Raw genomic sequence first — 129,265 nt, forward strand, 5'->3', positions numbered from 1 at the left:
TATATATATATATATATGTGTGTGTGTGTGTGTGTGCATGATATTTATGTATATGTGTATATATAACATGTGTATATATATATATGTATGTTTATATATGTGTGTATACATACACATATGTTTATATGTATATATGTGTGTGTATATGTATGTGTATGTGTGTATATAGTGTGTGTGTGTGTGTTGGGGATATATATATTTATATAGGAGAAGGTCTAAATCAACAAAGCTGGTCTTGAACTCTAGTCCAGGCAGGTCTTGAACTTTTAATCCTCCCACCTCAGCCTCCCCAACATCTGGAATTACAAGTTTGGGGCCACAACATGCTTGACCATATTGTTTCTTGAGAACTAAGGGAAGAAAAAAGTTAAAGTTAAGACAACACTGGTCATCAGCATAACGTATCACAGAGAGGTCACATGAGATGCTGATTACAGCCTTAGTGACTGAGGCTGTCAGAAGAATGGCAGAGTAGAGCCTAACATTCTCAGCATGACTGTAGAAGGTAACAGCCAAACACAATATTCTTTGTGTTTAAGTTTTGGGATTATGGCTATCAGTAACTGCCAGGGAGTAGAGTATTTAAGACTATTCCCTTCCTGTAGGGAAAGCAGAGAGAAGAGAGGAGAAAGAGAGAGGGGGAGAGACAGACAGACAGAGACTCAGAGACAGAGACAGAGACAGAGACAGAGAGAGTGCCAGAGGACAACCCAACCTCTAACATCATTCCCCTTATATTGTTTGTTTGGTTTGGTTTGGAGCCACGTCCAAGTCACTGTGGGAACTAGACTGTGAGGGCAGGCCCTGCCAGCACTGCATCTAAGGGGACCAAGCCCACTCCAGTTCCCCATCGTGCCCGAAGTGCTGCTGCAGCACCTGGTACTGGTGAGGGCACCCTGGCCCTGCCCACTGCTGAAGTACATTAGTGACTGGCCAGTGCACCCTAGGGATCAGCCTGTCTCCTATCCCCAGCACTGGGATCACAAGTGCATGTCACCACAGGGCTATAACTCAAGTCCTCATGCTTGCACAGAGTTTGCTTTGTATTGCTGTGATAAAGCACCATGAGCAAAAGCCATTTGGGAGGGAAAGGGTTTATTTCAGTTCGTAGTTTATAGTTGATCATAGAGAGAAGTCAGGGCAGGAACACAGGTAAGACTCTGGGGGCAGGAAGTGAAGCAGAGGCCATGGAGTGAAGCTGGCTGCTTACTGGCTTGCTTAGTCTGCCCTACCATAGAACCCAGGGCCACCTGCTCAGAAGCAGTACTTTCCCCAAGGGCCATGGCCCTCCCACATCAATCACCAATCAATCCCCACCGACTTGCCCATGGGCTAAGGAGACACCCTCCCAATTGCAGTTCCTCTTCCCATATGACTCTGACTAGCTTGTATCAAGTTGAGGATACAGAGCAAGTGCTGTACTGACGGGGCCATCTCCCAAGCCCCTAGTAAGCAGGAGTTTACATGCAATTTCTACTCCTTATTTCAATAATGCACCTTAAGAGATAAGCTCAGGAAATGCCTTGCTGAGTCACTGAATTTGTCATTTCTTTTCACTTAAGCCAAACTCCTATAGGGAGTGAAAGGAATCCAAGTATATTCTGCTTCTTGGAATATGTGGTTAGTGTTATAAACAGCCCCCTTAGGCTCCCACATTTGAACACTTGATCCCCAGTTGGTGGTGCTGTTTGGGGAGGTGATGGAACCTTGCTGAAGGAAGCATATTCACTATGGGTGGGTTTGAGGGTTTATGCCCCACCCCTACTTCCTGTTCCTTCCTTCTGCTTCCTGTGTGTGGATGAAATGCAACTGTGACATCTTTGCTTCCTGATTACCAGACCAATCCCATGGTTCCTGCTGCCATGCCTTCCTGATGGGAATATCTTCTACATATGTTTGTCTTATTGGTTGATGACTAAAGCACTGTTGGCCAATAAGGAAACAAGATAAGTGGGACTAGAAGATGAGGGGGATCCTGGGAAACATAGACAGAGTCAGTCATGATGTAGGATTCGAGAGGAATAACAGGTCCGGACTCATTTTCTGGTAAGAGAAGACCTTTTAGATATACATAGATGGGTAGTTATGGGTTAATAATTAAGACAGAGCTAGTCAATAAGAAGCCCAATCACTAGCCACCAGTTTCATAACTAATATAGTGTCTGTGTTCTTTGGAGCAGAGAAGGGCAGCTGGACCTAGCCAGACCAAGAAAACTCATGTTAGAAAATGGCGCCCAAAGTGGGGCATAAATTTCCACCTAGAATGACAAAAGCTTAAAAGGGATTTTAGAAACAAACAAAACAAACAAACAAACAAAAACAGAGACAAGCATGGCTTATTGGTAGCAGCATTTTCTCAGATGGTCTCTGTTTTGCTAGAGACAGAGACTCGAGCAGCTCTTTTTAAGGGATATTTCATGACTCAGCATAAATGGAAAACAACATGGCTCTTTTAAGAGGCCCTGCTAACAATTGAATGGTGTGTTTGAGCAGCTGGCAGTGGCAGTAACCACATCTCCAAACCGGCAGCATGCTGCTTGATGGCAGCATAGACCAAGGCTCTCAGTGCTAGTGGTAAACGTACCCCCACCCCTCACCCCCCCACCCCTGTCATCTTGGAAAGACAGTGGCTAAAACAGCCTTGTCTTTAATTTTAGCAATGCTGTTTAGCAGATAAAAGACTCATGGCTAGAACAAAGGTAGAAAGACAGTAAAGACAGATGCAGATGAAGAGAAACCTCTAAAGGTTTACAGTGTGTTTAAAAATATACATAAGTTTGTGAGAGAAAAAGAAACAAGATAAAATGTTAAGAGAAAGAGAGAGAGAGAGAGAGAGAGAGAGAGAGAGAGAGAGAGAGAGAAATAGAATAGCTGAGTGTGGTGGTACACACCTTTAATCCCAGCTCTCAGGAGGCAGAGACAAGCAGATCTCTGTGATTTCAAGGCCAGACTGATGTACAGAGTGAGATCAAGGGACTGCTGAGGAAATAGCAAAACTGCTAAAATAAATGCTGCTGGATTAATCCAAATTATATATTTTTTAAAAAATGCCTTCACTTCAAAATTTAAATTTAATTTAAGGAAATGCTACTTTGGAAAAGAGGCTTTATTTTTGTTTCCACAGAAGGTGAAAAGCTGTGTATTCCTTCCAGACCAATATGGTTTGATCAAGCAAGACCCCCTGAAGCAGTGGCCCAGGACAACCAAGACACCTGGGACAGGGTGATGCAGCCTTGCAGAATGCTACAGCTAGGATTTGGCCAGGTTTCTGTTTTCTGATGATCCCCGTGTACAGCACCCCAAACAGCAGGAAGCAGTTTGGAGAGAATGATGCCCACATCCCCGAATATTGTTTATAAATGTTTGCTTTCATTTAAATGGGGTTGGTTACAAATGGTTAATGATCACAACCAATCTCTTTCTAAAGGGAAAAAAAAAAGAGTAATATGATATAGAAATGAATACATTGTATAAATTTTGGCTTATTGATACAAATTTAAGGTTGATTTTGTTATATGTATATTTTTTCTCCTGTGTAGGTATTGTGTTTGTATAGCTCATTTAAAAATGTAATGTATAATTAAGTACAAATTATAAATATTCACCTATAATAGTTAAAACTTATAGTTAGGTTAGTTAGATTTTCTGCATATACAGAGATATATTTGAGATGGATAGTCTTCAAACCTCTCAAGTACCTTCAGAATATGGCATTTAAAATGGTTTATGGCTTTCATGACAGTGAGACACAACTGCTCTTGGCAGCACCAATTACTTCAGAGAGGAAGATGGGCAATGAAGAAACTCATTACGGAGTTTGCCTCCAACATGACAAGACTAGCAATTTGGGAAAACTGCTCTTGTCTGGTCTGTTTGGCTGAATGCTATATAAACTGGACATGCAGGACCCACAGGAAAGTGACTGCTGAACTTGAAAAACAAGATGTTACAGTTCTGCATGGTTCCTGCTTCATGGGAGAATCTGCCAGACATTCGGCAGGACACAGAAAAAATGACAGAAAAACTGCCAAAACTGGTGGACAATTTAAAATTTCCTGCTTTGCAGAGAAGTCTGTCAGATACTTTATGGCCTATGGGCTGAAGGTGGATGCCCCAACATTACAGAAAAACTTTGGTCCAGGTAGCGAATGTCTCTGTCAATTCTAGAGTTTATTTATTATCCTTCTGTGGGCTTTGATGGAATTGAAGACAGATAGTTATGGTTATAGTTTTCCTTAGTTAGGATTAAAGATAAGACTTTAGAATCACAAAGATAGGATAGATGAGAGAATATTTTCTTTAATTCTTGATTATGTTAATGGACTAAATGTTGTAATTATAATTCTTACTTAATAACTGTTTTGTTATATATGATTTTACTATGTTAAAGTTAAACCCTTTTTATTTTAGACAGAAAAGAGGAGATAATGGGGATATCTTCTATATATGTTTGTCTTATTGGTTGGTGAATAAAGCACTGTTGGCCAATAGGGAAACAAGATAGGTGGGACTAGGAGATAAGGAGGATTCTGGGAAACATAGGCAGAGTCAGTTACGATGTAGGACTAGAGAGGAGTAACAGGTGTGAACTCATTTCTGGTAAGAGAAAACCATGTAGATATACATAGATGGGTAGTTATGGGTTAATAATTAAGACAGAGCTAGACAATAAGAAATCCTAGTCACTGGCCAACAGTTTCATAACTAATATAGCGTCTGTGTGTTCTTTGGAGCAGAGAAGGGTGACAGGACCTAGCCGGGCCAAGAAAACTCACGCTACACCTTCCCACCATGATAGCCTGTGCCCCACTGGACCTGGGAACCACGATGAACCCTTCTCCCTTATGCTGTTTTGTGTACTTATCTGAAGATCTAGCTGGTAAGGAAAAAAGTTTGGGTTCTTATCTCATAAGGAGCCACATTTCTTAGTCTCTGTTTTTGTCTTTTCTTCTAGAAGAACTTGTTTTTCTTGCTGAATTTCACAAAGAAGAATGCAGGCACAGTGAAGCGCTTCCTATTGAAAAGCTTTGGCTATGGGGGTAACAGTGATAAGGCATGGTGTTGGGTCTGAGGGGGCTTGTGGTCTGTTTTTGTTAACCTGTCTGTCTGTCACAACACTTCATTTCTTCCATGGACTCTTTTTTAAAAGTTTAATGAGGAAAAAGAAAGAAGAGTTACTGATGTCAGAAGATTCCACAGAAGAAAATAATACTGGCTGTGTAGGAGAGACACCTCCTGTGACCTAAAGGAAAAGAGTGAGCATTGCTAGGCTACACCCTAAGACAGAATCAGTCAGAAGGCAGAGCTACCACCTGAGAAAGCAGGGAGAGGAGGCCTGCTTCTGGAGACAATGGTGGGAAAAATAATAGGAAGGGTAAATAAAAAGACCAGCCCATGTGTGTATAGCCTTGGCTAATGTAGACTTTGGCACTTTCTTCTTGCCCTACTGAGAGAGATGTGCTTGTCTTAGGGTTTTATTCCCGTGAAGAGACACTATGATTATGACAACTCTTATAAAGGAAAACATTTACTTGGGACTGACTTACAGTTTCAGAGGTTGTCTGTTATCATGGTGGAAAGCATGGCAGTGTGCAGGCAGACATGGTACTGGAAAAGGAGCTGAGAGTTCTACATCTTGATCCACAGACAGCATGGGGAGACTCTGGGTCACACTGGGCATGGCTTGAGCATATGAGACCTCAAAGCCCACCTCCACAGTGACACACTTCCTCCAGCAAGGCCACACTTCCTAATAGTGCCACTCCCTATGGGCCAAGCAATCAAACACATGAGTCTATGAGTCTATTCACACCACCACAACTATGCATCTAAGTGCTTGCTAGCTTGTTTGTTTGGCAGTGAAAAAAATCAAATCCAGGGCTTCATTCGTGCTAGGCAGGTGGTCTGTCTAAATTAAATAAAAAGAAAGAAAAGGAAAAATGGAAAAGCATGAACAAAACGCTATTTACTGTGCAGTACATCTGTGCTTAGACATTTACTGGTTTGTATAGTCAAAAACAAATAAATAAACACCTTGCCTTGGAGAGTAGGCACATGGTCTTCATGTATACCAAGGCAGTCCTTGAAAATGTTCCTTAAAGTTATTTTTTTTTAACCAGCACCCTCATGGTGAGTGACAGACTCTCCTCCTGACTAAGTAAAGACTGGTGACAAACAAGTGTGAAACACTGGGACAGGCTCGTTCAGATGAACCTTTCAAAAACATGTCACTATTCAGTTTAAGATTCCAACAGGGATGTAGACTCAATGGTCTCTGAAGAATTGGTATTTTATACTAATCCATCCAACGGGTCATGTTTGAAGTGATTTTCTGATTATGGACTACACATGAAATGACTTCCCAAAAAAAGTAGCAGACAGAGCTTGTGAAATCAATGCACAGTTCACCAGATGTTTGCTGCAGAAGCCGAGCAGGGCAAAGGGACGTGGGTGCATCCCCTCTGGTCCAGTTTCAGAGCAAACAGATGTAAATAAACTGTAGGCAGGATCTGGCCACCTTGGGAAGGAGTGTGGTGGGGGGCCCACGTCTTCCCCAGATTGAAAGCTGCAGACGTGGAGCAGAAGGCCATTGCATCATTTGGCAGGCCGGGTTACACTAGCAGCCAAGTGCATGGTTGCCAGGAACCGACCAGACCCACAGAGACACCAGTCACTTCTGAATGCTGAAAAAAAATGTCAGTAATATAGCATAATAAATGTAAACCTGACTCACTTCATCAGATTTGAGTCCCAGGCTGGGGATTTCTATACGGAAGGGAGATGTTTGCTGAAATCTTAAATTTCTTCACTGTCTTCCATCCAAGGAAGAGTGGGGCTATTATCTCTGTGGCCTTGCCAGTGTGCTTTATATTTCAAGTCATTAATATGGATGCTTATAGCACACGTGTTCGCAGTTCCTTCTGAGCCCAGCTCCTTATGAAGTGCTGAAATAACGTTCATCCGGTTGTCTTGAACCTAAAGTGGGGAAAGGATGACTGAGGGAGAGAATCTTCCCCTGCTCCTGGCACCATCCCTGAATCCCTTTTACAAGCTGATGAGAAGGAGAACAATGTTGGTTGCACTCCTCCATGAGAACAGTCTAAGCTTGGACTGTCTGAAAATGGTGGCCAGAAGGCACTAGCCAATCTTCCCCTAAAATGAAGGTGGGCAATCAACTGTTGGTCCTGGCTGATTCACTCAATTTCTTTTACATATAGCCCATGTTCTAATTTCACGTTTGGTGATGAGATAAAATATATGTACCAAGAGAAAGAAAGAAAGAAAGGAAGGAAGGAAGGAAGAAAGGAAGGAAAGAAGGAGGAAGGTAGGAAGGAAGGAGGGAAGGAAGGAAGAAGGAGAAAAAGAGAAAGAAAAGAAACCAGGAGGTTTGGGAGAAAGACTTTGTTTGGCTCAGAATTCCAGGTAACAGTCTTCCTCCGGGGAACTTGGGCAGCTGGGTCATATCACATATACCACATCCACAGACAAGAGCAGAGAGAATAAACTTATCCTGGCTTGTTTGGTCTCAGCTAGCTTTCTCCTCGTCTATTCTGTCCAGTGTCTAGGGGATGGTGCTTCCCATAGTTGTCTGGGTTTTCTTATCAATTAACATTTAAGAAAGCTCCCCCCTCCCCAGGATGCTCCTACAGGCCCAACTGCTCTAGATAAATTGTCAGTAAGACTCTCTTTGCAGGGAATTCTTCGCTGTGTCAAGTTGACAGTTAAAGTTATCTAGTTCAGAAATCTGATTTTCCTGAGGACTAACCCAGCCTCAGTTAACTGATTCAACCTGAGAAGACTAGGAAATCCCCCAGTGCACTGGTCAACCCATCCTTTCCATGTTGGGTGTTGAGGTGATGTATCCAATAATCCCACAGCTAACTCCCAAGGTGGAGTCTGAATTTGGGTCTTTTGACTTCAAAGTCCTGACCTTTCTGGTACAGCACCCCCTCTTTCCTGGTGGAACCCGGACAGACAACACAGCAGAGGTTGGGTAAGGAAAACTAGGCAGAAGTACATGCTGGGTAATCCCACAATTACCTTCCCAGCTCTTTCCAGCTAGGCTATGGAAAAGATGGCTATGGAGAGAACAGCATCCACATTTCACTATCCCAACAAGAATTCTTCTGAGAGTGAACAGAAGAATGGTTAATGATTACCACAGTGCAGCAACAGTAAGCTAGGACTAACCTGGACCCACACAGGTGTATTGAACACCTGTGCTTGAGACCAAGGCTGAGAACTCTGGTCCCAGCTGTGGTGTAATCTTTAGGATGGTGACAGGACAGGACAGTGACTCCTGAGACATACCTCACCCTGAGGGAAAGGAATGCCTAAGCACACAAACAGTTCAGTGACTGTGAGGCAGGCTATAGGGAAGGGATCGGTACTCTCAGGGTTGGCCACACCCTGTATCCTTTGTCCCAAGCTCTACAGGTTTTTGAAGTCAGTGAAGTTTAAAAGAGCTGTCATAGTTTTCAAAGATGTTGGGTGAATGGTGTGTTAGCAGTTTCCCCAGAGACAGAGTGGAATAGTTGGCTCTATATACTGAGTAGGCTATGAAGAAGTGGTCTGGAACATAGGCATCAGTGAGCTGCAAGACTTCGTAGCCATCCTAAACAGTACCCCAGCAAGGGAGAGCAGGAGAAGAAGGGTAGGGCTTGCTTTTGTGCCTCATGGTATACAGGAGCCTAACCATGAGTATTTGTTGTTGACTAGTTTGAGGAATAGAGGGGCTGCAGTTTCACATAGATTAGGCACATTCATGGTTCACTCACAGGCATCCTAGGATAGATATGAGTGTGGCCCAACAAATGTGACTACACATCACGATGTCAAATGATTGAACCACTCTGTTATAGGGGATAGAAAGAGAGAGAAATAATTCACCAAAAATGATCATTCTGCTTGATTTTATGCCAATCAGTTGCAGTGGAAGGTCATCACTGATGCTGAGTCTAAAGAAAGAGCCTTCTTGAGAGGAGGGGTTCTTCCTGGGCACTCACTTCATATCAGCAGTTTTACAGTCTATAAAGTGGGCAGGGATATACATTGCAATGATATTTGCATTTATAAGATAATGCAAGAAAGCATCTACACATGTTTTCTTAGTTAGGGTTCCTATTGCTGTGAAGAGACACCATAACCATGGCAACTTTTATAAAGGAAAACATTTATTTGAGGTGGCCCACTTACAGTTCAGAGATTCAGTCTGTTATCATCATGGTGGGACATAGCAGAGTTCAGGCAGACCTGGTGCTGGAGCTGTAGATGAGAGGCCTACATCTTGCAGGCAACAGGAAGTAGTATGTGACACTGAGAGAAGCTTAAGCAAAAGAGACCTCAAAGTCCTGCCCCCACAGATACACTTCTCTCAACAAGGCCATACCTCCCAATAGTGCCACTCCTTATGAGCTGATGGTGGCCAAATAATACAGATTGTCACATTCCACTTCTTGACCCCCATAAGCTTGTTTTTTGCTTGTTTGTTTGGTTGGTTGGTTGGTTGGATTGTTGGTTTTGGTTTCATTTCTGGGTTTTTTGTTTGTTTGTTTGTTTGTTTCCCCCCCCCCAGGGGGGGGGAAGGGTTTCCTTGTAGCTTTGGAGCCTGTCCTGGAACTCCCTCTGTAAACCAGGCTGGCCTCTGCCTCCCAAGTGCTGGGATTAAAGGCTTGTGCCACCACCACCCAGCTTTCCCATAAGCTTGTAACAATATCATAATGCAAAATTCATTCAGTCCAGCTTCAAAAGTCCCCACAGTCTATCACAGTAACAATAATGCTTAAAAGTTCTAAGTTCAAAGTCTCTTGTGAGAAACATGCAATCTCTTAACTATAATCCCCTATAAAATAAAAATAAAAAAAGCAGATCACCTACTTCTAACATATAATGTCACAGAATATACATTATCATTCCAAACTGTAGGGACGGGGGCATAATGGGGAAACACTGAACCAAAGCAAGATGGAAACCAGCGGGGCAAACTCCAAACTCTGCATCTCCATGTCTGATGTGGAAAGCTCTTCAGATCTCCAACTCTTTTCAGCTTTGTTGATTATAGCACACTTCTCTCTCTTAGGCTGCTAGCAGCGTTCTTAGGCAGATATCCCACAACTCTGGCATCTCCAACATCTTGGGGTCTGTAATGTAATCCAGGCTTCAACTTTATAGCTATCGGTGTTCAGTTCAGAAAATCATCTCCTGTGCCCATGCACTCAAGGCTGTTCCCCGCTTTCTCTTCTGCAGGTCTCACTCAGTGTGTCTGGTTTTATGTTGAGGTCTGATCCACTTGGACTTGAGTTTTGAGCAGAGTGATAAGTATTGATCTATTTGCATTCTTCTACATGCAAAAATCCAGTTTAATTGGCACCATTTGTTGAAGATGATGTCTTTTTTCCCCAATGTGTATTTCTGGCCTCTTTATCGAAAATCAGGTTCATAGGTGTGTGAATTTATGTCTGGATCTTCAATTAGATTCTATTTGATTATCATGTCAGTTTTTATCCCAATGTCATGAAGTTTTTATTACTATAAGTCTGGAACTGACCATTTTTGTAGCCAGGCAAGGCTTCCAGTGGAGGAACTGGGTTATATTCAGTTGGGTTGTTGGCCAGTAGGTCACCATGGAAATCCCTAAACAACCAAGGCTAATTAATGCTAGAACAGAAGATCACTCTCTGAAAACTGACAGAGGTCCCTGTTGCCAAGGACAACACCCACACAGCTCATTGAAGGTAGAGAGGGGGAGCTGGTATGGATTTGGAGCCTTCACTCCTACATTCCAGTGCCTTTGCTGTGAGAAGGTAACCTGCAGACTACAGAAAGAGAAGACACCAACCCAGACAAAAGCCCTCCACCTGCCATCTGTTTTGCCTGTAGTATGTGTAGGGCATGGTAGTGTAGAACTTGTGAGGGTGGCTAAGAAATGTTTGGTTTAACTTAAGGCCCACACCACGATGGGAAGCCCATGCCCTATACTGCCTGGATACCAGGAACCAGAGAGACAGGATAGCCCAGGGACAAAGTGTAGAACCAAACACAACTGGCCAAAAGTCAAAAGATTCCTAATGATATTCTGCTATACTCAATAGATCAGTACCTTGTGCAGTATCCCCAGAGAGGCTTCCTCCTGCAGCCGATGGAAGTGGATGCAGAGACCCAGGGCCAGATATTATGCAAAGGGTCTAAATTGGAGGACTCCATCAGGTCCCTCCCCTCAGAGATCGGGGAACTAAGTAGAAGAGGGGAGGAAAGACTGTAGGAGTTAGAGGGGATGGAGGACACTGGAGAACATGGCCCACAAAATCAACTAAGCAGGACTCACATGGGCTTGTAGAGAATGAAATGGCAAGCATGGGGACTGCATCTCTGACTCTTTTGCCTACTCTCAAGACTCTTTTGCTCTACCAGGATGCCCTGTCCAGCTTCTCTATGAAGGCTTCTGCCTTCTCTTATTCTATCTTGTTTTGTCCTGTTTGGCTGTTGTCTCTTGGGGGGTCCCTGCTCTTTTCTAAAGAGGAAATATGAGTGGATCTGGGGAAGGATTGTGGGAGGAGCTAAGAGCAGTGGGGGGGAGGGAAACTGGTTGAGATGTATTATATGAGAGAAGAATCTATTTTCAATTTAAAAAGCCTCACACTCCTTTCCTTGCAAAATCATGTATTTCATCTTTCTGTTTTAGGCATGAATAAGAGTCTGGGGGATGTGGGATGAAATGTCCAGGTTCTTGTGCTCCAGGACAAAGAACTACACCAGGGACACGTAAGGTAATCAAAACAGAGTTTGTTAAGAAAGACAAAAGCACTCCTCTTGGGAGTGGGCTGGTTAGCTGGGAAAAGACATACATTCAGAAGTGTTTGGTCATGAGTCTCATGACCCTTTATCAGTATTTACATAGCGCCTGGCCCTCTCACATTGTATGTTAGGCTTTTCCCGTGAGTTCAGTTCATTGCCTGCAGTCAAGTGGGAAAAGATGTTCAGTCCTCTGCCAGCTAACATCCTTTACACATTAGTCCTGAGGCCATTCACTCCTGTCTCTATTCTCCTGACACATTTCTACTTTTGAATTGTCACTATAATTCTCACCCAGTGCAGTTAGCAACAGGCATTGCACAGCCTGGGTGTGATGCTGTCTTGAATTTCCTCCATTAAGTAACTTGATCCATTATAATTCAGCCTCAAACAAGTTCTCAAGACGTGGGAAAACAAACCCAGATTTTTTTGCCAGAATATAATACTGAATCGTCTCTACTGCAAATCCCTGTGGAATGTCCTCTGAAATCTCAAGAACCTCCACTGTCCTCTTTTCTCTCAACATTCTGGTTTTCCACAAACCCACCAGCATAAGCCATTATGTAGTGAGAGAGCCACCCAGTCACACCTGTGGCATTAACCATGCCCATTTGGTCATGATCGCAGGTGCATAGGTGAGCATGTGGTATTTGGTCTGGGGCCTGGGACAGGCTTGCTCTTGGGTCAGGTCTGAGAGCAGCCTGGGTGTGGATCCTTGGAGCAGGACCTTTCAGGTCATTGGTTTCTTGTGTAAGTGACTTCTACCAAAATAAAATACATAACGCATATTTTATCCTCGTCCCATATATCTTAATCTATACATCATTACTGTTAAGCTCTGTTTACAGCATTCCAGGGTTTCTCTGACCTGAAGCTCCATATCCAACAGTAGGAAAAGGGGAAAGGGGTTTTTTTTGGGGGGGGGATTACTTCCTGCTGAAATGGGAGGACAATGACTCCATGGAATCCTGTAGGAAAAAAATTAAATTACGGCAACAAAATTTCTATAGAGGACTAGCTGTAACATTGTAGTTAGTCTCAGGGTGGCAGGAAATGCTTGGCTGAAGTTCTTATCTGAGGCTCTAGCCAGAGTGTAATAAGAAGGTGATGTTCAAACTTGGGTATCTCTTTTAGATAAGTATAGGGTATGGTTGGGAAGGGTGTGGTTAGGATGGATATAGGTAGATTACATAATTTCTAGTGTACTAACTTTAGCAACTGTTAACTACAGATAGCTTAAATTGCTAGATCCTTGATAACTTAAATTATTAGATTTGTGTATGTTGACTGTTTAGGGTCTCCTTTCTGTTTACAATGTTTTGCACACAAATATAAAATTATCTTGATGTATATACATTTTGTATATTAATACAACTTAGGATATCTTATCATGTTTTACTTTACAGTTCTTCCTCTAGTAGAGACATTTCAGCTCTATCTCTGCTAGTGAGAAAGATATATATATATATGTATATAGTTAATTTTTTGAAGTCCCTATCCTTGCTAAATTAGTTTGGGAAGCTTCTGCCATTGTACAACTAGGTCCCTGAGAATTAGAGATATTTTCACCCATATTTCTTATACCTATGACAGTAGTCAGACATAGATGTTTGATCTTCAAACACTTCATAGACCTACAGAACCCAGGCATTTAAATGTTTTAATATTAGTACTCCGTTGACATGAGATACAATTGCTCCTGATAGCACCGAGCTATTCCCAAGAGTATGTTGGGCACTGATGTCACTCCTTCTGGAGTCCATCTTCTCCTCAGCTAATGACCTCTTGGGCAAAGAACTGCCCCACCTTGACCGCTGACTTTAGACATGCTGTTCTACTGTGCTTATAGGAAATAAACTTAGAAGACTACTGAACCTTGCCTAGTCAGAGTAAGACAGCCTTTCAACCTCCCTGCTTCTGTGTTGGTCAGTCATATACTCCAAGCCATAGCCATAGCTGGTTGCCCTGACGTTGCCATGAGACTTTAGGTGACTGTCCAGGTAGTCTGCTGTTTCTGTCTTCACTGCATCTTTTGGAAGCTGCTGGCCTGCACTTCCTGTCTACCCTAGTATTGTTATCTTCCTTCTCAGGTCTTTGATGAGGTTGAAGATTAGACTGTCACAATTATTGTTCCCTGTTCCTAGATAGAAATTTGAGGCACAATACTTAAACTTTCCAGCTTAAGACAACTCTATAGTAATCTCTGTTAGGCCTTTATTCTAGGACTAGATAGTATCTCTTCCCATTTTGCTCTTGTCACTCACTGCAATAGGGTTTAGTATATATGTTTTTCCTTTTCCTTTTCCTAGAGCATCCTTGATATTTACTGTCTTTGTATATAGTTTTGTGTCAAGCCTAAATCTTTTTCTTTAGACTAAAAGGGGAATTGTAATGAAAATTGTAATTTGGGCATGGTCACAAGCATGTAGGTGAGCGTGTGGTATTTTGTCTGTGGTCTGGGACAGACTTGCTCTCTCTCTTGGTTCTGGTCAGGTCACAGAGAGCACCCCGGGTGTGGATCCTTGGAGCGGGAACTTTTAGGTCATTGGCTTCGTGTAAGTGACTTCTTCCAGAATAAAATACATAATTCATATTTTATCCTCGTCCCATGTATCTTAATCTGTACATCATTACTGTTAAGCTCTATTTACAGCATTCCAGGGTTTCTCTGACCTGAAGGTCCATATCCTCTACATTCCTCCCTCAGACCCGTTCCAAAGACCTGTTATCATAGGCACAGCCTCATTCTTTGGCAATTTTAGTATTACTTATTTGTCTCATTGCTGTAACAAAACACAGGACAGAAAGAAACAACTTAAGGAAAGAAAAATTTATTTTGACTCAAAGTCTAAGAGGATATCATTAATTATAAAGGGAAAGCATGATGGAGCCTATGGCAATGGGGGAGGGTGCTGGGACCTCTCACATCTTCATAGTTTGGAAGTAAAGGGTGGGAAACAGTGGCATTCAGCCAGCTTTCCTCTTTCCCCCTTTTCATTCAGTCCAAGATAACAGCCTATCAGATGATTTCACACCCATTAAGGTTCAGTCTTCCTTTTAGGGTCAACCTCTAGAAACACTCTCACAGACACATCCAAAGATGCCTTAATCTAGTAAAGATTAACCATCTTATAACCCATAGTAGATGGAAAGAAAATATTACACTCTATGTATACAGCAGAATGCTTCATGAGACTACAAGCAAGTACAGCTACAACCAATGGCACGAATGGATCTCACAAACATAAAGTTGAGAAAAAGAAGCCAGAAGCAAGATTCACCTTACACAAATGTGTACATGATGCAAATGTACCCTAAGGAAAAGTAGAGATGACCTTGGGCACAAGGCCATGAATAGAGGTGCAGAAGAGGTAGGTTTCTGTGACCTGGGAATATTCCATGGTTTCATTGGTGTGTTGGTTACAAGGTTAGTAATGGTTTAAATGTAAAATGCCTCCCTTGGTCCCCAGCTGGTAGTGCTTTTTTGGAGACATTGTAGAATCTTCCATACCATGGCAGAAAATCAGATACACCTTACTTTATTTTTTAGACTCCACTTCTTGATGGACAATGTCAAAATCACAATTCACAAAAGCATGTAGGATCAGCAATATTAGAATAGCAAATAAACCTATTACAATTATAAAACATAATGCCATTCAAATTTTTACTAGTTTGGTAAATAAATTTTATAATCTACTACAACCATCCAATGCAGAATAGAACTAAGCATCATTCTGCAGTAAATCAAAACCTTTAAGATGTCAAGAGGAAAATGAGAGCACTGGCAAACAAAAGCATGGAAGAAGAAAGCATTCTTACTGGAACTGCCTGTCTTCCCTGGATCCAAGACTGAAGCAAGAGGAATAAGGTGCATTTATGGTTTGGTCTATATCAATGGTTCTCAACCTGTGGGTGACAACCCCTTTGGGGGTTGCCTATCCTGCACATCATATATTTATAGTACAATTTATAATAGTAGCAAAATTACAGATATGAAGTAGCCATGAAATAATTGTATTGTTAGGGGTCACCACAACATGAGGAACTGTATTGAAGGGTGGTAGCATTAGGAAAGTTAAGAACCTGTATTATAGGTTCTATAGTGTCTATATTATCACGTGGAAGTGAGACAGTTTACCACGGTTAAAACAAAAGAGAAACAACAGATGTCTAATGCAGACATCACTTATTGCATTGGTGGTCATCACAGGAAAAATTCCTAAACCTGGCTTGTCAATGTTGAGGAATATTTGTGTACAATGTGTCTTTGCCTGAGGCTCCTTCTGGTTTAATAAAGAGCTGAATGGCCAATAGCTACACAGGAGAGGATAGGCTTGATTTCCAGGGAGAGAAAGGAGGAGGAATCCAGGCATGCAGATTTATGCCAGAGGCTCTGAAGAAGTTAGACAGTACAAAACAGAGGTAAGCAAGCCAAGTGGCAGAATGCAGATTAATAGAGACAGGTTAAGTTATAAGAGCTAGCTGGGGGGAAAAAAGCCTAAGCTAAGGCCAAGTTTCATAATTAGTATTAAGTCTCTGTGTCATTACTGGGGAACTGGCAGTTCCACAAAAGAAAGTCCAATACATTTGAGAAAGCTTGTTACGTATCAATCATGAGGAAGTATGTTTTCGCCACTGAACTCAGCTGAAATACCACAGTGTTCTATCCATAGCACACAGGCCAAATCATTAGTAAAAATATTAAAATACTTTAAAAACATGGACCAAGTTATAAAACACATCTCCAAGAACAGGCCTGAGAACAATCAGGTCTAATTTCTCTTTGAGCCTTTCACAAAATACTCATCAAGCTAGGAACATGTGCTAATGCCTTTCTGTCTGGTGATTTTAAAGATCTTCTACACTGTTTGGCCACACATAGTTCTGATAACAGCTGTGAGTCATACATTGGAAACCCTGAGCTGGGCTGGGCAGTGGTGGTGCACACCTTTAATCCCAGCACTCGGGAAGCAGAGGTAGACATATTTCTGTGAGGTTTGAGGCCAGCCTGGTCTACAGAGTGAGTTCCAGGACATGGGGGGCGGGGGCTACACAGAGAAACTCTATCTTGGAAGAAAAAAAAAAAGAAGGAATGAAACAGAGAGAGAGAGAGAGAGAGAACCCTGAGCCTCGCTAAGGACCTTCTCTGGGATCAGAAAGGTACCTAGTAACTGTTGCCATTTAACCTGGTAGCTCATCACCTTATGTGGGATCTTCCATAATGAACAAGCAGCAACTGTTTTTCAGGATGGAGACCCAAAGTAGTATTATATGAAGAGCTACACATTCTTTTCTGGACCAGTGTGGGTATGGGCAAATTATTCTTTAAAATGTTGATTGTAAATCTTGGTCTTTGTAGGCTGTGTTAGTCAGCTTTCTATTACTGCCAAAAACATCTGTGATATTCAACTTGAGAAGAGAGTCATTGTGGACCACTGTTTTAGAGGTCCCACAGTCACGTGGCCCTTGTTTTGTGTGTACATATTGGGGTGGGGTATTGGGACAGTACATCAAGGTGGGAGTATACAGAAAAATGAATAGTTCATCCTGTGGCAGCCAGGAAGCAAAGAGAGGAGGAGGGGCCAAAGTCACAATACCAAGTTCAAGGGCACACTTGTAATGGTCTAATGTCCTCATACCAGGGTTCACAACCTCCCAGTAGGGCTGCTGACTAGGGAACAAGGCCTTCAGCACATGGCTTTTGTGGGACAGTTAAGGTCCAAACTATAAGACAGGCACACGACCTCTGCTGTAACTACTCAACTGTCCCATTAGACTCAAAGGTGGCCATGGACAATACCTAAGTGATTGTGTATACTGTGCTCCAGTAACAGTTTACAAGATGTGTCAATTCCAGAAGGCAAGGCATAAAGAAACTCCTGTCTGTAAAGAGACACAGCCAGCATTTCCCATATCCTAGCCCTCTGTCCCTTCCCACCATAGGACCAGAGCTTGTGCTCCTCTCTCTGCAGAGTTGGCAAGAGCTAGGCCAGATTGGGACTGTGCTCGCAGTCACACCTGCTGAACTTGGATGCAGAATTTGCATACCATCCCAAGTGACTCCCTGTGCAGGAGATGTGGGCAAGCATGCTGGGGAAGATGAATAATGTACTTGATGAAAAATAAGAAATCTGAGACAACACTGAAATAGAGAAAATAGAGAAATAGAGAGGTGGATGTTCTATAACAATGGTTGTCAACCTGTGGGTCAAAACCCCTTTGGAGGTTCAAATGACCTTTTCACGGGGGTTACATATCAGATATCCTGCACATCAGACATTTACATTACAACTCATGACAGTAGCAAATTTACAGTTATGAAGTAGCAATGATATAATTTTTTCTGGTTGGGGATCACCACAACATGAGGAACTATATCAAAGGGTTGCAGCATAAGGAAAGTTGAGAACCACTGCTCTAGAGTGAGGGAATATTAGATAGCCTAAAAACACCCTGAGAGAACTTGTTCCCCATAGTCATACAGAGGTATGAATTAGCTGACCTGAACCCTCCCTAGTATTCTTCAACAAAGGGTAGGTAGAGGTGATGTTTTGGTGGGTTTTTGTTTCTTTGTTGTGGTGGTATTTTTGTTGTTGTTGTTGTTTTGTCTTGTGTTTGTTTGTTTGTTTTGTCTAGGAGTTAGCACACTATAACTCTGAAGCTTCCCACCATGCCCAGCTTCATTGCCTCCTCTCTCTACCTATGTGCACAGCACACACACAAAAAAAAAATACCAGGTCACTGACTAATGAGTGTGTTTTTAGTCAACAACTCTTCACAATAGTGTCAAACTTATCACTGGGGAAATTAGATAACTCCTGTGTGCCTTCCCTGGGTTAACTTTCTTGGAAGCTTGGACCTAGTTCCCCCCAGAGTTTGCCTCATGCATCTTTATGTAAGTTCTCTGCCTTTGCTCAGGTCCTTTGCTCTAACAGAGCACAGCTAAGAGGGCAACTCTATCACTGGACCCTGATGATCCTAGAGAATCAGCAAACCTAGAGGTGAGCATGGGGAATCCCCCTGACCGAGTTGGCATCAGAAGTGGGATGTGCTAGGTCAGTCCTGAAATATAACAGAAAGCATTTGAAAGGAAAAGGAAGTCTGGAGAGGCAGAAGGTGATAAATATTTAATGTCTAGATGATATGGAGTCCCCCGATACTGAGAGGCAGCTGTTCTGTGTATATTGTAAACTGTGTGTTCTCGTGGAATTTTGGGGTGATCTATCATTTCAAAACCCAAGAGACGAAACTCATATGGCTGCTGTGGACCATTTTAGCCAACAATGATGGGGTGAGGCCTACAACTCAGATGACGTCTTCCAGTCTTATTTTCTTCTTCAAATAGAACAATGAAGAGCCGTCAAATAGCCAAAGATGGATTTCAGAATAAATTAATGTGAAAGTTTGAATATTGGTTTTGCCTCCAAGTTACATCTGTTTGCAGTGTAAGACCAAAGTTTTAGATAAATTGGGGGTGGGGGTGGGGAAGGTTCAAACTTTCTGCCATTTTTTCTTCAACTCAACTGTGCCCTGCCACGGTAACTATCATGTCACCCCCAGTCAGCATCTGGCTTGGAAATAGTATCCACCATTAAAGGCTGAATTCACTGATAAACACAGGAAGTCATCTTCTTAAAAAAAAAAAATAAGTAAAATGATAGCTTTGTGTTATCCAGATATGCACTAAAAGTTGATGTGAAATGTTGTATGTTTGTAACTTCACCTGAAGCAAAGAAAGCTGCAAAGGCAGCAGTACCAAATACACACTTGTCTGTTTGCACCAACTGGTGAACGGAAACAGGAACTCTTGAGTGTGGGAAAACAAACCCGCCCCCAGCGTGCATGAGATTTACTATGATTTTTACTCACAGAAGTGGCAGGGGAAGGAGAGAACATGGAAAGATGAACAGTTTCTAGAGACACACTTAGAATTGCAAAATCTTTTTAAAAAGATTTGTGTGTGTGTGTGTGTGTGTGTGTGTGTGTGTGTGTGTGTGTGTGTGTAATGTCTATATGAGTGTATGCCATATGTGGGTGCCCCAAGAGGCCAAAAAGAGGGCACTGGATACTGTAGAACTGGAGTTAGAGGGAGTTGTAAACTGCCTTGATGAGGGTACTAGAAAGTGAATTCAGGTCCTTTGCAAGAGCAGCCAGTACTCTCAACTACAGATCATCTCTTCAGCCCTGAGAGAGACCTTTAACTTTCTAACTGGTGAACATACTTTTAAGAGGGTCAGTCGGGATCAACTTTTTAATCATGAGATCTTAGGAAAGTTATGTTTGTCACTTGGAATTGGAACATGTTGCTTGGTCCTCTGGAACTCACCAAGAAAAGTCTTTGGGTTGTGACTTTTTAATCTTGAATCCACAGATCCTAATTCTTTAGACTTTAAGTTAAAATCTGACAGTGGCTCTACTGCAGAGTTTTGGCTCCAGGACCAGCTGTAATGGACTCTCTAGAATAAGCAGGCTAGGTTCAATGAACAAGACATTAACTTGGGAGAACCAGTTCAGATGGGAACAGCCCTCGGGAGAGACATAAGCCATGAATAATTGGGGATACTGGCTGGATTATATGTAGATGGCCAAGGAAGAGGCTTTACCTTTGGATGGGAACACTGCCTGTCTCTACATCTCTGAGGTGGAGACCAGCTATCTCCTAGCAAGTGAGCTCTAACAGAGGCTCCACCTCCCCTTCACTCCTGGTAGGCAGGGACCTAACTGATTCCAGGAATATGTGACTTCATAGGGTACGTGAACATTAGATGAGGTTTGTTGCATGGTTCGATGGCCTCCCTCTATTATCCTTTCCTTCAGTTCACATAGCTTTGGTGGCAGTTTGATACTCAAACACAGAAGTTACCGGAACGAGGGGGGGATAAGGGGTGGGGGAGAACTGGTCTTTTCTCGGCTGCTCACTAGATACATGATGGGTACGAGGCAGTGGGAACTTATACCAACTGCGTTTCCAAGTTTTCTGAAAATTCAGGACTGGTCTGACTAATGGTTGAACATGATGTGCCTCTCAGCTTAAGTGGTATATTATAGTGTGCATGGGAAATGCTGGTCCCCACTCCACAGCCTTACTGCACTTTTATGTGAATACTTGGCCCTGAGCAGGTTGTACTGTTGTGGAAGGTTATGGAACAATTAGGAGGTAGAGCCTCCCCAGAGGCAGTGGTCACTGGAGGCAGGCTTCAAGGCTTCATTGCCCAGTCCTGCTTCCTGGTCACTCTCTGGTCCTGACTGGAGATGAAATGTGATTGGCTGGACTCCTGCCACGCCCTCCTTACATGCCTCAATGGGACGAGTTCCAGGAAACATAAGCCGGGATAACACCCCCCACCCCCCACCCCCCCCCACCCCCCCCCCACCCCCGCTCTCCCTTCGCTGCTGCTTGTTAGGAATTTGGTCGTAACAATAAGAAAAGTAAACGGAAAACCGGAGCTGAGGGTGGAGCTATGATAAACCTGACCACATAGTTCTTTGGCTTTGGAACCCATTTGTGGGAAGAGTGTGGAAGAGTTTGCGGCTGTGGGCTAGAAAATGGTGTAACCGGAACTTAAACTTCTGCTGGTAGTGTGGAAGGTCAGAATCCCAAGAAAAATGCAGACAGTGGCAGCCTGGCTTATGAGGTTTCGGGGAACACTAACTATATGAGAAACTGAGCTAAAGATCATTTTTACTAATTACTTTTCCTACTGCTGAGATAAAATATTGACAAAATCAACTTAAAGGAGAAATAGTTTACTCATGCGCATGGGAAGGGTGGGGGAACCTGCATTTCCCATTCAAACTATAACATACCACCTAACCTGTAAGGTACATCATCATGTTCAACCATTAGTCAGGACAGCTTGAGGATGACGTCTGTCATGACAGAAAGGTCCTGATGGTGTGGAGCTTAAGGCAGCCAGTGTTCTTTGATCCACAGTCTGGAAATGGTTAGTTAATTTTTTCAGCTCACTAGTGCCATGTAATAGATTACTAAACTAACACCCAGTGTCTTACCTATGCCAAAGGAGATGGTGAGATGATTATAAAGCTTCAGCTCAGGATGAGATCTATGTAGAAACAAGCTGATGGTGCTAGATAGAGATGCTTGATTTCAGCACCCATCTGAGACAACTCACAACTGCCTGTAATTTTAGTTCCAGTGGATCCAAAACCCGCTTCGGGCACAAGGCAAATATCACACACACACACACACACACACACACACACACACACACACACACACACACACAGTGATGACTAATTTCCTAACACCTATCCAGACATGCTGTATTAGCTACTTTAGCTTCACAGTGAACAAAATGCCTGACATAGGCAACTTAAGGGAAGGTTTTTCTGGCTCACTGTTTCAGACATTCATTGTATTATTTTAGTGAGCGTAGCAGAGCAGAACAATTCACAACATGGTGTAGAAGATGCAGGGGGCCACTGGAAGTAGATAGAAAAAATATGCCTATAATGTCCCCTCCTATGGACCTACTACCTCAAATGAGGATTTTGAACTCACCACATTCCATAATGAAAGGACACAATTTCTGACACAACATCCCCCAAGTTTCTAGAACTTCCCAAAATAGTGCTACCAACTAGGACAAAGCGTCCAAGACATGACCCTTTGAGGGATAGTTCAGATTCAAACCATAGCCCATGCTTACGGGTAAGCAAGTGGGGCTGGACACGGGATGTGGTTTTGTGAACTTCCGTTGCCTTAGCAATGTCCCTAGGTCAGCTCCTTGCCCCCTTTCCAGTGCTTCCATCCCTAAACTCCTCCATCATGCTACACCACACACAGGGTAGTGTTTCTCAACACACCTGGTGTGTGTCTCACCGTCCTATATGCTCCATACCCCACCCACGTTCTGGACCTCCTCATCTCTCAGTGTCCTGGGTAACCTCTGAGAGGTTGGGACCAGAGGCAAGCTACAAGGAAACAGGCACTAACAGTCACACTTTACCTATTTCATAATTTCACACAGACCATTCTGGTATACTGTGAAATGTATGACAATCTGTTTAAATTTTTTGCAAAACTACTGTACTTAAAGAGCCTCCTATTCTAGTCTCATATCAGAAGATAGGCGCTTAACTACTGGCTGGTTCTTTGAACTATATACCCTCATGGAGGCTCTTGGATATTGTACTATGACCAATAGTAAATTTGTAGTGAGTGGTAACTAATTCCCTATGTCTACTGCAACACCATCTAAAGAAGTAGACTTACAGTAAAAGAGAGTAGCTGTAAAGTAGCATTTATTACTTCGTTGTTCAAACTTAACCTTTGATTTTGGATATGCAATCAATATAGAAAATCCCAGCAGGTCTCTATGTTAATTAATCAGATATTTGGATAAACACTATTGTGGATGTTTGGGGATGTAAATTACATTTAAGCTGGTAGACTTTGAGCAAATCAGATTGTCTTCACTAGTACTTATTTGAAAACTTGACTACCACAAAAGACAGGCTTACCCTGCCTGCACAAGGAAGATTCTCTGGCTTATTTTCGCAGTTCATTTACAACACAGACTCTTTCTGGTGCCACAAAAGTCTTCCTTGGAACTTGAACTATATAATCTTGTGTCTACAGTCACCAGCCTCTACAGAACCACGCCCCCACCCCACCCCACCACGTGTCCACGCCCCCAACTGGCTGAGGGGCGGAGCCTTCCAACCAATCAACTCTCTCCCGGGCCCTCCTCCCGCGCGTCTTTCAAAGACTTGCTCCGAACCAATGAGCAGTTAAAGGCTGAGCCGTGGCGCGGAGTAAGAAACAGAGAGAGGATATGATTGGCTGTTAGAAGGCACCGCGCCACCTCCCACGTGGATGAACCAATGGGCTGACGGGGTACAGAATCGGCGCGGGCTCCGATGCGGATGCTGCGAGGGCGGCCGCACTGGTTACGGCCTGCCGCGGCCCGCGATGAAGCCGGTGAGTGGGGCCGGCGGGGACCTCATGGAGCTGCGCCGCAGGGACAGGCGCTGCTGACCTCTGCTGCGAGGCTGGGCGGGCAGCGGTGCGACTCGCACAGTAACCGCTCTGCGCATCGGGGAGGTGGAGAGTAGCGGAACAGGGCACTGCGGTTCGCTGACCGCCTGCGGGGGCTCACGACATCCCTGCCAGAAAGGATCAACCCCGTAGGCTTGATACCTCAGATGCAAAGGCTATCAAAATCCGGTTTATGGGTGGCTTGATACCTCTGATGCAAAGGCTGTCACGACCCCGTCTGTAGGTGACATCACGATCGCCACCCTCCCTCAGGGTCCTCTTGGCTTTGCATCCTATTCCCTGCAGGTCAGAATTCCTGGGCATGGGAAAACAGGAACGACTACCCTGTTAGGATTTTATCCACACCTGGCTGGGAGGGGTGGAGTGAATGAGCAACACAATCTTAAAGTCTTGTTTTATTGGGGGAGGGGGATTGTCCTAGCCAGGAGTTGAAGCCCCACCTGACCCATAGTTCCTACCTTACTTAAAGGCTTCATTAAACCCCAATCCATAACCTAAGTCATTTGTCATACGCTCCTCTGACAAAACCTTTATAGAAGAGCCCGAAAGCCAAGCAGCCCGTCAGGTTGTGAGTCCTGTTGTCCTTCACTCCTACCTTCTGACTCCACTGTCCTCAGAGAAGAGGAATCAGCTATCTGATCTCTAAGTATAAAGAAACTGAATACAAGTAGTGATCCCTCCTTTCTCCTCTCTGGAGGTCTGCCTGCTTTCGGATCCACTCTCTAGCATACAGGAGCCCTGGGCTCACCAGGACTGCCCGGGAAAGTGGTGCATCAGTCACATTCTGGAATGATGTGGCAATCACTCAGCCACAGCATTCTCCTTCTGCCACTCAATAAACTGCCGTTTTGTATACACTTGCTGTTCAAATGTCTGATCTCCAATGGTTCCAACTAAAGAGTGGGGAAGAGTATGTTTTTCTTCCATATAGAAGTTCTGCATCCAGAATTTAACTACACCAGCATATAAGGTCCTTCTGGATTCTTCTAGTCCAGTGATTCATTAAGATGAGGGGAAGCTAGTTCACATATGTCCACCCATTTGCTAGGCTGTATGGGATTATTTTGTAAAAAGAAGGAGAGCAAACTTTCCAATGGCTTTAGTCTTTTCTGAGTCATCTCTACTGACACAATCCTCCACCCCTCCACCCACATGCTGTCTTGTGTTTTGAGTCAGCCTGGCCATGTAGAACTTGTGCCTCAGTGTCTCTAATGCTGACATCAAAGGCTTGTACCATCATAACCTGCCTCAGCTCTCAGATTTTCAGATTGCTTTCACTTCACTGTCTACCTAGAAACCCGCAACTTCTTCAAAGCTTACCTTGATGGTGTCTGTGAAACTCTTTGCTGCTCCCTAAATGGCTAGTCATTCCCTCAGCTCTACTGCATATGGTTTCTGCTATTCTATAATCTTGCACACTGCTGTCTCTTTAGCTATGCTATAGGTAGACAGTGTGTCACGGGGTCTTCTGGTCTACAGAGCATGCCAGTAGAAGGTCCAAGAAGTGTTTGCAAAGAAATGGGCAAATTGCCCTTCAGAGTTGAAAGAACTAATCCAGAATGAATTCACAGGCCTTGTTCGAGGTTATTCAAGAACCAATTCCAGGAGCCAGAAATTCTTTTGATCTAAGTCTAATTCTGCCTGCTGTACAGTACCATGATTAATCAAGTGGTCAACAGTAATCATTTATTATTGATATTGCTGGTTCTCTGATAGTCCAGATTAATGACTGGATGTTTAGTCATGGATTGGCTATGTGGAAATCATATGCATATATTCCTTGCAGTAATTTAACATTTCTTTTGAAGCCCATTTCAATACAAGCAAGTGAGTTTGATTCTTCAGACGAAGAGCCTATTGAAGATGAACAGACACCAATTCAAATTTCATGGTATGTTAGCATTTCAGTGGTAAGTTATAGTATTTGATGGTACATCATGTAAGATACTGCATGTAATTAGAAATAACAAGTATTCACTGTGTGGTGGTAGCACAAGCCTTTAATCCCAGCACTTAGGAGGTAGATGAAACAGGAGGATCTCTGTGAGTTCGAGGCCAGCCTGGTCTACAGAGTGAGTTCCAGAACAGGCTCCAAAGCTACAGAGAAACCCTATCTCAAGAAACCAAAAAAAAAAAAAAAGAAGGAAGGAAGGAAAAGGAAATAACAAGTATTCTTTTGTGCCAACTCTAGAATTTTAGTATTAAGATGTTTCCTCACTCCATTATTTATTTAGTATCTGATATGAAATAAAACCACACAATCCTCCTTTAAACATAGGAAAAAAAAAAAAACCTTTGTAGAAACAAATAAGAAGTAGAGGAAAATTTTTGAAATTATCTCCCTCCAAACTGTATGTATTCTTTTAGAATTAGAGAAACCATTAGAATACCAAAAAATAGGCTATTTATTAATTTTTCATTAAGTCCTATTTAATACACAGAACTATTTGTCACGGTGATACATCTCTCAGCAGACCATTGAAGATAAAAGCCGTATCACTATAACTGCATTTCTTGCTGTGACAGACCACACAACATCCACAACTTAAGGGAGAAAAGGTTCATTTTAGCCCATCATTTCAGAGGTTTCCACCCATTATGGCAGGGGAAGGGTGCATGGCAAGACAGAGAACTTCAGGCCACAGCTGCCAGGAAGCAGAGTAGAAGAACAGTAACACGAAGGGGCCAGGGAGGGACATGCCCCCAATGACATGCTTTCCAGCCAGCCGAGCCCCCTCCTCCATCTATCTGCCTTCCAGTAATACATTTAGATTTTGAATCCAGCCAGGGACTGAGCCTTTCTTAGGACCTCCAGGTCTCATCATCTCTGGAAGTATCCAGAGGTGCCCTACCCATCTGTTAGGTAGCTCTTAATCCAGCCAGGCAGATCTGTGTCAACCATCACAATCAAAAAGTTTGTCTGTTAGTCAACTCCCAAGGCATGAGACTCATGGTGTGCCAAGGTCTCTACAACCAAATGGTTTCTCTCATCCCATAAAGCCAGTAGTCTCACTGGGACACAGCTTAGGGATAGAGCATTTGGCTGTCATGGACTAACCCTGCGTTCAAGCCCCAGCACTGAAAGTAAAAGTTCTGACCTCAAGGAACACTTGAGAACTAAGCATTGTCTCGAAGGGACTTTTATTTTGTCATCAAAATAAAATTTTATTCCATTATCAGCTCCTTTTTAAACTCAACACCTCATCTAATTTTCCACTCCAGCTGTTATTTCCATGATGTCTCCAGCTTTTCTCCAAACTCATCTCCTTACAGACAGGGGGCTTCTGTCCCTGGGTATTGTAAACGAGGACTGTAAGTTCCAGAAACATTTTCCATTTTAATAAAAATTAATGATAAAGAATGGTATCCTATTTTCTATGTGTAAAATTCTATCTGTAAGACAGTTTTATCAAAAAAAAGCTTAATATTGCAAAATTAACATTAAAATGGAATCGAGTTCATTCAACTAAGGTTCCTACTGACTAAGCACCTGTGATTTGAAATCTTAAATAGCCCCAATCCACAACTTTTTGAGAATCACACTGGTACTTGAAAAGATTTTTTATTCTGAGCATTTTGAATTTTAGATATTTAGATTGGGATGCTCAGTTGGTCATTCTATAATCACTAAACTCTGAGCTCTGAAAAACACCCAGTGCCAAGCATTTGGGATACATACCACAGGGTCACAGGCACTACCTGTAGGAGATCCAGGAATTATTACCTTGATGGTAAACTTAAATTAACTTGCTCTTTTCACAAATGGCATTAAAGTAGGTAAGTTCCCTTTTCTAAACTTTCAGTCATTGTAGGCCTTTCTTGTTCCCCACCTGATTACCTATGATCTGGTGTTGTGCAGCCTCTGTAAAATGTTAAAACAGCCTCACTCTGTGGCAGACACTCTTGTTGAGTAGGCTAAAATTCCATTTTTTGCTTTTTAAAAGCTAAGCTTGGTAAATTTTTCTTCACAGGCTACCGCTGACAAGAGTGAACTGTCCTCAGTTTCTTGGTTTATGTGCTCTTCCAGGTAGGTAAGAACACTCAGTTCGCTTCCTAATGGCATTAGGGCAGATTCTTAAGAGCTGACTTGTTGCTCTACAATACATCTCATAGAGCGGCGCTGGAAGCCTTCAGGATCACCCTCCACACCCAGGGCCACATTTCTGACTGACCTGGTTCAGTGAGACTTAAAGCCCAGGTACAAATGAGGTTAAGACCATGGCCAGGAGCTCCAGCATTGGGACTTCTGTCAGTGGGATTTACTAATTTCTACAGCTGTGTTTCTGAGATTCTAAGAAATTAATATGCACATTTAAAATGGAATTGAAGCATGAATAGCCATGTGAAATGACCTTCTATAGTGGCTTATATGTGTTAAAATGACTTATTATTCAATCCCCAAAATGATTTTTTTTTACTTGCCTTATCTGTAGGTTGTAAATTTAAAGATGTTAGAAGAAATATTCAAAAAGATACAGGTAGGTCCACTATGAGAAAAGCCTACTACTAGTTTGTTTTAAGCATGAAACGCTCTGTCAAACTATTCTCTTTTCCAAATACATGTTTATGACATTCCTAACTGAACTGTTTGCATGTGAAGAGGTGTTTGTGATAGGTCCAAGGGCTCATCATTTATTTGAACATAACTTTTTTTTATTTTTCTTCACAATTCTGGTTACACGTATAAACTGTGTCTGATGTTAGAATGTGTCCTTCAAGGGAGAAAAGTATGTAAACAGAAAACTGGCATACTGTAGTTCCCATGTCTTGCAGTCTTGACTGTGGTAATAATAAATTAAGCCTGAGCTGGGAGCCCCCTAGTAGCAGTAAAGTTGTCCACCCTTGGTCAGAATACAACCAGCATGCAGGTGGGCCAGGCACTGAGTCATTTTCTTTGCTCAAGGATGCTCATGCCATGGCAGTCTCCACTCTGTAGTCATAATCCCAACATTCTACCTGCATATTATATGATAATAACAAATGTGAAAGTTCACAATATTTTATGCTGGTTGGGCTGGAATACTGTAACCTACTTAAACACCCAGAGCCTTATCACACAGAACATAAGTATCTACACTCTGTTGATTCTGACTGGTATGGAATTTTTAGTCATAACAGTTTGTCCTACTTGTTGTAGTAGGTTAATGTTCTGGTGGTTGGTTAATGTACTTTATTTCTTAACTATCAAAAAGATGAGAAGAAAGTCAGGTGTGATGACACACTCCTTTAATCCCAGCACAGAGGCAGGTAGATCTCTGTGTGTTTGAGGCCACCCTGATCTACATAGTGAGCTCTAGGCCAGCCATGGTGCCAGTGAGACCCCGTCTCAAAAGCAAAAAGGATGAAAAGAGACTGGCACTTGAGTTGACCCTTTATGGTATTGATAAAGTGCTGCTTTAGGTATATATACAACAGTAGGAAATAATGTATATGTTCCATTTAGATGACATAAGCAAATGCTATTTAAATCATTGGTTCAAAACTAATATTAAACATTTTGGGGTTTCCTATTTATTAGTGGCTTTTATAATAATAGGAAGATTCTAGTTTTTTTCATTAGCTTTTTTTTTTAAACACTAAGATCACACATAGAATTCATTATATAGAACGGATGAAAACACTGGCGGAGGACCCAGGCCTTCCCATGGCATGTCCTCTCTGGGAAAATCTGAAAGTCACCATGTTTTAAAATGGGTGCAGTGTTTGCAGAAGACAAACAGAAAATTATCCCCTCTTCTGAAAGCTTTATTAAGTATGTTTAAATTATTTTACACTTGTAAAAAATGTAATAGTTTTACCAAGATCAGACTATCTAAGCAGAACATTATGGTACGTCTATAATTCCAGCACTTAGCAAGTGAGGCAGGAGGATATCAAGGCCTCTTAGGTTATACCAAAAGACCCTGGCTTAAAGAACAAAAACAACTACTGCTGTCCAGGAGAAATGCAGTCATAGCCACAAGCAGAAGCTGTGTATGTAATGATACTTCCTGGCTGCCACATCTAAAATTAAAACATAACCACTGGGCAATGGTGGTGCATGCCTTTATTCCCAGTACTCCGGAGGCAGAGGCAAGAGGATCTCTGAATTTGAGGCTAGCTTGGTCTACAAAGTGAGTTCCAGGATAGCTAGAGCTGTTACACAGAGAAATCCTGTCTCTAAAAACAAAAAAGTTAAAACATGCAAATTAAATTTTAATAATTTAATATATCCTAAGCATCATCATATCATCACTAAGTAGAAAGCAAATTATCTTTTTTATCTTATTTTTTAGAGTACAGACTAATGGGATCTATTACATTATTATATTTGCTCATGTTCACCTCACCATCCTACCTTCCTCCCTCCAGGTAGCTCCCCTCTGATTTCATATCTGATTAAATATGTGTAGATTTAAAATATAAGTTGTACACATGAGACAAAATATGTCATCTTTTTTCCCCTCCACATTCCCTTCTTCCTTCTCCCTTTAGATCATTTTCTTCCCCTCATAATCTCTGTTCTATTTTCATATATATGTGTGTGTTATGTATTATATATACATATATGTGTATTATATGTATATGTATTATATATATGTATGTATGTACGTATGTCCAGTCTAGCAAATTATTAGTAAGGTCATTTCTATCTTCCATCCTCTTTCTCTTTAAAATAGTTGCATGTTTTACATTTCAACTGCAAAGGCTTTCTACTTGGATAGATAAATGTCCACAGGTTGGGGCTCGGAGTTATTTGTTTTGAACTAAATCAGAATGAATATTGCCATAAAAAGTTCAGAAGCTAGAGAGATGGCTCAGTGGTTAAGACTGAGTGCTGCTCTTGCATGGAACCAGAGTTCAGTTCCCCAGAACCCACATGGGGTGGCTTTTTACCACTTGTAACCCCAGCTCCTGGAGATCTATTGCCCTCTTCCGGCCCCCACAGGCACCTTCACACATGTGCACCTACCCCTACATAGGCATACACATAGTTTAAAAAGAAAAAAAAAAAACTTAAGTTCCAGTATAAAATCCTAGAGAAATATTTCTTGGTTCACACTATTAAAATGAAAAGAGCTAAACCATGTAAGGCTAATGCAGTTAATGCCCTATTTTCTCAAGACCTGCTCTATCAAAGTAAACCCACGCTGGTGCAACTGGGTGCAGGGAGAGGAAGGACACAGGAGCTTCAGGTGGAGATAATGTATGCTTGCCCGAAATCAAAGGGCAGAGTGAGAGTGCACATGGCTATTTCATGGAAAAAACAAACTTAAAAATAGTGCTACCATTCCTTCTCAAGAGTTTAAATACTAATTATTAAAGGCAGTATTTACTGTAAGGGGGAAAAAAAAAACCGTTTTTCTGCTGTACCGATACCGTCATCCTATCTTGAAATCCATTCAAAAGCATTTTACTTATAAATCAATATGGTTTAATTCTAATCAGTTTTTGGTTCAGGTATTTTCATCAGATATTTCAGATTTACAAATTCTCCCGTTATTACTTTGGGTGAAGAACATAATAACTCCATATTCTGTCTCTTTAAACATATTGTGTTTTATGTGTGCGTCTGTGTGTGCCTTGATCTGTTGGCAGAGGAACTAAAGAGCTACGGGATCCAAGACGTATTTGTTTTCTGCACCAGAGGGGAGCTGTCAAAATATAGAGTCCCAAACCTTCTGGACCTCTACCAACAGTCTGGAATTGTCACCCATCACCACCCAATCCCAGATGGAGGGACCCCTGACATAGGCAGCTGCTGGGAAATCATGGAAGAGTTGGCTACCTGCCTCAAAAACAACCGAAAAACCCTGATACAGTATGTTCTTCTTTCCCTGAACACACGAGCAATATGCCAGTCAAGATGACTCCTGGCGCTGGTCAGCCATGACCTCCCTCCTCTTGTCAGGATGAGAGCTAATGCATGTAAAGTGCTAGCACAGGGCTCAGTACAGAGGAAGCAGTCAGACACATCAGCTTGAGACAGATAAAGGGTCATTGTGTGCTTGGCACTTGGTCCAGAACCACTCATATTGTACCTAAAAGGCAGATAGCCTTGACCTCCATTTCTCAGATGTAGGCCTTGGGGTCCAGCAGTCATGGAGGCAGCCTTCTTTGGCCCTTGCAGGAATTGAGAATACCTCCCAGCAATAGTGAGCACACACTGCTTTGGGGTGATTCACTCAGCAATGCTACGCTGTTTGCAAGGTGCTGTGCTGGGTGTTGGAGTGTTCACAGTAGGCACAGTGGAGTAAATCCTGAGCTGTAACTTGGGATACAATCAAAATGGACACACTTCAAAACTCTCTTTCCCTTTCAGCTGTTATGGAGGACTTGGAAGATCTTGCCTTGGTAAGAAATGTATTTTCATTAACTGTTTAACTTCCAAGTAGGCAAACTCCTTTTTGGGAACCTTATCTCACTTTATATTTAAAGGAAAGAAACCACAATATAAGTTTACCAAGACTCAGGGACTGAGTAAAGCCTTAAACTTGGTTTTTCCTAGAAATCCTGGGTGGGCTGACAGCTGTTCTCTGCTGGCTTAGGTGGATCACTTGAAAGTCTTAGCACCTGTGTCTTATTAGTTTTTTTCTAATGTTTTCTCCATGAAGTGTTATGATTCTGACAGAAAATGCTAAGAAATATCTGAGTGACCTAAGTATAAAAATCACAGCACTCCAAAGAGGTAGGAGAATCAAGAATTCAAGGTCATACTTGGCCATATGGTAAATTCAAGGTCAAGCTGGTCTACAATGAGACCCTGGACCAAAAAACAAACCCCAAACAATATGAAACAGCAAAAAAAAAAAAAAAGTATAGTTACTTACTGTGTATTTTTTTTATTCATTCATTTATTTTATGTATATGACTGCTCTATCTGCATGTATGACTTTATGCCAGAAGAGGGCATCAGATCCCTTATGAACCACCATGTGGTTGCTGGGAATTGAACTTAGGACCTCTGGAAGAGCAGCTGTGGTAATACAACATTGTTTATGATTTAATAAAGCTTGCTTGAGGGTTCACAATGAAAAGCTAGCCACAAGCCATGGAGCCAGGCAGTGGTGATAAAACACATTTAATCCCAGGACTTGAGAGACAGAGACAGCTGGATCTCTGTTAATTCAAGGCCACACTGAGCTACACCAAATTGATTCTGTCTAAAAGAGAAGCAGCTCACATAAAGGTGATCTCAACATTTGGGATCACACACCTTTAATTCCAGCACTTGGGAGGAAGAGGCAGACAAATCTCTGTGAGTCCAAGACCACCCTAGGAGAGTAAATCAGAGCTCAAGACTTTAATCCCAGGATTTGAGAGGTATAAAAAGAAGCAAGGGGTTTCACGTGAGATTTAGTTTCCAGACAGGGAGGAATAGGATTGCATGCAGTCTGAAGCTTGGTGGAGTACAGTGTAGTCAGCATTGTATTCTGTGGATTCATGAGAACAGGACAGCCCTTTCAGCCTGAGGTAGAGGTAGGAGATCGTAGCCACCTGCTTTGCTTTTCTGATCATAAGCTTGAACCCCAATATCTGTCTCTGGGTGCTTATTAATAGTGTTACAAGTAGCCAATGCTCCTAACTGCTGAACCATCTCTCCAGCCCATATATTAAAGTGTGCTGCCAAAAAAAAAAAAAAAAAAAAAAAAAAAAAAAAAAAATTGAGAAATCCCTTACTATATAGTAAGTTATTTTTATTGTAAAACAGGAAAAACAAGATCCAAATTAACAGCCTTTGTATATGAAAGGGTACTGTCAAAATGAGAAGACTGTGCATGGAATGGGAGAGGAGACTTGTGTGGCATGTTTGTGTAAGAGAATACATCTAGAATATATACTCTGTATAGATAGACCAACATAGCATATAAACAGGGAGCAAAGGATCTGAGTAAAGTTACCCCAAAATACACAGCCAAAAAGGACGTGAAAGATGCCCAGCAATGTCAGCCAGCTATGGTGTGGGTTTAAAAATGGAAAGAGTCAGTGAGCACTCTGAGAATCAGGGACTTGGCACTGGTATTGGGGATGTAAGGTGCTACAACTGCTCTTTAAAATTGTTTCTCAGCCATGGAAACCATGACTCAAAACTCTACTCTCAGCTCCGTACACAAGGGAACCCACATTCACTAGTAATGTGTAAGCCACCGTTTGCAGGAGCAAAGCAGTTAGTACGAACCATGTTAAAACTCTTAAGATCAGGTTGTTAAGGGTGCAGGCTAAAAGGTCTATCTTTTAGTCCACGTGCAGTTGAACAGTTGGCTATCTAATCTAGTCTCTTTATAACAAAACCAAGCCAGTTTTTAACAATCCATTATTTTTCTGTCATGTTCTCAGTAGCTGCTTGTCTCCTCCTATACTTGTCTGACTCGGTATCACCACAGCAAGCCATAGACAGCCTTCGAGATCTCAGGGGATCAGGGGCCATACAGACCATCAAGGTAAGAGTTGGACTGTTCCTGTCTGTAACAGTGCCCTCTTTCAAATACAGTGTGGTAAAAATGAGTCCAAGAGGGCCGTGAACTGAAATGCCAATGCCATGAGGGACATATACAGGTTTGTCTTTTACATTTAAATATAACCCAGGCATTTGCACAAAACACTGAATTTTGAAAAATGATGAAAATGTTAAACTTTGTGCTTCACTCTTTGAGGGATCTGGGGAGCTCTGTCTCGGTCAGTTCTGGGTCTGATGCTCACATTTGGCCAGGAACATTAATTTTCTTGGGTAAACTTGCAGCCCAAGCAATCTAACGATCCTACTGAATCATTGATGAGTGCTATCAAGGCTGCACAGCAAGTGCTTATTTTATTGTCCACTGCCATGGATACCAGATGCTCCCATTCTCCTGAACACTTCGAAAACAAGGCAGCAGCATCACACTGGATGTGACAAATCAGATAGTGCTGTTGTGCACACCTCTAAAGTTCCTTGCTTTCCTGTGCCAGGCACTACCTCAGCTTTAGGCTGCCATCAGCGTGGGTACTTAGGCTGCCTATACTCTCTGCCTTCCCAGAGTTAGGGGTCTACACCAGCATCAAGTACGGTGGCTTATTATACATACTAAAACTCATCAAATCAAGCAACTTGTTTCTCAAGGTTTAAATATAGCCATTCATAAAATAAGCCTTACTGGCTCTGCTTTTCTACACAAGTTCTGAAAATAGAACTCCCTTTATTCTGTTAGCATCAAATACTTCAAATTTAGGAAGTTCAACTCTCCTTTTTCAAACAAAAGCCATGGTCCAATATGTATGCACTATACTTACGTCACCTAGAATGAAGCCCACACTAATGTGTGTGTCAGCTCAACACCTGGACATTCTGTCGCTAATGGGCCCTCACCACCTGTCCCAAGGAAAGCTAGCACTGCAAGATTTCACTATCAGGAAAGGTGGCTGTCAGAGCTGTCTTTTGGAAAGAAAGTTAAACTTCAATAAACTGCCTAAAGCAGTTACTTAGCTTATCTGTATAGTGATGTTTGGTTAAAAAAAAAATTATTTCTGAAAATTATTCCGAATAGACTGTCATCAAAAGCACCAGTGGCTTGGGCTTGTACAAACAGGTAGACCTGTTAGACCTCATCACTGTTATTATAGAGAATCCCTCCTTCACATACAGTAGGGGGAAAAAACACTAGCAAAAAATAGGTCCTTCCACACTGGACAGCAGATTCCCTTTAAATCTTAAGTCCCAGCAGCAAAGGAAGCATTCTAGAGGCTTATAAAAAAAACTCTTGTGAATTCCATGCTGACTTTTGGCAAGGGCAGCTTCTTTACCCAACCTCACCTCTGACCCTCCCTCTTCCTGGCTTGGCCAGTACCTCCTCCCCCATTCTTAGCAAGTCTAATCTGGTCCTAGTTTTCTGCAGTGTATTTCAACCTATCTTTACTCTTTTTTTTTTTTTTTTTCAGCAATATAATTATCTTCATGAGTTCCGGGATAAATTAGCTACGTATCTATCATCGAGAGATTCACTATCAAGATCTGTCTCAAGATAATGAGGATGTCAAATACATGACTACATGTGAAGTTTCCAAGTTCTCTGGCATAATTTGTATTGAACCAAAACCAATAGTGCTACCATCCTGAATATAAATGTTATTGCAGATACGAAAGCTTTGAGTCATGATTCGCTGTTACAGCACAGCAGAGGGTAGCAGAGTTGGCATGCAGTTGTTTTTCTAGAAATGCACTAGCTGTTCTGACTTACCTGGAGAGGACAGCAGGGAATGGAAGATGAAAAATACTGGGGAATCATTGTTTACCACACTTTGGCCTCATCTGACTGTCACCAGTAGACATGGGACACAGTAAAAAGAATGAAGTTTTTGTATGCACACCCACACTATTGCGTGGGCATAATCATGACCGCGTACATGTGGAAGTCAGAGGACAATGTGCAGGGGCCAGTTCTCTTCTTCCTTAACATGCGTTCCGGGGGCAAACTCAGACCATCAGGTTCGGTGGCAAGCACTTTTATTCACAGAGCTGGCTCTCATTTTAAAAAAAGGCTCTAAGTTTAGAGCCAACTCCTCCCCAGAGCACCAGCACACTCCACCACCATGGGGACAGCCTAGTGCTTCTACGCACAACTAAGTTTTGAGACAGGCTCTTACTATGTAGGCCAGGCTGGTCTCAAACTCACAGAGATCCATCTGCTTCTGCCTTTCCAGTGCTGGGATTAAAGGCATGCACCAACACAACCAACCAGCTTCTAGAACTTAAGATTCTTATAAAAATACTGAGAAAAATGGGAGAATCACATACCACTAGTATCAAACATTTTAATCCTAGGACTTAAAAACAAAATCAAAAAAACTTTGACAATTCTCTCTCCTACAGGCTGCCATTGCAACCAATTTCACAGTATCTGAAAGTTTTAGACACTCACTAGAACTGAAATTAACAAATCTCTCTGTGTGTGGAGAACAGGTTCCTCAGGACCTATCCACCACACTTTTTGAGATAGGGTCTCTTATTTGCTAGACCTTGCCAAGTAGGCTACACTGTCAGTGAGCCCCAAAACTTTCCTTCCCCATCTTCCCAGCATTAGGATTACATGTATACACCAGATTCTTGCATGGGTATTGAGGCCCAAGCACAAGTTCTCATGCTCGAAGGGCAAGCACTACCAACAGGGCTGGGGCTGAGGCAACTCCTACAGTCAACCCCCTCTGATATAAAGCTTATTCTGAGTACTCAATGGAGAAAAAACATTTCATATTCAAATAATCTAACAATCAACTGAGCGTTCAAAGTATGTACCTCTCAGTTCCCACTGCAAGTGCTTAACTAAACCATTTTAACACCAAGCACACAGGAAAACTTTTAATTGTTCACAACCAGGAAATGAGTATTAGCCCTGAAATATACTTGTATAGTGACGTTTAAAAACATGGCAATACCAGCTGGGTGGTGGTGGTGCACGTCTTTACTCCCAGCACTCAGGAAGCAAAGACAGGCGAGCTCAGTGAGTTCAAGGCCATGATATTCTATCTATAAAGTGAGTTCAGGATAGCCAAGGCTGCGGGGGGGGGGGGGGGAGTTTTGAAAAGCAAACAAATAAAAAGGTACAATGTCAACATTCTAGGAAAAATTATTTCCTCTGCCCAAAGTATATATCTATCTAAAAGCAATGGGGGCACAAAGGTAGACAATCTAGGGTCATGGCCTGTGCATGCCAAAGCTATCTGCATTTGAAATCAGCACAGGATTACACCAACTCAACCACTACCCATCAACTGCACAAGCAGCACTTGAGGAAGTTTTTATTAAATATACAAAAGCAAAACAAGCAAGCTCCAAGGACTAAGGGAGGTCTACATGACAAGTTTTCTTCAGACAGTGGTACAACACCATCAAGCTTAAGCTTTAACAAACCAGGAAATACATGACTAACTTTTCTTAGTTTGAGGATCTACTCATCAATCCATTGAAGATACTCTCATTCCCGGAATACATAAGCATAATCCAACAAATTTAAGTACTGAGAAAAAGCACTGTATAGTAGTAACACTGACATCTGAGATACCGTTCTGCATGTCAAGACACTCCACATAGAGCAAAACCCTCCTCTAGCTCAGACTCACCGCCTGGTGGTTAGTATTACTTTCCAATGTAAACAGAATAGGCAGCTGTTACACACTCCTTTCAGACACTAGCTAGAGATCTGAGAAACAGTCAACAAATCCATCGACAGAACACTTTTTTCTCTAGGAATCACCTTGGAAGATTCGTTCAGAACCATCTCCTAGGTTATACTGCTAATATCAGACACATTAACTGTTCATCTGGTCACAAATCAACTGGTTCGAGTAAAAGAGCTTAAAGTGACTTGAAACTAACATTACTAGCTTCCAACAAGGATAAGCATTTATGAACAAGGCTAGGTGATGTAGCAATAGTTTTCTTTCCCCTTTAAAATACTTTTTCTTATGCAAATTTCTGACTTGCAACTGACTACTGAGCTGTATATCTATGGATATTAAGTGACAAATAGTTGCATATACATACTTTTTAATATAGATAATTTGAAAGGACTGGATTAAGTTCTACAATCACACTTACAATGAGAGCTTACCCTGCAGGGAGAGATACGCAGAGATCACTGGTTCTTGTCCAGTAATCACATTCTAGGAACACTATATAAAAAAATGCACACACAACTTGATGTCTTTTCTATGCACTGGACATACCTTCACAATGTATGGAGCTGGGACACAGAAGTGATCTCCATGCTAGCTCCTACCCAGAGAGGAGACACATTTTGTTAATGACCTGTCCTTTGTTTCCTACTGAGACTGTTACTCAACATACAAACCTGAATGAAAGGCCGGACAGTTCATCACATATGTGAAACTTCAGTTACTAATACTCAAATACAAGTTAAAAGTGGCTTATGTGGTCATTTCCTTACACTTTCCCTTTAAAAATAACTCAAACTTCAAGGGGCCTGCTGGCACAATACAGCACCACTCAGCAGTGACTGCTAAGTAGGCATTTGTTGTGAAGGGGCTCCTAACTCAGAAGAAGAATCTGCAGTGAGAAACAGTTGCTGTTACAGATGTTATAGGGTTCCATCATGAATAAAACAGGCACAATGGGGAAATGGCTTCTGAATGATGGAGAACTGGTGATGATGAGATGAAGTGCATCGCAACAAAGCACAATGGAAGCATTTGACAGCAACTGCAAAAAATTATAAACCACGCTAACTGCCTCGGCTGAGAAAAGGATGGCAAGGGCAAGGGCAGCACCATTCCCAACAACAGGTTAACCTACAGAACAAGTCAGAACAAAGAAAACAGCTGGTAGGATTCTGTCTCCTGCTTTCTCCTTGTATGAATCTACTTCCAGAAAACACTAAAAAGGCAAGTGAGACTGTGCCCTAGCACTTGACCTATCTAGTCACAAGCACATGTGCATGCTAAAGTCTACAAGTGACATGGTAAACCTCATTGTTCTCTGAGGACTCAGCTGGAACCAATAAAATCTCAACTAATTCTAAAGAGGACCCTAAATAAGAGGAAGTTTCTTAAAAGTTAAAAAGCAATGTCTGTCCCTGTACTAACTATGGCCAGGTCTCTCATGGTCCTTGTGAACAGAAAGGAAAATGAGAATGCGCTGTGACATAATTAAAGGTTTAGAAACAAAATGATTGATGGTGCCATACTCTAAATAAGCATGAGTCTTCAGCGTCCAGCAAGTACTCAATAATTTCCTGCACAAACTGGAGTCAGTCCCCAGGAGGTGCTCTGCAGACTACAAGGCTTTCTTTGCAAAACGGCCTGGCCCTCCTCAAACTGATTCTCCATCCCCTTCTTCCACATCTCTTAATCCCAATGGCAGCGTCTCTCCCCAAGCTTGGGAAGATTATCTTCCACTAAAGAATAGAACAGTACAAGAACTCCTTGGAGTAAGCAGCAGCATACATCTACATACTGCCATGATCATTATGAACCTCTACAATATAGTTGTCTTTTATCATTTGCTGAAGAAACTTTTAAACTACTTATAGTACTTCTAATTGCCTATATCGTCATTCTAAGAATGCTTATGAAAAACCAGACATTCACACACCAACGGAACTTGAGAATCAAGTGTGTGTCTGCAGTAGGAAGACCAATCCCAAATGCTAACAGTGACACTAACAGTTCATTCCAAAATTATTTTAAGGAAATATACAACATTAACTTTTCAAAATGGCAACACTATGTCTTTTACTACGATGGGTTGAGTATGAGAAACAGCTATTTATAGTCTTTAAACAACGCACTGGAAAGCATCTTCATTTCAGAGTTTTATTGTGTTGCACTGAAGGAACAGCAGGGTGGTTACACAGTTCTCAAATTCATTTTTGAAAATCTAAAGTACTTGCAAATTCTTAAGAATACCTAGACCACTGGATTAGGACAGTAAGCATAATATAACCAATTTCTTAGTAAATAATGTCTTACAAATAAAAACACATTTAAAATAGCTTTAAATGCATTCTTTACAGGTAATTCAGCATATGCTTGTATCACTTATGCTTAAGAATTAAAGCAAGTGTATTGATTACTCTGATGGAAAGGAGGGAAAGCCCTCTCTCATGCAATACATAGGGATAATATTCAAGTCGACAGGGAAAGGAATCCCACTCTTCTTATTGTTGTATCCATACACAATCATCTACAGTGATAAGTGAGGAAACCTGCGATGTTTCCCACAAGTCAGATACACATTTTCAGTTCACCAGAAGCACCTCATATCTACAGCTAATTTATATGGAGCCCTCTAACAAAGCTCCCAAAGGACTCAGGGCAGTCAGCAATTAATGCAATCACTCGGAGGGTTATGGCTGTTCCTTAAGATGCAAGTTCAACCTGTCAACACCAGAGGTAATCATTTTTTATATTAATTTATACGTAATTCCATTTAGAGTCTTTATCCAAGTATAACATATGAAAACAGTCTTTCCACAAGCAAAAAATGTGGAAACATTTAAAAAATAAGGAGTCATTTTTTTTCTTAAAGTAACTGATCAGATTCCATAGGCTACTCTTGGAAACAGGACCTTGCTGGATAGAATCCCTTCATTAGTGGCGGTTTGCATGCACTTAACTGGACCAATTCTTCTGTGTTGTTCTATGAGCTCACCAAAACATAGATCATGCTGAAATGAAAAGAGAAGTTGTTAATTCAAACACTCCCAAATACAAGAACTAAGAGCTCAAAAGAGCTGAGCCTGCTCTATATAGCCTGCTCATGTGTGATATCATCGCACCACAGAAAAGACCACTGACAAGTCCAGGGTGTGATTTTAAGTTGCATTTATGGACTTTTGCCTATTGTCCCCTAGTTCTTTTCCCATTGTAGCAAGCAAAACAATGTGACTGAACCCTCAGTGAGGACCAGAGCCTACAGAAGCAATCCACACAGCATCTCTCTCAGGAGCATCTCTCTGGAGGGCTGGCTCAGAGCTGCAGCTCTCTGAGTCCTTCACAGGCATGACCTAACGCAGCCCTCCAAGCACTCTCAGGAGGCTGGAACTGTTACTGGTCCCATTTTATGCAAGGCAATGGTCAAGTGAGGAATGTTCCAATTACAGCCCAGAACAACCCTAAGCAACAGGGGCAGGGAGAAGTAACTATGTGATTTAGGCTCACAAAGTTACAAGGGCATGTCTATATCAACAGTGACAATAGAGAGGCACTGGGAGGAGCAGCCAGGGGAGGGGAAAACATAATCATGGTGTATCAAAGTCTCAAGAAACAAATAAAAGCATTTAAAAAGAAAAAAGAGACACTGGGGATGGTGCAGATTGTACATTCTTATCTCCAAACAAAGCTAGGAGCTGAGCAGACACAGACAATTTTGAAACAAAATATGTCCTGGTGAACATTTCCCATACCTGTACATCTCCAATGCAACTATGCAATCATGTTTTCTCTTTCTGCAAGTGTATTCATATGCCTACTACATTCTAGCAGTACCCAAAAGTTAGCTAAAAAAATTTAAGAACATTAGGCTGTGGTGGTGCATGCCTTTAAACTCAGCACTGGGGAGGCAGAGGCAGGTGGGTCTCTGAGTTTGAGGCCAGCCTGGTCTACAGATCAAGTTCCAGGACAGCCAGGAATACATAGAGAAACCCTGTTTCAAAAAAAAACAGAAAAAATTAAGAACTTGAAAATCAGCAAGAAATTAGAAAACAGATGGAATTCCCCCATTCGGGGCCTAATCATAGCTGGGGATGATACAGCAGTAAAGGCTAGGGTCACAACCAAAAAGACAGAGCTTATTCACTGTACTTATCTATGGACAACCTCAAAACACAACCAACCTATACTTCACTTGCCCTTTTCTATAATGGAAACATAGATACAAAAACAAATGTGAATAGAATAAATATAAGCTAACAGAAGCTTAATTATTTCAATTTAAAATAGCTCATATTTAATATTCTTATTATTGTATGTATTTGGGTGTTTTGCCTGCATGTCTGTCTGTCAGTTGCGCACAGTACCCTCAGAGTCCAGAAGAGGGTGTTGAATCCGGTAGAACTAAGTTACAGATGTTTTTTTTTTTTTTTTTTTTTTTTTTAACTTTATGTAGTTTCAAACTTACCCGTATAGGTAGTAAAAAAAGGCTAGAAGGTAAAAAGCTAGTTTACACCATCCCTCCTTCTGACAGTAGGCTAGAATGTCTGCATTCATGATGGTCGTTGGGTCATAGAGTCCAGGGCCACTCATCACCGGTCTACTCATATACCTGAAATAAACACAGTCATTACAGGTGGGCAGGGGCTTTCTTTTCCAGCACCTGCTACAGGGAGCCGTGCTCTAGACACAGGGCACACCTGTGCTTGCAGGTCCAATTCCTTGTTTTTACCATCTAAATCTAACTATAGACCCTAAATACAAAATGGGCAGCTACATCTGGTCTCTTGGATTTCAGAAATCCAAGAAAAACAGGAGTGACTGTACAAGAAAAAGTAAGGGCTTGCTTTCTCTTCTTTTCCAGGCTTATTTTTATTTTATGTGCATGACTAACTTGCCTGCATGTATGTATGTGTGCCATGTGAATGTATGCTGTATCCACAGAGGCCAGAGAAGGTGTCAGATTCTCTGGATCAGAGTTCCAGACAGTTATGAGCCACCATAGTCTTGTGGAAGAGCAGCTGCTGTTCTTAAGCTCTTTAGGCTCTAAGTGTTTCCTTTAACTTTTTATCTCAACACAATTTCACACTCCGAGAAGGAGCAGGGTCTGTAATTTACCCAGTTTCCAAGTGTTACACCATCCACGCTTGCTTTGCATCCCCTTCTCTAACCACAAACACAATTTTTCTGAAAAATTCCATTCAGTTATAGACATAACAGCACTTTACACAAAAATATTCTTAAACACATTTCCTAAAAGTGAGAGATAAGAGATTCTGACATGCCCATGGAGAGGTGGCTCAGTGGTTAAGAGCACTGACTAGTTCACCCAGCACCCACATGGCAGCTCACAACTTTCTAACTCTAGATCTGACACCCTCACACAGACATACATACAGGCAAAAACAACAATGCACAAAAGATAAAAATAAATAAAAAATAAAAAAAAAAGCAAAGCTTTTAACTTATGGGGATGAGAGGGGGGAAACGCTATTGAGGTCAGGCATTAACTATATAAGCTTTTTTTAAAAAAGGGTGGTTGGAATGTAAAATAAAATTAAAAAACTATATAAGCTTATGTAATCTGGTTTTCATCTATTAAATAGCTAAATGCTTTAAAATTATAAAAGAAATGAATAATTATAGTAGGAAAAAGACAAATATTGTTTATTTTATTGGTTTATATGGCATTTAAAATGGGCAAAACTAGTCTTAGCTGATGAAGGTTGAAGGTCTTGGGGAAACAACTTGATAATCTACTCAGAAAATCTCCTGAGGTCCGGAAGTGCTCTGTTCTCACCTGTGAGTTCACATGTCCATGTGTGCATAACCATCCACTTACGTGTACTAGGCAGACTTGTGTGTGCTGCCAGAGCTCCTCTGAAGACTAGGGAGGCAAGTACTGCAAGAACACTGACAGTCACCTGCTTAGCGGCCTGAGCAGAACCAATGCTAAATAACCCTGAATGTTCATGCAGACATACAATATCAACCTCCACAAAATCAAAGTTTAATTAAGAAAAGATTTTAAGGGTTCTTAAGTATTACCTCCAAATATGGTATGCCAAAAGGGGCATATTGAGACCCAGTGTAAGCCACTCTGCTGCACAAAGAAACATGACACAGAAGAAAGCATGGATGAGGTACTCTGGAAGTACAAGCTGAAAGAAAAACATAAGCCATTATCACAGTGCCTGACTTGTCAGCTGCTTATCTGGAAAGTAAGCGGCAACCAAGTTTCCATTTAAAAAATAAACCACTGTTTCCTTAGAATTGGAAATCAAAGATGCTACTGAATACTGTCTCCATATTTGACTTCTTACCAAAAGTATGATTATAAATAAGTAAACTGGCCAAAGGATATGAAGTTTTCACTACACAGTAAGATGAGAAATTTAAAACTCAAATTGTTCAATTGCTTGTGAATCAAGTAGAATGCTTTTATTTCCATCATTCAGCAATAAAAATATAAAGATGAAATAACCTGAGTACATGCAACATGATAAAAAATCCACAAAACAAACTCCCATTTTTAAGTTTATGTTAGTGTTTTTAAGCCTTTAGTAAAACCAAGAATGCTACATGTACAATATTTACAAGTCACATCACTTTCCCACAAGTTGTTCAATGGAAAGCCAACCAGCCACCATCTCAGCACAGTTGGGGAGAACACTGAGGCACACAATGCAAGAGGCACACTTTCTGCAATGTAGGAGGGAAAAGACGCAATTCTTAACCAAGAAAGAAATTGCCAGGTTCCAGAGTTCCCATTCACCTTTGTGTTCCCTTGTGTCTACCTATCAACAAAATGCTACGTGGCAAAAGACCAGTAGAACCTCAGACCTCAAAAAGAAAATAAGCCTTTTCGTAAGTAGTAATGAGGAAAAATTAATTCAAACGACATGCACTTATAAAATGACCAAGATGTAATTTGTCTTACATCATTTTTATCCTAAATGGTTCAATCTAATGAGTTTTAATTAAAATATCAAAACTATCTGAAACCAATTCTAGCCCAAACTCCTAAGTCACAGCTGTAAAGCCCAATCACCAACTAGCTTTACACTAGGTCAAAACAGTATGAGACAGATCCTTCCTGTGTAAACCATGCTGCAGAACTAAAGTCATCCTGCATACTCAAGCCCATCTTTAATACTCTACTTTCTCCAGCTCTAAGCCATACGGTGAACTAACTTTCCCTGTGCTAGAAATCAAACCCTGGGCCACACATTCTGAGCCACACTCTTCCACTGAGCTATATCCTCAATCCCAGCATCAAAATTTTAATGAACATTATTTTAAATAAAATCCTAGTAGAGCCAACTAATCTAAGTCAGTAACCAGATATTTTCTACAAATTTAAGCAATATAAGTAACTAATATAGGCTCCACAAATGTATGCATGCATATTCATATATGTATCGATTAAAGGTCAAATTTTTATAAACAAGAAACCGTCAAACTCGGTAACTACAACTAGAATAGACCAAGAAATGCATGCGTGACAAGCTCCACTGGAACTGCTTTCATAACAGCAGTTTAAAAGACAAGCTTACTGACAAGCCTACTTCAGCCCTAAAGTCACTGAGCCCTAACAAAAATAATGACTTTGCAACTACACTAGACTGAGGGGGGAGACAGTGACTGGAATCACATGGCCCCACCACTCTTAAACCTATCCTTAGCGACAATGCTAGCACTGCACTCCACCTGCAGCTTCTACTCATTCCAGGAACAATTGTGGCTCCTCAGAAATGTACAGAAACTCTTATTATGTACGTCTCACAAAAATCAGAGCTTTTCGATCATTCAATTACCACAAAACTCATCCTATTGATGACCCATGACCCAAAGCTCATATTAAGACTAGTATCAAAAAAAAAAAAAAGCACTTCATGCAAACATGGCTGAAATGATTAGGACTGAAACATGTAGAACTCTATTCTCTTGTTAAGTTTACATTTTTAAAAATACTTGTCTTCCCCCATACTTTGGCAGAACTGTCAAAACAAATTTAAATAGGGAAAACTGTCAGATGCACTGCTGATCAGCCAATTATCGGCACCCTATCCAAAACACAGCTCATGGGGCTAGAAATGGCCTTTCCCCTCCTGGAGCTGCAGGCGTCCAAGCGCACGTCTTTTCTCAGCATGAATTTCTCTCTATTGAGAAGAGTCAGAAATCACATACTAGATTGTATGGTGAAATTTGTCTCTCTTAAGGTTAAAATCAATTAGGATAACACAGTTGGAGCTTCAAACTTCAGGGTGTCTAGCTAACTGTGGCCTCTCCTGTAACCTCTGACCTTAGCCTTGGTCAGAGCACCTGGACCTTGTAAAGCATCTCAATCAACTGTCCTACTCATGAGAGTAACTAAATCACCTACCATCTACCTGAACTTTTGAAAAACTCCAAGCAAATGCTTCTGTGCAGAGCCTAACACCCAGGGAAGTGTCCATTTTACTCTAACTAGTACCTCATCATCTGAATACCTAAAACAATAAACTGCCAAAGAACACAAAATACTATCAGCAAAAGAGATCCCAGCTTCCTGACTTCCTGACAACTGGTTTTAATGACTGAGGCAAAGCTGTTCTACAATACACACCTGTTAGCTTTCCAACCAGAAAGCACCCTATGGAGTTCTACTTCCTACAAGAAAGGGAGCCAGTAAATTAAAACTTGGGGTTGTATTTACACAGAGCCTTATTGTAAACATTCTTTACAGACAAACTAGAGACCTACTGGACCACTCACATTTACCTGGGAAACAAGGATGAAGTAGCAAACTGGCTTTTCTGAGTAAGAGCCTGAGAATGCGACTGTGTTGGTCTCCTCACTGTCCTGAAGCAGCCTTGAAGGGCAGCCCTGCTATTTACTGTTTGCTTGTTGCCTTATTACAAGCCAACTCTTTAGTTTCTCACCAATTGGGCCAAATCAAACCTACAGTCTAGAGAAGAATTTTCCTTCAGATGCCAAATATGTATCTAGGCTCAACCCAAAACACCACAGAGTTACATTATCAATAAATATGTCACAGGAGACTGTCTGAGAAATCTGAGGCAGATACACTAGACTAGGAATAACCATGTAGACGTTTGTATTTAAACTGCTAGCTACAAAATTCTAGCATCCTCAGGCCAAAGGACAGCATCACCATAACTAAGATTCTGTGATCCAAGCACATAGCTGAAACAAACTGGAACAGCAACTGCACTAACCCATTTATTCCAAACATAACCAGAGATGAAACAAGATACGGCAGCTAAATCCATTCTAGGGTCCATGTGTCCAAGTCACAGCCTGAGAATAACAGCCCGACTAATGTCATTTTATATTGGTCACCTTTCAAATACTGCACTAAATAATTTAATAGAGATGTGCCTATGGCTATAACATAAAAAGAAATGCATAAGCATTTAACAGCTTTCCCTACTTGACTGGGCCAGCAAGCAAACATTTGCATAAAAAATGAAGTTTCATGAAATCATAACCCTCAACAGGCGTATGAACAAGCACACTGAGCAGAACAATACGGATACAAATGCCCTAGCCCTCCCCACCAAATGATGTGGCATTAAAACATTCAACTTTTATAAAAAGCAGTACACACCTTTAGTGCAATTTTGACTCTTTTAATCTTTTTGACCTTTTCAACTGTCTTTGGCCGACAATGTAAAAAGCAGATTGGAAGAATGTTAGTATGACAGCTGACAAGATCACCAGCAGATTAACAACAGAACAATTGAGTGTGACAGGAAGAGGGCTTTTTATTCTGCCTACTTCAAAAACATTCAGAGGTAGCATGCTACTGAAAATACTGGCCATTTTCAAGTTATATCAAGTTAAAAGCAGTTAGGTTTTTGAAATCTAAAGATAAATGTTATGTCACAACTTACAGGATTCAGGGTATTACACTGGTCTATAGGATTCTTGTAATCAGTCTTCAGCTCATCAAAAGCTATGATCTAAAAAAAAAAAAATTGCAGCAGTTAGGACCACTCACTTTAATATAAAGCAGCAACAAGCCTGCCCCAGCCATCAGAACATTGCTGAATAAAACAAAAGTGTAGTATTTCAGCACCAATTTACACTCAAACTCAAGTGTGCTACAAAGAACAAGAATCAGACCTGCAAACATGTCATTATGGCTACAAATGGTTTGAGCCCACTGTGAGCTTAAATTTCAGTTTACTCAATGTGTCCAGTCAAGTTGTTTTCCCCATGTGATGAGCTTTCCGTGCCTATACAGTTATTTATGCGACGCTTTCCTCACCCTGAAAAGCCCTCTTCCCGCGCCACTCCTTTTGTAACTGTTCTCATGGGGCAGAAGCTGCTGTACCCGTGTCAGCATCTCTCCTTTTGTAACCCTGCCAGTACAGCATCTCTCACTCTGGAATACTGTATTTGCATGCAGGTGTGTCTGCCCCAGTGGATGTGTGGGCCTTGGGGAGAAAGACCATTTTTAATTATCTGGGCAACACTCTCCCTTGGCACAGTGCTCGGGGACTCTAGAATGGACTCAAAACAATTTATTCCCAATCACATACATTGCTAAGGTGCGTTTGCCTGTGCTTCTAAGAGAACAGGGCTTTAACTTAAGTGTCTTTATACCTTACCCAGAACTGCAAAGTTAAAATGCACAAAGAATCAAAACCAGGGATACACAGCACTTTGTGGCTTTAACTCGGGGTGTCAGGAGGCAAAGCAGAAGGGTTGTGAGGACCTGTTTTGTTGCTGCCACAGGTTACACCTACCTCTCTTGTCTTCAGATGTGTATGGGACTAAGTCCTGTACAATGATTAGTCTAGCTTTCATTGTACTCATGTTTCAGTTAAACTTCTTTGTCTCAAAAGAGCACAGGTTTGTCTTAATCTCTAGATGTGTATAAAATACCCTAAACTTTTGTAATAAAAACTCTAACAGGAATAGGAGGAAAAAATATTAAACTAATATTAACTAAAATATTAAAAATGTAATATCCAAGGAAGCCAGAAGTTTGAGGGAAGGGGGAGGAAGGAAAAGAAATGGAGAAAAATGATATAATTACATTTTAATTTTTAAAAAGTAAAAAAATAATTTCTTAAAAAAACTAAAATTACCTAAAAGAACCCTCTTCCAGAAACAGATGAAGCAGATACAGAAATCCACAACTAGCCACTGGGCCAAGCTCCTGGAGTACAATCGAAATAAGGGAGGAGCAATAATATGAACAAAGGAGTCAAGACCATGATGGGGAAACCCACAGAATTAGCTGACCCAATCTAGTGAGAGATCACTGACTCAGGTCTGACAAATGGGAAACCTGAATAACCAAACTAAACCCCTTAATATAGGTAGGTGACAATGATATATAAGGCCACTGGCAGTGGGTCCAAGATCTAATGCACAAACTGACTTAATAGAGCCCATTCTATAAGGAGAGATGTCTTGTTCAGCTTAGACACAGAGGTGTGGGGGTGGGGAGGTGCCTTTGTCCTGCCTCAGTGAAATGACTTAGTAGACTTCCCAGGAGAGGTCTTACCCTTTCCAAGGAGCAGGGAGGGGGGAGCAAAAGAGGAGGGAGGGGGAACTGGGTTTGGAATGTAAAAAAAAAATTTAAACCTAAAATTAACAATATAGATGACTGTTAGGTATAAAAACCCCTGCTCGACCAGAGGCTACTCCAGCGGCCAAAACTCCAGTTCTGATACCAGCTGGACAACTGAAGCTGTGGGAAAACCCCAGAGAGTCCATCAACAACAGAAATGGATCCTCAAACCAGGTGTGGAGTCAGCAAGATGATTTACATGTTACCTTTTCACTAGCCTGAAAATGAATTTTACAGATGCTCAAAACTCACAAATAGTAGAGGAAGAAAAGCAACTACACTAAGCCACAATGAACCCCCTCCTATGTCCATGTAACTTTTAGCAGACCCTTCTATAGTCCTAGGATTACAAAAATAAAATCAAGTTAAAAAAATTAAGACTGTTAATATTCAGGAAATTGAAGTTTTCACTGTGCACATTACTATGGCCCAGGGTCTAAAATATTAATGTGTAGCACATTATTGAATGAAAGAGAGCTTTAGAAGGTAGGGAAAACCCACTAGGCTAAGAATTTTAAATGTAGAGAACTCAACAAAAGAGATTTCCTCTGTCAATGATTTCTAACACAATAAATGTGTGTTTTGGAGGAAATAAGCTCTGATCAGTTATGACTATTAACAGTCAGCTACATCACATTAGCCTGAGATACATTCCCAGTCTAGTAATAGAAATTCAAGACAAGGACCATAACTGCAATAATGATTATTCAAATTTAGCCAAGACTCATATTAATAACAAATTAACAGAAAACCATTTTTGGAGACAGGACTTCGAGTAACTCAGCATCAAATGTAGCCAAGAAGGAATTGGGGACTTGTGGTCATCCTGCCACCACCTGACTCCCCAGTGCTGGGGCCACAGGGCTACACCATTATGCCCCGTTTATGTGGTAGAATTTATACTGGGATGTATAGGGTTCTGTGCATGTTGGGCAGGTACTTCAACGAGGCCACATCCCTATCAAAACTAACTTTTTTTGATTGAACAGTTTCTTTCAGTTGGTTTCTAGTGATCTTTTGGTAAAGTGTTGAATGAATCTCTAATAGAATAATGTACACTAGACATACATTTGAAATTATTTCCAAAAAAAGTACTGAACTAAGGAATCCCTGAGCTTAAAATTAAAAGCTCTCCACTGATCCATGATACACTTTTTTTTTTTAAAGTCTACAACAGTACTTAAAATTGTCTTTCTTACCTAGACACCCTCCTTTCTAATGAAACTACCCATTTTTTAAAAGAGCAGTTCAGGGGTTTCTTAATCTAAAACACAGAATGTGGAAAATGTGGGGAAATCGCCCAGCACAACTCTCTTCTATGAATCTCCACTCCCAGAGGACATTTGTCAAAAGAGCAATTGACCTAAAGCCATATCTAAACACTTTAACTTCATCAGAAACCACGGTGGGGCCAGCTCACATACCTAAGTTATCTTAGTGCTCTTCCACTAAATGCTGAAGATGCTCTTCCAGTTTTTGGTCCCTACTATCGAGCGTTTTGAAGTGGCAGTTATTTCTGATCCGGTGACCAGCCTAACCCAGCATTCCCCACTCCACTCACACTGCTAAGCAAAAGGAAAGGGGCCTGTGGTGTTGCTCGACTTTTGATCCTTCTGCAACATGTTACTGCAGCCATTGAGTCATACACACGAAGGTGATGAAACTGAACTTAAAACGTAGATGAGGCTGAACCCTCTTCTTCATTCAAATCATACCACTGTTCCAGAAGGAGGTAGAAACAAATGAGATCAACTTTTAAGAATGGTTTTCTCCAGAGAGCTAAGTACTAAGCGGTAGAGAAACTCATAATTTCCTATCTCAGGTAGACCTGTCACCGGGGCCAGGCACAGTAAGGACGTACGTCCACCTACAACGATATGAGGAGCTGAAGGTTTCTGAAGATTTTCAAAATCAAGCAGCCCTGACCACAGTGGTGACTTGGAAGCTGTCTCCTGAAAAAGCTCCCGCGATCCAAGTATGACTTAAGGGGAAAATTCGGAAATGTGGCCAACTTAGTAATCAATCCAAGCTGCTTCAAAGTTCACCAGTTACCAGTATCCGAAACAGCCTTCTACTAGAAAAGCGCCCATTAAGTAGTGCCGCAAAGCAGAGTTGGAAATGCAGCTAAAGTAGCTTCTTATTTTGGCCGTGCTCCGAGGAAGCCGTAAAAGGCAAGCTGTAAATTCAAGGATAAAAATTCGGCAAACTTCACGCCGCTCGGTGCGCACTGGGCATCCTCCTCGATGGAGGACGCGGCAACCCGGGCGCAGACACGGCGCCGCCCGCCCGCCCGCCCCGCCCAGCCCTGCTCGCGAATAGCGGAGCGCGGCCTGGGCCCGCACGCTGTGGCGCCGACACCGGGCTCCCGCACGCCGAGCCCTCCGGACCCCAGCCGGGAGCGCGCAGCCCCGCGTCCACGGCCCCTGCAATCCGGCCACGTCCTGGCGCGCACCCGCCGCCGGGGCCCCGGCTCAGCCTCGGGCCCGGAGCTGCAGAAGGCTGCGCCGTCGCTCGCCCTCCTTCCCCCTGCCCCTGCTACTCACGTGCCAGATGGCGAAGAAGATGAGCGCGGCGGTAAGCAGCAGCGCTAGCATATAGCAGAAGGCCGCGAAAGTGAACGCCATGGCCGGGGAGGAGCTGCCGGGCGCGCCGGGGCCAGCGGAGAAAGGCGGCGCACGGCCCTCTGGGTAAAACCATTCACTTCCCCCGGCCTCAGCCTCCACCGCCACCGCGGCCTCCGCCCGGCGCGCCTGCGCACAGGGTCGCCTGCGTGAGCGCCCCCTGATGGCCGGAGTCTGCGTAGCACGTCTGTTGTCAGCACAGTTGATCGAGTTTTTTCTTTGAATAGCCATCAAATGAATGCCTGCCTAGTTTGTTCCAGAGACTGTTCTTCTGCTTGAGATGCAAAAATAAATTTAAAAGTGCCTGTATGGAAAGGATTTAATCTACTCCCAGAAACGAGCGACTAAATAATCGTGTTATAACCTGTAAGCACCTATCTGTGCATGCTATGAAAGGTCAACGAAGGGCACCCATCCCTCCTCCAAGCGCCTATCCCTCCTCGAAACTAATCTGAGGCTTATATGATAATAAGTCCAGGCAAAGAGAAGGGAGCGATAGTCATACGGGTAAATGGTTCGAATGAGCAAAAGCAGAGACAGAAAAAGGAAAAGTTTGTGTCTTGGGTGAAATTAGCAATAGATCTGTTAGTGGAACTTGGGTGAAAGAGCACTGAGAGGTCAATTCATAGACACCAAAATATGTTACGTGCAGGAGCTCAGATTTACACCCAGACCCCCGGGATTTTCAGACTGTTTTGCTTTTCACAGAATTCAAAGACTTTGTTTTTCTCATTGCTACCCTGTGACATCGTAACGACTACAAATTAGAAATCCAGGAATAGAGAAAAAGAAACAAAACCAAAATAAAATTTCTACAAAACAGCATTTGTTTTGCTTTTAATGGGGGATGCAACCCACAAAAGCGATTTACCACCTACTAGCTGCTGCTGATGGAATTGAAGGCTGTTAAGCATATGACAATGCTGTTCGCATTGAAATTTGCTCACACTAGCAAATTGTATAGAATGGTTTAGAAGGCATATCTATAGGAAAATGATAAATCCCCCACACACACCTCCAGGCTCAGGGAAAGAGCAAAACCTTTCTCTAGTCTGTGTGTGGATGTACTCCTATTGAGATTTACTAAACTTGCCTCCTTGTTCAGCTGTATGCAATAACCCCTTCTCCCTGCTCACTGTACACAATAAATACACTAAGCTTCCAGAATGTTGTACTTCCTTCATCCAAGCGCCCGGTACACCTGACCCCAGCTGTTCCTTGTAGCATGAATTCTAATTGTTCTTAATAATAAAATCTCAGAGTCAGATATTGGCATTAATGATGAAGAGTTCTCACCTCTACTAATGCTCAGACCAAAGGGAGTGATCCTGTTCTCAGACTGCTTAGACTGCACTGCTCCTCAGACTGCATCTCTCTCATCTCCTCCCATCTTATATTCCTCCCTCTGCCTAGCCATATCACTCCTGTCTCCACTTCCCTAGTGCTAGGATTAAAGATGTGTCGCTCCAAGTGTGGGGGTCACCTTTGTGTGAGCTCTGTTTCCCTTTTAGCCTGATCAATTTCTTGTAGACCAGGGTGACCTTGAACTAACAGATCCATCTGCCTCTATCTCCAGAGTGCTGGAATTAAAGGTGTGTGCCACCGCTGTTTGGCCTCTATGGCTAACTAGTGTGGCTAGCTTTGTACTCTGATTTTCAGGCAAGCTTTGTTTGTTAGATCATAAACAAAATATCACACAGTTCCAGTATGTGTTTATTTATCTTTATTCATTCCTAGATACCCCAGTCAGGTCCATTCCTGGAGACCATGCAATGACGAGGTCAGTGAACAACTTTTACAGGAATCAGTTTTACTATGTGGCTCCCAAGGATGGAACTCAGCTACGTTCAAAGAGAAAGCATTGAACTACCCAGCAGGATGTGATTTCCCAATATCAGATAGCTATGTCATCCACTTTGGCCTTTGCTCCAGGAGTACCTATTACACAATTAGGAAAGCAATTATTGTATGAGCATACAAACATGACTCAACCAACAATCTCATATGTGTAAAACTGTACTTACTCTTCCTTGTCTTAGTTAGGGTTTCTATTGCTGCAGTGAAACACCATGGCCAAAAAACAAGTTGGGGAGGAAAGGGTTTATTGCACTTTCAAGTCCTCATCATGGCCCTGTACTGAACCCAGAGGCAGGAGCTGATGCAGAAGCCATGGAAGAGTGCTGCTTACTTGCTTGCTCCCCATGGTTTGTTCAGCCTGCTTTTTTATTTCTTTCTTTTCATGTGCACATTTGTTTCTGTGAGGAAGTTGGACTTCAGCCCACTTTTTTTACAGAACCCCAGACCATTAACCCAAAGAAGGCACCACCCACAATGAGCTGAGTCCTTCCCCAATCAATCAGTAATTAAGAAAATACCCTACAGTCTTGCCTACAGCTGGATTTTGTGGAAGCATTTTCTCAACTAAGGCTCCCTCCTCTGATGAGTCTAGCTTGTGTCAAGTTGACATAAAACCTTCGTCTTACTTTAATATCTTTTTTATAATGTTAATTAATGAGAAGTTTGAGGACAATGAGACACTCAATGCATAGTGTTTCCATCTATATCTGTATGCCTATTCAAGGAGACAAAGGATCTTGCCATCACTCCACAAGGTTCCTTCATGTCCCAATCCTCAGGTAACAGATACTCTGCTTTTCATCACAGAACATGGATGTTTTATGTTTGTGAATTTTACTGAATGAAATCGTTTATGTATTCCTTGTTCTTTCTTGGCTCAACACAATGTTTGAGTTTCTCTTTGGCTTGAGATTCTTCCACATTGCTCTGTTTATCTGTATTCATTCTTAAAGTTGGCTTTATTAAGGTATGACTTGTATAAAATATAATGTATTTCTCATTTAAGAGTACAGTCGATGAGTTTAGATAAAATTATATGCTCAGTACAGATCCTAGGGTAACTGCAAAAGCCAGGAAAGTAAAAAGGGACAGCTGCCAGGGTGGGGTCTGAGGTTGGATGCAACAGAGAAGGGAATAGCAAGGTACATGTGATCTGATGGGGGCAGGGTTACAGGAAGACAGGAGAGGTCTAATTAGGGAGGAGGAAGGAGAGATGGGCAAAATAATGGTAAGGATATCTGGAAAAAGTTATAAAGAATCATACCTTTAAAAAGTCCCTGTATGCCGGGCGTTGGTGGCACACACCTTTAATCCCAGCTCTCAGAAGGCAGAGGCAGGCAGATCTCTGTGAGTTCCAGGCCAGCCTGGTCTACAAGAGCTAGTTCCAGGACAGCTTCCAAAGCCACAAAGAAACCCTGTCTTGAAAAACCAATAAATAAATAAATAAATAAATAAATAAAAAGTCCTTGTAATACTTATGAGTTTGTATCTAAAGATACATATATAGTTTAAATGAGAACAATGATCCTTCCAAGAGTCAAAGACCATCTTTAAAAAAAAAAAAATCAGGCATGAGAAGCCCTTTTTGAGTTGTTGGCCAGGGTTGTCCCAGAGACTCCCAAAACATTACAGCCTATTGTTGTTGCCCCTAGTTACCCCCCAAGAGGTGGAAGGTAAGTTCCTATTGCATGCACTTCAGACACAGGACCCAGGGAGCCCTGAGCTGTAACTTATTTCAAAGCATCCTTCCTAAGGACTAGCTTTCCCTGTACCAAAATAGGTACCATGCAAGATTCCAAACTAGGGAAATATTGTGGGATATTTGTTCACACTGTGAAACCCCAAGACCATGTTAATAAAATGAACATTGGATCAGGGGGCAGAGTCAGTGACTAGTTGACATGAATTAGCCATAGAGAGTATGGTGACCCAGGAAGACAGAAAGAGAGATGCACAGGAAGGAGTAGGAAGGGATTTCGAGATTTGTAGTCTTTTGGGTTTAGGGCAAATAAAGAGATGTTCTCTTGCTGGGTCTTTGGTCAAAAGGCAGGAAAGTCAGCTGGTTGCTTCTTGACCCCTCTGAGCTGTCAGGTTTTCACACCAACATCTGACTCCCAAGTATTTATTGATAGAATGATAGAGACTCAGTTAAAAACCGCATTTGACAGCAGCCACAGAACTGGTGCTGGTAAGACTGGAAATCCTACCAGGAGCGCTGACTGCAGGGCAGCTGGTCAGTGGGTCAGCAGGGCTGCAGATGATGGTTAAAACATCAGTAGATTCAGCTGTAGCCGCTAAGCCAATGGAAAAACAACAGGGAAGCAACCAGTAGCCCTACCCAACAATGATGCATATGAACCACTGAGAAGCCAGACACCAGCAGGCAAGACTAACATCATTTTAGGCTGGACACCATCTTGAGAAGCTATTGACTGGACCCTGAACCCAGTTCCATGAAAAGCCACAAATAGCTAAAAGTTGTTCCAGGGCCCTCACATCCTGATGGATCAGACTGATACTGGGGAAACTGACCTCTTACCATGGCCACCAGATATCCCAGGAGTTCACCAGATGCTTTAATAGAAATTTCCAAATGCATACTTAACCCCAGGGCCAATCAACCCAGGAAGCATCCCCGCTGAACGGCTTGCACTCCCTTAGCTTGTGGTTTTTCCCTTTATAAACTCACTCCCTTGCTGGTTCTGGCCACTCCTCTGACCTGCAGCTTCAGAATCCTGCTGGAAGGCTGGAACTCAAACTTGAGTTTGTTTTAATAAACCCCTGTGTGTTTGCATACTGGTATGACCAGTATGGCACAATAGTGCCATATATACTTTGGTAGTAGCCAATAGGTCTGTAATTGGACTTAAGACCTGCTGAATGAGAGAGAAAGCATGCTTGGTACTGGAAACCTAGCCAACTACCTAGGGCTAGTGAAGGCATGAATCCTAGAGAACCTATAACTATCACTTCACTAAATCAGTATAATCCCTAGCTATACGCTAAATATTTGTCCTTATACTTATAGATAAGTGTGATTCTCACCCCTCATCAAGCAAACTTCTCTTTGGAACAGACCATTACATAATAACAGATAAAGCTATAATACAACTCCCACACTTATGGTCCAGGTATCATTATGACTATAAGACTATAAGAGCCAGAGGATCAGGGAATGTGCTGTGAAACTGTGTGTTCCTATGAATGGAAGCTACACCCTTAAAGTCTCACTGACATGACTTCCTAAACATGAGCAGAACAACATTATGTCACCATAGTCTCAACCCTACAGACCAGAGCACATCTCTACTGCCCAGAAAACCCATGGGTGGTTCTGAGCATGGAAGATGAAGGCAGAGACAGTCTGACCTCTGTGAGTTTGAGGCTAACCTGGTCTACACGTCAAGTTACAGTCTAACCATAGCTACATGATGAGACCCTTTCTCAAAAAAACAAAATTCCACAGACCTTTTTGATTCCTTTCTGGTGTAAGAAACTGGGTTTTCTCTCCTTTTCTCCATCCCTTGAATTTTCACTCCCTACTTCCTACTCCTATTCCTTTCAATGGGATCCCTAGCAGTACCTCTGGTGCAAAGAAGGATTTTGAAAAAGGCAAGAAGACCTGTGGCCTTGGGGTAGCTGCTTCAAGACTGCCTCCAAAACTTGCCAAGACAAGGCAGTCTAAAGGCTGGCCTCCTTCCTGGTATGAGGAGAGGAGAAATTAGAAAGACAGCATAATAACTTCTTTGAGGATTACTCAACCACATTTTAAGTATGGAAGCATGCTTAATTCTCTTCACGATTGTTTTACAGGTTTAATTCTTTCAGTGTCCTCTTTATTGACTGAATATGAGAAGGAGACTGAACAGCTGTTAGAGAACAACATTCTGAGAGCTGGAGAGATGGCTCAGTGGTTAAAAGCACTGGCTGCTCTTCCAGAAGTCCTGAGTTCAATTCCCAGCAGCCACATGGTGGCTCACAACCATCTATTATGGGATCTGGTGTTCTCTTCTGGCCTGACATGCACAGAGAGCAACATAAATAAATAGTCTTTAAAACAAACAAACAAAAAACTCTGCTCTCATTTCTTAGTTAGGGTTTCTGTTGCTGTGATATAACACCATTGACCAAAAGCAACTTGGTCAAGTGTTTGGGAGCCAGACTGACCCAAGACTTCTCAGAGGCTCTGATGAATGAACAAAGGGAATATTAGTTCTGTGTCCTTGTCTAGGTGTGAACAGATCTTGGCTGTCATTGGGCATTGGGCATGGTGGTACACTACTTTAAACTTGGCACTAGGGAGGCAGAGGCAGGCTGATCTCTGTGAGTAGGAGGCCAGTCAGGTCTACAAAGAGAGTTCTGGGACACCCTGGCTGTTACACAGGGAACCACCCCCCTCCAATTCTCAAAAAAACAAACAAAAAACAAAATTGTGGCTTACACAAGCCTGTAGGGCATTTTCTTAATTAGTGATTGATGTGGGAAGGCCTAGCCCATTGTGAGCAGTACCACCCCTGGCAAGTGGTCATGGGTTATAAAAGAAAGCAGGCTGAGAAATCCATACGGAGCAAGCCAGTAAGCAGCACCTGTCCATGGCTTCTGCATCATCTCCTGTCTCCAGGTTCCTGTCTTGACTTTCTTCAGTGATCAACAGTGATGTGGAGGTGTAAGCCAAATAAACTCTTTCCTTCCCAACTTTCTTTTTGGTCACAGTGTTCATCACAGTAATAGAAATATTAAGGCACCGGGGCCTTGAAGGAGTTAAGGTTTCAGTTCCTAGGAACCTGAATTTCTCTCTGAGGGCCTGACGTCCTCAGGCCGCTGTGTCTGAGGTATGCTGCATTCTCTTTGCCAACATTGTCTGATTTAGCTCTCTGCTGATGTTGCCCATTTTCTCTCTACAAATAGTATACAGTGTAAACCTATGGATCATAACCCCTTTGGAAAACCTCTGTCTCCAAAAATATTTACATTATAATTCATAACAATAGCAAAATTATAGTCACAAAGTAGCAATGAAAATGGTTGGGGGTCACCACAACATGAAGAACTGTATTAAAGGGTTTTAATGTAAGTCATTAGCCTACACAAGCTCCTCTGGTCCCAGCTATTGCTTTTGCCTTCTTTATTTCTCATCCTTGGTCTTTCCACTCACCATTTAGGACCCTTAATCTCAGGGAAGAAAGGGTTTATTTCAGCTTTCAATTCTTGGGTTGTCATTTCATGTGTCACTGAGAGAAGTCAAGGGAAGGAACCTAGAGGCAAGAACAGAAGCAGAAACCACAAAAGCTTGGTCTTGCTTGCTCTTCATGGTCTTGCTTGCCTTGCTTTCTTATATAACTCAGGATGACCTGCCCAGGGGTAGCACCACCCACTGTGGACTGTGAACCAGACTCACCCACTGACATCAATCAGTTAAAAAAAAAAAAAAAAAAAAAACCTGGGCAGTGGTGGTTCATGTCTTTAATCCCAGCGTTCAGAAAGCAGAGGCAGGTGGATTTCTGCGAGTTAGAGGCCAGTCTGGTCCACAGAGCTAGTTCCAGGACAGGCTCCAGAGCAATACAGAGAAACCCTGTCTCAAAAACAACCAACCAACCAACCAAACAAACAAACAAACAAACAAAACAAAACAAAACAAAACACCCAGAAGCAATCTCGTAGACACCATTTTCTCAGTTAAGGTTCTTCATACCAAATACATTTAGGTTTGTAGGTTTGTGTCACATTGACAAAAGCCAAGCACCACAGCCAGACTGATTGACAAATGGGTTAGTCAGGCTCACTGGGCTTGTAAGGAACAGAGTCTTGATCAGATGCCACAGTCCCATTGTTTACAAAAGGGTACAGTTGGAAGCAGCTGCCAGAAAGTCTTATGTAGTTGTCCCTTACTGGGGTGCAGTTTCCTTAAGTGTTAGAAGTCTCTGTTACTCATTAGTTGGCATTTTTAAGATTTTACTTAATTAAAAATTCAGAGTCTTTTTGAGTCAGTGCATTAGAAATCTTTACATCCATCCTATGTATAGGACCAGCTGCCAGTAAATTAGTTAAGTATAGGAATTAGTGCACAGTTTATGGCTGTGAGTCTCCCAATATGTGTCTAGATGCCTGTTGGGATTAGGAGTTCTGGCTAGGAGGCCCTTAAGAGATTGGACTGGAGATGCAGCTGTCAAATGAAGCTGTGGCCCCTGGTGAGGACTCGGCCCATGAAGACAATTGTTCAAAGACTGAGAGTCCTTCCTACTAAGCCTACTTCCCACTGATCTGGGCCTGTGGCTGGACCCTTGAACTCTGCTCCCCTGCCTCCCCAAGGAGCCACGGGTTGGGGGGGGGAGGAGGAGAAGAGCAATGGTTCAGTCTAGCTGGATGATGTGTCTGCCTCCTCATGACAGCAATCTCCAATGGATTACATGGATTCTATGTCCCTTAGGTGTTTACATGTGAGATATACACACAAGGACATCTGGCAAGGGAGAGCAAAGCTTAGGACTCAGAGGTAGAGAACAGTCAACAGAACCTAGATGCAAACACGGTGGAGCAAACTGAAACCATAACTAAGTTATAAGTAGGTGAAAGCTATATTTAAGTAGAAGAATAGTGCCCACACCCCTACATGTGCTTTCTTGCCTTCCTAATCACTAATGAGAAGCTATTTATTAATCATGCAAAAGTTCTATATTTCTCTACCAGGCATGGACAACCCACAGCTCATGGGCTGCATGCAGCAAAGTCACCCAAAACAAAATTTAAAAACCTACTTAAAACATTATGAGATTTTTAAAGGTACTTTCTAAAAAATTAAATTGAACAATGTCAAAAGGTTTCATGCCCAGGTGTCTGTTTAGGGTGCTGTAAAAAAATACCAGACACTGAGTGACTTAAAAACAATTCTAGCTCATGGTGCTAGAGGCTGGGAAGCCTAACACTGAGGAGCCAGCCAGCAAACTGAGGGACTGGTGAAAGCTACTTTCTGGTTCATAGACTTCTAGCTGCATCCTCTTTTGCTAGTATGAGTGAATGAGATCCCTTGGTTCATTCATGGGGCTGCATCTTCAGAACCGAGTCTCAAAGACCACAGAAAACATATTCATTGTTAAATTCCTCCATATATCTACTGTTGCTTTGAGAATAACCTCCTTAGACCCTGAAACATCACAGAACTTGACTTTGGAAACGTAATACGTCAACTTCAGAAAACATAGGAATGAGGAAGCCTGCAGACATGGCACAGCCTGTCCTGTACCTGAGACACTCTTCCGCTCAGGCTGAGCGCTGTGCTCTGTGCCTGCGAATTTGGTGAGCAGATTAGAAAATGAATGCAAGGATATGTGTTTGTTACTTGTTAACCTCGAAATTTTATAGTTTCCTGTGGTGAAAGTTTAAGCTGTACACTTTTAAAATTATTTTTTGTACACTTTTATTATTAAAAAGCACTTTGAGGCAGTTGGGGAGCTGACTCAGTGGTACAGTGTATCTACTTTTCCAGAGGACCCTCGTTCAGTTCCCAGCAGCACACAACCACCTGGAACTCCATTCCGAGAGGAACCAGCACCCTCTTTTTGGCCTCCACAGGCAAGTATACACATGTGCACAAACCCAAATGCAGAAACACATACAAATACATACACTTTAAAATCATTACCCATTTCCTTGCCCTTTGTTTCACTGTTTACATTTAAAAACCACTGTGAGTTTAAATTTATAATTTTAAAAGAGGGGATCTGGGCATGGTGCCATATCCTCTAATCCCAGTTTCTCAGAAAGGTGATGAAGAAGAATTTCAAGTTTGAAGCTAGCCTGGACAACTTAGAGAGACTCCGTCTCAAACAAACAAACAAACAAACAAATTGACTTGGGCTGAACCTCAGTAAATGAGCATTTGCTTAGCATGTGCAAATCCCTGAATTAATTCTTAATATCATAAACAAAGCAATATTTTTCCTCTGTTCAATCAACTTCAAGGAAATGGCATTTTCCAGGACAGAAGCACATATGAACACACAGAGATGCAAAGTATGCACAAGATATGTATAAGTTCAAGCCAGACCTGGAGGAGAGGCAGTGGGCATGAAGTCATCCTGCTAGCCAAGAGGCGACTCATAATTGATAGCTGCCAGGGAAGACACATCACATTCTTCAAAAGAGTGACACAGCATACCAACTGTGCTCCAGGGCAGGCGCATGCTCAGAAGACACAAACTGGACTACATGGCTTTTTTTGTCCATTGTTTTAAGAGAACAAATAACCATGAAGTTAGCTAGGTAGGAGTTTTGTTGGATAGGAGCTGAGAGGAGTTGGGGCAGGTGAGTGAATGTGGTCAAATATATTGTATGGGATTAGTACAGAAGATGTAAATTCCATGATTGTGTGTTACTTTTTTTTTAAAGATTTATTTTATTTTATGTGTATAAGTGTTTTGCCTGCCTACTGCTCACAGAGGTTAGACGTGGGTGCTGGATTCCCTGGAACTGGAGTTTGGAATGGTTGTGAACCACAGTATGGATGCCAGACTAAGTGGTCTTTCCCCCAACTTCCTGGCAGGCTTTCTCTGTGTAACAACCTTAGCTATCCTGAAACTTGCTCTGTAGACCAGTCTGACCTCCAAGTCACAGAAATCCACCTGCCTCTGCCTCCTGAGTGCTGTGATTAAAGGAGTGAGTCACCACCACTCAACTACGGGCCAAGTGCTCTTAACCACTGTGCTATCTCTCTAGGCCATGTGTATTATATTTTAATGAAGTTATTTTAAAAATCTTATCAGTGAGCATGGCAATGCCATTTCAATAGGGCAACAAAACCTGTTCACAAACATCTCATTAAATTTAGTGCAAGAAATCCACTTCATCCCTCTCATTGGGAACTCATCTGGAAGCCTTTATAGACTCACATACAGGGTTTACAAATAAGCAAGACTCTGGGGATCTCAGATAGAGGTATACCCCCATCCAGTGCAGGAAGACAAAATGGCTGAGGAGAACACAGACAGATATGTGAGGTCCAATTCCCAGTTCTAGGAGTACAAAAAAACTCTAGGGGTGTGTGTGTGTGTGTGTGTGTGTGTGTGTGTGTGTGTGTGTGTGTGTGTAAAGAAAGAGAGAGAGGGAGAGGGAGCGAGAGAGAGAGGGAGAGAGATACATAGTCTCATCAGAGAAGAGTAGAATGGGAGTGGGAGATATGAATAAGAAAAGACACTAATCCTAATTCCTGAGATTAACTGAGATGCAGGGCGAAGAAAAAGAGAATTCAAAGCTATGGGAAGACCCCACGTCTTCTCAGATCTATATGCAATCAATCCAATTCTTCATAATAAATGAAATAGATTAGTTAGATGGATATCTGGCTCTCTATGCATTCCATAGCTGTGGATTTAGAAAACTACAGATTTAAAAAATAAATTAGAAAAAGTTTAATCTATATTGAGCATTTATAGTTGTGCCAGTTTGAATTTAACTGGCCCCCATAAACTCATAAGGGAGTAGCACTATTAGGTATGGTTTTGGAGTAGGTATGGTCTTGTTGGAGGAACTATGTCACTATTGGAATGGGCTTTGAGGTCTCATATATGCTCAAGCCATGCCCAGTGTCTCATTTCACTTCTTGTTGCCTGAGAAAGATGTAGCACTCTGAGCTACCTCTCTAGTGCCATGTCTGCCTGCATGCCTATGAATCCTGAGATGATACTGTGTATATGTGCATGTGTTCTAAGTCAGAATGTACATGCATGCATATGTGTTTCTTGCTGAATCTTGGAGAATCCTGGTAAGTAGAGCTCAAATTTAGCTTACCACACAGCAAGGATATCATTACATGTTTATCACCACTTCCTATTATATCTGTATAAATAAAATATTGCAGACAGAACATGCACAGTTTAGAAGCGCCTCTCTAGAAACTACACAAAGATCTACCACTGAAATTAAGTCACCAAGATTTTTTTTAAAAAAGATTTATTTATTTATTATGTATATACATGTATCCCTTCAGGCCAGAAGAAGGCACACACAGATGGTTGTGAGCCATTATGTGGTTACTGGGAATTGAACTCAGGACCTCTGGAAGACCAGATAGTGTTCTTAACCACTGAGCCATCTCTTCAGCCCCAAGTCATGAAGATTTTGCTTGGAGATTTCTTTTCCAAAGAAGAAAAGCAGGTTTAATGGGAAATATATGTATATAAATATTCACAGTACTATCAATCATGATTGTGCATTACTATGAAAAAATTAAGCCTGCATCTAGTTTATACCAGAAATGTAAAAAGAGATTTGTATAAGCATAAAACCACAAGCAAGCACACCTTTCATTGAATAAATTAAAACCCTGGTAAAGCCCCTCCACCTGGACAATTGTTAGAATCATAAATCATCCTGCCTCCTTCTATAAGTAAATTATCTCAACCTTTCTAATGCTGCAAACCCTTTAATAATTCCTCATGTAGTGGTGACCTCCAAGACATAAAATTATTATTTTTTTTTCAAAACAGGGTTTCGGTGTGTAGCCCTAGCTGTCCTGGAACCTACCTCTGTCAGGCTGACCTCAAACTCACAGAGATCTGCCTGCCTCTGCCTCCCAATGCTGGGATGAAAGGTGTGAGCCACCACTGCCTGGCCCATAAAAATTTTTTTTTGTTGCTACTTCATAATTGTAATTTTGCTACTTATGAATTGTAATATAAATATGTGACATGCAACCCCTGTGAAAGGGTTGTTTGAACCCTTTAGAAAGGAGTCGCGCCCCACAAGTTGAGAACCAATGTTCTACACCTATTAAATTCCAAGTTTCAGGGCTAGAGCCAGCAATCTGTAGCTTACCAAGTTCTCCAAGTGGGAGCTAAAATTCACAGGCGCATTAAACAAATAATGTTTTTCAAAACATGTAACAAAGTGGGTCTGAGTGGCAAGTTACAAAATTTAGGGGGAAAAAAATCTACCAGAGGGAAGGAAGCAGTGTGTGAAGAGTGGAAAGACATGGTGCAATGATGATATATGGCTGCCTTGGGATGGATGAGCAGGGAAAGACCCGGGAAGCTTTCAAGGACAGTAGAGAACAGAAAAGCTAGCATGGTAGGGCCTGGCTGGAAAAGGACAGTGTGTTAGATTAGGAGAGCAGGCAAAAGGAGAAGAGAAAGATGTAGGAGTCCAGAGCTGAAAGGGGACTCCTGACGGAGGGAATGAGCAGGACCTGATGACACGAGGCTGGGAAAGTGAGGTGCCAAACATCCAGACGACGATGGCCACCCAAAGCTGCCAGAGGCAGCTAGATGCACAACCGCTAGCCAGGGAAGTCATAACCTGAATCAAAAACCTGAAACCCAAGCTGGGGAAGGCTGGGAAACTAACAAAAGCACCTCACAGAGGAAAAAGATGTGTTTGACATTGGCAATCAGAGGGCAACGTGAAATGACTTCTGTATCAAGCTAGCGCGGTTTTATGGTTTTTCTCTTTGTTGCATTGGTCCTTCCCCAATTGCAGAAAGACCAGAGACACCTAGTACTGAAGGAATAGGCAGGATGCTAGTGTGGGACAGACATTTCTGGCATATTAGAAGTTTCTCAACATTATGTATACTTGAAGGTGAGGTGGAGTGGTAGGAAGGGCAAGAGAGGAAGTTTAAAAAAATTAAGTATTGGCATTAGAATCAACTGAAATCCTTATACCCGAAAAAAAGCAAGCATAATTCAGAATGAGTCTCTAGAGAGGCTATGGGGCTCCATGTGAGAAAATATGCATGTTCAGAGAAAGAGAAAAATATAACTAAAATGTCACAATGAGTTTCTTTGGTTGAGAAATGTTTCTTCCTTTGCTTAATGTTTTTTGTAGCTCAACAAACAGCACTTTGAGGTTAAAAGGCCTTTGAGGTGGCATCTGAAGGTTACTGGTTTGGGCAGATGGGCGAAGAATGAGTGTCTGCCAGTTCAAGAAGCGGAGACAGGGAAAATTTGTAGGCTGGGCTGGGTGTTGTGATTTTAAAAAGTGGCGCTCGCTCGAAAGAGAAGATGCCATGCAACAGAGTTCAAACAAAGAGGGTTTTTTTTTTTTTTTTTTTTTTTTTTTTTTAAATTAGGAGAAAAGGATGGTAAAAAGAGGGAAAGGGGAGGGGGGGCGACTAGCCTCTGGGGACAGGAGCAGCAGGAGAGAGGGGAGAGAGAAGAGGGGGGGAGGAAGGGAGAGAGACTAGCAGACAGACAGAAACAGAGAGACGGAGGGAGAGACAGAAAGATGGGAGGTGGGCAGTGTCCTTTTAAAAGGGAACATAGAGAATGTGCACAGGTTGTACTCTTAGTGGCTGCAGCTAAGGACATATACTGTCAGAACCCCAAGGATGCCTGAATACTAACACTGGGATGAGTGTGAATTCAGGCCACAGTGGCAGATGATCTAGAGCTGTGTACTTCTGTATACAAGCAAACATCTGCCCATGTTGACTTCAGACATTGAGGTTTTCTAATAGATCCAGAAAAGGCTGGCCAGCCAGTTCTCAGGAAGAAGTGGCTGAAGAATGGCCCCAGATCAAAAGAGGCTCTTGGGAGTGGAGACCCAACTGTGGCTCTTTAATTTGGAGTTCCTGCTGTGTTTTTCTGTGTTCAAGCTGGCACCTGTCCTGCTCTGGGAGGCTGCATATTGCTTCTTCTCCCCTTAACAGTATTCTGGCAGTCAGCTGCCACTGCTGACTAATCATTATTTGCTGCCCACTGGGCTGGAAGCAGAGTGTGTACTAGAGATGGAAGAGGGCTGAGAACATGAAGGTGCAGAGCTATCTTTTATCAAGGGGACAGCTGTGCTTGGTTGCTGCTGTCATCTGACATGGTCCCTAAAACTCAAGTTTTGAAAACTTACAGGTAGCTGGGCAATGCCTTTAGGTGGTGAATGCCTTTAATCCCAGCACTCGGGAGGCAGATGTTGGGGACCTCTGAGTTTGAGGCCAGCCTGGTCTACGGAGAGAATTCCAGGACAGCCAGGGCTACACAGAGAAACCATCTTGAACCATCCATGCCCCCCAAAACAAAAGGAAAACCCCCAGAAAAGTTACAAGCCAGAGCAGTCTCGTGAATGGACACTGAGAGCGATGTTGACTCTTTCTACCTTCTACCATGTTAGGATGCAGCAACCCTCTGGAGCCAGTGCCTTCCTCCAAAACTGCAAAATAATAAAAACCTCTGTGCTTTATAAATGACTAACCCTTACGGATTCTGACACCCTATCACAGAACAGACCAAGACAGGTGTCCAGCACAGGCAACAACGGACTCCAGGGTGCTCTGCAATAAGCTCTCCCACCTAAGGAGCCCTTGATACAGGTGAAAGTACACTGAATTGAGATGCAGTGCCCACTCAGGGAATGTCCTCGTGCACTCTGGGCCCATGATGGGACCTGAGAGCTAACAATACTTTTTGTTGCTGAAAACCAACAAGGATTTGGGGCTGGGGATGGGGAAGCATACTTCATAGTGAAGGGAACTACTTTTAAAAAAAAATGGTTGAGTAGCTAAATGACCAAATTTGAGAACCAAGAAAAATGTTTCCTTGCTGTGGACAGTTCTCCTTTTGAGATTCTAAAAAGCAGGAAGGCACTAATTACTCCTTCTGTAACCAAAACAGACTGTGACTATTAACAAATTTAATCACAAGTAGTACATGGCAGACCATAGAGCATATTAGTGACTTGCATTTAACCATTCTAACATACCTATGGCATACACTCTATAGTACAGTCCCTTAAAGCAGGATGAGTTTTAAATGCGACTATAAACAATGACATTATTTTCAATAACATAACCTCTGACAGGACTGCTTAGAGGCACACAGACCTCCTAACTGTTCATTCTCCCCCTTTTTACATTTACTTTTATTTATTTTGTATACAGTATGACTGTCTGCATGTATTCCTGCAGGCCAGAAGAGGGAACCAGATCTCAATATGGGTGTGAGCAGCCATGTGCTTGCTGGGATTTGAACTCAGATCCTCTGGAAGAACAGTCAGTGATGTTAACTTCTGAGCCATCTCTCCAGCCCTAATTCTCCCTTTCAAGGTTAGGTTCATCATCTGGAACCAGTGCTTCTGCCTCTACTGCTATTCACTGACATTTCTTACAAATCCATCATTTTTGCATCAGGCTGAGTTTTAGAAAGTCCCATGTAATTATGTTCCCTTTCCATCAAGTTGCCCAAGGATTCTTTTTTTTTTTTTTTAATTGTTATTTGGTTTTCCCCAATAAAGTAAACTGCTAAATAGGCATGTGGCTCACAGAAACTGACAGGCAGACACCAGAAGTCCTTTCATGTTAGCATTTTATTTAGACCAGTACAAGCACCATGCTTACCAAAAGACTCCAAAATAAACATGCGGTATAAGCTAGCAGAGACTGAAACCACAGCTTAGGAGTAATGCCAATTGTTGGTTTTCTTAAAGAATGACAGAGAAATGTTAAAATCCACACGACTAAACCACCAATGTTTCAAGCCTCCTGAATGAGATTATATTGGACCATCAAAGTCAGTGGGACTTGCCCTGGCTTATTAGTGATTTCAAACAATATTCAAGTATTTATATTCTAAAAAGCAAGAAGTTGTTCCTATTACAAGCTTAATGTAATTGTTTTAAACATTACAGGAATATGATCGCTGATCTGAAATGTTAAATGGCCTAACAAGAAGCATTTGCCTTGGAACCATCAGCATAAAGAGGCCTAGGAGATTATTTACATTCTTCCAGAAATACAAAATAAGATTCATCCAGAAATGTTTGCAACATTTCTTCACATAAGTTGTAAAGGCTCAAACTTTATGGATTCCAGTATCATCAGTCTACAGAACAAATAAGGAGTACAGTCATATTAACACTCAATAGCACTGATACAATATACTCTACTCTCTAACTTCCCAAATATCAGCATTTCAACCCTTATGAAAATATCTATTCACTAGTTCATATACAGATTTATGTCGTCACATGAGTTTTACAAGTGTCTGAACATTTTTTTCTGTGCATCTTCCTTAGTTTCTATCTGGGTGGGATAAGAGCCAAATTTAATTTGGCAATAAACTCCTCTAACTGGAAAACATTAGTGAAAGTGGCAGACCAGGATACAGTTTATGGCTAAGTTTGGCTCCTCAAAATAGGAGACAAAAAGGGAGGGAAAATGCTCATACACATTTAGCTACAAATTATTTAGTAATGACAAAAAACTAGCAACACTCCTTACACAAGAGAATGTTTAACTGCACTAGGCATCCAGTAAACTCCTCAAATAGACAATTCAAGCAGAGTTTAGAAGTCAATTAAACAAAATAGCCAACCAGCTTTTTTCCTAACATATTTGCTTTAATATCAGAACAAAGTGATTACTGTTCAAAACTCAGACATTTTGGAATTTCAGCACAGTAACCTGAGAATACCTTCCTTCATACATCACTTATGTGGTCACAAAAAAAAAAAAAACTATTAAATACACATTGTGATTCCTAGTTGGTTCTGACATTAGACGCTATGCACAACTTAAATGAGATCAGAAATTTCCAAACCAATGCTGACTTAGAAAATGAAAGAGGTTCCTGGAAAGAGTGCCTTCCAAAAAGGAAAGATTAAGATTTAAGGCTGAGTGGGAATGGTTGTTCCAGAAAGACAAGGAGTGTAAAAGCTGGAATTAAGAAATCTGGACATACTCTTTATGGAAAGGTAGAAAAGGAATAATAAAAATACTTTAAAAGAATGTAAATTTTAGCAAAAAGGGAAAGTTACATAAATATTTGAGGAATACTTTGAGCATAGGACTTACAAACCTGTCTAAGGACAGACAGAATAAAAATATTCTATTGATGCCCCAGTCCAATGTGCTGCCTTACAAAATGCACACTTACTGGGAAGGTTGGACAAGCTTAAAAAAGAAAGCTGTTGACTACCCCTGTGTAGTTGCTAGAGAACTGGACTTAAGAGTCCTGGGTATGGCAGGTCAGTGCCATCAACCTGATGGAAGACTTCAAATTTTGCAAAACTAAGTTAAATATGCAAGCCAAAATAAAGAACCATATTAAAAATGTACACTCTTGTAGCACTACTTTCAACTGCATACTTATGCAACCAGCTAAAACAAAACCTTATTTGCTTCATTCAAAAACATTAAAATTATTCTCTACTTGGATCTCATTTGCTTTCTGTAGGATTATAAGCAAGCAATTCTCTAGCCCACAACAAAACACCTGTATAGTGAACTATCAGACTTCTTGGGTGAAGTTTTCTCACTCTTTTGAGAACTGAAAACAAGAAACTTTTCCATTCATGAGCCAATGCAAACACCTCCTCCAGCACTTGCAATTGCTTCCTGACATACATGTGAACACACAGTGGGAATACAACACAGGCTATTCCACCGTGAAAGTCCAACTATCTTTCCTCCAGTAAAGCTGGCACAGAGCCCTAAACAAGATAAATACTATGCAATGAACACATAAAAATGTTTTGCTAGTTTTGAAATGATTTTTTGGTTTTGTTTGCTTTTTCAAGACAGGGTTTTTCTGTGTAGCCCTGGCTGTCCTGGAGTTTGTTGTGTGGACCAGGTTGGCTGCTAACTCAGAGATCCATTTGCCTCTGCCTCCCATGTGCTGGGAGTAAAGGTGTGTGTACTACCACTTCCGCCCAGCTCAAAATGACTACCTTCTTAATATAAGAATTTGGTCAGCCTCTACAGTGTCTCCACTTTTCTCTTTAAATCATATTACTATTCAGCAGTTTCTTACATGTTTTACTAAGTGGAATATAATAACTGCAAGTAGATTATAAGTCCTGCTTCCTAACCATGGTGTCACTATCTAACACGACTGGCTTTGTCCATATTTAAAATTTCTTCTGACATTTAGGATAAAAGGTATGACATCTATTGATGTGTTGTTATTAACTATGACCAAAGTTTTAAGTAATGCTTACATATAGCACAAAACTAATAGTAAATATACCCCAAATTATAACTCTCATGACTTTGGGCAGATAGTTGGATTTTTAAAAATAACAAGTTGGTTTTATTACAAACTTCAGTTATACATATTAGAAAATTGTTTTACTTGAACCCTTTAAAAAATTACTAATTTCACCAAATCTAGAATACTGGCAGTGTAGAAGTCTTAAGCTAACATTAATGCTGACAAGTCAAAGGCACAGTATTGACATATTTCAAACAGTGCTCACAAGACATTAGGAGGTGCTTTAGAGTGTGTCACCAAGCTACAGTCTAAGCTCCTCAATAGTGACATACTCAGGAACGAAGCCCTCGGTTATATAACCCACCAGTTTCTAAGACTAGGATTCTATTTCCCATATGAAGAAAACCTAATAATCATAACTCTACCATAAAATTGAACTCCCAGACCTTCAGAATGAGTGATTAATGTTGTTTCTATACTTGATTAAAAAAATACAGGAAACCAAGACAGAATGAAAACTTATGGAAAATGCAACAGAGCTTCTACTAATTCACTACTCTTGGCTCAAATCAGTCACATTAAGACTTTAGCCCCAAATGAATCTCAATGATGTGACAAGTGAAAAAATGCTATTTGCACTTATAAACTGCCAGTACCCAGTAGTGGTCAAAGGAGGAACTGTTGTCTTTCACAGTCTAATACCCACTTTTCAATAGTGTCTTCAAACAGTAAATTCTGAATCATAAATTATAGAAATTAGTCACAAGGGTGCAAACCGCCCCTGGAGGAAAGTCATCCACCTAACAAAGACAAACACAAGGAGACACTTCACAAGGTTCCATTACTATGAAGATGATTTCCCCTTTGTTCAAACTGCACAAATGAAGAAGTTTTCTTTACTGCAGGAAACAAACTGTAAGTAACAGTGCATTTTTTAGGCATAAATGAATTATTTATGTCTGGTTCCAGTATGGTCAGGTTAATACATAAATACTTTAGAAACACAGACGTTCACATTAGTGGAAAAATCCAAGTTTCTCCCGTAGCCATTCCTCAGTTAGGTCTTCAGTGTTTCTTATTTCAAATACCTTAAGGAAGGAAAGAACAAACATTCCATCACTCAAAATAAGTAAATAAATCCCTGTACTGCACTGAGTATTTGTTGATTTGTTTTGTTTTGTTTTGGTTTGGTTTTTTGAGATGGGGTTTCTCTGTGTAGTCCTAGCTGTCCTGAAACTCACTTTTGTAGACCAGGCTGGCCTTGCACTCACAGAGATCCACCTGCCTCTGCCTCCCAAGTGCTGGGATTAAAGGCTTGTGCCACCACCTCCCAGTTTGCCCTCAGTATTAAATATCACATTCTGTTTCCCACATATTGGTCATGACCACTACTTAATCCAAGTACATTAGATGTACCTTTTCAGCAATATTTAACTTCTTTTAAGTGCTAAATTCATGTTACCAAAGTGTACCAATCAAGATGGCATAAAACCTACACTCTTTTAAAATCACAAATTCTAAACAAGCACATATATGCTAAAAGGGCAATTCTGAAAACCTTGTCTAATAGAAAAGACAGCCAGGCATACATGTCTAAAATCAACCTAGCTAGGAGCTGAAGAAACACAAGGCCAATCTTCCGTTTTGAGTATGAGATGTTAACACCAGGCTGCACTCAAAGTCCATAGTTACAGTTCTCCAACAGGAATCTGAATTCACAGTCCAGACTGCACAAGGCTAGAATGAGATGAGGTATTACAGCAAATAGATGGGATTTGGAACCATATGTAAATCTGAATCTTAGCTTCAACTAACATACAACCCTGAGCAAGTCATTCATCTTCTGAACCTGCTTTTCTTTATTTTTACTTTTAAAATGACACTTGCATTTGTGTGTGTGTTTGTGGGCAAGCAGAGGCGTGCACATATGAGCGCAGAGGGCAACCTGAAGACATTGGTTCCCTATGTTTCCACCATGTGTGTCCTAGGGCTCAAACTCAGAATGTGAGGTGGTAATTCCCATTATCCACTGAGCCTGTTTTCTTATTTCAGAAATATGACTGCCAGTCTCAACACCTGAACAGAACGAGATTACAGAAGTTAAAAAAGTAATGTGAAGATTGTAATGTCAGGTCTAATACACCAGAGTGCAGATAGTATAAAAGACCTAATAGCTTAGCGGTTACCATGACCTTTTCTTTTCTTCTTGTTCATCTTTTTTTTTTTTTTTGATAATCTCATTATGTGCCCCCGAGTAGCCCTGAACTCATGACTCTTCTGCCTTAGCTTCCCCAGTGCTGGGTTTATAGCCATGTACCACCCACTATGCACAGTTACAGTGGCTTTTCTGAAGCTGCTCACATTTTGAAAGTTACTTTTTTTCTAATCAAATTATTTTAAATAACACATTGTGGTTCAAAGATTACTATGGTTCTCTTCCCCACTAATACAAAGCTTTACTATGTACCACATTTGGTCTATTAGGGCTTCAGCTACAGAAAATACGCCTGTATCTGCTGCTTAGCTACTGCTTGGTACTCCAGAGGAAACATGTCCAGCATAAACTCTACCTTGGTTAGCTCAGCTGTCTGGACTAGCTTGTTCTTACTCCCAGCGTACATCATCTGCTGCTCAGGCTTGCACCCTGGAAGATATCAGCACAGAAACAAAGGGTAGTTTTTGAAAAGGTAATCATTTCCATGACTTTTATCTTTCACAAAGACCTAGTTAGGATTTCCTTTGCTACTCAGTTTCACTGCAGAAGCTTTGGTCTAAATGTACACAACTATACTATACACTGTCTGCACAAAGACAACTCTGAACAGATTATTATAAATGGTTCTAGATCGCCACCGATCCTCATTTTCAGAGTCTTGATACTTAAAAAATTTATTCAGCACTATTTTAATTTTGTTAGTACAAGGACCATCTTCAAGATTACAGGTATATCATTATTAACTTTAGAAAAAAAAGCATATTACCATGGTCACATAAAGATCACATACTTAAGACACTTTACAGTACCTGTTCTCTACAGCATAAATGGTGTGTGCACAAACATACATCAACTGACCTCAATATAAGCTATTCAATAATTTCATCTTTATAATTAGCAAAAATTATCTAGCAAAAGATGGTTCAATTGGATCCAAGACAAGTAGACATTATTAAGAAAATGACTTACCAACAGGACTGGAGAAAATAAAGCACAGAGGGTAAGAAACCCTTCCATCATCATGTTGATATTTATAACTATACACAATGAAGGTTTTTCTCAAGTTAAAGAAACTAAAGTCACTGCTCTAAGACAGACAATAATCAACACCTGGAGCTAGTGAATGGCCTTATTTATTACACTTACCCCACTTTTGATACTCTTCTACAAAAAAGGCCACAAAGGCAAATGATAAAGTCACACAGCCTCTCAAAAAGAAGCCTTTTAAAAGAACAGCTTTAATGTGTACTTTTTCTTTCTCAGTTTTTACTATGTGCACATTAGAATAAAGAGAATTGTTTTAAAAAGAAATCCAATAATACATCAACTTTCCTTTTTCTTGTCTACTACATGCATACATATTTTAATTTGGTTATGATCATGATGTAGAAGAGGACTTTTAAGATATGTTTTTATATTTTTATTATCTTCTTAGTCAGCATAATATAACAAGTTTTCTTTTACTTAGTACTCTGCTCACATTTGTCCTCTATCCCCCTTCACTGTTCCCTTCCTTCTCCCAACAATCCACTCATTCCATTTTCCTGCCATATAAAATATCTTTGAAAGTTTAACAAATGTGTTCATAAATAAAAACCTGATGACTAACAAAAACCTTTCCAAACCACTTCGAAAAGGATATCGAGGTTGCCGCTCAGGTAGTTCATCTTTAAGTTCATCTGGGGAGATGCCCTGGCACCACAGAGAAAAGAAACCGTGAAGCATGTCCTTACCCAAAGATCCACCTAGCACCCATTTGCTAAGAGCTATGAATTCATGACCATACCACAAATTACTTCTATTAACAAAATAGGGCTGAAGGACAGTGTTCCTTCTATGTTTATGTTCCAACTGGCAGGAAATGCTGCTGGACTGAGTGACGTGAGCAGCACCTCAGAGGAAACAGTAGATCTACTAACCACTCAGTGGCTGGCTTTAGTTTGATACCACTCTGTGCATAGCTCATCAGTTATGAAACTGACTATGCTTTACTAGGTACAGACCTCCAACTTCTATTTACCACCCTGGATCTCACGAATGTTTTAAGGAAGGCAGTTAAATCAGCAAAACAATGTGGAACCAATAATTAGCCCATGCTTTTCATGCATAATTAGCATGTATATAAGGAGGTCCAGAACTTGTTTTAGTGTAACTAATATAACATTATTTGGACAACAATGATTGTTTGACTATAAAAATGGTATTTAGCTCATTGAACAAACCTCAAGTTCCTCATCCAGTACCACCAGGCGTTTATCCTTGTCAATCTTCACTATAAGAAAAACACAGAATGAGTGAAGTGTGATTCTAGGTGACCTTGACTACTCATCCCATGCAGCTTTAGTCTATATGGAGGGAGCACTTAAAACTAAGACATCCAGAAACACAGCATAAACACTCGTATTAGCTTTTCCATTGTGGGGTATAAATCCCAACATGGAACCTGCTTATTCAGAATCTTATCAGCTCTCACATGCACCTCATGTATGGAGAACTTTGTGACTCCAGACAACTGTCTATATAAAAGGAGGCCTGGAAGGAAAGTTCTGACTGAGACTGTCATGTGCAACCTGGCTAGAGCTGTCAAAGAAAAGCTGACCAGGGCTCAGGAGAAAGAAATCCCAAGACACCCAGCTTCTCCAACGTTACAATTCATGGCATATAAGTTTCAGTCTAAGAAAGTGAATTACCAATTCCACCTCTATTCAATCCAAACCCAAATCTGAGTAACTTAGCTCACCTATGCTTTTATTCTTTTCTACCTATCTAAAGAACTATGTTTGAGTTTGTACTAAATTCACATTAAGTCCTATGGACATAAAATATGACTTCAGACAGCCTCATCTGTTGGGGTGAATGGCACTATTACACATTTTCCCCATTAAAAAAACAAACAAAATAACAAAAAGGGACTGGAGAGCCGCGGCTGAGTTCAATTCCCAGTAACCACATGGTGGCTCACAACCATCTGTAATGAGATCTGATGCCCTCTTCTGGCATGCAGACAGAGCACTCATCCATTTAAAAAAAAAAAGAAAGAAAGAAAGAAAGAAAGAAAGAAAGAAAGAAAGAAAGAAAAGAACCATAGGACTACATGATAGTATTTCTTTTTTAGCAGAACCCAAACTCTGATGAGGTGTCAGCACCTGATTTAATGCACCCCGCCTGATGGATCTGTCATGCAAAGTCTATACTTTTACATCTTCACCCTCATCCGTCCTTCATCCTAAATCACTGCCCACGAAGTACCAGCTATGAAAACAAGGAAAAGGCTCTTCATGAAACTAAAGGCCCTATACTGAACTTTACCATTTAGGTGTGGGCAAATGTTAGGGCCCTGAGAAGGACAAAGACCCATGGGTCACTACAAATGGGAACCCTTATTCCTTTAAGTGACCAAGACAATCAGCTTCTCCCAGCTGAGCAGGCAGCTGACAAGGGGGATGGGGTGCTATCTATGGCCATAGCATTTGCAGTTGGTTAACTTGCAGAGGTGACAATGACAAACACAGCAGGTGGAAGGAAGAACAGCTACTTTCTAAGGGCTTGGTGTATTCAAAGGGGCTATAAGAGAACACAAACTAACATCATAAAGTTTTGAGACAACTTCGGCTTACTTATAATGGCAGCATTGTGGGTTTCTTTTCGAAAACGAAACTTTCTCAGCTTTTCCACTAAATCTTCAGCAACATCACAAACCACCAAAGACTCACTCTACAAGAGAGAGGGAGATACATACACTTAAAATGTCATAACTTCAATATTTGTGCACATGAAAGAACTTTCAAATCTACCAACCTCTGACACGGGTTAGTCATACCTGTTCGACTGTAATTTAAACTTTCTCAAAGCTGGTAAATATGCAAAAAACCCAAGCACACACTAACAAGCATTTCATGTGAAGTGGAGAGGAGGGGAGGAAGTGTGGAAGTGAAGAACCATCACCTGCGTCAGATAAGCAAGCACAGTATGTCACACTGTGTGGCAAGAATGGGAAAATCAGTTTACTGTTTTGGAGTTTCATGAAGAAAATAAAAGTAAACCTAACAGTAAAAATGAGCAATTTATATCTTAGTTGACTAGAAATAATACAAAACTAGCCATTAAGAATGCACAAAAGGGGGGCTGGAGAAATGGCTCAGCATGGTTAAAAGCATGGTTGCCCTTCCAGAGGTCCCGAGTTTAATTCTCAGCAACCACATTGATGGCTCACAAGCATCTGTAACAGAATCTGAAGCCCTTTTCAGGTATGTATAAAGAGAGCACTCATGTACATAAAATACATACATAGATAAATCTTTAGCTGGGCAGTGGTAGTGCACACCTGTGATTCCAGTACTGGGGAGGCAGAGGCAGGAAGATTTCTGTGAGTTCAAGACTAGCCTGGTACACAAAGCAAGTCCCAGGACAGCCAGACCTGTTACACAGAGAAACCCTGTCTTGAAAACCAAATCAAATCAAACCAAACCAAAACACCATGTGTGGTGGTACATGTCTTTAATACTAGCACTCCAGAGGTAGAGGCAGGTGGATCTCTGTGTTTGGTCAACAGAGCAAGTTCCAGAACAGCCAAGGCTATATAGAGAGACCCTGTCCCCCAAAAAGAAAAAAAGGTACAAAAATGCAGGCCGATACTCTGGCTACTGCCCAGCCTATGGCCCCTTGTGGTATACTCAATAAATGTTTCCTTGAAAAAGAAAATGTACAAAAGCAAAAGCAGATGAAATAAATATAAAAGTCAAAAGAATGCTTAGAGATTATGAAGAAATAAAGATCTTCCCCAGAAATCTGGCAAGGAAATTATTAAATACTTTCTTTTTTATTGCCACAAACAAGAGGACAGAAATAGTTTGTACTTTTGTTTTGCTTTTTGTTTGTTTTGAGAGTTTTGGTAAGTTGCCTGGGTTGGCCAGGAGCTCACTATGTACCTCAAGATGGCCTTGAACTTGCAACCCTCTTGCCTCAGATTCTTAAATGCTAGTATTACAGGGTATGATTATTACATCCAGCTGTTTTGTTGTTATTTAGTTAGCTGATTTTCTCTTTGGGATTTTTTTCCCCCCAAGCTGGCTCAAATTTGTGATCCTCCTTGTTTTAGCCTCTCCGGTAGCAAAGGTATTTCAAGTATGTGCCACCATGCCAAGCTATGATGTTTTTAGTAGGTAAAACTGAAAACTCAGCCAGGCAGGATGGTTCACACCTTTAATCCCAGCACTGGAGAGGAAGAGGCAGAAAGATCACCAAATTTGGGGCCAGCTCCAGCTACAGAGTGAGACCTTGTCTCCAAAAACAGAAAAGAATAGATGAAAACACCTTCCAAACATACCAATGTGGAGAAGAGAACAGTGAAATCCCATGTGTTAATCACTCAGCTCCAGTCACTACAATCTGCATTCCACTGCCCACACACAGCACAAGTACACCGACAACGCCCCAATGGTCTGTCTCATCCAAACAGAGGCTACACACAAGTCATTCACCTGGAATATCGCACCATTCATCATTTGAAAGGCATCATGTGACAGAAGAAACAAAAACACAGTAAAGTTGTTCTGCTTTAAAAACTCTCCCAGAATTCTAGTCTCTGACATCTAATTAGTGTTCAAATCTCATTGTTTTACTTTTTTTTTTTCAGTTGGTTTGAGTCAAATTGCAAAAAGTTCACTTATTTTGGACTTTTCATAGTAGTTTTTCCTTCTCCTTCAAGAAACTTTGGACACCTCTCATCAGGACCTCAAAAGCATTAAGGCTTCCAATTTTAAGTTTAAAAACATTTAATGGAAGTCTAGGTGCTTGATCCTCTGTTGAAGTCAGCATCCACTAAAGCAGAACATGGCTATCATTTTAACTGTCCTTAAAATTCTGAACTCTGGTAATCAGTTAGATGTGACATGTAGCATAGGATGTGCAATCAGTATATGGATTCGGGCATTATGCTTGGCCTGTCTCTGTCACCTGGCAGAATGCACTCAGGCAGTATTCTGGTCAGCCCAGGTTTCCATGGAGGTGTAAAGGACCCCTTTAAGAGGAAGACCCCATCCACTTTAATGTCTTTCTGCCAGCTCCTCTTTTTCTGCTCTCTTCTCTTTCCCCACTGTTCCCCTCTTTTCTCCCATCTCCTCTCTTTGTCTCTTTACCTCTTTTCTCTTCCCTGCCCCATTCCATCCCTGTTCCTGGTTAGCCAACACCTTCCCCTTCCTTGGCTCCCTTTCCCAATAAACTCCATGTGGGTTTGTTGAGTTTTGTGGTTCATGTTTCATTGCCAGCAGCTGCAGCAAAACAACAATCAGGGAAGTATACCCCAGCCAAGGGCATTAGCCAACAGAAAATAACCACTGCTGGAATATGTATTTTCAGTCTTCTATTTTTCTTTAGAGAGATGCTAAGTCATAGGGAACTGCCTGAAGCTAAGATTCAATCTCCTTTGATCAAAGATAAAATTAAAGAAACTAATAAAAGCTTTTGACTTCTATTTAGACAAAACCAATTTGACACAGGAGTGTCAAATGTCTGATGATCAGAGCCACAAGTGTAAGCTTGACACTGTAGGGCCAGACACCCACGAAAACATGCTCAGTGCGTAACCTGTTTGTAAGATACTTGCCTCGTGTGACAGCCCCTCCCAGCACGGTGGAAAGATGAAAACATGTTTTGATTTAATTTGTGTAAGTCAATTGTTTTCTCCTTCCCAATGCCACAACAAAGCCAAAAATCCCAGAATCAGAAACCAGGAGTGGCGGCAGGAGGGCTGGCACATGTCTCTAATTCCAGCTTTAGAGGCTGAGGCAAGAAGACTGATTGTCTCTTCTAAGAAAGGGAAGGGCGAGCTGGAACGGAGAGAAGGGATGGGCTCAGTAAGCCAACTTTTACTCTTGTTTACACTTGGAAGCGGTTAAGAATGAGTACAAAGCTATAAAAACAATTCTAAGTGGCAAATGTTATTAAATATAGTTGCGCCCAGACATTCCTTTATTGGTGTATTCAATAAATGAATAGTGAATGAGCACCAACACTGTGGAAGAGATCTACATCAAAACAAGCAAACAAACAAACAAAAAAAGACCAGGCAAAAATTGGTACCTATGAAAAAGGCTAGAATGGAGAACCACAAGAATTGAGAACTGATGTGTGGTGAAGAACATGTGATCACAGTAAAAGCCACCTAAAAGTAATTAAAGTGAGCACAGCAGCCCAAATCATGAAACCACAGTGTGACTCAGGTCCCCAAAATGAACAGGGGTGAGGAACAAGGCTAGGTAATGGCCTGTTAGGTACTCAGATTTCTATTCAATTGGCAAATGGAAGCTATCAACATGTTTTAAATATTGTGGGGAAGGCAAACATGGCCATATTTGAATTTTGATAAGATTATGTTTGTTGTGATATGCAGTCAACAGGCAGAGAGCCAGGAAGAACACCGAAGTACCAGTTACCAGCAAGACCATTTCAGAGAAGAGATGACAAGTAGCTAAGACCTGCGTGAAAAAAGGAATAACCAGCTAAGATACTATGAATGTAGTCTGAGGTTGATTCCTGCTTGGTGTTCCAAACCATCTCACCTACACTAGCACCATGCCTATTTGGTAGGTAATGTAAGGCTTAGATAGGCTACAAGCATCTTCCCCCAAATCTAAGACATACAGGTAATGGACCTAGGAAGCAACCAGGTAGCCCAACTGCTATAGTTCTTTCCCTGTGCCACTACATAGGAATTGGGCTAAATTTATTATGAAGGAAATAAGGCTTACAGAGATAACTTCTAGACTTCTGCCTTGTGGAACAGAAGCAAATGGCACCTTTAAGCAAGAAGACCAGATGTGAGAGGGAACTATAAGTTCTTTTCGGACAAACAGAAAAGCCACTGTAGCATCTGTGTGCTGAAACGCTTCCTGAGTACGTTAACCAAAAAGTGGAATATTCATTCTGGTTGGATCTCAGAGGTAAGATCAGAGATACGAACCAACTGAAGACTCAACTCAAAGTAGGTGGTAACTGAAGTCAGGAATTCAGCAAAGAGAAATAAATACAAAAGAAAACGAAGCCTCAGGATGGAGCCTAGGACTCTTATGGGCACAATCCAGAAGATGGAGAAGGATATCCAAGGGAAACAGATGCATGAGTAGAAGTAGGAGGAAAGCCACGAGTTCTGAAACCCAGAAGCCTAAGGGGAAGCATGAATAAAGGAATGCTTCAAACAGGAGTGTCAAAATCCTGGAATGTGGATTAAAGGTCATAATGATGAAAACCCACGAGTTTCCTGGGTTCAATGACCACGGTAAGATCTGCTAGAATCTATCAGCCAGAAGGAAGTGATTCCCGAGAGAGGAGTTACAGATAACAGTGTTTTCCTGTTGCTGTTTCCATGGAACTTGGTCGTATTTTAAAAGAGCTTTGGGAAGGATCCAGAAGATCCTTGATGGCCACTGACTTAATTCTCTACTTCATCTTTATGCTTAGGGTTCATTGTCAAGGAGAACGGACCCCCAAAAAAGCGAAACTGAATCTCTGACAGTTGCTTAAAGGCGAAACCAGAGAGCGTCAGGTCACATGGGTTCCAATGGCTTCGACCTGAAGAATGCGGGAATCAAGAGCTATTCAGCGGGAAACTGGGGGATGCAAATAGAAAGAAACCTGGGCGAGGCCAGAATGCAATCGGAACCCAAGCACTCGTCACTAACGCCGGTCCTCAGGCCCAGCCCGTTCGCCTCGGGGACCACAAGGGCCAGACCCCTGTCCACGCAGAGGCCACGTTCCAACCGCCGGCCCGCGGCGCTGGGGTCTCCCAGGCCGCCGATGGAAGTCGGGAAGGGACGGCGAGCCCGCCCAGGCCCGCGGTGCCGCCCTCCGCCGCCACTCACCATTTTCCTTCCGGCCGTCAGCGGCCCGTCGCCGTGGGATCTCTCGGGCCCCTTTAAGAATGGCTCGACAGCCACCTCCCTTCCTGCCTTGGCTGGCGCCCGGCTCGGCCGCCCCCACCTAACTACGCGGCCGCTGCGGCCCGCACGTGACGCGGACGGCGGGAGGCGAGGCCCAAAATTCAGCAAAACGCATACGCCGGCCTCCCCTCTGCCTCATAAGGAAGGCTGTCCCGCCCTCCCAGTTAGCACGGAATGAGCCCGACCTCGGAGCACAGGTTCTTGGTACTTTTAAATTTTCTACAAGCCTCAGCGGCAGGAATTTCATGATAACAAACCCGAGTCAATGATTTTAGTGGTAAATGTGCATGTAGATTACAGATGCATGCAGGCACGGCTTCCATTCTCCCGCCTGTCCCATACAGCCATTCCTGACCCTGTCTGCTTTCCAGAACTTGCTGAACACGTTTCTTTTCCAAATAGAATTCATATACTGAAGTATGAGTAAATGGTGATCAGTGTTGGTTATGCGTGCTCTCACTTTCTTTGAAGTCACTGCCAAATTGAGCTCTGAAACAATAGTATGATACTCAAAAGTTATGACCTTTTTATTACTATTAGTATTCCAAAACAGATGAATTTGTCCTTCTATGAAAGAATATGACGTACACAAAAGACTATGTAGATTAAAGGGTTGACAACTGTACGAAAAAAATGAGACATTTTAAAAACGCTTTAATATTTTATATCCCTTTGGGACTTTCTCCTTGGTCATCCAGAAGTAGCTAAAGAAATGGGGGTTGGAGAGGTGGCTCAGTGGTTAAAAATCACTGGTCCTCTCTGAGGACCCTGGTTGGATCTCCAGAACTCATCCAAGGGGTAGCTGACAGCGAACTCCAGCTCCAGGGGATCCAATGCACTCTTCTGGCCTCCAGGGCCGCTGCACGCACGTGGTACGAGCAGGCAAAACACCCACACACACAAAGTAACATAATAATTTTAAAAATAAGAACAGAAGAATGGAAGGGAGGGAGGAAGGAAGAAGAGAGGAAGCCTAAGAGCGGCTTTGATTTCTAAAAGTAGAGTTTTGAATCTCCAAAGCACAATCATATTAAAAACCCAGACATTTTCTTCTATTTCTACTTTTCTTTTTATTAGTTAATTTTACGTGACTGCTCTGACTGCATCTACACTTGCATGCCAGAAGAGGGCATCAGATCCCAGTATAGATGGTTGTGAGACTGAATTCAGAATCTCTGGAAGACCAGCTGAACCATCTCACCAGCCCCAGAAAACCATTTCTTTTTTGGGGGGTGGGGGGTGGGGGGAGTCTTGTACAGTTTTGAAGTTCTATTAGCATTTTTTAAAATCCAGATATTGGCAACAGTAAAAAGTGGGATTTTCTGTACACTACTTAGGGAAGCTGAGAAAAGTTCATTAGCAGGAAGGAAAAGCATTCTGGTTTGGAACTATATCCTCTGCAAGAGCAGCTAGTGCAAATAACCACTGAGCCATCTCTCTAGCCTGATAAGTCCCCATCTTAAAAAAAGGTTGGGGGGGAGATGGAAAGATGGCTCAGAGGTAAAGAACCCTGGCTGCTCTTCTAGAGGACCTGATTTCATGGTGGCTCACAACCATCTGTAGTCTTCTGGCATAAAGGTATACATGCAGATAAAGCACTCACATACAATAAATAAATCTTTTTTGTTTGGTTGTTTTTTGGTTTTGTTTTTGTTTGTTGTTGTTTTGTTTTGTTTTTTCTGAGACAGGGTTTCTCTGTGGCTTTGGAGGCTGTCCTGGAACTAGCTCTTGTAGACCAGGCTGGTCTTGAACTCACAGAGATCCACTTGCCTCTGCCTCCTGAGTGCTGGAACTTAAGGTGTGCGCTGCTGCCACCACCATCACCCGGCTAAAAGAAATAAAATTTAAAAACAAAACAACAACCTTTATGCTCCCCTATCCTCCACACACACTCTAAATTCTATGGAATCAGTACCTAAAAGGCCATACCACCCTACTTTTATTCTCAGTGCTAGGGAAAGTTTGAAGTTTAAAGTACTCTAATGTGAATTAAGCTTAAGTTTTGAGGGGAACCTTGCCAGGCCTTATACTTTCCTCATTGCCATTCTGTGTTCACACTGTTAGAATGGCTCTCCCAAACTGGCTCCATAAACCTGTATCCATCACCAGTGTGTTTAGAAGTCTGGTAATGCCTTTCATTTAAGGTCTGTGCTTAGAGAAGAACAGAGGTGAATGGTAACTACGGAAGGGAAAGAATCTGTTAGTCAAGCACAATTAGGTACATCCTTTTACTGACAGAACTCAGAACCTTAATTCCTGCTTCTCTTCTATGATTAAATCCTATAGTGCTTACCTTGGACAGACTTCTAGTTCCGTTTTACCCTGCAGCTCTTTTTTTTTTTTTTAAAGTATAAGAATTCTAGTCTTTAACCAAGCATGTGATTTCCTTCATTAAAGTATTTTCTAACTCCTTTGGAGCTAACTTGGGACACAAGGTTGACTTGTGGCCAGTGGAATGTGTGTTATGTCTCTAGAATCTTCTTCAATGGAAAGTGTCTCTCAGTTTCTCTCCTCCACACTAGCAAGGATACAGACATGATGGTGGCCCCAAATCAACCATATTAGATCATGAAAAGACCTGAAGAATAGGGGTCTGAATAGTGGAACCAAACAGAAGGAGTCTAGGTTCCTTCCACAACAGAACACAGTGTTGGTTTCTTATTGCCACATCTGAACTCAGTGGAAATTATAACTATGATATCTCTGTTGGTTTCTGTTATTCACAGAAGTCCCTGTCACTATCTTAATCAGAGTTAGCAAGATTTCTTGCCTGGTCTTTTGACCAGTGTCTTAACACTAACATACACCCTACTGTCCTTGTGTTTCAGTTGATCTTAGGGTACATGTAGGCAGTTAAAGTGAAAGACTCCTATTTGGCCAGGGCCCTACCTTTCTCCTAGTTCTCCATGCAGTTTCTCAACTTTCCATCTCTGAGCCTTTATCTGTGCTACACTGGCATGTGTGCCCAACTTCTTGACATTGCAGCACAATGTTGTCATCTACAAAGTTCGTGCTGGAGAACTGCACAATTGAGTTATGAAAAACAAACAAACATTCTTCCTGCTCTCTCCACACAAGGTTTCATACAACCCAGGATGGTTTTATACTCACAATGTAGCCAAGTATAACTTTGAACTTCTGATAGTCTGGTCTCTGCCTCCCTTGGGCTGGAGTTACAGATATACACCACTATGACTGGTTTTACTAAGTACTCAGAATAAACCCCAGTCTTTAAGTGTGCCAGCAAGTATTTGATCAACTACATCCTAGCCCTCATAATTATTTATGTAAGCTTATAGTCTTTTGTTGTTGGGATGCGACCATAGCTATTCTTGTCTGTTTGCATCCTACAGGAGCAGGTTAGACAGGTCCGGATCTTCCCCTCCTGTTCCTGAGACTGGCAAACCTGTTTTATATCTACTATATATTCTACCATATATTCTTCCATTTCCCACATTTTAACTCCTCATAGTCCCATGTACCTCTTCTTCTTTTTTAAAAAGTTTTTTAAAAATCTATTTATTATGTATACAGCTTTCTGCTTGCATGTATCCATGCAAGCCAGAAGAGAGCACCAGGTTTCATTATAGGTGGTTGTGAGACACCATGTGGTTGTTGGGAACTGACCTGAGGACCTCAGGAAAAGCATTCTGTCCTCTTAACCTCTGAGCTATCTCTTCAGCCCCATATACCTCTTCTAACAGAACTTGTCGTTTTGCATTTATTTTGTTGAAAGTTCTTTGGTTGATGCTTATCTTTTTCCAGTAGATGATGTGTTTGTTTTTTAAATCACTTCCCAATAGAAGCAGGGTTTATTTGGCTCACAGTTTCAGAGATTTTAGTGTTTGCCAGATAACTTTACTGTTTCTTGGCTGTGGTAAGAGCAGAATATCATGGCAGGAGGGTATGGCAAGTCAAATCTAATCAGATCATAGCATCTAGGAAAAAGATGGAGAAAGGGACAAGATAGAGTTCCCATAGCTATTCCCCCAGTGGCCCGCTAACTCCAATCAGGCCTTACCTATGGAAGATCCTTCCACCTCATAGTTATGTCATCAAATTATGAACCCATCAATAGGCTTATTCTGCTGATTAGATCTGAGCCCCCAAAATCTACCCCCACCCCCTAGTCATTCTCTCTCTGAGATGGGGCGTCTTTCTGGCTGTCCTTGAACTCACTATGTAGACTAGACTGGCCTCAAACTCACAGAGATCTACCTGCCTCTGCTTCTCTGAGTACTAGGACTAAAATCATGTGCTATCATCAACCAGCATAGTGATTTTTTTTTCCTTTTTTTGAGACAGGGTTTCACTGTGCAGTTCTGGCTTGCCTGGAATTTGATGTGTAGGCCAGGCAGGCTTCGGATTCACACATTCCCCTTAATGCTCCTTCCTATGTGTTGGGATTCTAAGTGTGCACTACCAAGCCCAGCCAGTGTGGTCATCTTTAATGATTAGATCTATCATTGGGGATCGATCCCTTTGGAGGGATACTTCTAATCCAAAAGATAGTGTCACTGCCATCTTGCTGGCTTTCACTTACATCTTAAATCCCTTTACTGTAGGTTCAATAGAGTTTGAGCGGGCGATAATTCCTATCTCTGTGTTTAATGTTTAACTTAACTTGCAACTTCCTACATTTTTTGTTTCATGATAAATATTCCTCTTTCTTTTATTGTAATAAAGTTGCCATCAGATTGGTCAAGAATTTTGTTACATCTGTAGTTGGAATAGTGTGTTTGTATATTTGACACAGCATTTCTAGACTCCAGTCTCAAAATTTTTTAAAGCACATATTTAAAAAAGCCATACCTGATATAGCCTGAAGAAATAATTCAGCTTTATGTATGTTCATTGTAGTACCTGGTATAGAACTGAAAACATTTCCAACAACTGAGCACAGATTAAATGAACATAACCCTTACAAGTCAATATCTACTAATGAAAAGTTATATAGAAACAAGCTTCTAAGATAGCAGCATTCCAGAAAATACATGGTTATTTGGTCAAGGCCATTAGACAAAGCCAATTCATGTTAGGAGTATGGCAGGAACCTTTGGTTATGCTCCTAATGCCCATCCTCCCTTGCTCCCTCCCTAACAGAATCGGATTTGTGGTGGGAGGTGTTTCTCCAACCTTTGTTGTAACTAGGGCTTGAGGGCTTTAGTAAAAGAGAGAAATGTGGTTTTATGACAGACTTCCGGGAGGCTACAAGGGTGAGGAAAGGTAGCAGACATTCAGCTACTTCCTGAACTTAAAATATTCTAATAACAAACAAATAAAAACTAGTTATTAAATGTCCTCAAAGGTTTGGCTAATTCTAATTTGAGGAGAAAAAGAGGGTCGTGGGAGAACAACCGCTTTATTTCTAAGTGAATCTTGAGTGCGCACTGCCAAATTAAGCTTTAAGTAGAGATCACTTTTCTGGTTTTCTGACTATTTGTAAATCCAGATCAAAGAAGAACAGGGGTAAGTTTATTTCACTTTGTAGTATCCTCCGATGCTGGCCTTCCTCCTCTTCCTAAATTTGCCTAAGGTTTGCAGGGTTTCAGGATTCCTCGTGCATCTGAGAATCTGTATCAGCTAAGTTTTGTCCATGATGACCCCAAATTACTGCTTGGAAATTGCGAAACGGGCCACGCTGGCTGGATTCTCGCAGGTCACCAATCCCGGGGGCGGGGCTGGGCGGGGCGGGGCGGAGCGGGCCCCTCCCCGCCACGCAGCCAATAGTAGGGACGGGAGCGGGAGGGGCGTGGCGTGCCTGCTATCAACCTTGTGATTGACATCCTGGCTCTGGTGACTGCGGTTTCCAGTTCTCCAGAATCCTGGGCGAGTGGGGACCTACAAAGTTTGTCCGCCTCGGGGCGCCATACCGGGTCTGGTCCCGGCCGGCCAGGCTGGCCGGTCTGAGCCCAGGAGACCCTGATGGCCGCAGTGTTCCTGGTAACGCTCTATGAATACTCGCCGCTCTTCTACATCGCGGTGGTTTTCACCTGCTTCATCGTCACCACCGGCCTGGTACTAGGATGGTGAGTGTCCAGGGCCGGGAGCGAGGAGCGGAGGGACCGCTGGCCGGTGTGGGGTCCGTGTTCGGGTGGCTCTGGCAGAGCGGACACGGCCACCGCCCGCACTCAGCCCGGCTGCTGCACCTGTGGGATGGAACCGTCCGGGGAGAGCTTGGTCCTGTGCGGGGTCAGAGTGCAGGTCCCGAAGGCTTTTCCCCGGCCGGGGCCTACTCCGTGGTCAGTGAGGTCACACGCCCCACAGGGTTACCCGTACGAAGGAGCTTGGCTGTGTCTGATCTTCTGATCTGAACTGACTGACCCTCGTTTGGTTTCAGATCTTTCCGAGGAACTTTCTTTTACCCGAATTCTGCAGCTACCGTTTGGTAATTGAATGGCTTCTTGAAAGCAGTCCACTTTTTTTTTTTTTTTTTTTTTTTAAGTGATCTTTAGTTGATAGAACATTTTGTTTGAAGACTAAGCGAGGTTTTAGGAATAAGTTATTCTGGCGGTTGGAGGTATTATGCTTCTCGTAGTTACATAACCCCAGAGCAAATATTTCAAGGTAGAGAGCCTTCGGTATTTTCCTTGAGAAGATACAGCTATCCTGTTTAGGCCAGCCTTATAATCACAGCTAGTTGAAACCATCGAGACTAGCTAGCCTACAGCGGTTGTTCTAGGCTATCGGCTTTATATCCCCTTAAAAAGATGGTGGATCCAAATGTGTTGAACAGTGAGTGGTTCTAAGTGAACAAGAGCCATGGGGCTCGAAGAGGACCTTACTTCAGAAGAGACATGAGCTGCAGTTGGAGAACGAGTATTTTGAAGAAAAAAAGAAACGTGAGAAAGGGAGTGCATTTCAGAAAACACCACAGGAGCTGAAGCAGACAGGATTGGGACTGAAGCGGGCTTTGTAAATTAAACTAAAAAATACCACTTATTTCCATAGTCATCATTACTTTAAAGACAGGCTCAGGACCCTGACAGTTTCTGAAAATAGATGCCACCTTTGGGAAAGAAGGAAAATGTAACATTTCCACCTGACACCTCCCCCCAAGGTACAGCATAAAGCTCCCATGATTCATTCGAGCAGGATAGGATGAAGCCCAGTCTTGCTCTAATTGTTTATTCTCTTTATGCATGCAGTCCTCCTAAGTGCTGGGATTATAGGACTGTGCCACTATGCCCATAACATAAAGTGGTATTTATTATTAACCTTCCGGGTTCTTTGTTGTATGTTTTGTTTTGTTTTTTGAGATAAGGGTTTCTCCCAAGTACTGGGGTTAAAGGCATAGGCCACCACCACCTACAACCTTTCAGGTCCTAATTGCTGTCATTACTTCAGGGAACTTTGTAATTGAAATTAGGAAGGCGTTTCCCAAGTGAAAAAAGATAGTCAAAATACACACTTTTTAAAGAACTATAATATTGATGTTATTTTCTTCAACATAGTTTTCCTCTATAAGGAAAATTGGTATCTACTTGATAATAACATTATATGTGTTGCTAAGCATGCCACTAAGTTCTATCTCAGATCTTTTGCATTGGGGAAATGGGTGGAACTCATATTTCACATAATGCTGGCATCCTAAGGTAAAAGGAAGTGCTCTCTCCCTCTCTCCACCCTCTCCCTTCCCTTCCTGCCTCTCTTCCCTTCTCCTTTTCCCCACGCGCATGTGCGTGGTGTGTGTGTGTCTGTCTGTCTGTCTGTGTGTCTGTGTTGGTTAAAAGACAGACACTTTGGAGTCAGACAAACACCGGTTCAAATCCTGGCTCTGTCAGGTTTAAGGCTTGACTGAATGTGTAATGATTATTTTACTACCTCTTGTCAGTGTGAGTTTTACAAGTGTTGCAGGTTTCTATTGATGTATTGTTTCTTGAAGTCTGGGCTGAGCACTGCTGAGGCTGCAAGCCCTTGTAATTAAGTGCCAGTCACCTCCATCCTGATTTGGACCTAACCAGTCATGGTGAACCTACTTGGCTTAGCTTCATCTCTATAAATACACTTTTCTATGTGTTCTTTGCAAACTAAAGCAAAGTCAGATATATCTACTAGAAATGATGATATCTTGGACACCATTTTAATCTTACAAACATCTTTCTAATATTCCAGCCAAGGTAAGAAAGGTAAAGTGTCTAGTTTTATACTTTTCATCCTTGTCACTTTGTTTTGGTAATAGCTGCAGTTTGATCTTGATTGGTTATCTGTTTCTCAGCCATGGTTCTTATCCCCTAAAGCTTTGTTTCTTGCCTATTGCTTCTCCCTCCGTGCTGTGTCCACCTGTGCTGGTGAGCATGCTGATGGGGGAGACGTGTCTGGTTATTAGATCCTAACAATAACAGGCAAAGAATCACATGTAGGAAGTATATGTCACTAACCTCCATAGTGGCTTCGGTGAGCCCCACCAGCATCAGTCAGGTACTCTCAAATGCTTTACAGGAATAATCCAGGATTCAGACCTGGCAGCGATCCCTGCATGCCCTGCACCACAGTGTAGTAAGGGATTGGCTGTCAGCCTTACAGTGCCCCTGTATACTCTGCTAGTGAATCTGGGACACTGCTCCAAACCACATTTCTCCTTTGCTAGCTGTCTACGGATAATGCTTCCCCAAGAAAGGATACAGACTACAAGTGTAGACAAGACTAAGGGACATTTGTTTCTGTTTGATTCCTTTTCCTGTATGCCATCTGTAGCAACAGTGCTTTGTTCTGGCAGTGACTCTGGTCCCAGGTTATAGTTTTCAGCTCTGCTATGTCAGCCTCATTCTTTGTATTGGAGTTGCAGCTCCATAGGGTCCCAACTCATTTTTTTTCTTTCTTTGGTTACTTTGTCTTAGGGATAATAGCTAGCAGCAGAATCTCCAGTGTAGGCAAGCACCCTACCACTAAGTTACATCTCCAGTGCTGGTTAGTAGTTTTTAATACATTTATTTCCATTGTTTGTGTAGTTTTGATCTGACTAGACTATGATTGATAAAATATTACTCAGAATAGGATTTTTGGGCAAAATCCCATCAAAGATAGAGAGTTGGGTTGATGCCTGGTTGTTATTGGGATATTCTTCAGCTCCTTGCCAATGAGGAATGGGATCCCAGTAACCCATTTCATGTAATGGCATTGGAATTAACTTAAATCAAGATGCTTGTGGTTGCTGAATTTGGTGTCTTGGGGGAGCAAGCCTTTACAGTACTTAACTCTGAGTGGCAGTAGTGGTGATTCTGAAGATTGATGCTATGATGTGATGGCTGTTCCTGGGTTTGATAAGTGTTTATAGGAAGAAAACAAACTAAAAACTCTCACACCCACTCTTAGGGAATCACAGAGTGGGCTCTAAACCCTTTGTTCTATGTTCCACTGTTAACCTTGCCAAAAATTGGCCCCATTTTTTTTTTATTGTGTTGGCAATAGAATCACATGGTCTTTTCAGTGTTATATGTTATTAATTAAAAAGAAGTGGAGATCTGAGACTTGGAATAGGGACATCTAGATAGACATGAAAAAGCTTGGAAGTGGCTTATTATTTTTTGAGACAGGCTTTACTCTATAGCCCAGGTTGGCCTAGAATTCACTAAGTAAACCAGGCTTACCTTGAACTTGGACTTGTCCTGCCTTAGCTTCCCTCTTGAGTGTTGGGATTACTAGAATGAGTGATGGGGAATGGCCTTCTGTATATGTGTTTCTCTCATTGGTTGATGAATAAAACACTGATTCTCAATAGCCAGGCGGGAGGTATAGGTGGGGCTATGAGCCAAGGAGAATTCTGGAGACAGAACTCAGAGAGGGGTCTCAAGAGAGATGTCATGTATCTGCTGAGGAAGCAAGGTTCTCTGGTAAGATAAGACCACGTGGAACTACTTAGATTGATAGAAATGGGTTAATAATTAAGAGAGAGCAAGCCAGTAAGAAGCCTAAGCCATTGGCCAAACAGTTTATAAAGAATGTAAGTCTTTGTGTATTTATTTGGGGCAAAGCAGCTGTGGGACCAGGCAGGACAGAAACTTGCATCTACAAATGAACCACCATGTTCAGTTTAAAGCTGAGAGCTCTGAACTTCTTTTCCTTATGGGTCCAGCCTGCTTTTCATGAGTGAGAAAGTCAGTGTTCCCCAGCATAAAGGTCCTGTGGCAGTACACTAGAACAGGTGCTTTTCAGCTATCCATAGAGAAGTTCTACCTTTTGTCTCAATCCAAGATCTCTGCACTGGGACAAAAATCTGACCTAGTGACAAATAGCCAATCCTATTGTGTAAATTTGTGTCTATAGCAGTGGTTCTCAACCTGTAGGTCAGGACCCATTTGGAGATCAAATGACCGTTTCACAGAGGTCACCTAAGACCACTGGAAAACACAGATATTTACATTACAATTCATAAATTCACCACAACCCAAGGAACTGTATTAAAGGGTCATAGCATTAGGAAGGTTGAGAACTCTTGGTCTATAGGAACTGCACTCTGTAGGAGACCATATTGTTAGGATGATAAGAGAAGGATAGAATGTTAAAAGGTCAGTACATCAATGTGGATATGTGATCAAGGATTTTTGGAGCCAGAGTGTTAGCACATACTTGTTTGATTGGTTGAAACTTGACTCAGTAAGTTTTTGACAGTGCACTCTACAGTTTTATCAGCACAAAGCTTGATACCTATGTTTTCATTTTTAGCCAGTTCAGAATTTTAGATGTTTGTAACCTAAAGGTCAGAATATGTATGGTGTGTCTTAGTAAACATTCTAGTGTAGTTAAAGGGAGATCCTCACTGTTTGTTTTGTTAGATACTCTTCAACAGGTCAAACAGGTTGATAGCACTGTTCAAGTCCTTGCTCTCCCCACTGATTCCCTCTCTCTTGGTGCTACCAATTACTACATTTTTAAGAATATTGAAATCTCTGTGTATTTTTCCCTTATTTTTAGAGTTGTGTCTCTTCTTTTGCTTTGTATCTTGAAGGACTTACTTAGATGAATAAACATTAAGGTCATTGTGTCTGCTAAGTTAACCCCTTCTCATTATGAAAGTGTTCTTTTTTTTCTCTTATAATCTCTGCACTAATTTCTGCGTTGTCTGTTATTAACATAGCCACTACAGCTAGCTTGCTCATTTCTTCCTCCCCCAACCCTCCCTCCCCAATTTTCATTTTTTTTCTTCAGGATTAAATTTAGCATCTTAAGCATTTAGGCAAACTTTCACTGAGCTATAGCCCAGGACTTCTAGCTTTCTTTTGGTTGGTATTAGCAAGAATATCTCTTCCCATCCTCTACTTAAAATTTTTGTCTTGGTATTTTAAGGTTTCTTATATGTCCCATATACTTAGTATTATATTTTTTTCTCCAGTCTGATCATCATTTCAGGCTTTTAGTTAGGAAGAATGAATCATTTGTATTTGATGTGATGATTGGGATAGTTAGATTTAAATCCACTATTTTACAACTTGTTTTTATTTGACTTGTGTGTATTTGTTCCCTTACCCATCTGTTACTCTTCATTTACATAAATTAAATAATTATTGTTGGCATGTTAGCAACAATGTTGAGGTCCCTTTGGGGATTTTAGTCTGCCTCTAATTTTTACTTAATATTTTAAAGATACTTTGTATCTTGTAGATTTTGGTTACAATTGTCTGGTGAGTGTTACATTTTTGTGCATGATGGGTGCCTGGGTGCATGGGTGCATGTTTGTGTGCGTGCGTGTGTGCGTGTGTGCGTGTGTGCGTGTGTGCGTGTGTGTGTGTGTGTGTGTGTGCGTGTGTGTGTGTGTGTGTATGTTTTCCTGGGAATTGAACCTATGACCTCATGTTTGGTAAGCAGTATACCACCGAGCCACATTCCTAGCCCTAGTATTGGGCACTTTTTTTTTTTTTTTTTTTGTAGTGTCTTCACATTTGCTCTTCTTTTGTTCTTCAGTATCTGATCTGCTGTGAAGACTGGCCAGCATATTCTTCATCTCTGACATTGCCTTTGTCATCTGTATAAACTGATTTGAGTATTTTAAAATATTTCTAGATCTCTATAGACTTCAATCTCATCAGCCTTCTCGAGCACATGGAATACAGTCGTGGCAACTATATAGATGTCCCTAGTATAAAAAGACAGAAAAATTCTAGCATCTTTATCATTTCTATATATTTCTATAGATTAATTTATTTCCTTTTTATGGTTCATATTTTCTGCTTCTTTGCATGCTAACTAACTTTTTAAAGCATTATAAACATTGGAAAACATGGATTTTTCTTAGCGCTTGTTGAGCTATTTTTATTTTGATAAACTTTATTTTTATTTAAAAATTTTTATTTAATTTTTTTATTTTACATATCAATTTCTGTTCCCTCTCCCTTCCACCCTCCCATTCCCCCTGCTGACCTCCCCATCCCATCCCCCATCCACTCCCCAGGGAGGGTAAGGCCATCCATAAGGGATCATAAAAATCTGTCAAGCCATTTGGGGTAGGGCCTAGGCCCTTCTTAGTGTCTCTAGGGTAAGGGAGTGTCCCTCCTTGGGGAATGGGCTACCCAAGTCCTTTCCTGCATTAGGGATATATCCTGGTTCTACTGCCAGAGGCTCCATAGACTGTCCAGGTCTCTTGAGACTCTCGTTCAGTGGGGCTGGGTTGGTCCGATCCTGGTTTCCCAGCTATCAGTCTGGGATCCGTGAACTTCTCTTTGTTCAGGTCAGCTGTTTCTGTGGGTTTCTCCAGTCTGTTCTTGACTTATCTGTTCTCCCTCTCTGCAACTGGATTCCAGGTGTTCAACTCAGTGTTTAGCTGTGCGTGTTTGCTTCTGCTTCCATCAGCTACTGAATGAGGGCTCTAGGATGGCATATAAGGTAGTCATCAATCTCATTATGAGGGAAGGGTATTTAAGGTAGCCTCTCCATTATTGCTTAGATTGTTAGTTGGGGTCATCCTTGTAAGTCTCTGGACATTTCTTAGAGTCAGTTTTCTCTTCAAACCTATAATGGCTCCCTCTATTATGGCATTTCTTTTCTTTCTTTCCTCTATTCTTTCCCCATTGGGCCATTATCTTATACATTCTTACACATATGCTTAAGCTTTGTACTGGGTTACAGTTAGTTTCCTTAGAAACAGTTTGATTTATTAGAGGCTTACTTTGCCTCTTCCTTTGGTGGACCACAGCAGCCTTATCTAACTTCAGTAAAATTAGTCTATCATCTTAAGTAACTGTTTATTCTGTTAGTTAATTTTATTGGCTTCCTTTTATTACTAGATTTATGGCTTATTATGAAATTTTACTTTGCTACCTAAATGTTAGTGGAAGGGTTTTGATTGTTTTATTCTTTTCCTTACCTTCACTGTTTTACTGTTTATAATGATCTATTACCATGTGCTTAGACATTCAGCCTAGGAGATGAGATTACAGTGACAGTATGTTGTAGATTGACATTGGCCAAATTCACTCTTGGTGTGAGCCTTTGCCTAACCCTTGCATTGCATACATGGCCTATACTGGCCTTTGCCATAGGCTTAGTTTCCACTACCTGCTCCAGGCATAGAACCCATCAATTCATGCTAGTAGCCTTTCTCAGTGTATTTTCCCTAAAGGTAGTTGCCTTTAAAACCAGGTATGTCTCCTTTTCCCCAGCTTTTTATTATATTAATTTTCAAATATTCAGGACCCAGTAGAATTACATAGGGAATATAATACATTACCCATTTTTTAGATTCTGTCATCATCATTTATTACATTACATATCTGCCCATTCATCCCTTCTTCTGTCCAGGATGTACCACAAAGTAAATTGTTCTCTTCACCCTTAAGTACTAGATTATGACTATCACCAGCTAAAGTACAGTGTTTATATAGTCCCAAATGCTAGTATTAAAAAGGTGTACAGCCCATGCACAAAACTCAAGTTGAAATGAGTCAAAGACCTCAATATAAATCCATCTACACTGAACCAACAAAGAAGACAAAATGGGAAATACATTTGAATGCATATGCACAGGAGACTACTTCCTAAATAGAACACAAGTAGCTTAGACTCTGAGAGCAACAATTAATAAATAGGACATCCTGAAACTGAGAAACTTCCATAAAGCAAAGAACATGGTCAACACTACAAAACAGCTCCCTACAGAATGGGAAAATATCTTCACTAACCCCACATCTGACAGAGGGCCGATCTCCAAAATATACAAAGAACTCAAAAAACTAGATATCAAACTACCAAATAATCCAATTTAAAAATGGGGTACAGATCTAAACAGAGAATTCTCAACAGTACAATCTCAAATGGCAGAAAGACACTTAAGGAAATGCTCAACATCTTTAGTCATCAGAGAAATGCAAATTAAAACAACTCTGAGATTCCATCTTATATTGATCAGAATGGCTAAGATCAAAAACACTGATGATAGCTTATGCTGGAGAGGATGTGGAAAAGGGGAAATGCTCCTCCATTACTGGTGTGGAAATCAGTATGGTTATTTCTCAGAAAATTAGGAATCAGCCTATCTTAAGACCCTGCAATACCACTTTTGGGCATATACCCAAAGGAGGCACATTCATACCACAAGGACATTTGCTCAATTATGTTCATAGCAACATTATTTGTAATAGCCAGATCTTGGAAACAACCTAGATGTTCCTCAACTGAAGAATGGATAAAGAAAATGTGTTACATTTACACAATGGAGTACTACTCAGCAGTAAGAAATAATGACATACTAAAATTTGCAGGCAAATGGACAGAACTTGAACAAAACAAAACACCCTGAGTAAGGTAACCCAGAACCAGAAAGACAAATATAGTATGTACTCACTCATAAGTGGATACCAGACATAAAGCAAAAGATACCCAGCCTACAATCCACTACCCCAGAGAGGCTAGAACCCTCTTCCAGAAACAGATGGAAGCAGATGTAGAAAGTCACCACTAACCAATGGGCCCAGCTCCTAGAGTACAACTGAAGTAAGGGAGGAGTGATAATATGAACAAAGGAATTAAGACCATGATGGGGAAACCCACAGAATCAGCTGACCCAAGCTAGTGAGAGATCACTGACTCTGATCTGACAGCTGGGGAACCTGCATAAGACTGGACTAGACTCCCTGAATATAGGTGACAATGGTGCAACTGGGATGACAGTGGGTCCAAGATCTAACACTAATGCACAAACTGACTTAGTGGAGCCCATTCTATATGGAGAGGTGCCTTGCTCAGCTTAGACGCAGGGATGTGGGGGTGGAACCTTGGTCCTGCCTCAATGAGATGATGGGAGAGACTTAGTAGACTTCCTAGGCGAGGCCTTACCCACTTCGAGGAGCAGACAGGAGGTGGCGAGGGGGTGGGGAGGGGAGTGTAGGGAGTGGGAGAAGAGGAGAGATGAAGGACTGGGATTGGAATATAAAAATTAATAATTTTAAAAAGGTGTGTGCACGCACGCACGCACACACACACACACACACACACACACACACACACACACACACAGAGGTGTACACTACCACACCCAGAAAGGTTTTCTTTTGAGATGATATTTACCTGCAATGGAATGTACAGATCTGAAGCCTGCTAATTGCCAGGTGTTACCAAGTACAATCTGGACTTGAGCACCATACACTGAAGGTTCTTCATGTGCTTTCCTAGCCCCTGTCCTGCTCTGTACACTCAGAATCGATCTTGCTCTTCTTATTTCATAGATTAGTTTTGCCTCTTTTAGAGTTTCATATTAGATAATCATACAGCATCTGCTTTTTCATATTTTTGAAATTTTTGTTTTATGTGTGTGGGTGCTTTGCATGCATGTCTGAATGTTACCATTTGTGTGTCTGGTGCCCACAAAAACCAGAAGAGAGTGTGGGAGCCCCTGGAACTGGAGCAGACAGTTTTGAGCTGCCACGTGGGTGCTGGGAATTGAACCCGGGTCCTCTGGAAGAGCAGCCAGAACTCTTAGCTGCTGAGCCATCTCTCCAGCCCTTATAAAGTGATGAATATCCATTTGGTTATAGCAATGTATTATGCCTTTTCAGTGCTGACTGTTAATACATCCTCCCTGGAGTGTGCCAGTTTGCTTGTTCCCACAGGCTCTTTTCTATCTCTTTGTCCTTTCCTGTCAGTGCTGTGTATTGGTGAGAAGGGTGTAATCAAAGTGTGAACATGGCTAAAGTCCACTGATCCACCTGTGGATTTATTTTAGGGCACTCTATTTAGGTTGAGTAAATTTGCCTGGTTTGTAATTTTACTAGATATTTCATTTGGTCTCTTTATTTGAAAGCTTGTTCTATGTGGGTTGTCCCAGTTCGTGCTTTTGCATAACCTTTAAAAGTATGTTATGAGAATGAAAATCTGTATTTGATATTTTGCTTTGTTATTTAAAAAATTCTAAATAGCTATTTGATAGTTCTTTGGCCTCATAAATCATAACACATAGTCTGTATATTGAGGAAACATTTTTTAAATATCTTTTAAGGACTTGGTTTTATAATGGCCATGTTGTTTATTCTAAGTACAATTCACCTATAATCATCACACCCTCGTATTGTTATCCACAATATAAAGGAAAAGAGCTGCTTATTTTCTGGAGCATGCTGATTCATTCAGCCAAATGATACAGTGCAATTCTGTGAGACCTCTGACCTCCCTCAATCCTAGATTGATTCTGCAAGACAATGTAAAAGGGGGGACTGAGTCTCTTTTCCTGGTGCTTATTTTAAAAGGCATGTGTGATGAAGCCAAATATACTTCTTAAAAGACGTTTTATTTATTTTTTTGTGAATTTCACATCTGTGTCCCTATCCCATCCATCTTCCTGTCCCATTATATGTGACCTCTGCCCTTGCAACCTCCCCCCCCAAAATAAAATAAAATTTAAAAGAAAAACTAAAACTAACTAGCACACCAAAAAAGAACAACAAAAATGTCTCAGTGTGGAAACTGTAGCCTAATATACTGTTTATGTGGTCAAAATTTCAAGTTTGTTGATGTTTTATTTTGACCTTTCTTTAGGTTTGGTTGGGATGTTCCGGTAATTCTGAGAAATTCAGAAGAGACCCAGTTCAGCACAAGAGCGTTCAAGAAACAAATGAGACAAGTCAAGAACCCTTTTGGTTTAGAGATGACTAACTCGTCTTCAGCTTCCCTAGCAGGTTGGTGGCCATTTTCCTAAGCTTTTCTCTCATCCCTAGTTCCCCTGTCGTTATTGTGTTCTTTCTCCGTTGCTTCATTGAACTGAATACTGCAGATGTGAAGATTAAAGGTTATAAATTTTCATCCGGAAGTGTTCATTCAGTGGTTATTCAGTGCATAAAGAGGAGAATGAGGTATTTCGTGTGTTAGGAAACAAGACTGTTTGGACATTGTGCCACATTTATCAGTCCTCAGTGAAATAATGAGAAATGGCAAAATGTGTCTGAAGCAGTGAGTGTAAGGTTGACCTTTTTAAGGACAACTGACTTTTTAATCTGAAATTATGATAATTTCATATACATTATTTTCATATAACATGGGCTTTTGCTTGTTTGGTTTTTGTTTTTTTGTTTTTGTTTTTGTTTTTTTTTTGTTTTTTTTTTTTTTGAGACAGGGAGCCTTGGCGTCTGAGTGTCCAGGAACTACTCACTCTGTAAACCAGGCTGTCAGACTGTCTTCGAACACATTGATCCACCTACCTCTGACTCCCAAGTGCTGGGATTACAGACACAATACCACGCCTGGCTATCATGTAATTTTTTGCTGTGATAATTGCAGCTGGCAGGTTTGTTTCTGTGTTTGTTAGAAGGACTACTTTGGAGCCATTGAGGTGAATTATGAGGAAAGCATTGCTAAGCTTGCTGCAGAAGAGCTGTTTAGGAGAGTCCTGGTGAGGAGAGTGTGCTGACTGTCCTCTCCCCGCTTCTACCCATTTTCTTAGAGTCTTGATTGGAACATAAGTAGGAATTTGCTTGGGGTTTCAGGAAGCTTCTAGGAGGAAGAAGAACAGAGCGCCCAGGTGGGTGAGAAATACAGAACAGTAGAGAACAAGGAAGCCATTTGTGGCCTGTGTTAACTGTCACCTGGACAGAGTCCAGAATCATGTCCTCTTGGCATGCCTGGGGCACTGTCTTGACCGTGGTAGTTGAGTGAGAAGGCCTGCATGTTATGCGTGGATTGACCCATGGCAGTAATCATGGACGATATGCACAGAGAAAGAAGTAAGCAGCCGTACACATTCCCCGCTGTTTCTGGTTGTGGTACCATGTGACCAGCTGCCCCACACCCCTGCCACCTTGACTTTCCACTGGCATGGACTGCACCCTGGAACTATAGCCAGAATAAACCCATTGTCCCTAAAGCTGCTATTATGAGGGCATTTTATCACAGCAACAGGGAAAGCGTCTAAGACAGCAGGTAAGAAAGAAGAGTCTAGAAGCCTTGGCATGGGTTTCCAACAGACAGCTCCTGTTACAGGGATAAAATGGGAAGAATGGTGTGTTTGGGAAGAAAAGTATTGAATGCAGGTTTGAGCCTGTAGGCTTTGAAATGCTTCTGTGATATTCAGTGGAGATGGAGATGAAGGAAACCCAGAATCTGGGCAAAGGTTCCCATCCTTGACACCTGATAACCTTTCATGTCTTAACAAGAAGTCTAATCTTTTTAGCTTTTCAGCTTATTCTTACCACTTCTTCATTTTCTTTCCCTCAAAACAGCCAAAACCAAAAACAGGCAAACATAAAAATTGTTCAAATTTGGGCCATGGTTGTGGTAAAAATGCAAGTGAGAAGACCAGAGTTCAGATCCCCGGGCCCCCCACGAAAATGTCAGGAGGATGTGGTGGCCTACTTGTAACTTTAGCTTCAGAAGGTGGAGATGGGGTCCCAGGGCAAGCTGGCTAGCAAGATTGGACATATCTGAGCTCTGGGTTTGAGAGACCCTACCTCAGTGAAGAAGAGAGAGGTGATTGCTGAAGATTCTCGATATTACCCTTGAAAAGTCATGTGTAGGCACAGGTGCACAAGCATGGACACATGGACTGAACACACATGCACACATATGCACAGCATGCACACAGACACACACAGAAAAAGGAAAAGAATACATTTTTAGAATTTGCTTCCTCTTAAACTCTTCTGAATGATGCAGCTTGACTTCCCCTAAGTCCCTCTCCTGAATTGGCTGTCCCCAGGGTTAGTGATGGCCATCTCTGTGACTTGTGGCCTCCAGTGGAAGTTTTGGGCTGGAGTTAATGCATTGCCAGGTCTGAGCAGCCTTCCTTCTTCACATCGTGCACTCTGATCTTTGTGGGCCGTTTTTAGCTCGATGTCCTGCCTGTTTCTCCCCAGGCTTATCCCCAACAGGAAACTGTTCACTTAGTCAGCATGGGTTATTGTCTAAGTTGGTCTTGGTTGTTTGTTCACAGGGCCTCACACTGTAACTGTAACCCGGGTTGGTTGGAATTCATAAGCTTGAGGTTGGCCTCGGCAAGTAAATCTTCATTTATATTTCTTAAAAAGTATGAAATTCTTATTCTTTCACCTTAACTATAATTAATGCCACCCTATATATTAAAGAAAATTAAGAATCTTTCCCCCCAAGGGTGTTTATTCTGGCATATGACATAAAGAAACCACCTTGCTAGGTGTGGTGGCACATGCCTTTAATCCTAGCACTCAGAGGTAGAGGCAGGTGAATCTCTGTGAGTCCAATTCCAGCCTGGTCTACAGAGTGAGTTCCAGGCAACACAGAGAAACCCTGTCTTAAGCAAACCCTTCCTCCCCAAAACCCAACCCCCTCTAAAAACTATCCTTATTAAAACAAATCAGTAGGTTGTACATTCCTGATTAAAATATGCAATGATGTTTTAATTACTCCCCTCCCTCTACGGCTTTAGGTCTAACTTGCTACATATTCTTATCTGGTTCTTGGCTAAGGACTGCCAATAGAAATCAACCGTGCCTTCCTGCTGTCCAGTCCACAGTGAAACACAGGCTCCTCTGCAGCTAGAACTGAGGGAATCAGCCCTGCCATTCAGGCAGAAGCACTATCAAGTAGAGGCAGTTCTGCCAGTGTCTGAGGCAAATGAAAAGACAGCCAGTCAGGGGGGCACTCAGCTGTGCCCATCTGCCAACATTCTTCACTCATGGAAAAAGCAAAGGTGTTCACTGAGAGTTTAGATACTAAAAGAACTCACTTAAAAAGAAAACACCAGTGGGTAGCGGTTCCTCTCTGTTTTCTGTAGGGAAAAAGGAAAAGGGTTCTGTTGGAAGTTATAAGAACAAAGCTCATGGAAATGCAGAAGCCTACACAGTGGTTATAAGGTTATTTTCTTTCATGCACAGATAGTTTAATAGTTCAGATTTTTTTCTCACCTCTGTATCTTAAATACCTGACAGATCACATAGGAGCAAGAATAAACATCCAGACATGATGTGACTTGACAACAAATGAGAGCATCACTAATCCATTTGCTAGGACAGGCTGCTGGGATTTTATTGTTGTTATGTAACAGTGTTGTTTGGATTTTTGTTCAATTCATGTCTCCAGATGGAGGCTTTACTGAAACTATAAGTCAGATGCTCAGTATATATTAGCTGAATTGGATTAATTTGCTTCAGGAAGGTAGTTGTCACTTGGGAAGTATCTCTGCACTACCCCAGCCCAGCCTGTTTTAACAGAACCAATAAGAGTTAACATAAAGCAAAAGACTTAGGCAAAACACATATTAGTATTTGGAATGCTGTTTACCAAACTCCATTTCCTGCATCCTGAACGTCCTAGGTTCCCTGTCTCATCATCCTCACACGTGGTCTCTATATATCACTTCCTCACAGGAACTGGATAACTTTTCTGTCTGTTGCTCTTAGTAAATGGCTCAGTGCACTGGACTCAGAGCTAAGGATGACTCCAGCTGTGCTGGTTAAAGATGGTTGAAAGAAGTCATATCTACTTGACTCTACTTGACTTTGACCCAGTTTTGTCAATTAACATAAAACAGTTTTGTGTATGCACTGAAATTTGGAAGAGCAAGAACATGTGAAAGTGGGAAACTCCCTGCAGAAGAAGTAGGAAAGATAAAGGGAAAACAGTTTTGCAAAGAAGTGTCTGACCTGTTATCAGGTGGTACCCTATGGGATGGTCCAGGTTCTGAGAGACTGTGGTGGAGGATTCTGCAGATGCTTTGATTCTTTTTCTTTACCTTCTAGTGCATGGTTACTTTTCAATTGTCAGTGAAATAATACCTGGCTGAAATCCAGTAAATATTTCAGCTAGAATTTCAATCCAGTCCCCTCTGCAGAGTTCCTGCTAATTAAAATTTGTGTTTGATTAATTATATGTGGCCTTGTGTCACTGCTATCATACTGTCATCTTGGTCATCCTGTGAAGCATTTGCTTGAATTTTGTGTATCTTCCTTCTCACAGTATTTTCTCTTGATCACATTTTTTTCCTGGTTTTTCAAGACAGTGTTTCTCTTTGTAGCTTTGTAGATTCACAGAGATCCACCTGTGTCTGCCTCCCGAGTGCTGGGGTTAAAGATGTGTGCCACCACCACCCAGCTTGATCACATTTTAAAAAAATAGGTTGGACAAATCAATCACACTTTCTGTTGCAAGCAGCAGAAAAAAATTCACTAAAGGTACACCGAGACCTGCAGAGTTGCTGGTGGACCTAGGCTAGGTAGCACCAGGAACACTGACACATATTGCGTGTGGGTCTAATCAAACACACCTGCCTCTGAGCATGGATTGTGGCAGCTTCCCCTCCCAACAGTATGAGACACCAGAAGTCTTGCCCTTTGAACTTGGTATGCTTCAACTGCCACTAGTAAGGAGAGAAAACAATCATCTTGGTACATAGCACTTAAAGTACTATGTAAACATAAAATCCATATGTAAAACAACACGTATGATTTGTATGTCACTTAGTTATGCTCTCATCAAGTCTACTGACAACGAGAAAACAAGAATATTGCTGTTAAACCTTCCATGGTTGGTGTCCCTAGCCATTCCTTGGGCTGTTTTGTATACTCATGGAACACTATCCATGTGGTGGATATTAACACTGACATTGTAGATTAATAATAAAGTTCAGTTTCTTCTTAGTTATTTTTTTTTTTTTAACTTCAGTGATCCCTATCTGGATCCCCTGGGTTGTTTATACCCACTTTGGAGGCTCCACTCTGCTGTTTTGATCCTTATGCATATATTGTTAGAAAGAGATGGGTATAGTTACCAAAAGGAAAATTGGACCAGTTATTTTAAAGATAATAATTTTAAAGTATAATAAAATGTTGCTGTATTGCTCAAATTCTGCATAACTATTGGCATTTTTATATTTGTAGATACGTATCCTTCAACAACATTTAAAAACTGCCATCAGCTTGGCTAGCATCCAGGACAAAGCCTGTGTTTCTTACTCCTTATTACTTTATTATCTGCTACATTGGGTGACACCCATCTCTTTCTGATTTGTTTTTTGTAGCTGGCATGACCTTGACAACAGATTGCCTTGAAGATAGTCATCTTACGTGCTTCTGGGGGTGCAGTGTCCAGAAACTCTATGAAGCTCTTCAGAAACACGTTTATTGCTTCAGGATAAGCACTCCGCAGGCATTAGAAGAGGCACTGTACAGTGACTATCTACACCGAGAACAGTACTTGTATCCTTTTCCCAGATACATGAAACTGTGGATACAGTGAAATGTCACCGAGTTATTGACTCTTTAATATATTTTTGTTCTTTTGGCAATTTGCCTTTACATATTCAAAAGTATTAAAAAGCATAGCAAAGAAGAAATATATTGCCAATTACCGAAAGATACTGAAATTGAAGACTTTGGTCCAGTGCCCAGATCTCGCTATCCATTGGTAGCTCTGTTGACCTTGGCTGATGAGGATGATCGGGAAATTTATGATATTGTAAGTAATTGAAGCATGTGGAATGCCTTACCTTTACAAGATTTGGGTGGTTCTTGATTACTTTTGAAATAGGAAAAAATGATTTCTGAAAACATGTATTTGGTCTTGAACACACATATCTTGAAAACGTATACCATAGATATATCCCTGTTTAATTTTTGTATCTGTAACACACCTTCAGAGTCCGATGGTCCATCTCCCCCTCCCCCATAGGTGACAACAATATGGCTTTATTTATAAAATAAAAGGTAGATTAATGTTGAGTTAAGTGAATTTCGCCCTTCTCTGTTAGGTAGTATTAGCTTTAGAGAAAATGACCTTTGGGATGTGTGCCTGTTCATGTTTTTATTACTGATTGCATTTAAGACCAGGACGGCTCTTCTCAGGTCGTAGTTATGTCACCCTGTTTCCATTGGAGTCCCTGCTATGCCTGTGTTTTCCCTGTGGGATCACTATATTCAGTCATTTGAAAACTTGTTTTCTCACTATGTGAGACTCTGTAGACTGGTAATTCCCTGCTCGGAGCATAAAAGCATCCAAGTGATCAGGGAGGGCCCGAGTCTCAACCCTCGATGTAAGATGGAAACTTACACAGGTTGAGCATCCAATCTGAAAATTGGGAATATTTTGAAAATTGACATATGCCACATGTGGGAAATTCTAACCCTTTGTCACTGACCAGTCACAGTTAAGTGTGTGTACAGCAGCCATGCTTTTGAAAATTAACTTCAGGCCATGTTTATAAGATGTGCTTAAGGTGCAAATGCATTTCCTGGTTAGACTTAGGGCTCATCTCTTTTTCTAGGATAGTTCATTATGTATGTCCAGATATACCTGAAAAACCTAAAATCTAACCACTTTTGCTTCCAAGCTTTCTAATAAGAGAAGCTTATGTAACAAATGTTTGCTGAACTCTTATGGCAAGAGCCAGACATGGAGTGAAGGTCTTTAATTCCAGCACTCGGAAAGCAGAGGCAGAGGCAGAGGCAGGCAGCCTGGTTCCAGTCCCTCCTGGTCTACAGAGCAAGTTCTAGGACAGCCAGGGCGATACAGAGAAACCCTGTCTTAGAAAAGGAAGGAAGGAAGGAAGAAAGAAGGAAGGGAGACTAAGAGAGGGAGGAAGGGAGACTGAGGGAGGGAGGGAAGGAGACTGAGGGAGGGAGGGAGAAGGGAAAGGGAGAAGGGAGAGGGGTAGGGAGGGAGAGGAGAAGGGAAGGAGGGAGGGAGAGAAGGGAGGGAGGGAGAGAAAGGAGGGAGGGAGAGAAAGGAGGGAGGGAGAGGGGGAAGGGAAGGAGGGGGACTGAGGGAGGGAGGGGGAGGGAAAGAGGGGGGACAGACTCCAGGCAAGTGCTCTGCACTGAGCTGTGTCACCACTTCTACCCTTTCATAAAAAGCAGAGTAGCACACCTTTAATCCCAGCACTCAGTAGGCACAGGTAGGCAGATCTCTGTGAGTTCAAGGCTAGCTTGGTCTACAGTGGGAGTTCTTGAACAGCCATGGCAATGCTGTGAAACCCTGTCTCATAAAAACAAAAACAAAAAAGCAGAGTATCTTTATGAAATAAGTATGTGTTGAATATTGAAAGGTACAGACTCTTATTGGAAAATGTAACTTGCTATTTGCAGATAAGTATCTCAAATTGCATTTCATTTATTTTATTTATTTACCTGTAGCTGTTCTGAAACTATGTAGATAGATGGACTGACCTCAAACACAGACATCTGCCTGCCTCTGTTTCCTGAGTGCTGGGAGTAAAGGCACGTACCGTCATGCTCAGCTTCAAATTTTATTTTTTAAAATCAAATTGAAGCTCCCCCACCTTGTTTGCTTCCTAATTAAGAGAGGGAGGAATGGGGATGTGTAGGTTGCTGGCTATAAAGCTACAGATATGACACGTAGTACGAAGGCTACCGGTATTTTATCTGAGGCTTATGAACACTAAATGAAAACAAAAATGATTCTGTTCCTATTGTAACAGGACAGAAGTACACCTACCTAACAGTCAGTCTCCAGTACTGAGGACCGAACCCATAGCCTCAAGCAGGCTAGGCAAGCATTCTACCAATAAGTCATATCCCCAGCCCAAGAATTAATTTATGAAGTGCAGTTAGGAACTAGTTTGTTTTAAGCTGGTGAAAGCAAGAATTGTTATTAAAAGTTTTAAAAAATGTATTTATTTTTACTTTATTTGCATTGGTGTTTTGCCTGCATATATGTCTGTGTGAGTCAGATCTTAGAGATACAGACAGTTGTTACAGGAGTTGTGGGTGCTGAGAGTTGAACCAGCTCCTCTGGAGGAGCAGTCAGTGCTCTTAACTGCTGAGCTATCAACCCAGCCCCTATTATAAGATTTGATTTTTATATAAATTGTGTGAGAGAATATCTTCATTAGAAAATACACACTGGATGCCAGGAATCAACAGCCAGAATTTTTAGTGTATTGTTTTATTTTTATTCCTATACTATCCAAATAACAGGCACTGTGGCAGAAAACAAACAAAAGCTAGAAAGCCTAGACAAGCTAAAAGGAAGAAAGTGTAATCACCTGTACTCTGTCTTCCCAAGATGATAGCTATGAATACGCATCTTTGTCTCGCCAGCCCTTTAGCACATGCATTTTAAAGAGAAGTATCAAATTGTGCATGTTTGTGAATTACCTTCTTTTATTGGTATATTTGAGCATCTCTTCCACATCATAGGCAGCTTCAAGTACTGGTGTATAACTGCCACGGTAATAGCTTCTAGGCTGCACTGACTCAGCCATCAGGAGTTGAGAATGAGGCAGTGGTGTTACTGCCCCCTTCCAGTCCTTTCTTTCCTATTTCAGTATTAAAACCTGTGAGGAATGTTATGTTTTTACAGCTGTGATAGCCTTCCAGCTTTTCTTTTGTGCATCATTTCAAAATGATGCAAAAAGAAAAGGAGAAAGGACACCTGTGTCTTTGATCCAGGCCGCCTAATGACATTTCCAAAACTGCATTACTATCTGCCTCTGAATGTAGATGCCATAGTATCATATGTGCATTTTAAATAAATGATTTCACAGTTAACTTGGAGGGTGGTAGCTGTGTATTCCTGGTACTCAGTGTGTATTTCTTAATGCAGATCTTCTCTAATATAGACACAATGCAGTTATGTACTGTATAAGTTTAACTGTATCATATCTCACCTGTGTTTATACTCTAATTTTCCAGTCAATTTATAATGCTCTGGCAGCAGAAGATGCAGCCAGGTGCTTCTGTTGTTTCCAAAGAAGTTCTAACTTAACGATTGTCACCCAGGGAAGCTAGGGTGTTGACTTACAATGCATAAAAGAATTTCAAGACAGATTAGTTTGAATTGGACTTGGATTCATTAAGAAAAGGTCAGAGAAAGCAATGGTTCCTGCTTTAGATTTCAGGAGGTTGAGAGTTCAGAGTGACATCTGGACAGCTATCTACATGTGCTTTTGTGTTTTGAAGTTACACTACGCGAGTAATGTAATTTATAGTGAGTTTTTAAAGAATCAGATTAATTTTAAAATTAAGCTAAAAATATGGCATGGCTTCCTTACTTAAAGAATTCTTCAGTAGGTGGAAATGTGAGGTGCACTGTCCATCCAGGCTTAGGGAGGGAGAGGAGCGCTAATGAAGTTAACTCCAAGTTCATGGCTTAGCTGTCATCTTAGCACCGTGCTTAAGAACACCTCACCCTGAGAGAGGACTAATGTCTGTGGGCAGCCTTCCCTAATTTTGTCACAACCAGTGAAGTTCTTGACTTTGAGCCATGTCCTCTGTCCCTCTGTCACACCTTGGTATTTTCTAGTCTGGAGTCAGGTTTGTATTTGTTACACTTTTCGTCCCCTTTAACCGGGGCATGTTCACAGCCTTGCTTGATTTTTATGACTGTCTTTACTCTGGTTTTTCAAGAAGGATTTCTATGTAACTCTGTCTGTCTTGGAACTCAATCTGTAGATCAGGCTGGCCTCAAACTCAGAGATCCACCTGCCTCTGCTTCCCGAGTGCTGGGATTAAAGGCACCACCATGCCCAGCCTTACTTGCTTTTTATGAGAATGTGTTTAAGACTACTTCCACGTACACACTTTTTGTAAGCCTAGAGGTCCTCCTGTGGTTGGGTCAGAGCTAGGCCTTGGAGACCAATGTACCAAGCAAGGTGGCAGAAACCCTTTTAGGGCTCCACTCTGAAGCATGCAGTGCCCTTTGCTGGCATTACTGATAGAAATGTTGATCTCTTGGTCAGTTGTATTCTAGCTTCTTAGTTCTGGGATCTTCTATGTCTCTCGTCAACTACTGTAGATCTCCTAAGAGTCTGACCTCCATTCCCTTCTTCTTTCCTCCTCTCCCCATTGTGTCTTTCAGGTATTTCAGTGGAATGGGCAGGTAGACTGCAGGGTCTTGATTCCCTGTCCTCTTCTGGACCCTCCAGGACCATGCAGATGCCCTGCTTGTCTTACAGATTGCCCATCTTTAATACCCTTTGGTGATTCTTGTCAGAGTTTTTGTTTATCATGGTGGTTGGAATGTTACTGTTTCCCTCTCTAGCCCCCTCTCTGGTTAGTTCTCGGCATGCTCCTTCAAACCAGAACATTCCCATTTATTTGATTATCTGTACCCAATAACCTCATGGATTCCCTTTTCTTTTCCTCAGTAGTTTATATCAGTTTTCAATTTAACTTCTTGGCACTCAGATCACATCTTACCGCTTCCTACCCAGGCTGAGCTTTTATAGTCAGATTCATTCTCTTAAGATGAGGGACGTTGCACAGGAGATTGCCATGTCTCCTCCATATTCCTTTACATCTCTCCCACAGGCCCAATGCTTGCAGATGACTCTGTCCATTGTTTGCTGTCTTACTCCTTTCTCTTATATGACGGTAGGACATTGCAGTGCCACAAACCCTCTCTGTACTCTGCTTTGTTCATGTTGTAAAGTCACAGGGAAATTACTTACAGATAGATTCACAGGTTGTCTCCATGTTTTTTTTAAATTGTTGTTTGTTTTTAAATAGCTGTATAGCATTTCATTTGGTTTAAATCAAAGTCGTAATCCATTGGAATCCTGGAAGTCAAAATCGCAAAATATGACTCTGGGGAAAACTATTTTAAAACTTTAGTTAAAAGACCTTTGGTTACATTTTTGAAAAGGAATTTAGGGCTTACAAGATGGCTCAGTGGGTAAAGAATTTTACCACACAAGCCTGGTGACCTGTCGATCACTAGAGCCCATGTAGAGGTGGAAGGAGAGGAGGGACCCCCACAATGTTGTTCCTGAAAGCACACCATGCCCACATCCATCTTAATAATAATGATAGAAGGAATTTATTTGACAGATATAAAAGCATGCTAAAATACTTGATAGGTTACTTTACAAAACAAAATAGACAATAAATGTCCTGTATGGTTTTACAAAGGTGCCAGGGATGCCTTATAAGCCTTGCAATTATGAGCAGACAAACCATGTTCACAAAAGATAGGCCAAAAAAGCAGAATTTCTAAGCATATATCACTGGATAGTACACCAGCTTCATAACTGATCCTAGAAACATTAAGGCACAGACCAGTTCTTTGAGACTGATCAAAAGCTGTGATCATGAGGGAGCACTACAGCTGACCAGATGGAATCAGGAAACGTCTCACCAGTAGATGTACAGGAGGGACCCTTCTTCATTTAGTGGGGAGTTTCAGTGTGTATGTGGTTTTGTGTATGTGCACAGCACACCCCAGGCCAGCATCAGGTGTCTTCCCTCAGTTGTTCTTCACCTTAGTTTTTGAGACAGAGCCTCTCTCTGAACCTGGAACTCACTGATGCAACGCGACTGGCTGGCCACCAATCCGCCTGTCTCCCTTCCCTCTCTACTGTCCAGTGCCCAGATTACAGGTGCCTGCCCCTGCTGGCCCAGCTTTAATGTGGGTGCTGGGAATCAAACTCTGCTCTTTGCTCCTGAGTGGCAGTGCTTTACTGACTGAACCATGTCCCCAGCCATCTTTGTTTATACATATGTCTACAGTGCTCATAGACCAAGTCAGTGTTTCAATAACACACTTTTTTTGCAATCAAAGTTGTAAAACAATATAAAACAATTTAATATTCTCTAAGACTCTTTACGTAATTGATACCTCCACTATTGGAGTTTAAATGTGCAGCATGCCTAACTTCAAATTAGTAATGTGTGACATTTAGAAAAGCAGGAAGAAAAAACTTAAAAGAAAAGCAGCAAAACCAAAAGTTTTCATGAGGCTGAGGCATGGGCAACTGTATGAAGACAATCTATAAAAGCTCACAACTTCCACCATCTTAACTGTGGTTTTCAATATTTATTTACATGTGCCTGTCTCTGTGAGTGTGCCAGTGACTTTTGGTCAGTAGAAGGAGTTGACTCCCTTTGGCACTAGAGTTAAAAGCAGTTGTGAGCCACCCAGCATGGTCAGGATGGAAAACTTCAGTGCTCAGTAAGTCCTCTTGACCTCTGAGCCATCTCTGCACCCCAGTTATCTGTGTTTCGCTCATGTTCTATGTGTCACTTCTTTTGAAATTCTTCTGGGATTTAAGATATGTAGTGAGCATTATCATTACACAGTCCCATCTTCCATGCTGTGCTTTTATGGAGCTCTGGGTACACAGATCTCATGCCAACGACACATTTGGTGAAAATAAAACTGGTCATCAGGTAGAGGCACTCTTCCTTGTCTCCTCCTACTGTGCTTGTAGCTGTTTTCAGACCAGTTGCCATTTCCTCGGCTTGCCAAATGTGGCTTTGATTCATCGAAGGCTCCTGGAACTTCACCACCCAGAAGGAGTGCCCAGCAGACGACGATACTCCTAACCTGAAATTTGCATCCTTTGTGTAGTTGGCAAATGCACACGACGAATTGCCGTCAAATGTACTGGTTGAGTGGAGAAATAAAATATTTTATTGGTAACACTTGGCAATTTACTTTCAGAAGCTCAAGCATATCCAGTCCCAGATGTCATTATTATGTGGCAATTCAGTTGAATTCCATTTTATTTTGTGAAGGCCACCACATCTTCTGATAAGCATTTATAAAACACTTTGATTTTCCCAGGCAATAATACATAAATGGATACATTTCTAAAATTTCTGGTGCTTCCAGGGGCATGACTGGCATGTATTTGATAAATCAGACTGAAACTGGAGACCACTTTGATGGCACCATTGTTATTCAAAGTGAGGCACTCATTAGTTTCCTATGCTCTACTTGTGGTAAATTTGACTTTCAAAATTTTAGCTAAAACTAGTTCATCATCTGTTTTGTGACACAGGAGGAGGTATCCCTCTGTGAGCAGCTGTCCTTAGTTCAGAAGATCCCAAAGCTGTTCTTTATTCCGTAGAGGGAGGCCTAGTACTATGTATGGCAAGGCAAGATGAATACATGATATTTGATAGCTGGCAACTGTACTATATACAAGTGATGGCACATTAACCCATCCCAAAGTTTTGGCTCTCTACTCCCCTCGCTTAGCTGTTCATCCACTGCTGGAAATTATGGTTTCCAGGATTTTAGTACTTAATTTTTAAGCTTTTGGGTTTATAATTTGTAGGTTTCCATCTTTGGGAGCTTTAGACTTCAGGGGCTTTGAGTTTTTAGGATTGCAGCCGTTGGTGGTGTTGGGGATTCTGGCTGGCATCACACTCCATTGTGTGTGTGTGTGTGTGTGTGTGTGTTTGTGTGTGTGTGTGTGCTTGTGTGTGTTTGTGTGTGTGTGTGTTTGTGTGTGTGTGTGTGCCATATTTACTTTGTCCCTGTGCTTGGATGGTAGGGGAGTTCCCAGTGTGAGTGTCTTGTCCTGAATGCCCTGTGCAAGTGTGTTTTACACTGTGCTGTAGTTGAAATGTAAGTGCATGTTCCTTTGTTAGGTAGTGCCAGTTCCCTTACCCTATTTCTCCCCGCCCCTTCCTCTTTCTCTCATGGAGAGTTTTCCACCAGGTGCAGGCTTTTGTACATGTGTTAATCTTAGTGTATGAGAAACAATGGTGTTTGTTTTTGTTTGCTCACCTTGAAATGTGTGTGTGAGGGGCAGGGGTCAGCACTGAGTGTCTGCCTCTGTCACTCTTCACTTGTATGAGGGCGTTCCTGTTGTGTGCAGGTGGGTGTGCCTTGTGGAGGCCAGAGGTCAGCTTCAGGTGCCTTCCTCAGTTGCTCTCCACCCTATTTTTTTGAGGTAGGGTGTTTCCCTGAACAAAGAGCTCACTGTTTGTCTAGACTAGCAGTGAGCCCCAGGGATTGCCTGTCTGCTCTCCCCCACCCAGCTCTCCCCCACCCCCCACCCGCTGTGCTGTATGAGACAGTTGTCCAGTGGCATGTTTTTCCAGATGGTTATCCACTTGTCCCCAAGCTGTTTATTTAAAGAAAACAAAACAAAGCCTCCCTGGGCCTCATGCTCACAGATGACACCCTCATTATATTTTTGCACATAACTAGTGTTTTTATTGTGTTGTTTTTATCTTTTTTTTCCTGTGCTGTTTCTTCTGTCTCATTCATTTATCTATTTATGAGTCAGTATAATACAGTTAATATTCAGTGGGCTGGTGAATGCTTTCCTACCTATTCTTATATGTTCCTTTCTCTATGTGAGTATTTTAGACTCAGTATACATAGCTGGTAGTGAAGCACATTGATATTTTTATTGGAGCCACAATGAATCTGTAAATTTCAAAATAATTAAAATGTGTCAGAAATCTGTCAGTAACTAGTTTCTTTTCAGTGCTGTGATTTATACAAATTAATATAAATGTTCTAACATATCTCTTGTTTGAGAATCATTTTTTTTTAATTCTCTGTGAAAGAGTAGTGTTAAGTACTGACTCGTGTCCAATTTTTGTTTTAGATCTCCATGGTATCAGTAATTCATATTCCTGATACGACTTACAAACTGCCCTGCAGAATACTGTATCAATATTTACTCCTGGCTCAAGGTCAATTTTATGATCTCAAGGTAAATCATCCCATGTAATATTTGTTGGTTTTAGAGTTAAAGGAATGGGTATTTTTTTTTCTTAAGAGAACTATGTTTTTTAGTTAGCTATAGAAGTTAACTGCTCTTGCCTGTTGGATTTGCTAGCTCTTAAATTTTCAGTAGCTTTTGCGACCCCCGGGTTCAGAGAGTAATTGTTGTTCACAATTGCCTTTACACTGGTTTCTTTGATTTTCAGCAACTTTTCATGTCTGCAAATAGTAATCCCAGTCCTTCTACCAAGCCCTCTTCTCCAGCAGACAGAAATGCTGAGCGGAGCTTACTGGAGAAGGCAGGACTGGCTGGAGGTGAAGTCGAGCCAGTGGAGGAGAGCAGCAAGGACTGTGTGGTGTGCCAGAATGGCAGTGTGAACTGGGTGCTCCTGCCTTGCCGGCATGCCTGCCTGTGTGACAGCTGTGTGTGCCACTTCAAGCAGTGTCCCATGTGCCGGCAGTTTGTGCAGGAATCCTTTGCGCTTTGTGGTCAGAAAGAGCCAGACAAGGACATGCTGGAAACCTCCTGAAGACATCACAGCTGGAGAGTGCTGTCTATGCAAGTTGTAGAACCTGTGTCCGTAGGATCAGTCATAGCACAGACCCTACAGGCAAGACTGTCAAAGAGAATTCTATTTTCGCTTCATACTTACACAACGTGGATGATGAAAAGGTCTTCCTGCTTGGCATGGGGAGCCCTGGCGTATGATCTTCATTGACACTTAAAATGCAACTCACTCTTGAGAAGAATGTAAACATCTGGCTTTTGCCAGCTAGAAGATTTCACATAATATGGATGAGAAAGCCACTCTGAAAATCCATCCACTTGATATTCCAGGAGATACAAGTTTCAGGGTGAATGACTGCTTTCCCTTCAATTCTGCTTAAAGTAATTCTATGTCCCCCAGTTTACAAAGTTTCTGGAAGGGACTTTTTAACCTTCCACTGTCTCTGAGATGAGTTTTTATAAATATTCATTTGGTTTCAAAGTTTCCTTATTAGAGTTACCTAAACACATGTCTTAACTTTTCCATATAGGTTTTGAAGTCATAAACATAAGGCACAGTTCTGATTGTTCCCATGCGTCATACATTAGATGGCTGCCACTACAAGAGGCAGATACATAACACCTGGTTAATAAAATCTCATGGTAATTAAATTATGGACTCTGTTGTCAGATGTGATTAGGTTAGCAGAATGTGCTCTGCCTGGGAGGGCCAGTGGGCCCCTTCCTGCCTTGCCTCACATTTCCTCCTTTGCAGCAGATCTACCCAGAGGTTGGGTTCTGGAGGGACCCAGCTAGAAAGGAAAGCAAAAAAGGAAAATAACTTCTTTTTCTTTTCTTACCCTAGTCAATCCCCAAAAAACCTAGTATCCCAGATTCCTCATTGCACCTTGTAAGTGTTGAACTCAATGGGCCTCCCCCTACCCCCCATTCACCCTTGACATTCCAAGGTGCCTAAGAACTTCCTAGGAAAGTGGATCACACCAAGGAAGCTGACCCCTAGGGGTCTGTAATCTTTGTGTGAAGATCCATGCCTTGTCTTTGTGCCACTGATTATCTGTCTATTTTATCTGTCTACCTACATACCTACCTACCTACCTCTCTACCTATCTTTTTTCAAGACAGGGTTTCTCTGTACGGCCCTGACTCTCCTGGAACTTACTCTGTAGATAGACCAGGCTAGTCTCTAAATCACAGAGATCCACCTACCACTGCCTCCAGAGTGCTGGCATTAAAATTTATTAATCTATGTATTTTTTTTTTTTTTTTTTTTTTTTTTTTTTTTTAGGTTTGAGTGCTTTGTTTGCATGCATGACAGAAGATGGCATCAGATCCTGTTATAGATGGTTGTGAGCCACCATGTGGCTGCTGGGAGTTGAACTCAGGTCCGCTGGAAGAGCAACCAGTGCTCTCTTATAACTGCTGAGCCATCTCTCCAGCCTGTGTCACTGCTTTTAAATATCAATCCCTTCCATTCATGTACAGCACTTGCAAGAAAAATCTGTTCTTCATTTTGTAAACAACTCAAACTTTTCTCTGCATTCAATAGCTATGTAATGAATATCCTCTAGAGTCAGACGTGGTAGTTGGGAGGCAGCGGCAGGTGGATCTCTGAACTCCTGTTCGTTCTTCCTGGTCTACATGAGTTCCAGTCAGGGAGAGGTATAATGTGAGATCCTGTCTCAAAACAAACAAAAGCCACCAAACCTTCTGGATCTGGGCTGCAGTGGAGCAGGCTCAATATTGTGCCTAAAGGGAGCATGGATGGTTGGCTAGGAGCAATTCCCATGCCTAACAGGCTCTGAGTCTGTCAGTGGAGCAGGACTGTCTGTACAGCCAGCAGTGAGGTTGTGATTCCTGAATGCTCACTCCACCCTGTCAAATGGGAGAACCCTCAAGACAGCCTCCCTGGCCTCATGCCCTTTATGTGTCTTTGTACCCAAATTGTCCTAGATTCACGATTGTTTCCTGTGAAGGTACAGTTGTAGTAACCCCAGTTCTATTAGTAGTGCTATCCTATTTTTCATACTTTTTTGAAGTAAAATATATTCCCTAGGATTTACTATTTTAAGCATTTTTAAACATACAATCAGTAGCAGTAAGTATAGTTACACTGTTGTGTAACTATCACCACTGTCCATTTCCAGAACTACTCTATGCTGTGTTATACTACTACTGTATCTGCTAAACCCCAGCCCCACTTCCCTTTAGCCCCTGGTGGCCACTGTTCGCTGTAACAGCTGTGGACTGAATTATTCTACTTCACATAGGTAGAATCACTAAGTATTTGCAAGGTTTATCCTCACCGCGGTTTACATTACATTCTTCAGTCTTTTTGCAGGCCAAATCATATTTTCCATTCTGATATCCATTTTCAGTTTAGTTTTTAATGATTTTTAAAGATAAACTGCCTTTGCTTTCTTTGCTGACGCTAATTTTTTTCCCCCTGCCCTCAGTGGTAATTAATGTGAAGAACCTGGTGAGGTAATCAAGTAAAACAGTATAGATGGCCCATACTACTACTTTTTTCTTTTTCCTTTTTTTCTTTTTCCAGACAGGGTCTGTCTGTGTAGTTCAGGCTGGCCTGAAACTCACTTTGTAGATTAGACTGGCTTCAAACTCACAAGATCTACCTTCCTCTGCCTGTGTAGTGCTGGGATTAAAGGTGTGCCCCTTGATGACCATTTACAACTTCTTATAATGCTGCTGCTTAGGAAATTTTGACTTTTTAGCAAAAGTGATCTACATTCAATTGAAGCCTTACTTCAGATGTTGGTTGTCTATATTCCTGGGGTAGGAACTCACAACCTGACCCATGGCAGCGCACAGCATCTGCAGGAGACAGCTCCCAGGCACACAGCTGTGAGTGCAGCGTGCACTCTGCATGCTGTACTGTTCAGTGGGGGTGTTGACTGGAAGAGATCTACTCCATGCACATTCCGAGTGCCATGTTTTCGACTTCCCTTTTATCAAGAGAACTCATAAAGAGCATTGTGCGTGGTAACCTTGTATTATTACTTTATTTTTCATAACTTCATTGTAGTAAAGTATACCTTACATAAAGTTTACTATTTTAAGCATTTTAAATGTGAAATTCAGTGGCATTAAGTCTATTTGTAGACTCCTAGAAGCTTCTGTCAGAATTCATCATGAACAATGATGCTGTGTGAAAGCTTTTGGTTTGAGTGTGTTACTAGAAAGAAAATATTTGGTCCTGTGATTCTGTAAAAACCCATCTAGGGCTATAATATATAGGTGGCATCATGGGTGACAGACACTTCCTCCTTCAGTGACTCCATTGCTCTCAGCCTGGTGCCTACTGAGAGTCTAAATGTCTAAAGAAACTCCAAGGAAGGAAGGAGCTTAGCAGTCTGCACTCAGCCTTTGGAGTCTGCCCGGTGTGGCTGGCCAGTTTTCTTAGTGCCTTTCTATTAGATTGAGAATGAAGAGCTTTGTTGAAGCTTGTGGCCCATGAAGCTGGTAGGCAAGGTAGGAGGAGATGTCAGCATCGCGCACTCACAGTAACTCAGGTTGAGCCCTGCCCCTCTCTCAACAGCATCCTAAATCCATTTTCTAGGTCCTGAACACAGCTCTTCCCAGTGACCATGTCTCTGTCTTTCTATGCTGTTTAATATTTGTCACCATGGCCTCTGTCTCCTAGGCCCCTGAGCAATGTCATAATTCATTAATTTGCCCCTGGGTTCCTTGTTCAACTGTTTCAAATGTATTTTCATCTTCTCTTGTTTTCCTGGCCTCTCCACATTTCCTGTCCTCTAATCCACAAACTTGGCTAAACTCTCAACTCTGGTTGGTGTGTGTGCATGAATGTGTGTGAGAAACAGGGTCTCGCTGTGTAGCCCTAGTCCTGCCTACCCTAGACTTGAAGCAACTTTCTTGCCTCTGCTTCCTGAGTGTTGTAGATGTACACTACCATGATTAGCTCAGCTGTATGACTTTACAGTAGATGGTCAAGGGCCTGATGAGTTGTTGAAGCCCACTGTGAAGCCAACTTCTTGGTTGTGTCTAGGCCTTCAGCACTACTCAACGAATACCCGAAAACTCTCCATCAATCCCCAAACCTTGCCTGCTTTTCTCAAGAATCATATCCCACAAAGCTCTTAACACTTCCAGCAAAAACCCTACCCCAAACAGCTCTCTTACAATGTGGGCCCAGTTCTGCTATTAATTGCATTGGACATATTACTCAGCTTCACTTTCCTCCTGTACAAAATGATGCTAGATCTATCCACAGGCTGTTGAGAGGCCGATGCCAGGTAGCAAGTGTGAAGTATGTGGAGCAAGCTCTGTGAGCCAGGGGTTCTCCTGGCATAATTTCGCTTAGCTAATCCACGCATGTAGACATCCTCTCATTTCTTCCCGCAGACAAGAGTATTCTATCTCCTCTGAGGTTAACATTCGACCTGCACTCTTAAGCTCATCTGTGTCTGTTCCTGACATGTCAGAGATAGCCTGCCTTGTGTGGATGTTGGCAACATAAGCAATGAGTATAGGAGATGAAAGGCCTGCCTTTGTAGCCTACGCTCTAGCAGAGAGAGGCCAGTCAGAAGAGACTGTAGTGCACCAGATGGAGACAGTACTGTGGATAATACAAAAATGGACATGTGTGGGCGGACAGAGAGGAAGAGGGTGAAGGTGGGGGTCAAAATGTCAAACACACCGTTGAGGAAGGTCTCTTTGGGCCTTTTAGACAGTACCTGAGGGTGGCTCGGAGCCATGGGACAGTGTAGGTAAGAGGCCATAGTGGTGGCTGATTACTGAGATGGAGAGAAACAACTGGAAAAAAGCAGATTTAGAGGGAAAGACTGTTGATTCTGTTCAGTCTTAGACGCTAATTGGAGATCTGAGTGGTGATATCAGATAAATAGGTAAATACACTTAATGCTATATAGAGTGCAGAGGGGTGGTCCCCCTGGTGACAGAAAATTGGGCTCATTAGCATGGTGTTTGAAGCTATACAACTCCAGGGAGGGAGCATAGGAATAGACTGACCTGGGGACTGGGGTTTTGTTCATCCTAATGTTCAGGGAGATTAAGGAAGAAGCCACTCGATTGAGAAAGTTGAGAGAGGACAACATGGGCGGGGTCGATGGTTACCTATTTGTGCTTAAACATCCAGACTGAACAGTGTCTGAAGACCATCACTGCTCACAGGGTCTGTGGCAGGGATCAGACACAGTGTGGTGTAGATTGCCTTCCTTGGGACATCTTTGGAAAAGATTTGAGGGACCGGGGCTGATTTGAAGGCCCAGGGGCTCCAATCTTGGCCTGTGGTGACTCAGACACACTGTGGCCTCCCCATGCACCCTTGTGGCTTCAGGGAAGGCAGATCTCTAACGGGACCCAGGACTCCAAGAACAAGTGTTTGCAATGACTGTGCCCAAAGTTGTGTGACACTTTTTTGTCTTGTTCATTAAAAAAGTATGGAGATCTGAGCATACCCCACCCCACAACACTATTTAAAGTATAATATAGCTTTTGAATGCTCATGATGTTACTTACCCATTTACCATCAATTTCAGAACATTTTTTATTTCTTCAAAAAGGAACCCCTGTATCTGTCAAGTCAGTCCCCAATCCCCAACCCTCTCCTAGCCCTAGGTAAGCACTAGCCTGCTTTCTGCCTCTATCCATTGGCCTGTTTGGTTATTTCATGAATGGAATCACATTCAGAGTCAAATTAACAACACCATTGGTGGTCTCTTATAGCTGGCTGCTATCTTATCACAATGTGTTTTCCAGGCTCCTTTTCATTGCCAAAGCATATTCCATTGTATAGATATGCCACATTGTATTCATCCACTCATCAGTGGATGAGCATAATGGTTTCTTCTACCTTTTATGTTGAGAACAATGCTGTCATGAGTATCCAGACACATTTTTATGTCTATCTACATTTTCATTTTCTTGGGTATAGGCTATGAGGAAGGAAAAACTACTCTTTTAGGTTTAATGTTTAGGGCTTGAATGAAACACAAATGACAGATTAATAAGAAAAAACACATTTTAGTTGTACACATATTTGTACTTCACAAAGAAATGTGACCCAGAGATGGACAAATGGCTCAGTGGTTAAGAGCACTGCTCTTCCAGAGGACCAGGGTTTAATTTCCAGCACCCACAGGATGGTTCACAACCATCTATAACTCCAATTTCAAGGGATTCTGTGTCCTCGTTTGGCCTCTGAGAGCACTGTATACACACGGTGCACAGATATATGTGCAGGCAAAACACCCATACATAAATGACACATAAAATGAAAAGGAAAGAAATGTGACCCAAAGGAGTGGTTACGAAGTTGGGGTCATGGGGCCGGAAAGATGCCACTCTTGCCGAGGATCTGAGTCTGGTTCCCAGCACCCACATCAGGGCTGACAAGCACCTATGACTCCAACTGCAGTCGATTTGACACTTCATGGGAGCCTGTACTCATACACACCCCTACACACAGACACACACATCACTACAATTATAACAAGAACTTGAGGTCCAATAAATGAGGGAGGCATGAACAAGGGTTCCTATAGGAAAATGATTTTTTTGCTTTGAGAAAAGGACTTGTGTAGCCTAGGCTGGCCTTGAACAGCTGATTTCCTGCCTCTACCTCCCCAGGACTATCTGTTCTTAGGAGAATTACTTGCAAGGCAAATGCATCCTAGTTGGGAAATATGAGAGGTTTTTGTTGTATGCTTGTTTTTAAACTGACAGCTCAGGTAAGGTACTGGAGACTTCCCACATCCAGTGATAAGCCAGCCTTCCTTGAGATGGGAGGGAATTTATGGCAATTGAGTTCTTCTAGGAGCCTCTGCTTTTATGCAGGTCAGAGTGTCCAGGAACTCATGGTTTCTCTCTAAGTACTTTTTATGCCACATGGTCACAATACCTCAGGAGTACTAGTGAACTTGCTGGGCATAGGGTAATGCGAAAAACCCTGTCGGGGATGTCTTGGCCACTTTGAAAGGCCATTGAGACATTCACACAGCAGTGTATGGAGTGGGGTAGTTTCTCTGCATCCTCACCAATATTTGTTACCGTTTCAGACTAGTGTTATTCTGGTGGATTTAAGTGCTGTAATTGTATTTTTAAAACTCTGGTGAAAACACTATGCAACAACATCTATCACAGTAACTACTTGTATTGTGAAGTATATTCACACTCACAGTAGCAGGTCTCCAGGACAGTTTTCCTCTCCAGAAACTGAAAATCTATGCGTGTGAACTGCCCCTCTACACCTGGCTCCCAACAGTCACCATTCCCTATGTCTGTGAACTCACTCCCTACACTCTGCTCCTGACAGCCACCGATCTGAGATACAGGACAGGCGTTCTTATTTGCATTTCTCTAGTGAGTGGATATTGGAGATCTCTTCTTGTATTTTGAGCCATGCATATCCAGACTTTAAGAATAATTTTATTGTGTATTTGTGTATATGTGTGAGTGAGGTGCATATATGCTATGGCACATGTGTGACCGTCAGCAGACAGCTCTGGGGAATTGGTTTGCCTGCCATTGTGGGTTCTGAGATCACATTCCTGGCTTGCTTGACATGTACTTTTGCCTACTGAGGCATCTCATTGACTCTATCCATATCTTTTACTGATCTTAAAATTGTGCTGTTTCAGTTTTTGCTACTGAGTTGTAAGAAATGTTTATCATTTCTGGCTTCAAATCCCTTGTAGGCTATTTTAGTTGTAAGTTTTCCTCTCTCATTCTGAGCTCCTTTCCTCCCCCCTCATTTTCTTAATGATACCTTTTGAATTTTTTTATATAGCTTTTGGCACAGAGATTTTTAGTTTGTTTTAAAATTTTTATTCCAAACACTTTATTCCTTTCAGTGCTATTATAAATGGAAATGTTTTCTTTGGTTGTCCTCCTTTTGCCTCATCTCCCTCCCTCCCTCCCCCTCCCCTCCCTCCCTCCCTCTCCCCTCCCTCCCTCCTCCTCCCCTCCCTCCCCCTCCCTCCCCCTCCCCTCCCTCCCCCTCTCCTCCCTCCCCCTCCCTCCCCTTCCCCTCCCTCCCCCCCTCCCTCCCCCTTCCCCCTCCCTCCCCCTCCCCCTCCCTCCCCCTCCCCTCCCTCCCTCCCCCTCCCCTCCCTCCCCATGAGTACCTGTGCATGTGTGGAGGTATAGAGGCTGGGGTGACTTTGGTATTTTTTCCAGTTACTCTCCACCTTATTTTTTTTTAGGTATAAACTTATTGAACCTGGTATTGGAATAGGGCCTGCCATTTTGCCTAGAATGCCTGGCTAGGGGACCTCAAGGATTTGCCTTTCTGCCCCCATTACCCTATGCTGTGGTTCCAGATGTGCTTAACTGCTGTGCTTAACTGATGTGAGTGCTGGGGACCCTAACTCAGGTTCTCACGCTCTCACAGAAAACATTTGACCCACCCAGTCGCCTTTCCAGCCCTGAATTTCTTTATGGAATTTTCCAGTTGTCCATTTCTGGTGAATGGAAATGACATTCATTTGTATGGCTAGCATGCCCTTCTGGCCTGTTGACCTGGTGTCATGGTTCTAATAGCTGTTGGGAGGATGCTCACTCCTTTCTGGATGCAAGCTCATCTCACGTGAAAGCAGAGGTAATGTCAGTGCTTTTCCAATATGGATGGGTTTTCTTCCCTCCCTCCCTCCCTTGGTGCCTCCTTCCCTTTCCCTCTTCCTAATTTCCCTAGCTAGATTTCCCAAAAAATGAGCAGAATGGACAACTTCCCTTTGCCTTGTGTTTTATGACCCAGCTTGGGTATCACATGGAATTGCACCCTTCTAGTCAAAAGCCCACCCAGTTTCAAAGGAAAAGAGAGATTCCTCTTCGTGGAAAGAATATTAAATAAATAATTTTCAGTTACTTTTTAAAGCCATCAGCAATTAGTTTCCTAAATACTGAGTCCAAAATCAGAGAGGAGAGAGTGGCAGATGTCGATCAAATGCTGTTATTTTTTGTGAGATCTGGCCATTGGATTTAGCAGTGCAGAGTCATCTGTGGTCAGTTTTTGAGGTGTGATGAAAACCATTCTGGATGAAGGCTGGAATGCAAGGGAAATAAAATGGAAATGGCAAATATAACCAGTCCTTTACAGGATCTTGTTATGGTAAAAGCAGGGAGAATATGGGATTACTGGTGTTTGATTTTAAGATGGGAGCAAACAGCATCACAGGCAAATGCTGGTGTGATAGTCCAGCAGAAAAAAATGTCTGTACAGTGTAGCTGATAGGAGCAGTTGCTGGCAGGCAGCTCTTGAAAAGCAAATACACGTATGTGCCTCTTCAACCTACTTATTTCCTTCAATCTTGATCATTAGCTTTACATGTTACCAGTACTAAAGAGACCACCCCCGGCTTGTTTCTCATTCAACCCTCCAACTACTTTTAAACTTCTGTCCGTTTTCTGTTTTCCTTAGCGTCAAACGTCTTTAGAAGGTATTTGACACCGAAGATTTCAACGTTGGAACTTATCCAAACCCTGGACACACTGAACCGCAAGTTCCCAAGGCAGCCGTTACTGCCTCCTAAGTCTAAAATTATACTCATTTTTGTTGTCTTCCATTCAGTGTTTGGCCTCTTTTTATACACCGGGTGGGGATAACGTGTGTGCAGAGAGCTCCTAGTTAGCCCATTGGGTGATCTTTTCCTTGCCCCACGCTTTATGGCCCCTCAGAAGGGTGTCACGCACATCTGTTTTCTCCTCTCAGAAACTTACTTCCCCTGTTTTGCTGGACTTTCAGTGCTGCTGGAGAACCTGCTTCTGAGGAAGAGGTAACACAGTAGATCTTTGCATCCATCCTTCTTAAAACTGTGGTCAACCTCATTATGCTAGCTTAAGGGACTTAGGTGATTTTAGTACCATCACCATGGGATGCTGCGTTAACTCAATCTCTGCTCAGGCATGTTAACCAGAAGTGGGTAGGAGTAGACATCCTCTTCCAGTGCCTGGCTTTGGCGTGCTTGGTCTTTTATAACCTAGCTTAAATGTCACATAGCATTGTTTGCATTGCATCCCACCAGTCAATGTCTCCTGGTTAAACACCATTGCTGTGGTGTGGTGACCCTGCAAGAGGAGACTGCTGTACACTGCGCATGCTCTCTGATAACCGAATCTAGCCCTCGCTCCCAGGATGACTCTCCTTCCATATGCTTCTCTACTCTTGCTTTTTCTGCTGACACTCAAGCTTTGACCTCTCAATGTCCACTGAGTAGCTCTACTCATAGCTCCCACCAACATAGCCAAAGTGAATGGTTTCTGGTAAAATTCTGTCTCCCACTTTCCCTTCCTGAGCCTGTGCTCTTTTCCCAACTATCTAAAGCCCCCCCAAATTCCGCTCCCCCCCATTGTTTCCCTTACATCTGGTACATTCACAAATCTTGATTCTACACCATTTTACTAATTCTAATGTCTGTCTCCTTTCTGTACATTCTGTATCTCATCGTCTACCACACCCTTCTCAACCACACTGCTCTTCAGAAGTTCCTGCCAGGGACCTCTTCCCTCCTGCAGCTGCTTCCACTCACCACTGTGCTAATGATCTCGGTTTCTCTTCAGAGCAGAACTTGCATGTGCTCCCTAGACTTAGAGCTCTGTACTGTTTTGCTGGCTCCTCAACCTCAACACATCCAAAGCTTAGCTCCTTCCCTTCCACGGACTCTATCTTTCTTCCAGGGTTACTCATCTTAGTGAACGATAGCATCTGCAACCTTATTCCCTAACCGGAAGTATACAACCATTTCACATCCCCTCTTCCTCTTCTGCATACTACTGCATGCGAGTACCCCAACAACTAAATGACTTCAGTAGTCTTTGGCCTCTCTCATCCCAACATAACTTCATTTCCCACACTCAACCAGGAATGTCTTTATTTAATTGTTTTTGTTGTTGTTTTTATGTGTGTGTGTGTGTGTGAGTGTGTGAGAGTGTGTGTGTGTGTGTGTGTGAATTCTGGTGCTCCTGGAGGCCAGAGGTGGCATATCCCCCGGAGCTGGATTACAGACCATTGTGGAGCACTGGGCATGGGTGGTGACTGCTAAACCTAAACTCAGGGCTTATTTAGGAATAGTTCACTTTCTTAACTGCTGAGCTACCCCAGCCTGTTTTTATTATTTAAAGCTATTTGTTTTTTGTTTTTTGGTTTATTTTTTGAGACAGGATTTCTTTGTGTAACAGAAAAGCCCTAGCTGTCCTGGAACTCGATTTGTAAACCTCACAGAGGTTTGCCTGCCTCTAACCCCTGATGTTGCCACCATATCCGGCTTTAAAGCTACATTTGATTAAAATCTTCCAATGGCTTCTTTTAGCATCAAGGAAAAAAATCCAAATTATACTTACCCTCTTCTTGAATCTTGCCTTAGTTTATCTCTGCAAGTTCATTCCCTGTGTTTTCTCCTTCACACACTACTCTCCAGCTAGTCTGAATTATTTCCCTGTCCCAGAATTTAGAATGACCTATATACACTTTTCTCTGGACAACACCAGAGAAAAGTATTGTTTCTCATGTCTGGCTCCTGTCACTTCTGGAACCCTTTGCCTCTTGTCCAAAGTAAGTCTCTCTTCTTTCTCCTCACATTAGATGCCCTGCTTACACTCATGTTTGCACTTAGCATTTCATGCCTTGTTTGTTTATGTCTCTGTATCCTAACACACTAGAACTGCTTAGGACAGGATCTGGCTTGGTTATCTGTGTTTTCATTGCTTTGCACAAAGCTTACTATTTAATGAATATCTGATGAATAATAAATCTTAAGAATACCTTAGGAATTTCTGCAATGCTTTTAATTGATTAATACTACCATATTTGCATTTTAGAAATCTCTGTATTAGAGGTAGTTCAAGGTGTTGGCATTAGGGAAAGAATTATAACTCATGATTATTTTTATCTACATAGGACATTGAATTTTACTAAATTCAAGTTGGTGTGTACCAATGTACAAATTGGCAGAAGAGTTCAGCATTTGAAGTGGGGGGGGGGAGTTTGAGGCTGGAAAACCAAGATCAAGATAGTATTGCAGTGACCCAGATGAGAAGGTTATGGGCCTGAACGGTTCATTGTTGAGCCAGTGATGAGGTCTAATTTATGATTTGCCTCATTTAAGATTAATTAAATTAAAGACACTGTGCACTTCTGGCTTGGCAGAGGGAGTGACTATCTGTAAGCTTGGGAGCACCAAGCCACTGTTTTGGCATGGACATGGTTTAAGTAGCTCCCAATCGTGTGTTCAAATTTAAGCTTTCAAAGGAAGGCTTTAAATGGCAGAAACATATTTCAACTGTGGTATTTAAAGATGGAGCCTTTGAAAATGATTAGAGAAAGTCTTCTAAGACAAGTTAAGAAAAAACAATCAGAGGGTAAACACACACACACACACACACACACACACACACACACACACACCCCCAGGCTTGTGATATATTGGTTCCTGGAGACTCTTTCAGAAAAGCTATGATCAAATGTGAGCCCTTAGAACTTTTTGAATTTTTTAGAAATTTTAGAAATATTTCTATTTTAAAAGGTTATCTAACCTTAGATATTTCATTATAGTAAGAACATGTTTTAATAAATGGGTTGCTGCATCCACTATTTCTATTTAATTGTTGGCTCTGGTGATTAGGTTCCATCTCACCCATGTCTATATTTTATAGAATGTTACTCAGTTTTCAATAACCATCTCTTCATTCATTCATTCATTCATTCATTCAGCAAATCATTAGATGGTATACTTTGACCTATCTGCTGTTCTGAAAGAGGACAAGATACCAGAGGTCTTTGCCTTTGTGGATTCCATTTGTATGGATAGGAGGTAAAGGAAGTTAGTCATCTGAAAGTGGGCTGGTCTATACATTCATCTAATTAAACAATGAAGGAAAGATAAAGATGATACAGTTTTGTGTTACGTATTATAAAAGAGTGTGTGTGTGGGGGGGTAAATGTAGTCAAGTGGTACTAAGGAAGGCCTATTTTAAATCTCTTGCAGTCTAAGCTTAAGAGAAAATGACCTTAATAAGAGTTGGGGCACAGCGATTTGCACAAAGAACAGATAGTGTGAAGACCCAAGGTGAGAATGAACAGTAAGGTGTTAAGAGCAGAAAAGGAGCCAGTGTGACTCAAACCAAATGAGCAAGAAGATGCGTGTGTGTGTGTGTGTGTGTGTGTGTGTGTGTGTGTGTGTGTGTGTGTGTGTGTGTGTGGCTATAGGGGTGGTTGACAGGCAGACCCTGAACATAGGCAGATGTGAGCAGCCAAGGTCCTCTCTACAGTAGGAAGATAGGAGAGTGAGCTCAGGGAGATGACATGCTTTGAGTTATACTTTCTGCTCCCCTTTAATCCCAGCACTTGGGAGGCAGAGGCAGGCAGATCTCTGTGAGTTTGAGGCCAGCCCAGTCTACAGAACCCTGTCTCAAAAAAACAAACGAGCTCAAACTTTTACATGTGAGATGTAATGCCAAGCCTGTCTTGTTTGCTTTGTTGACACTCTAGGCACTTAATCTAACTTTATCTTATTCTGCAAATATATACCACGTACAGGACTGACTGGGTAGGGTTTCAGGAGGAAGACTAGAGATCAGATGTTTCCTAAACATTAAAGACTCTGCACTGTGCCAGCAATTAAACTCTTGTTTTCTGTGTCAAATCTGCCTTTTTGTTCCTTATGTGTGTGGTCTTGTATGTGTATGCAGTTTTCATGTGTGCAGGAGCCTGGCAGGAGACTGATGGAAAGGATCAACCTTGCTTCTTCTTCCACCTTATTCGGTGAGGCAGGGTCTCTCAGTCAATCTAGAGCTCACCCACATGGCTACTGCTCTCCTTAGCCAGCTTGCAGCTTCATCTCCCCAAGGCTGGAATTGTGCTGTAACCAGGCTGTCTCCCCAGCAGCCACATCGTTCCTGTGCTTTATGATTCTGAAGCTATGACTCAGGCAGCAACATGCATGTATTTCCAGCTGCCTCTGTGAGACTTCCAAATACACAGCAATTGCAGGAGACAGGAAGAGATTTCCTTTTGTCTTAATTCCGTTTCCTGTTGTGACAAAGTGTCCTGATGAAAGCAACTCAGCAGACAAAGGGTCCCAGTTGAGAGTGTGGAGAATGAGTACACACCGGCCTACCAGCATCCCCTGGCTCTCTCACTTTCCATCATCAGTCCAGGGTCCAGGCTGCACAATGCTACTGTTCATATCAGTTAACCCAACCCAGATGCCCACCCCCATAAACATGCCCACAGGCCAACCTGAGCTATAGCACACCCCACTGAGAGTCTCTTCCTAGGTGGATCTAGAGCAGGGGTTCTCAACCTCCCTAATGTTGCGTGTGACCCTTTAATACAGTTCCTCATGGTGTAGTGACCCCCAACTATAGTTATTTAGTTATTATTGTTATGAATTATAATGTAAATATCTGATATGTGACCCTCTAAAAGGATTGAGACCCACAGGTTGAGAACCGCTGTTCTAGATTATGTCAAGTTGACAGTTAAAACCAACAACCACACCTTTCTTGTTTGTTTCTGTTCCTTAGAGCATCATCCTGGTCTCTGTCCTGGTCACCTATCGAAACCACAGCTAGGGCCAGTTGACAGTTTTTCTCACCTACCTCATGTTGAGGCTATTGTTATTGACTCTGTTCTATTAAACTTAAGGTCAGAGAGTTCAAACCTATTCTTGCTCCTCAATGGTAAATGACAGGATGTTTGGCCTAAGGAATGGCTAAGATGTCTTGACCCTCAAGACCAAATTATGGGATGTTTGACTTAGAGTGTAGTAACCAGATATTTGGGGTATTGGAAGGTAATTAAGTTTGTTTGTTCCTTGTATCAAGGTAAAAGAAGTCTTTTGCCCTCACCTTTTGCTTGGGTTATATAAGGGCTATGAGTAATAAACT

The 129,265-nt window shown here is 41.8% G+C and overlaps 4 protein-coding genes across 6 annotated transcripts; 2 read left to right on the forward strand and 2 right to left on the reverse strand.

Annotated features, from left to right (window-relative positions):
- Positions 1-23,609: 23,609 nt before the first annotated feature.
- Positions 23,610-35,836, forward strand: Cdkn3 (cyclin dependent kinase inhibitor 3). 2 transcript variants are annotated; one of them, XM_051177072.1, is made up of 8 exons: positions 23,610-23,737; positions 25,624-25,706; positions 27,787-27,842; positions 28,249-28,293; positions 31,394-31,616; positions 32,118-32,149; positions 34,133-34,236; positions 35,711-35,836. In XM_051177072.1, exons 1-8 carry the CDS (start codon positions 23,633-23,635, stop codon positions 35,795-35,797), a joined length of 735 nt encoding a protein of 244 aa, XP_051033029.1. In that variant the 5' UTR covers positions 23,610-23,632; the 3' UTR covers positions 35,798-35,836. The 2 variants fall into 2 exon arrangements, with proteins under 2 accessions (XP_051033029.1, XP_051033030.1); XM_051177073.1 differs by having other exon boundaries at positions 34,136-34,236.
- Positions 35,837-40,081: 4,245 nt separating this feature from the next.
- Positions 40,082-52,274, reverse strand: Cnih1 (cornichon family AMPA receptor auxiliary protein 1). 2 transcript variants are annotated; one of them, XM_051177074.1, is made up of 6 exons: positions 52,070-52,274; positions 47,836-47,904; positions 47,550-47,597; positions 43,985-44,097; positions 42,405-42,548; positions 40,082-40,953 (listed from the first exon to the last, which is right to left on the reverse strand). In XM_051177074.1, exons 1-6 carry the CDS (start codon positions 52,148-52,150, stop codon positions 40,926-40,928), a joined length of 483 nt encoding a protein of 160 aa, XP_051033031.1. In that variant the 5' UTR covers positions 52,151-52,274; the 3' UTR covers positions 40,082-40,925. The 2 variants fall into 2 exon arrangements, with proteins under 2 accessions (XP_051033031.1, XP_051033032.1); XM_051177075.1 differs by lacking the exon at positions 47,550-47,597 and having other exon boundaries at positions 52,070-52,272.
- Positions 52,275-68,272: 15,998 nt separating this feature from the next.
- Gmfb (glia maturation factor beta) lies at positions 68,273-82,197 on the reverse strand. The gene is given in 8 exon segments (XM_051177076.1): positions 68,273-71,935; positions 71,937-72,002; positions 73,485-73,558; positions 74,099-74,181; positions 74,772-74,821; positions 75,352-75,401; positions 76,747-76,843; positions 81,988-82,197. Coding segments are annotated over 8 exon segments (465 nt in total). The 5' UTR covers positions 81,991-82,197; the 3' UTR covers positions 68,273-71,893.
- A 5,657-nt stretch (positions 82,198-87,854) lies between these two features.
- Cgrrf1 (cell growth regulator with ring finger domain 1) lies at positions 87,855-115,036 on the forward strand. Its single transcript, XM_051177077.1, has 6 exons — positions 87,855-88,094; positions 99,028-99,167; positions 104,474-104,651; positions 104,763-104,910; positions 113,759-113,866; positions 114,084-115,036. Exons 1-6 carry the CDS (start codon positions 87,991-87,993, stop codon positions 114,405-114,407), a joined length of 1,002 nt encoding a protein of 333 aa, XP_051033034.1. The 5' UTR covers positions 87,855-87,990; the 3' UTR covers positions 114,408-115,036.
- The last annotated feature ends 14,229 nt before the right edge of the window (positions 115,037-129,265 follow it).

This window comes from Phodopus roborovskii, unplaced genomic scaffold, assembly GCF_943737965.1.
Source record: "Phodopus roborovskii unplaced genomic scaffold, PHOROB, whole genome shotgun sequence".
NCBI classification, from domain to species: Eukaryota; Metazoa; Chordata; class Mammalia; order Rodentia; family Cricetidae; genus Phodopus; species Phodopus roborovskii.

Excerpts from the sequence above, each read along its gene's own strand:
- Cdkn3 (XM_051177072.1), top strand. The coding sequence starts at position 23,633 with ATGAACCAATGGGCTGACGGGGTACAGAATCGGCGCGGGCTCCGATGC. Across the intron at positions 23,738-25,623 it reads CGCGGCCCGCGATGAAGCCG|CCCATTTCAATACAAGCAAG; the intron begins GTGAGTGGGGCC and ends TTTCTTTTGAAG. Across the intron at positions 34,237-35,710 it reads GGGCCATACAGACCATCAAG|CAATATAATTATCTTCATGA; the intron begins GTAAGAGTTGGA and ends TTTTTTTTTCAG.
- Cnih1 (XM_051177074.1), bottom strand. The coding sequence starts at position 52,150 with ATGGCGTTCACTTTCGCGGCCTTCTGCTATATGCTAGCGCTGCTGCTT. Across the intron at positions 47,905-52,069 it reads TCTTCTTCGCCATCTGGCAC|ATCATAGCTTTTGATGAGCT; the intron begins GTGAGTAGCAGG and ends TTTTTTTTTTAG. Across the intron at positions 44,098-47,549 it reads GAGTCAAAATTGCACTAAAG|CTTGTACTTCCAGAGTACCT; the intron begins GTGTGTACTGCT and ends TTTTTCTTTCAG.
- Cgrrf1 (XM_051177077.1), top strand. The coding sequence starts at position 87,991 with ATGGCCGCAGTGTTCCTGGTAACGCTCTATGAATACTCGCCGCTCTTC. Across the intron at positions 104,652-104,762 it reads CTACACCGAGAACAGTACTT|TATTAAAAAGCATAGCAAAG; the intron begins GTATCCTTTTCC and ends CATATTCAAAAG. Across the intron at positions 104,911-113,758 it reads ATCGGGAAATTTATGATATT|ATCTCCATGGTATCAGTAAT; the intron begins GTAAGTAATTGA and ends TTTTTGTTTTAG.